This window comes from Centruroides sculpturatus, unplaced genomic scaffold (genome assembly GCF_000671375.1).
Source record: "Centruroides sculpturatus isolate CEXI.00-Female unplaced genomic scaffold, Cexi_2.0 scaffold1, whole genome shotgun sequence".
Lineage (NCBI taxonomy): Eukaryota > Metazoa > Arthropoda > Arachnida > Scorpiones > Buthidae > Centruroides > Centruroides sculpturatus.
Window position 1 is genome coordinate 1,477,313 of NW_019384326.1, and position 125,365 is coordinate 1,602,677.

Genomic DNA, 125,365 nt, shown 5'->3' on the forward strand with positions numbered 1-125,365 from the left:
TGATAATGCACGATATCCTTATTGTTGTCACCGGATACAATCATATTGCATGCATCAGTTGTGACTGCAGGGCAGTGTTTTCAACAACACCTCTGTTTTGAGTTGAAGGGTGTATGACATCACACATTGCAAAGTGGCTAGCCTCCATAACTGTCTATATTGGTGTACTGGAACATGCAGTATATTATACTTTTACTCTTTTGGAAGTGTTGATCATGCACAGACTTGACTATTACTAAATGATAGGTGTAATAGAAGGGATGATGTGTTCAGGATTATGCACTGGTTTTCCATAAAAGCATTACGAAGTTGGGGTTTATACCTTTATAACATATTGAATTCAATGTTTCTGTTTCCACACATTAAATTTCGTTTCTTAACAGATTTGTCCCTGAGGTTAATGCAGGATTTTGACAAATCTCCCTACATGAAATGACTGGACTTATTTTTGGATCCAGAAATAGCATTTTACCTATAAAGTCAAGCATGTTCTTTATAAAGCGATAAAATAGAAGTGTGTTTCTGACTCTCCTTATTTGAAAAGCACTATTTTCAAATTATCAGGGATGAAGTTTGAGAGATGATTTCTGCATATCAGTTAATATTGATATAAGAATGATCTTGGGATGTTGTTACTCTATTCTGCAGCAGTGTAGTGTCATTTTTCATGAGTGTGAAGATACAGAGGAGCAAGAAATAGGGAATGGGGAATTTCCCATTTGTAAGTCTCGTGGATTATAGACAGGTAATATGAGTAAGAATCAATAATTAGTGCAAGCTGCAATATTTTCAAACTGAAAATATATCTTCCAGATCATCAATGGCACTACACCATTGCTATTCTCCAACTTTGATAAACTTAACTAGATTCTTATTATATTGTTTCTGTAGGACCATTTCCAAACCTCACGAGCTCCTTTTCACGAGGTTTATCATGAAGAGGAGCTCATGAGAATGATCTCTTGGATTCATCAGTAGCTTCATGTAATTTCTGTGAATCTACATGAATCACGTTGGGAAACACTCGAATGTTCAAATAAACATTTTAATTTGATGCAGTCTGAGGTGTGTTAGAATATACAGTAGAAGAAAAGTATATTTTTATACATATCCTTTTATTTTAATCTTCAAAGTCTTGGAAGTTAATCATTTTACATGTTTTTAAGTCAGAAAATGTTTATAAAAGTTTATAGAATCGATACAACTTATACTCCATTGTTATACAAACACCTTTGTTCGTTTATTAAGTTCGTATCTAGTTCAATTATGAGAAAACGACGTTTATTATCCTTATTCATATTAATGAATCTCATTAACAAATCGATCATAATGGTTTCTCCATCATAACAGATTCAGAGCACGAATGTAGGTTAAAGAGAATTGCTTCGACTGAATTTATGATCATCGTAAGGACACACCATGTAAATAAGTATGAATTATTTCATTTCTTGTTAATTTAATTAGTTTAAACTGTGTTAAAAGTTCAAATTAAGGATTGTTGTGGTGATTTCCTAATTTTATGCATCATTTTTTTAGGAGAATAGCAGCAAATCTTTTGAATATGCTTGAAAAAATAGACATATTTAATCTTTGAATGCAGAAAACTTTTTCAAAGCTCAGGATTTAGTAAATTTACTTCAATGTGTGTGTTTTTTGTGGTTATGACATCATTTCACTTTGATAAATACTTTTTACATTTTCAATATGAAATATTCCAAAAAGTTATAATAGAATGCAACAATTACCAAGAATAATTTAGCAAAAAATAATAAATCAAGTGATGCTACATGGCAGATGAATTCTTTCAACCCGTAACTCTATACCTTTCATTCGCAAAAGTTTTGCAAAAGTAGATTCATCTTTACTACTGTGCATTATGTCAGCCTGGCTGAGATTCGTAAAATGTACTTTTCCCTTTTCCTTCATTCTTTGTACAAATTTTAATTTTTCTAATGTTTTTCAAACCCAGGGTTTTATTTTTCAAAACATTTGCATTTTAAATTTTATTATCCAAGACCTCAATTTGCATCTGGGAATTTTCCTGGGCAAACTGTAGTGGATACATTGATCCCGTCTCTCTCACCTGGCCAATTTTGTTGCTGGCTTGGTCATATCCATGATAAATTTGATTTAAAATGTCCTCGTAGTGTCCAGATGAGAAAGTCAAATTTTCTTTCAGACAGTATTCAACTTCATTCATTTAGATTTGTAGACATAAATATCTGTAACAATATTCTTGAACTGATTTCAGGGTTTAGACAATGCGATGCAATTTTTCCAGCTCAAGGTTACTTTTAATGGTGAGTAAGTAATGAATTGTTTGGCACGTGATGTATATGGCACATTAGTGATGTATATTTACATCACTAATGTGTGCTTCTTACAGTCTGTGTTGATGTTTGATCATTAACTTATTAAGTAACTAGCAGATAAGCCCTGCGTTGCTCAGGCAAAAAGTAACGATAGCAAAGATTAGTATTAGTTTATAGCTGATCTTACTTGTTTTCATTGGGTGCAAGAATTAGGTCTCTTCTCTTCCAACACTAATTAGAGAATTTTTAGATATCTGCTTACCACACCAGAATAACGATAATTAAGACTCACTGCAACCACTAACCAGTGTGTAGTACCACTATGTGATGAATAATAAATGTTTTCGTAACTCTTTTTGAGTTCTTCTTCAGACTTACTTAATTCCAAAAATAAGTTGGATCTTCCAGAATCATTCATAAATATAAATTCGAACATAAAATTAAACATTAAGACAAAGAGTTCGAATAAAGCAAACTTATGCGCATGCACTCCCTGTGTCAACTTTAAATATGATGGAACACTAAATATCATTGAGAATTTTTATAAGGGTCTAAAAATATGTTCATTTTCTGCAAAAAAATGGCATCTAAAATAGTATAGTAAAAGCTAAGTTCTCCAGGGTAATCTTAAACTCTCTCCCATGTCCCCGCAGAGGGTATTTCCAAAAAAATTTTTTAGTGCACGTTCTCATAGCATACCCTATTAAAACGCAGTAAAAATGCAAAAATATGCATCTAAAATAGTATAATAGAAGCAGAGTTCTTCAGGTTAAGCGTTAATTCTCACTCTCTCTCCCCTGCAAGGAGGGAGAATTTCAAAAAATCCCTTCTTAGTGTATGTTCTCATAACCCTGTGTACCAAATTTCAACTTTCAACTCCTAACCGTTTGGGCTCTGTGCTTATTATTATTATTATCAACCCATCTTGATTATATATATATAGATTACATAATCATACCTTTACAAATTTATCTTTTTCTTTATAGTTGTATTATGTTGTAAAACATTTTGCAAAAAATAAAAACTTGAAAATTCTAATTTTGGGAAGGAGACACATGAAAAATTGGCCCAGGAAGTATATGGATTCCATTCAACAAATGGCCCATGTATTCTACACAGATAACATGTAAGAAATACTTTTTAAACTTGCACAAAATATGATTTTTGTCATTCATTTCAATGATTACCATTCAGATCACAGGACGATCCATTCATGATTTACGCAGCGGTGTACAGCGGACCGAAAACTTTGGTAATGACGAAGGATCTTTTGCGAAATCACAAATTCTCTCTTCAGGATCCGACTCTAGCCATGTACTTTGAACGCTGGAGGAGTACTCATCAAATGTTTCTAGATCGTGTGTACAAAGAAACCGGAACTGTTAAATATCAGGTAATTATTATATCAGGCATACAGACAAAAGCAGAACTTGCGATAAGTTTGGCCACTCTGAATTGTTACACCGGTAGCTTGCAGTGTTGCAGACTCCTCACAAGTTCTGTTAGATTACTTATTACTATTATTAACAATACTAAATCAGAGACAAAAATGTTTTGATAGGAACCACTTCATCATAGTATTACTGCACAGGGAAGCATGACAGATTCGTGGCACATACCTTACGATAACAACAATGTACAAGGTCCTTACGACATATGTGAACATTGGCTGTGTCTTACAAAAATAAAGTGAAATAATAATTATGGAATTAGTGTTTTCATTTTAACCATTGGCAAGGCTCGAATTAATTTAATGGTAATTATAAATTATTTATTGCTCCAAAAACACAGTATTTTGTATATAGAAGGAATAAATATAACAGATATATACAATATAATTGTTTTTTTGTACTTGAAAATAAATGCCTAACTTACAAAAACTGTAAGATAGAAAATTTGTAAAAACATACAATAATAATATATTAACTTAATATGTTATTAACTAAGCTAACAATAATTTAAAATTGACATGGAATAGTTGAAGATGGCATACTGCTTAAATCAGTCACGTAATGGTCCCATAAAAGCATAAAAATGGTGCAGATTGTGACTTCACTTCACTATAAACGTATTGCTGAAGGTCGATTTAAAGTTATAATTTAAGTATCGAGTAACGTCTGTGGCAGTACTCAAATTACAACTTGACTTTGAAAGAGAAGCTTTGTAAATTACGAAGACAAGTATTTTAAATATAGAAATTGTCAAACAGAACCCGGTTAAGTTTCTAACTGCCCCAATCGAGAGCACGCATAAATTCTTCCTCTGTGAAGTTCAGTGCTTTCGACGCTTCCAGGTGCATCTGAAAATTGATAAATGTTTAAATTATTTATACTGTGATCCAATATAAAATATATAAAAGTCAAATTTTAGACTAAAATCACTGTTAAAATCATTAATTAAAAGATTACTTTACCTGAAATACTAAATGAAAAATTAAAAATTATTTTTGACAGTAGTAAATGATACCTTCATATTTAATTTCAGAACATAAGATCTCTTTGTTTGGGGAGTATCAATGTTTTTTTTGTAATATTATTTCTTTCTAAAGATTATATTTCTTGATATGCGGGGCATCCAATTAGATAATTCATAAACTATCATGTGCAATGCTGTGAAATATGTTAATAGAAAGAAGAGAAATGAATGAATGTGGCAATTAGTTGCAGTAGATACCACAAGGATTCAGGTTTTTCTCAGAATGAAAGTGTCAACTTAATCTTAATTTTTGGAATAGAATGCACCAATCAATCAATTTAGGAATTCCAAGTTCCAGACATTCTTGCCTAGTTCAACTGTAAGAGCTCAGTTACATACACTCACGGCTGGAACCACTCATGCCATTTGGCGATACTCTTGTACACCTGTGCAGGTGTGGTAAAATGAGCTCGAAAGCAGCAACTACAGACAAAACTTTTGGTAAATTCAACAAAATGGAATGCTTTCTCCTCCTGTGTCACCACCATTTTGAGAAAAATCTACACCCTGGCAGTAACCGCTGCAACTAATTTCCACAGAGTAAAAGAGGAACGAAAACTTTTTATTCCTTATTAACATATTTCACACCACTCTATGTGACGTTACAAAAATTCATATTTCATAAACTGACTTATGGGACAATCTTTATTTTGGAAAATGAATAAAATGCATAAAGCCATTTCAGTACATTACAATAATCGTTCTTCCATCCAGGACCACAGAGGGGGAGCTGGGGAATTTTTCCCAGGCACAGAGGAAACTAAGGGCTGTAGTGGTTCCTAATGCTTCTTTATTAAGAGAAAAATCTTTTTGCTTTTTTTTTTTGAACAAATGAAATACATAAAAACGTCCACTCTAGTCTGGTTCCATCAATTTTTTACAGATGAATACACTAACATTAAATCAGTTTGTATCTATTTGGGATTATTGGTGCATTCTGTGCATTAATAATTGATTATCCATTACTTATTAGTAATGGATAATCAATTTTTTTCACATAAGGAAAGATTCAACTTTGATAAAATCAATATCTGTGATAATGATTCGACAATGAAGAACTTTGGAAACAACATCTAATTAGTTTAAAACTTGGCAGAACTCATAATTCTGTATAATTTTATAGTCAAGTCAAAACAAAAATGTATTCTGCTATAAAATTTGTTAATTTTGGATGTTACACGTAAAATCCTAAACTTGCCCAAGATTTTAGCCACCGAGATTATCTGATCTCACACCTTTTTAGATTTGTTTTTCTATGAGGTTTTGTGTCTTCTGTTTATTGATTTTTCTAAGAGTTTCAAAGTTACATCACATCAACCTATCACCCAAATTTACAAAATATACATTGCAGGAAGCATGTCATGAATTTGATTACCACATTCATGAGTGTGGTTTTAGATATTGAAAGTTTGAAATATACTGTTAAAACCTCAATAATTACGCTTTCACTTGATAACTATATAGCTTCTCTAAAAAAAAAATATGTTTTAATAATGTGTCACGATAGCCCACATATATATATATACAAAGATATCCGAAAAGTCTAGAGTCGCAGAAGAAACTTACTTCCAAGAATTATGTTCAATGCATTTATGTTTGACAATCAAATATCTTTAAAGTCATAGTACCATGTTTCTATTCAAGGAGCACATTAGGATCAATATCTTGATAGATAATAGTAATTCACTGCAAGTCTTAATGACCCGACTTTCTGGACATCTTACACATAATAATAATAATAATAATAATAGTTGAATTGTGTATTGTATAGAGAAAAAGTTTACTATGAACCATTTTGCAAATGATGGAATTTCAAATGGACTGTATATTGTATTCTCCATTTTAAGAGTGGATTATCACCAAAGAGAAGAATGGGGTCTTGTAGAAAAGCAAAAATTCTAACAAAAGCCAAGTTGGAAGGATTGAAGAGAATCTTTGAAGAAGTCATAAGGTTCTCTTTCAATCTGTAGCCCCAAAACTGAAAATTTCACTTGGTTAACTCCATGAGGCTTTGAAAATGAAAAAGAATACTAAATATCAAAAGTAGTGGGTAATTCTGGACAGACCAGACATGCAGTGATCACTGATAAAGAAAGTGCATAAGGCTATTGTCAAAATTCTCTGAAAAGTTCCTCATTTTGGATGACAAATCTTTCTTCACCTTTTCACACTTGAAGATGAATGGTAATGTAGATTTTATACCAGTAATATTGCCTCTACACTTACAGATATAAAGATTTTCCGAGAAAAAGAAATTTGAGGGCAAAATTTAAGTTTGAATTGCAATGGGATTGAAAGGATTGAGTCAAACACTTTGTTCAAATCAAGCTTTGTTATCAAGTCCAGCGATATTTAAATGAATGTATATGACGTCACTCAATTCCATACATTCAAAAGAACTATTCTCAAGCAGTATGTCTTCTGTCCAGATCAAGCAAGTTCTCATTACACTAAAACCATACTGGATTACTTACGACAAGAAAACATCACATTGAGGAGGACAACCCTGCAAGACATGCCAGAAATTAGGCCAAATTGAGGATTTTGGGCAACAGTCAGGACAGCCATCTACAAAAGTGTGGAAAGTAAAAACAAAATGGATCAACTGATCAATTGCATAAAGTGCTGTCTAAAGACGTGAACCAAAGTCTTGTACAGAAACTTGCACTGCACACTCAAAGTCAAATTGATTGTGTTTGAAGATAGGAAATGCAGAATTACAAAAATAATGTACAGCTTTTCAAATAACTATTTAGTTCATAGAGTTGTCTTGTTTCTAAGGTAAAAACTATATTACACAAATTATGTAAGAAGAAGATGGTAGCTATAACATCACAGCTACCATCATCTTACCACTTTCAACAAGCTTGGAATAAAAGGCACCAAGTACAGATTTGGATTTATATTTTCATTTTAAAAATCCTGTGACTTCCAGTCCAGATCATAAGTTTGTATATGTGTAATCAGAGCCTCCGGCCCCTAAGCTTTCCATTTCTAGTCTCAGTTTTCATCTATTTAACTCCATTCTCAAGAAAATTTTGAATTAAAATCACATGACTCCCGATTGGAAGTTCATATACAGTTAATCAGGTTTGCAGCCCCTAAGTTTCCATATCTAATCTCAATTATTATCTATCTATGTTGAGATTAAGAAAGGACGGACGACAGTGCAAATCTATAGGTCTGCAATTTGAAAATTACAGACCAAAAAATAGTTATTTTACTAATACTGAAAACAGTGATAAGATGCAGTTGATTAAATAAGAAATATATCATAAATTGTATTGAAAATTCTTGTTTTTAACTCCACAAAAGAGGGAAAAGCCAGGATGACTGTTATATCCCAAGAGGGGGAATGAGAACTGAAAGTGGAGAGAAAATGAAGAAGTAAAACAGGAAAAGTGAAAGATAATGGAGACTTCAGTGGGATCTCTGAGTAAGATAGGTGTAGTCCTTGTGACATCAGCACACCACCAAAGCAGTACTCAAGCATCGTTCTGAGTCACACACTCCATTCTATTGATGGCAAAATTATGGCACAGAAAAGTTATACAGTAATATAAACAATACAAATACAGGAATGAACATTAAGGAAAAAAGCAATGAAATATACAAAAGTATATAGAGGTGATGAAAAATACTTGAAATGCACATGTAATGCCTTTAAACCACAGTATCGTCTCTTCTTCATTTTATAACGGACAAACAAAATTTTTTCTAAATTAAGTTAATTCTATATAATTATCTTAAAAAATACCCAATACAAGAAAAACTGATAAAGTAATATTGTATTGTACTAACTTTATATATGTGTCATTGTTTTCTAAACATAGAATACATTAAAACGCCTTTACGTATTCCACAATAACAGATCTCATTTACGTTATTACTTTTTATAATTAAATAATTGCAGAACTCCTATATAAAAGTGAACGACAAAAACATTGCTTCAAAAATTTTGTATTCAGAAACCACTTTACAGTTCCCAATGTGTTCATTTAATTCACTTGCATGAGTATACATGAATATTTAAATATTCATTTTTAATTTTTGTTGTTTGATTTAGGAAGTATTTATATCATACAATTCACAATGCAAGCATTTGTAATTTATTCAAATTATATTACAAGTGCTTGCATTGTTAATTTAGTCACTGCGATTCTAGACAATTGAAATTTTGCATAGAATATTGCACCAAAAAGTTTTTTTGGTTTACATATCATGAAAGAAATAAGAGAACTTGTTTTATATCTCTTTGAATTATTAAATGGTACAGTTTTTCATAACACAGGAATATTGATCATTGCTATTGCATATGTTACTCTCATCTGTTGTGTTGAGATTCCAAATATATTTAAATGTATGCAACAGAATGCACTATATTACTAAGGATTTAATCCTTAACCATTACCAAATAGGTAATATTCTGGGCTGGCAACAAATATAGTGCATCTTACGCAAAACCAGACCTCCTTAAATGATGAAACATTGGTTATGCGACTTTCTGTAATGTCTTGGGAATAAAGCTTAGTTTTCAAAGAGTTTCTAATTGTATTTTGTCCCATATTTTTTCCATAATGTAAATTGCAATAGTTTCCTTAACTGGTGAATGGGACTTGTTTCAAGTGGAACATCCTGTACTATTGTATTATGCATATTTGCTACCAGCTTGACATTTTTCAAACATTTATTTGTTTACGGATTAAGAAAAATTAATTAAATTTTAAATAGTACCTTCTGTTTTTTCAAAACATCTATTAATTTCATCTGTTTCTTAAATGCATTCAAAAGCTCGCTCTTTTGTTTTTCCATTTGCCTATTTTCGGCCATTACTTCTTCGATTTTCTTTTTCTCTAAATCCGAGTGGCTCTAAAAAATGATGCCAAATAAATTATCAAAATTTAAGAGAAATGTAATATTTAATTATATCGAAAATAATTTAAATTCTGAGTATTAAATTACTTTATATTCTTGTCTTGCTTGTTTCAATTCTGTTCTTAATCTGTCCATCTCTTCTAGTGTGCGATGAAGTCGCGACTCTGTGGTACCTTTAATAGCTACTGCCTGTTTCTGACCGTGTCTGAGAATTTCAACTTCCTTGAAAAAATAAATTAACTGACATTTTCTCATGTTAATTTTTTTTAAATACAAACTTGTTCTTTCATACCTTTCGCAAGGAAATATTTTCTGCTTCCAAATCATCAAGCTTATTCCTAGCATCGTCGGCTAGGTGTTGATATTTGTCAGCCTGCATTTGTTTAATGCTGAAATCCTTTTGTAATCTTGCTCTCTCTTGTTCTACTTCTTTTAGTATTTCTTCTAACTGCTTTATTCTTTCATCCTAAATTAAATCAAAATAATATTTAAAAATTTATCCTTTTGTAATCTTGCTCTCTCTTGTTCTACTTCTTTTAGTATTTCTTCTAACTGCTTTATTCTTTCATCCTGTATTAAATCAAAATAATATTTTGAATATCCAGAAACTTGACTTCTTTTCCTTGGTGTTTGGTGTCAACAGTGTATTGATTTTCAAAATAGAATGAAGATGTTCATCTGTAAGTCTTGAACGATATTTACATTTATTAATCTTAATTGTTGAAAGCAACTGTTCACACATATATGAACTTCCAAACATGCTTAAAATGCAGACAGCATGATTCCTTAAGTTGGGATAGCTATTTTGATTTTTGAAGTACTTTGTATAAAATGCCAAAATGTCAACTTCATTAAATTTGCTTTTTAAAACAGTATCACACTGCAAATCTATTAGTTCCATTTGCAAGTAAGTCAGTGCTTTACCAACATTGAACGTAAACAGATCATTAAAAATTAAATGAAATGTGTAGAAATAAATTCTACGCATTTCATTTATTCAAGAAAGCTCAATACCTACTATTTTCCTCTTTTTAATGATCTGTTTACTTTCAACGTTGGTAAAGCACTGACTTACTTGCAAATGGAACTAATAGATTTGCAGTGTGATACTGCTTTAAAAAGGCAAGTTTAATGAAGTTGACATTTTGGCATTTTATACAAAGTACTTCAAAAATCAAAATAGCTATCCCAACTTAAGGAATCATGCTGTCTGCATTTTATGCATGTTTGGAAGTTCATATATGAAATGCATAGAAATAAATTCTATGCATTTAATTTATTCAAAAAAGTCTAAATGGACTTCTATCCTCAGGCTCCATACAANCATTTAATATATATGTATAATTTTTCTTACTTTCTCAACACTTTCTTGAATAAGCTGATGTAATTCTTCTTGCAAAACATTCACTTTGGCCTTAAGAATTCTTGCTGCAACATCTAAATGGATGGGAAAAAGCAGGTATACAATGCAGGGACTTCCAAAGATAATGCTACCAATTTGAATTACTGTAATTGTGTTAATCATTATGAGAACATTGTATTGTACATTAAAACATAGGCAAATTTCTTAGACAGTTTTCCAATTATAATTTCTCGATGTGTGCAACTCGTGTTAAATGGTACATATCCAACTGATACTCCAAATTTTTCTAACTCGCTGCATTATATCTGTCGTCACTCCTCCCGTAGCAGGCCACAATTCTATGGCTCCTGCAGATTACTCATTTTTCATGATGACGAACAATTCTGACTTTGCAAACTGTCAAACACAAAACCCCTTCTCTAGTTGCTATTTTCATTTACTGCACTTCCTGGAGGTAGTAATCAACGAAATGTTTGAATACAGACGAAACCCAGACAGTTACTCTAACGATTGGAGTATGTGGCATTTTTTCTCAGATAATAACATAATTACAATAATTTAAAGACCCTGTATACAAAATTTGTCTCAAAACCAGTTTTTAGATCCAATAACTCATTATGCAGCAATGTTGAGGACATACTTTCAGAAATCAAATCCCTGATAGCAATAAAAATAGCTAGGACATCACATACCTGAATTGATTAAATCACCTTCTGTAAAGAAACTTTCTTCCGGAAGCAAGTCTCTTAATGACGAGTCAAGTTCTTTCAGACCTAATATGGGTGATAGTGAATTTGGCCTGTTTCCAGATGGCCAATCCCTTTTCTGATCCTGAGACATTCTTATACGATTTAAGACATTTGATCTTCCGACAAATCGTCTGGACGGTCTAATCGAAACAGCATTTGGCTGCCAATAAAAAATTAATTAATTAATTTAATTATTCTCTACTCAGTTTAAGAACGAAGATTATCAATGATTTTACCTTTCTATCTTTAACGTATTCGAGTATGTTTTGGTTATATCTTGGAGGGCTAAATTACAAAAGTTTATATTTGTACATACCAATAATCACATAAGAATCAATCATTTTAATAGAAAAATAATACCTCCATTTCTTTCCGCCATTAAGCTTTTTTTGATGATTTTCTGCTGCTTCGTTTTCGTACTGTTGCTAGTAAAAAGAGCACACACATATATATATATAATAGCTACATTAATACTCAATAAGTTAATTAATGATGTCAAATCGTACAGTCCATACCAAAGCTTGTTCCTCATCTTCGGCCAATGACGAAGCTTTGCCATCTTGGTCTTCACTGTTTATGACAAAATAACAATTAGAATAGGTGTGTAGGTAGTTAACTATTCAAATGGTGCAAACTACTTGAAAACATAGTATTTATAATGGTATAATAAACCCAAAATGAACTTAGCTACTCTAAAAGCATAATTATATTCTGTGCAGTTTCAAATTAAGTGATAAAGTGATGAGTGTGATTTCGAGCATCTTGCCTGTTTTCTTCCTCTTTCTCTGCCACTTCTTTATTTGTATCCGAGCTCTCTCGTTCTGTCGGCCGTCTTCCTCGTTTACTCTTTCCTTTAGCCGCGTTCATTTGTCTAACGGTAAGTATTTTGTTAAATTCTTAACAATTGCACAACATACATCATTACATTTTACAATCATCTATTGATACACGATTTAAAATAGAAGCGCGATGTTGAGTTTTCTAGTAGTGTGGCAGGTGTTTTCCGGATAAAGCATGTTATTATCGAAGGAAATCTTTATCGGAAAATCACGTTACACCCAAATGTAACTGAACCATTTCATTTCTTAATAAATTATGCCCTGCATGAATCATAGCGAGTAGTCACGGAACAAAACTGATCAATATTATCACACAAAAAACAATTTTATTAGCAGGAAGTGAAAAATCTTTCTATTTTATTTCATTTTTTTTCCTATTTCCAAGAGTTACAGGAACAGCTTCTATTTTAGATATGTTAATTCAATTACTGATAAAAATCTTCCCATAAAAAAAAAGTGATCTAATTTAACAATAAAATTATTAATAAAAACTCTATTATATTTATATTAAAAGCGTGAATTTTACCAACTTTTAATTAAATTTCTAAATCGAGCCGATCAATGACGCGCCCATTTATTTAATTGCATCTGGGAATAGAAGTTTCATTTTCCGGATCAAATTTTGCCGCGGGACTTATAATTATAACATCTGTTGCCGAGTAAATTTGAACATGGCATTTCGGGAATTTAGGATATAGATTTTTATTTGACGGAAACAAAAAACCAGGCAATATTGATTTTAAAACTGCTAGCTTATGACCCGAATATGATTGATGCAGACTAAAATAAATCAAATTAACTGGTGTAAACCAATTAGCTCTTTAATAATCTAAATATATGAGCTCAAAATTTCAAAATAATACAACTTTAATAATTTACTGGTGATACTCTGTTTGTTATTAATGATACAAAATATTGTGTGAGGGGCACATTATTAAAATAAGTGAGTTTAACCTAAAATATGTACAGTATACATATATCTACATGAATGTATGTCATACCATATCAAGTTATTTATAAAATAGAGTAAATATTAGAAAACTTTGAGTACTTAATATTTTCTAGTTTCAATTATAAAAATCTCTTCTGACAGGTAATTATTTGGGTGTTTGCAGAATAATGATTACGATAATGCTCTCTAACTGGAGGTTTAGCAGGAGGAGGGGAATTAAATGAGAAAAGACACTATGAACTCTCTTAATAAACAATGACAATTAATAAAAAAAAGTTAATTGAAGACACAGACTGACCAAAAAATAACTTTTACAAAATTAACTTTTACAAAATTAATATCATCCGACGAAAGTTCAAAATTAATAAAAAATTAAATGTTATGTTACTATTAATAAATTAAAAACTCTTATATCTTTATGTACAGTGTACCATCGATACATGCTGTTAAAATATATAGTAGTCCCTCCGTTTATGTGAGTAATTGGTTCCACAAAAATGGTTCATAAATGAAAAACCACTCAAGTAGAGCACAGAAAACTGTTTAAAATTGGTCTGATCCATATTCTCAAATAGAGTATTTTACTCATACTAGGTAGAAAGGTTTCAACTAAAGTAAATTTACATGTATATAAGAGATTATTTCACACAGTGAAAGAGTAGATAGGAACCAATCTGAATTATTTATGAATTAACTTACATTTTGTATTATTAATTATGTGTTTAAAATATCTTTGACATCTTAATATTCAAATAAATATAAATCGTACGCGATGTAATGCAGTAAACTTGCGGTGCATCATAAAATAGTCATCCATATAGGAATATGCAGTTCCGTATTTAAGCTTATTGATGCATGTAATGAATCAAACATTATTTTGATCTTTAAAACGATTAAATTCAAATTGCAAAGTATAAAAGTTATTTTAAATTTAAAGTGTTTAAACTTGCTGTCATTAATGATAGCCAAGGCAATATATGTCTGTAGCTCTAGAGGTATTGAGTAAATGAGATGGACTTAAGTCCATTATCTTATACAGTTGTATTAAAGTAACTTTACCAGACAACACATCCATTGACAGAAGTTCAACTTGAACCTGAGAAATTTTCGGGGATGTATGACCAGGATATGGCGAGTCTCATATTTCACCATCCGAACAGCCTTATTCGGAGAGTGGCAAACTCATAATATGTTTGCAAAATTCACTATCATTAACTGATTATTATTAAGATGTAGACTAAAGCAGTCAAATTTTATAATACAGCATTTGAAAAACATGCAAAGGTGTGTGTAGATCTCAAATCAAGTGATTTTGCTATCAGAATGAAACAAATTAATATTGCAATAATGGTTGAGCATCACTAACAACAACAGTCTCCAACAATTTGGGCAACTGACACTTTATGAAAGATTTAAGGGCTGTAAAAACATTTTTGACAGGATCAAGGAAAGGAGTATGAGGAAGGAATTTGATATTGTGATTGGATGAAGGATCATTAACATGAATGTGTGGCTGGACATTGTATAAAGTTAAAAATGCTTCATTGACAATTGCTGAAAGGATGGCAAGGAAATCCTAAACAATTTCTGTTGTCATTCTATCTGCAGATATTTCATAACAAACATCCTGTCATATTTAATATTGTGACAATAATTGTAACAATAAGACATTGCTGCCCAGTATGATTCTTGTGCACTTTATTTCCTTTTTCTGACCATCCACATCTTTGTTATGTATTCAAATTAAATCCAATTTCATTTACATAAATCTTGCAGGGGAAAGATAGCAAATGTGGTCCACCGGCGGACTGCAAGCAACTTTTGGAGTGACTCTGCCTGTAATATTTCAAATTTGGTGATGCTTTTTTTTTTCTATTTGCTGGTTTTTCAGAATCTGCATAAATTTGCATTATTTCACATTATAATNATAATTTTAGAGGAATTATCTACAGTTTTTAACTGATTTATTGTAATTATAACGTGAAAAAAACTGTACCCTGATGATAAAATGCTTCTTAATATAAAACAATCCTCCAACAGATAAACCTATGGGATATCTGCCAAATCTCTTCATGAAATTTAGTATCTGATTTAAAAATCATTAATTATTAATTAAACATGTTAAAATTAACTTAATTCAATAGAAGAGAGGGTGCTTCTAACAATTAAGTGGCAAAAAGTTCAGTAATCTGCTTTCTGTCTTCGTTGGGTGTAAAATAACTAGGCGTTAGAAATCGCTATAATTTTTGTAATAATAACTCAGTCGTGATGAAATTTATGTGTACATGTACAATGATTAATGGATTTATATAATATTTTATCTGTATGGACAGTGAGAGAGGGCGGCTTCATGCATAGTGGAAAAAATGATGGGCGACCGCTTGTCGGTTCAAGAGCGAGCGCATATTGCTACACACTATGGGGTGTGTAAATCAGTGTTGCTGTGTAGAAATGATGGCGTACGGTAAATGGACGTCATGCCACAAACCGTCCGGAAACAATCAAGAATTGTCATTCGAAGCTAAAATAACCATAGATTGTAGACGCTCAGACAAGTAGCCGTCATCCACATCACAACATGAGAAAAACTTGTTGTTGGTGAACGGCGCCGGTGCCTACATTAAATTTTAAGGTATACATCCGTATTTCCATTTAACAATGTACACATGAAATAAGTTTCATTACCTTTACTTCACAATTATAAAAATTATAATGACTTTTCAATGCCTAGTTACTTTCCGCCAAACCTGTAAAAACACCCAATATTACCTTCAATTTCTCTTTCAATGTTCCATCGATTGAAGACAATATGTTTACTTGTATAAAATTTCCATAAAGCTGTAACATACCAAAAGTTAATTATGTAAGATGCAAATAATAAAAGATATAGCATGAAATTTTACCTTTGCAATCAAACGGGAAGAAGCGTATGCTGAAGAAATGACAAGTAAAAAATAAAATATACACGTTGTCAACATAAAAATCTTCCATGACATATCTGAAAATAAGATTACGTATACAAAAAAAGAAATTATGTATATAACAAAAGCATAAAACAGAGGTAAAGAAATTTCTGCAACATGATTTATGTGCCAAAAACAATCTAAGATTTCAGTATGTTTAGGTATTACATTTTCAAGTAGCATATGTATGCTTCTAAAATGATTAGTAATATCACTAACAATTTCACATAAGCAATTTAATCTTATATAAAGTATTATTCCAAGATAAATTACTTGAATTGCCATGATGAATATTATTACAAATGATAGAATTACTTTCCAGCTCAAGAAAACAGTGCAGAATGATGCTTCAATGTTGGATCCATTGATATTCAGAATAGGAAAAAGAAATATTTCAGCAAATAAATTGGTAATGCAAACACTAACAATAAATATAAAGCAAAGTATTATAGAAATTATTTCAGATTTTTTCATGAAATCTATTTCTTGTATATAATCACTGCTCTTTTTATAAGAGAAATCAATTTTTTTCCTCTTGAAGATGCTGAACTGAGTAGCAATGTGTGTATAAAATAACATAAACACATATCTAAGATGGTTCAATTCGTTTCCAAATAGAAGCATCCAATCCTTACAAATTACATCTACTTCTATGGCATCTAGCGTGGATCTTACAACAGCAAACCACCAAAATATTTCCATAAAATCTAAGTAAATCTTATAGAATTTTGGTAAAATTTGTCCAAATCTTCCTCCTTGTATTGAATTTCTTATACAGTTACAATCAGAGATAATATTAAATCCAAAAATTTTGCAAGCTTGTAGATATGGAGAGAGCAGGCATGCAGGGCATCCATTGTATATATGAATATCCATCTTTATCATAGAATTATTCGTGTAAAATATATTTTAAATTACAATAGACCCATATAAGATTTATTAAAATATCAGTTCAGATTCTTCAGACTGCTTCAAAGGAAGGTATAATAAGCTCCTAAAATAAAAGAGATGCTGCAAAGCGTGTAATGAAGATCACAATAAAGAAGGTTGTTCGTCTAATTTCCTGTTACATAAGGCGCAATAAAGGAAAGAATGTTAATGTTGTAAACAATAAATGAAGGTAAATGAAAATTTTTAGAATTTTTTTGAAAATAATAATTAAGAAATTTCTTATTTCAATAATTTAATGGCATTTTCTCATGGAAATTAGTTAAATTATTCATTAACTTAATGGTTGAGTACACAATGCAAACGTTACGAAACAAGGCGATTTATGTGCCTTATTATATCATTAAATTACATTTATTGATCTAATATGGCGTTTAAATATTACACAATATAATTATATAATTCTATTAAATATAATTTAAGTTATTAAATGTATAAGGTGGCATAAAAGTCAGTTAACCATTGTAAAAATTCTTCGTGTTGATACACAAATTACAACGTTTTAACAAATTCAACTTACGATTCGTGCCTATAAGGTGTTATCTGAAATACACAAAGTAAAATATGGTTAAATGATTTTTGGGCTAACCTGTATTTAGAATTAAAGGTTATTAAACTGACGTCAGGATGGCCGAAACGGTTAAGGCATTGGCCTACGTTTGTGGGGAATCCAAGATCGAATTCCGTCAGGCATTAGAATTATTCATACGCAGTGGTCCCGGATATATCAGGTCCCGTTTCTCATCATTCAGTCATCCCCATTGTGGGTCTGTCCAAACCTACGATGAATATAGAAAAAGGTTTCCTCGGTACCAAAAGATACCAACAGGGCGGAAAGAGTCGCAAATGGGGGGAAAACAGAATTTTGAAATGATAACCTATGTTACAACGATAAATTCCTGCAAAATTCACAAAATAGAATTATATCAATCATGTCTGCAAGGAATCACCAGTGGCCGAGTTGATAAAATCACTGAACACTGGTCGTGGGTTCATGCCTCTCCAAAGGGCGTGAACCCACGACCTTTCCCGAGATATCTCCCTCTTCGGCAGATCGCCTACGTGTCGCATTTCCGCATACAAACAAGAACAATTCTTTAAGAATTTATTTCAAACATGCATATTGAAGGTATATCAGTAATATTTTCTAGAAATTGGTTTGGTTTGATGAGATCTGGCAACGCAATACACGTGCTATCTGCCAAAAAGGGATACCACCCGAGAGGACTTTCTAAGCGAAATTTGCCCGTTACATACATATATACGTACACGAAAGACATCGGCTGTACACAAGGTGTTTAGCCGGCGAAAAAGAGGGTAAGGGAAGAGGGGAGAGGAGATACACAGTAGAGAAAGGTAGGATTCCTCTGAACAGCATACATATGGCTACTGTACCCTCTACGTTTGTTGCTGGCAAGCAGTTTTTAGACTGCAAGAAAACCGGAGTGTAGCGAACACCAATAGTTGAGTGCCGCCACGAATTGCTAAGTGTAGAAGTTAGTGCCAAGTGACTGTTAGTAGGAAGACTTATATCTACTTAATACTAATAAAAGTGAACAAGAGCGCGAATCTCAATAATATTAATTAACAGCTAGATAGACAGTGTGAAAACAAACGAACACAATGACAAAATAGACAAGACAAATGGACCGACAGAAGACAAACGAGCAAGACCCCATTTTTTGTATTTTTATTTATTTATTTTAAACATTAACTTACTCACTAACCTACCAAAACCTAGGACGAACCTAACCAGACGACTAAAGCTAACAAACCCTAATCTAATTTAACCCGGAAACCAAGCTGAGTCCCTAATCTAACGATTAATAACGAAGTTATTTTTATTACGTGTCTTGTGTTTGTAAATTTTTGTTCATTGTCGGTTTGTTTTATTGAATTATGACAATGCGACACGTGGATGATCTGTTGAAGGAGGATCCTTTCCGACAAGACTTTCACGTGGTCAGCTTGTTGTCTTATCCAATCGACCACTGGTGGGCTATTTTTTATAATCAAGCTGTATTTAAGACACAAGTTTCTGTCAGTTTTATTATTTTGTCGAATGCGGCAGTTTACACGGAAAATTAACTGTTAGATCAGGATAAAAGTACACAGCTGCATAGAAGCTGAACAAATAAGGAAATCGCGTGAATCTCCAAACTCTTTGAACATTGGTAAACATGCAGAAGGAACATCACTCGAAGCTCATTGGTGGAAGCGTGTGGAGTAATCGTATATAAAAGCTGCAACTAAATTAAGTAGAGCATAATTCACCGAAGAAGCAATCGAAGAAAATGATGAAAATCGTAGTTTTCCTGTTTCTTCTTTTTGCAGTTGCCCATGCCAATGTGGGAGAAGGAATCGGGGCTGCCGCAGGAGGAGCCGATGGTGGACAGAAGGCAGGCCACGACGCTGCTAAAGCTGGACTTGGAGCAAGCGAAGGAATGTCAAGTGCTGCCATCAAAATTGGCGAGACCATGGGAAAATCTGCAGCAGCTGGTGCTTCAGAATCTGCTGGTAAAAAATAAAGTAAAAATTCTCCGATATTTCCAAAATTGCAATGAATTATTTGTGATACACCATTTAAAAAATGTAATTAATGAATAAGTTGAAATTGTTCCAATAAACTATAAATGAAGCATGAAAAAAATCTGTTGTTTGTAGAAATGTTTTTATTCTCTAAAATGTCTTTTAAATTTGTGTTCGATTGGTTCGGTTTATTTGTATACAGCAGTGGCGTGCGGTGACATTTCATGATAGGGAAGCTTGCCGGCCCTGGATAGAATCATTGAAAGCGTTATACATTTGTCCGTCTGGATATGTTGGGCTACGTCCCTCACCACCCGGCCGCCCCATTGTGGGCTTGGCCAAACCCATATTTTGTTTTTTAGAGGGCATATTTTGCTTTTTAGATTTGCCATATTAAGAAGGGCTTTTTCCAGCAATCCCAAGGAGATTGATGAAAAAAGGCCCTCTTAATTAATGCCCACAGGGCAAAAAGAGTATATAGAAAAAACATGCACACGAGCGTCGTTCACCTCAGCCCGAAAAATCAAACCTCTTGAATCTGATAGACGTCGAATGGGCCGTCTACTTTTCATCGAAGAGTATGGATATACTTCCATCAAAAAAGAACGAGATAAAATTTGACATAAAGTGACGTTGAGTCGATGACCAGCAACCGATGGCCATCAAGCGGGCGATTATCGAACGAATTTGCTTTGACCAGTTTGCGGAGGCCTTAAGGGAAAACTGTCCCTTGCTTAGGTGTTACAAACGTGAAGAAAATTCAGAAAATTCCACATGGCCAACCCCTTTGTCCAGGCGCTAACCCGTGACCAACTACTATTGTTCAGTGGTTTAATCCACTCGATAAGATTGCTATTGTATATTCGAATGTTAGTGGCGAAATGGAAGTGCTGTATTGTCATCTTCCAAACAACCAGATTATACTCATTCGCGTATGCGCTTTACAGAGCACCAACCTCACCCGGTTTAGTTAGTGGAAGCTACACACATATAACGCTTCCAATTCTGTTCTGGGCTGTTAGCCGCCTGCCCCCCTAGATATTTGGCCGCCCTCGCCCGGTTACGTGAATTACGAGTAGATTTATAACTTAACCCAACCGATAAGAATTTACGGGTATGATGCTTTTATGATAGTTCTGTATAGTTGACAGGAGTTTTAAAAATTCCATTAAAATATTTGATATTATTATTCCCCTTTCCAATCTTATATTACTTACGGATTTCAATGTTAAACCAGTGATATTACGATTTCGTATGTCCAACTGTAAGGGGATGTATGAAAAAAAACGTGTACAATTCTTGTATAATGTTAAAAAATTAACTGTTACTTTGACAGCATCATTTACAACTAAATTTAATGAATGAGAGAGATGCACGAGGTACAGAAAAAGCTCTAGAATTTATTTTCCTTAAGATTTAAAAAGTAAAGATTTTATGTTATTTTTATATACGTTTCTTTACAAAGTTATACTTAATTATAATTTTCTTTAAAAGTATATTCATACAATTGAAGAATATTTTGTACCAGGCATGTATATCCACCACGCATTTTATTTTACCAAGTTTTTATTATTTTTTTTTAATTTTAGCCCTTATATTGTGGCTAGCGATTAGGAATGTAATTGTGATATTACAAATACATTTAGAGAAGTCTACAGTTTTTATTGGCTTATCGAATAAACGATACGAATGGACCTAGACCAACGATTCCCAACCCGTGGTACGCTTACCCCTGGGGGGTACGCGATAGGTTGTTTAAGGCAGTGTTCTGCAACCTTTTTCTACTCGCGGCACACCTCTGACTCGATATGACTCAACACGGCACACCAAAATGTTATTCCCCTCAAAAATGTATGATATGATACTATTAGTAGAATTTCGTAATGCCATAAATCTATTATTATTATTATTATGTTGAGTTTCGTGAGTTACACTCGGTTGACACCGATGGCTGTGTATTACGCCGGACACAGCATAGTAACCAAAACAAGACAAAAATTAAATAAGTGTGTCAGTGTGTGTCTGTATTTAGGAATTTCCTAACAATATGACATGTATTCAATATAGTGGCCTTCTGTAGCGTGATGTATGTGTTTCTATTCAAATTTAATGTTTCCAGGCTTATGTGTAGCGTGTGTGGTATGACACCTGTAGAGGAGAGAACCCTATCTATCCTCCATAGATGCCTTATTTCCTGGGCGAGTTCTGTGTACTTGCTGATTTTTTCATTGCATGTATAGTGCATTGTGAGTGTTTGGAACAGATATGTCTATAATTTATGTGATTTTATTGTGTTTGTAAATGAGACGTAAGGTAAGTACTATTGTGGTAAATTGTTTTATCTGTGATTATGGCTGTCGTAGTACATTTTGTGCGCGTTGTTTTCCAATACTGTCTGTGGAATGTAGTTGTAATATTGTTCGTGGATGTTTAATAATTTGATGTTTCTTTGCAAGCTCTTGATGTATTTGCTACTTCATTATATCTATGTAAATTATCTGTCTGTGCCAAGAGCTTGCAACCAGAAGTGATGTGTTGTATAGTTTCTGGCATGATGTGACATTTTCTGCATGTGTCATTTGTGAGTGTTGTATCTTTGAGTATGTGTTTTCTGTAGTTTTTAGTATTTATGATCTGATCCTCTGTATGGCAATCATGAATCCTTCCGTCTCCCCAAAGAGGCATCCTCGAGCTAACCAGCTATTTGACGCAGTTTTGTTAACAAAATCCTGGGCCAGGTCGTAAGGATGTCTGCCATGGAGTTCCTTTTGAGCCCACGATTGTTTTTCCTTCTTCCTTCTTTTTCTTCTTATTTCGGCTGATATGGAGATGCTAGCCGTGTAGGCTCTTCCCACGATTGCGTAACGATGTCTATGCTATTTATATGTTGTGTCGTGTCCATACGTTGTGAATGTAAATCTAATGGTGTATTATTTGAGTCTGCTAGAGTTACTGCTTTATGCAACTGTAATGTTTGTTGTTTTTAGTAGAAAAACTCTCTCAATGTCTGTATTTTTTTGTAGTGGAGGTTAACTATGTCGATCAGGCCACGTCCGCCATCTTTACATGGAATGGTTAATCTTTCTATGACAGATTTAGGATGATGTTGTTTATGCTTAGTAAGTGTTCTTGTTTTCATTTGGAGTTGCTCAAGATCTGTGTGAGTCCAATGTATAACTCCAAAAGAATAAGTGAATACTGGGACGACATACGTGTTTATTGCTTTAACATTATCTTATTTCATCAGTGAATGAAATACAAGCATAATAAACATAACAAAGCTTGAGACTAATAGAATATGTAAAAGTTCATGTCACACCTTTCACCTTGTGACGGCACACCGGTCGCGGAACACTGCCCTAGACCATCACTAACGCGCAATTAACTGATTGCCCCTGGAAGTCGGCTTCTTACAGAAACACAGCTTCCCTATCATCGAATGTCACAGCACGCTACTGGTAGGCAGCAAACTTAGCCACTCGCCCATTCGGCCAACACATAAATAGCAATATTATCAAATTTTTCTCAGATTCAAATCCATTAATTAAATTACATAAGTATTAAAAATTGACATAAATAAATGAACAGCAAACTAATACAAAATTTTAGAGACTGATTCACAGTCAAGGGGGCCTACCAGTGGCCAATCGGTTCAGTTCTCTGAACACTAGGAATTCGGTCATGTGTTCGAGCCTCGCCAGGACAGGCTGGCCATGTGAAGTTTTTCGGGTTTTCTCCACGTCTGTAAATCCTGAATAGGGGCCAGTTATCTTTTAAAAAACCTTCCGGAAGGCATCCCAGTCATATCGCCACGTGTTACATTGCCATAACTTAACTAAACAAACAAACACAGTGGAAGGATTGCGTGATTATTCTTTGTGTGATAGTCGATAACGTGAGATTCTTTTATTTATCCGGAAGTACATAAATTTGCAATGATTATTCAGCTTTATTTCGTGAAAAAAGAAACACATTCTATATATAAATCCATAAACAAGAAAACCGTAACTTGTGCGGAATTTCTATTAATTAAAGTAGCCATGTATGTGTCAGATTATTTTCATTATTTAAATTATTTTATATAAATACATACTCTGACATGGGCATGACAGACTGGCCATATTGAGGACAGGTTTGTCCGATGAAAAAGTTTCAACCTGGATTCAAATCTGGGTTTGTGAGAGCAGCAGATTGACCCTTTGGCCCTCCTAACGTTGGATAAGAAGATAGTTTACTCACTATTATGGAACTTTAGCTTTGGTTTTAGTTTCGTTTATTTGTATACGCCAAATGGTCCCTTTTATGAGGAATTAACGCCTACTATTTAGGTGTTGCTAACGCGAAGAAAACCTGAAAAACTCTACGTAGCCAATCCGTTGGCGAGGCACAAACCTACGACCAAATACCAGTGTTTGATGGTTTTATCCACTCGGCCACTGATGGAATTGGGGCACTTCAAGCAGCAGCTTCCAGTGCTTGTATGATGCCCGAAGGTAGAGTGGATCCCTTTTTGCCTTTTGTTTGAGAAACAAATAGAATGTTTCTTTATTAAAACAGTCTTAGAGCTTTCATTTTTAGTTAGTAAAAGGAACATTAATTTATAAGGGTTATCAGTACAGGCCCCTAAGTTTTCTTCTGGCCAAAGGAAAAATCTTCACCTCTCTGTTCTGATGACCTTGTGTTTAGAAAACATATTATTGGGCCCATTCGAAAAGTCAGAAATCTAAGTTTGTTTGACTGAAACGTGTTTGTAAAGTCAGATATGAGAAATCATGGCGCTCCTTGACGTCAACCGAACGCATTAGAAAATGCATACCTGACTGTAATGTTTTCTCAGTCATGTTTCAGTTGTCTGAGTTATGTCACATGATGGAGAGCAACATTGAGAGTATATCTAATTGGCCAATTCTTCGATCACAAATAGAAATAATAAGTTCAACAACTTCGGCGAAATTCGTAAGAAAAGATTATTCAAATCATCTTGTGAGTTGAGATCAATAAAGTTTCTTTAGACGTCACTCAGACAGATCTGAGCCGTGTTCAGTATCGCAGAATTCTTGCAAATTGTTTGGTCTGTGCTAACTTCTATTACTGACGTCATTGTTTTTGTAGCGTTGTGCGATTTTCAAAATGGCTGCACTAAAGATATATTTTATAATCATTATAAAACTGTGATGATTATGCCATCCGCCATTTTTACACACGTTGCTAACTCGGTTCCGACTCAGTACACCATTCAGAACAATTCTTAGTTCCTCTCTTCAAGATGGCCGGATGGTCAAGAGGTTAATGTAGGGGCAGCTGTTTACTTCAAAACCTTTCTAACTGGTAAACCTGAAATAGAAAATATTTTGCAATTTCATACTAAAACAAGCAAATTAATTATTTAACTCTTTCCGCCCTATGGGCACTAAGAAAGCCTTTTTTTTTCTAGCAAGCCAATTATGGGTTCGGCCAGGCCCACAATGGGGCGGCCGGGTGATGAGGGATGGGACCCGNGAAAGAACATTAGAAAAATAGACTGTTTTAAAATTGCAAATATTTTGTTTTCTAATGTTTCCTGTTTATTTTCGTTTGCTTATACCATTGTATTGATAGGACATCATAGATATATTTTGCATGATGTCACCATACACTATAAATTAATGCACTGAGTGCATTGCATGCCAAGCAAGAGTTATCCCGAGCAAGATGGCAGAATGTGATGCATATAATAACACAATATTTGAAAAGTTTTCAAAATAAGATTGTAAAAGATTCAACAAATATTAAAGTAATCTATCTTTTAAACTTTTCTCGGTTGCGGAATCGACATACATTGTTCCTAATTTCCGTTGACACTTTTCTAGAGAAGAATCCATCTTCACACACAGTTTTTACTTTACAGGAATAGTAGTTTCATGTATTAATGAATGGAACAAAAATGCTTGCACTAGCAATGATAAACAGTGGTGCCCAACATTCACTGGTGATGACGAACAGGAAGTGCACAAACAATGCGCATTAGTGTGAGTTTAAAAGAATTCTATCACCATAGTGATAGAATTCTTTTAAACTCACACAATTTATGAATATTCATGGAGGGATTGGATCTTTTATGAAAAAGAACTAACAGATCCCCATGAAAGAACAGATCTTTTTGTGAAAAAAAAACCTTGTGTTCTCAGGATGTCGGTTTTTATTCCTCAGTCACTCATTCCAATTAATCTCAGTCCCACATCCACACTTTCTGATTGGTCTCTACCCGTTTTCAAGTGAAAATCGAGACCAATCAGACCATGAGAGAGGTCAATTGCCAATGTTTAATATGACACCACATTTTAATCCCAACCAGAGGTTGATCTTACATTGTTTATTTCAGTTCTTGTCAAAATATAAACTTTAACTGACAATATTTTATATCCTTTAAATATTTTTAAACAAATTTAGGTGAGGGGTTTGGACCTAGCCTGGAGCCTTACAAGTGCATTTCATGCACCCATGCTGAATGTACTGTACCTTAAATTTCAATAAAACTGAATCATGACACAAATCTAAATATTATATTTTCCAACATAAACTTAAAACTGAAAAAGATGACTCCATTGTTATAATCATTAGGAAAAAAATCTTGTGAGGGTTAACTACAGTGGCTCATTCAACTTTATCTTTAAATAAGCAAATAGGAAGTACTGGTAAAATGGAACAAATAAATGTTCAATAAATTAATTAATTTTAATGTAATAATACTCAAGTTTTATTTAGTTATTTGATAAAATTATCTAATTATTAAAAATTGAATTAAAATTAGTTGTCATTTTATTATTGATATCTCAGTAAAGAAAGTAATTGTAATAAATCTTATCAAGATGGTAAGTCTTGCATGTAATTGATAAATAGGGGATTAGTTTTGGAGATTGTTTTAGGGACCAAATAGTCATACTCACTGTAAAAAGCTAGCAATTTGGCTAAACTAATTGTAATTTTAAATAGTTTACTTCAGCTCAGGATGTACATGTAATAACATATTCAACAACTCAATACTCTCATATTACTGAACGATCTGGTGGATTATTTAGTGGACAGAGATGGCAGCTTAACTGCCTACCTCCAGCCAAATTGCTTTGTATCTAATTATTGAGTGAACGTAATGTAGTCCTATAAATGTCCAGCTGATAATAGTTTACTTCAGTATTTTTTCAACCTTGGACTATACAAAAAAATCTGTTACGGCTGCCAAACATAAGTTTTTAAATCAATAATTTTTTTCAATTTTTAAACAGTTTACACTTAAGTGATTCAAGCCTTTCTTCATTTTTTTTTTTTTTCTAAAATGTATTGATTTATTTAGAATCATTAGCACTGTGCTAATTATAATCTCTGCAGATAAGCTAGTGTTCTGAATACTTGTTGTTGTTATCATTGCATTATTTAATTCTAAAACAAGTTTTTTCTTATAATAATTTATTTTAAAAAATCATTAGAGATAAAACAAATAAAAATGTAGGAAAATCTAGCAACAACATTGCCAACTTTTTTTTTGTTTTGATAAAATGTCTATATATGGGATGTTATAATGGGAAGAAACAGGAAACAATTGAATATTGATTGCTTCTTTAGCAATAGTTAAAGGACTTTTTTTAATAAGTGAAATTGTTTGTTAAATTAATTTATATATATATTTAGCCAGTTTTAAAACTTAAAACAAAAATATATATTAATAATAAAATTTCCTGGAGCAGCTGGAAGAGATTATTATATTATTATTATGTCATAAACAAGCTGTCATTAATTAATAATGTCTTATTATAATTCACATACATTATGAGGAGAATAAATGATATCAGCATAATTTACTTATTAGTAAAAGTTATCTGATGGAATTTGTTTTGGTTAATATACTGTTAGAAAATTTATATGACACGTTTTATAAGAGTTAACTGTTGAAATTTAGGTTTATTAAGGAGTTGATTATAGTTTGCTTTAATTAATCTACAGTTTATTAATATCTATAAAATGATAATGAATTTGAATTAAAGTTACTTTCCTATTAACATCCACATATATTTTTTCCTCTTTCTTCTAAGTGCTTAACCTCATGTTATTTGTATAGCAATACAAATATTTTGAGGTGTACATATATACTGTATTTGGTGAGATTATTTGCTGAACAAGTTTATATTACGTAACACTCAACATATTCATGTTGCGTACATGCCAGGCCTGGGACTTTTAGCACACCAAATGCTAAAGGCCAAACATGCTTAAACAGCCTTAAAACAGCAAAAATTTTAATAACTTTAACATTTTCAACAATCTTCCACAAGTAAAATATACAATGGAATGCCAACATTCTAGTAAATGTTTGCTGTGTTTTAAGATTGCTGGGAGTGTGTTTACTTTACTCGGCAGCTGTGAATTAGTTGCTAAAAGCCCCAGATAATAATGTATTCATTAACACTTTTGCTCATTTTTAAATCAATCTTAACTTGGTAAAGTCATATGCTATATTATTGTCAGATTGATTGAAGTGTGTGTAAACAGATTGGAAGCATACCACAATATGTGCTGGTACAAAATATATAGCAATGTATGCAATGCTTGGATTACATAAAACTTTACAAAAATATCTAATAATGTGGTATTTTCAATAATTCAGCACCGCCGATCCTGTAGTAGCCAGATTAACAAACTTCTACTAAATGATATACCTTATCAGATTAGACATAAAGAAATGTTTTATTTAAATCTTGAAAGGAATCATGTCCTTTTTGATTTTTTGAAGAATTTACAATATAATTAACATGATTTTATAATTAATAAATACCAGATAATGCATTTCGGACTTTTTAAAGTTTGTTAAATTAATTGCAATTAACATTCTTGAAGCATTTATCTAGTATGAATTTATATCAAAACCTAAACAAATAATTTATAGTGCATTTCAAGATTTTGTTAGTACTAAAAGTATATAACAGATTGAATAGAGTAGTTCCAATGATTCTGAGCAAACAAAGAACAGTCGAAATTCTTTCTTGAATGACTTCTCTAAATAAAAACTAGATTCAAAAAAAGGTATTTTTCAAATTTATCTTATAATATAAATATTTATGAATTTACTTTAATTAAGAATATAATGGTCTATTAATTTTAGAAATAGATGAGTAACATTCAAAAATTCTAAACTACAAATGTATTAAATATTTAAATTACTTTATTTGTATGTACGAATGTTTATCCTAATGCGGTAAATATATAATCTAGTTCATTATCACATTCAACATGCTTATATATGTTCTCAAATTAAAACTGCACTTACAGCTGGCCGGCCATAAGCAGCTTAGCTGATATAAACAGTCTTGTAGCAGTTTTTTTTAATCTCATAAACAAACAAACAAAAACAATTTTATCGACAATATTAATCTGTAAAAATACGAAAAAGTTTTATACACGAAAAGGACTTATCTTCAATTTAGTGCAAGATAAAAATATTCCAAGATAAATATTTTCGGTCGTCTACTTTTTATTTAATTAATTAATGATTGCATGTTTCGATTTAAATATTTAAAGAACTTTTATTCAGTTTTAAAATAAAATAAAGGTTCTACCATTTTCATTATTTATTACATTACTAATGATGAAGCAACAGTGTTTTTATGTATAATTTATCCTCTCACTTCCTCGTCTTAAATTATAATCATCTAAGGATGTTTTTTTTTTTTTTTTGGCAGTTTGTTTACAAAACTTGTATAGATAAATTTTTTGGGTGATGGCTTTCTTAAAATTAATTTTTAAGGGGAGGATCTAAAACTATGTGGGAATAGACGATGATAATAAAACTGTGCACTTGAAATCTTATCACTCGCTAAATAATTTTGTGTAGATTAGATTACTTGTAATGTTTAGACTTAATATCCTATACTTTATATATAAACATTACTAGGAAGATTAACTGTAAATAATTTACTAGTAGTAAATAGTTGAAGCTGTGATTTTTTTAATACTTTATTAAATAATCATTGCTCAAATACATAAATGTGTGACAATATTTATGGTAACTTGCTGTAAATTTCCTAAAATTTGACTTGGTAGCATACATAATTATTATTTCACTCTCTGAAGGTTAAAATTGATTTATTCTAATGACGTTAGTCTGACCAATACAATAAAATGATTTGGCTTTGTTCAGTGGCGAATAAATGCAGCCTATTGTATGTGTTTAATTCTTCAATCATTCGTAAGGAAGTTAAATTAAGCTACTAACTTGTGAGTCTCAGGTATAAATTTTTTCAATTCTTGAAATGAAATGAATTCATTTGTTTAGTTTAAAGCCATATGACATCTGCGTAATTGTAAATCTGTTTTTAGCATTAACGTAAAGATTAAAATCAACTTGTAATTTTTATTATTAAATTTTATTGTAAAAATTATTTGAATAAATATAAATCAAATCAAAATATGATCAATAAAATATTTTCTTTTTATTTTACAGTAACGAATCAAAAAAGAAAATTTTAAATTTGCTTGTAAGTATTTTACATTTAAGATTTTATGTTGTTGTGAAGATTGATTTAATCTAAAAAAATTCTAGCACACATTTATTTTAACTTTTATCTATTTTTATCACAAACAAACTATTTAAAAAAATATAATTTTATATTTTTTTAGTAAGTACTGTATTTTTTTTTTACAGCATATAACTCAAGATTCACTCCCATTCTAGCATAGAATATATAGGAAAAAAGTAGTTAGTGTACTTAATTTAAGATACCTTTTATCTTTGGCACTTACTCCTAAATGTATTTTACTGTATCCCGGTTAAAAAAAGTAAAATTAGAATGCACACTTTTCTTTTAAACTCTCCTTTTTTTTTCTGATAAATAAGGCATTGACAGTTAATTACCATTAAAATATTTTACATTAATGCATGAAAATGTTGCTTAGCTATGGCAAATAATAGTAATAATATGCTTAATTAAATAATAATGTGTTATTAATTAAAGTGTCTAATTAATAACACAATCTTGTGTTATTAATTAGACACTTGGTTTTTTCCATCTTTATTCAGTGTTTAATTAATAACACAATCTTGTGTTCAACAGTCAATAAATACTAAAACATGGTTTCAGAAAACAAATCAAATGACATTTTCATTAAATAATATTTTTATTCAAGAGTTGGGCTAGGTTCGTGTTACTGTAGCCTAAGGAATACTGTTTGGGAAATTAATTAGCCTATGGGAGATCACAACTTCACATATAAGATGCAATTCTCCCCTCAGCCTTTTTCTAGATAAAAGCTACATTTTACTGTAAAATACAGTAGCTTTTTATAGTGTAGTATAATAATTACAAGTAAATATTAATAATATATACAACAAGCTCCATAATTAATACATACACACATACCTCTTACATAAAACAAAATGACTTTAAGTCACAAATGGAACTATATTTAAGTATATTGTACATACAAATGTAGCTGATTCTTTAAAATACATTAATTACATTTGTCTTGTAGAAACACTGATTTAAAAATTTGCTATATTACGATAAAATTCTTTATTAACAATTAGGAATATGATTTGTTTAGAAGATTAAAACATTACATTATACAAACAAAAGTATGAAAATAAATAACAATATAATTTGAACCATTACTTTTTGAATTGTACCAATTTCTTGATGAACATTTAAAATTTATTAACAAGAAAAACCTTAAACACTCTTCCAGCAAGATAACATTTCTGGCCCTTGGAAAGAGGCCAAAAATGTTCACCATTCTTGTTTGGATTAAAACATTATCTTGCTGTAAGAATGTTTAAGGTTTTTCTTGTTAATGTGTGGCAGTTCCAGCTTTAGAAGTTTACAGAAATCATAAAACCAAAGATGATTTATAAAAATCTAAAAAATTATGTTTAGTATAAAAATAGAAGAATGAAAAATTAGAGATTATGCTTATTGTTTACTAGTATTATGCTTCTGTAAGAGAAATTAAAGTACTGTCAAAAGAATTTAACATAAATATTAATTACAAAATTAGAAAGGAAATTGTTTTGAATTCTCTTTTATGCCCAAATATATCTTAATAATTTTTTGAAATGCTCTAAAGAAGCATAAAAGAAACTGGTTATGAAATTTGATTTATTTCAATTAGCATTATAAAAAATTCTGTCTAGTCTTAATGAAATTTATCTGCTGTTTAAAAAATAAAATTATCATTTTAGATACTATGTTTTAAGATATTTTCAAATGATAAAAATTATATTTTTCTTCCACTTATTACTTTTTCTATTGACAAATTTTTAGAGCATGAAATATACTCCAGAAATTTACAGGAATCAAAATTTAGTTTGATTTAAAATACAGTAGAACCTCGAAAACTCAGCTCTCGATAACCCGGCACTCCGGATAACTCGGCCACACCCTGGCAGGGCAAAAAAATCCTTAGTTAATTAATTTTCATTATAGACAGCTTTATAAAAGTATAAAAGCTCTCATAAAGTATTTTTCTGAGGTCTGTCTTATCAGGTAAATTACTGTACACNGAATCAAAATCTTGATTATGTTATTATTTTACAGGCAAATTTTCATGCAATTAAATTGAAATACATTAGAGCAATGATTCTTGACTCAAAATGTATCATGGACTGATGGATTTACAAAATATTTTACCAGGTATTGGTAAAAAAAATTATTTTCATTTTTTATAAATAAAACTAATTAACAAGCTTGCTGCCAATTGACAGCAAAGGTCACGACACAAAATCGTGTCATGTAAATAAATTGGCATATTTGATAAGTAAAAGCATAATCAGTTAATCAAACAAGAAAAATGTGATAAAATTTTTAAATTTTGATAGAAACAAACACTTTATACTATAATTATTTGCAGTACATTAAAAAAACTCCACAGACCAGTGTCAAACCATGGACTAGCAATTGAAAAACGATGGTTAGATATTATTTTTAAAATTTTATTTCAATATTACAAAAATAAAAGTATTGAAAATTGTAATTCTTAATGCTGTAAATTTGAAAGTTAGCAGGTTTGCTTATAAAATCCATATTTTGTAATATTATTCAAATTTTTACAGGATGAAGTTGGGCAGCTTTCTGATCTTGAAAAATTGTTTTTATATGTACAGCTTCCTACAGGATCAACTCCAAATATTGACGTAACAAGACAGTAAGTATACTTTGAAAACATTTCTTATGTATTATTAGAAAACCAGAATTAAATCTATTTAAACTTACAAATAGTTAAAAGAAGAAAAAAAGCATTTTTCTATCATTGTTTAGAAATTTCTATAATTGTAATCAAAATTTCTCTTTTAAATTACAATTTAGGAAGTAAAAAGTGTCTTACAGAGCAATTCTTTATTGAAAATAATTTAATTCAGTCCATAAGTTTTACAAAATATGTTGTTATACAGTCAAACCATGGGTTTTGAACAGTTCAGTTTACAAACAAAATTTTGAACACTATATTTGACCCTGGTTGCCATACAATAACTCAATTGCTGAACAAGCAAGAGCCAGCCAAAGATTAGAGAGACACAGACAATCAACTCCATATACTTCCTGTGTTAAAGAAAGTTGATGGCTCAACCAATCAATGACAGGACTACTAATTCAGAAGTTAGTGGTGCGAAGATTGCCTCTCGTCATTAGACGTCACAACACAAATCATCAATGATGATGATATTCAAATTAGATTTCAATGCCCTTGTGGGTAAGATACTATTACCATTTTTTGGTATTCATCAAAATTGAATTTAAATCAAATTAATTTATAAAAACCACATAAATTGACATTTGTGTAATATAAACATCTGTGAATCCATGTTTAAAGGTGATTAACTCAAATTTAAATCAAATCAATTGAAACATAATATATCAGAAAGTGTGGATAAAGTACTTGTTGTCCATCTGGATTGATTTAGTTATATTTTATCCAGACAGAGTAGAGTCTCTATTAATAGCACTTTTTTGTAAAGTGATAGTTTCAGTCAGTTGGCGGTGATGGAATATTTTGCTTTTAATATATACATAAAATAGATATAGATAATATTATATTGCATTTGTAGGCATTTTTATGCATAAAATGCTGCTAAAAAGGTAAAAACAAAAAGCTTTGTTTTGGGGATCAGGAATGGATTAATTCTTTTTGTATTGTTTCTTATGGGAAAATTTGTTTTGATTTGAGAATAAATCAGTTTTCAAACAACTTTTAGGAACAAATTAAGTTTGAAACCTGAGGTGTGACTGTATATGGAATTTTTTTTACGATACTAACTTTGTATGGAATGTGTCTGGTCATTTACTTGTTCATTCAATGCCAATAAAATACAGTCGACCCCCCCATAACATGGTAGATACATTCCTGTTTTTATGAATTCATTTTCTACGAGTCCAGCCAATCACAGCCCGGCACATATGCAGTTTATGGACTACGGCTGTTTGAAAGGTTTCTTCCATAAAATTAATCGATTCTAGACTAATTCAACTCAACATTTCCAAAATATGTATAATTTTTTGGGAATAATCCATATAAACTATGCTATAAACAAAAAATTGTAGGATTACTTACCGAGTGTGCACTGTTTGACTACGCCATTGCTTAAGCATGTTTTCGTTGTGGAGCTTGTCATCGAATGGTGCTCACGTGCTTCCTGATAAATTTTTTTTTTTTTGCGAAAAATTCGCTGAACTTTGGAGACATCATTAATATAAATATAATTTTTATGGCCGTTAAATAATAAATGGTTTTTAGTAGGTCTGCTGCTCGTTTAAACTCAGCGGTTTGTGCAATATCTGCTATTGGTCTAGATTCAACCAATCCTGTCACGACACGAGTCGGCGATGACGTTTTACCGAATTATAGGAGTTTTTTTTAGCATGTTTGCACGAATACTGTTGCAATTTTTTCGCTGTGATATAGGAATCCAAACTATAGGAACCCGTGTTATATGGGGGTCGACTGTACATCATAAAATTACACTTTGAAATTTTGCAAAAATTCAAATTAAAACCAAAAATACACTTTAGCTGATTATATATCCTTTTTGTGGATTGTTTTTGGCAAAATTAGAAATTTACATACTGGTTGTATGTAGACCAGAATTGTTGAATGAATCTTTGATAACTTATAAATTTTAGGTATATTCTTTTTAAAAATTAAAAATTACATAAAATATAAAATGGATAGAAATTCATTAAATAGAAAAAATTGCCAACACCCAAACTGTCATCAAAAATTTTTTTTTTTTTTTGTTATGTAGAAATCATTTATCTTTTATGACTTGATCTGAAGAGTTCAATGAATATTTCAGTATACTTTTTATAAATTTTGGGCAGAATTTTTATGAAAAATTTCTACTTAAGATGCCTTTCCTGATAGCACATTTCTGTCTCATCACAAACATCTCAGTATTGTACAAGCAATGTTACATTATACATATCACGCTACCTTTTTACGTATCCTTTAATGATCATCATAAAATAATAATCATAAAATACATGAATGTAAAAGTTTTAAGTTATGAAAAAGATAACTATTGTAGGAAATTTAACAAAAGCTGTTTTACATCCAAAACAGGAAATAATTTAAATAGAAACACCATGTTTAGTACAAAAGGATAGAACAATTTGTTGTAGGTAAAAAGGTGGTATGATATGTATAATATACCATCATAATGCTTGTAGCTTGTACAATATTTAGTGATGATAAGTCTCAGACACAGTCTTGATAACACTACCATAATATTAAGTCTTAGATACAGAAAGAATATCTCTCATCAGTTGCTACAAAATACATACTTTTGTGACTTGCTTCAAGACAGGCTATAAAATATGCAATTTTGAGAAACTGATGAGGGGCATTCTATCTGAAATAAATATTGTGGAAAAAGTGCCTTTATATAAGTTTCACATCTGATTTCTTTTGTGAAACTTATAAATTGAATTAAATTATTTTCAATAAAGAATTGCTCTGTAAGACAACATTTTAGTTCCTGAGTTGGAAGAAAATATTAAAAACATGGAAACAAGAAGACAAATGTAACCAAAAATTTGTTTTCGTAATTATGTTTGGAAAATTAATTCTAAACATTTCTACTAATACTATTTTACTAAACATGCTTTATTTCTAATATTTAAATTTTAAAATGAAATAATTAGAATTTGCTTAAGAGGTACTGTACTTTACTTATTGTTATAACCCACATCATAAATTTCAGTTGCTGGTATGTTAATTCTGGGTGGGTCTTCTATGACATGTTGCATGTTTGGACTTTTCTGCTAAATACAGAGAAAAATGGAATGGTCAGTGAAAGAAAATGATATGATACTTTTTATATTAAACAGATCTAGGCACATGATAAATATGATAGTCAAGTCATGAAAACCAATAGATATCAGATAGAGATTGGACAACATGTTCATTGAATTCAACAATCAAATAAAATCAGGAATCTAACTTTAGAAATCTTATCTGTAAATAAGATACACTGTTTTGTTTACAGTCTCTCTTGTTTACAGATTCAGTACAGATTTTTTATGATTTCTAGTTATATGTCAGATGCCAAGGACTGAAAACTTATCAGAATATTATATTAGTCATTTACTATAATACCTTACCTGCAAAAAATGTTTTCATTACACCAACTGTGTACATCGTACCATGATTTTCATTTACAGTAATGAGAATATTTGTCAGATTGTTTCTTATACAGGATCTTCCAAAAAGAATATAGTAAGTTAAACTGGTAGGAATTACAATAATTATTACCTGAGAAGTATGAGTTTTACATTTTTTTATGCTGCCTCTAGGAAGCACTATAAACAAAAATGGTGACTGCAACAGAGTGCCATTTTGTGTTGTGCAGTTCACAAAGTTGGATTCAGTAAGCATTGTGCAACATGCAAACATGATCCACAGACAGTTTCAAAGTGATCCATCATGTAAGATAAACATTCTTGTTGCACTTTGATGGCTGATTCCAAGTTTGCAAACTGCAGAAGACAAAACACAAACACCTTCTCTGTTGTGGAATCAACATTTCTGTGTATGGTCCTTCCTAGAGGCAGTAGACAAAAAGATGTTTGAGTGCAGATGGTAGATGAAACTAGAACAGTTACACTATCAATTGGCACACAATGCACACTTCTCAAGTAATAATTAACATAATTACAGTAATTTAAAATGGTAGCATTCTTTTTTGTAAGACTCTGTATATCAAATAGAACCATTACCTGCCATACTTGAATTTAGAATATTTTGGATACATTATGAAAATATTTGTTTATAATGTTTTACTCTAGTCTTTAAAGTTATTTTCCTTGAAATATGAATGACATCTTATTAATTCAAATAATAAATTATTATTATCAGTAATTAGCCTATTGACTAATTACTGATATTAAACAATGATTGTGTGACTATTTATTAATTTCATTTATCTTAATCATAATTTCAGAAGATACTTGAGTAATCCTCTGGGTAAGAAAGGAGACATAGAAGTTGCACAAACTTACACATGGATTCAGAGTCATCTGGAAGAAGATCCTGATATTTCACTTCCAAAACATGAAGTATATGAAGAATATAGGTAAAAATCTTCTTACTGTAGGGAAAAAAAATAACCATGCATTCATTTATTTATCTTCGAAATTTGCACTCTAGTGTTAATATGAAATATGCAGTGGCAAATTGCAAACTTTCAAATTTGTACGATAATGAGATGTCTTAAAATGGAAGCAAGAGAAATCAAATTCCAGAACCACTGCATCTCCATGCATTACTTGCTAAATTTGGGCAATAATTACAATAATGTTAAGTGTTAATTGTTGACTTTCTTCAATGCAGAAACTATTTTGAAGCAAATAAGCTAGATCCTCTGTGTGCGGCCGATTTCGGGAAGGTGATGAAACATGTCTTCCCATCCGTCAAACCGAGAAGACTTGGAACCCGAGGAAATTCCAGGCTAGTAATCAGAATCTTGTGTACTTTGAACAGATTTTATTAAAGAATAAACTGGTTTTTTCGTTCTAGATATTGTTATAGTGGACTCAAAAAGAAACTTAACATTAAGCCACCATCTTTACAGGATTTTAATATTGGGGAAGATTTATATGTGTGTTTTGTTTTTAATTATAGTAATAGTTGATTACAATATTCATTCATCCATTTCATTTGTTATTTTATAGGATAATTCTAACAAAACAGAATCAAATGAAGTCAATGAAGCAGCTTGCCACATAATATTTGAATGGGCGGAAAAATTACTTTCGAAAAAGTTTTTCTCAATAAAAGAACTGGCGAAACATTTAGTTGAAAACTTTTACATTGGTAAGCCTTCAGTTACAGCACTTTCACTGCTATCTCTGCCTTCCACTAAAAACAAAGATACAGGTAAATATTCAATATTTATATTTCATTTCAGATGTACAAGAGTTTAATATGGTTTACTTTTGCAGGTAGTACATCAAATACTTTTAATAAAAAAAGAAAACAAAATCCACTTCAGTATCAAAAGAAGATTCAGGAATGTAATAAGGGGCAAAAGAGGAAAAATAAATTGCAATGCATTGACGACACTTGTCTTAAAATTGGAATGACAGAAAATGGAATCTGTTCAAATACGCAGCTAACAAATGTTCAGGAACTGAATGTATTGAACACACAAAAGATAACATCTGCAGATACTCAAAATATTACATCCATTGAACCTGTAAATAATTCTCAATCATCATCTGTTATGCCAGTAACTTCCCAAGCTTTGCTTACTGTTACTAAACAACTTTCTAATAATCTTAATGGGTTGAATGCATCTCATTTTTCTATATCAACTAATGATGATGTTAAAAATGAAAATATAAATAATAATTATAATATTTCTAAAGAAAAATGTATCCAAAAATATCAAAGAAGTAAGTCTGTAGAATTTAAAAAATTAGATTATGAAAGTGCAATTTATAATCTTTTTAATCAGTGCGATAACCTATGTAATGAAAGTTTATCAATCCATAAAAAAGAATATTTTAAACATGATCTCTCTACGGAATTAAATACAAAAAGACCTCGAATGAATGAATTTGCTTCTAATATTAACTCGAATGCTATCTCATCGGCTTGTGATTCAAAAAGTTCTAATAACATTTCTCAAATATCAACTGCTGAAGCTGAATCTTCATCAAGCAAAATTAATTCTTTAGATACTTATATTGAATCAGAAAGTCTAAATCTCCAGCATTCCACAAATTCAAATGAAAACAAGATTATGGATTCTTCTCAGTTACGAATGCTTCTTGAGAAAGATTTTTCCATTCCAGTTAACCAGTCAAAATTGCTTGAAGGGAATAAGGCTCCAGGATTGATACCACAACAGGAAAATCAAAAAAATGTACAGGATATTCAACTAAATAAACCAGAATTGATGAAATTTCCTTTCCCTAATACAGGTGATCAATGGAAAAAAGATAATTTTCATTCTACTAAATTATCCCTCTTAGCTGAAACATATAACAGATCACTTAAGCAGTCTGAATACATTCAAGAATTAAATAATGACAAGATTCACCCTGATTCAGTTTTGTCACTGTCAAGTAATAATTCTACTCTTACAAAATTACTTATTCCAGATAACAATATATCTAATATTAATCAGATAAGCAACACTATGTCTTCTCAGAGATCTTTTAATTTAATGCCAGTATCCATTAAACAAGATGATAGGAAGCGTAATTTCAATGTGTCAAATCAGTTGCAAATGCCTCGTGAAAATTTTAAGTCTGTTATGTTAAATAACCAGGAGACACTGATTCCTGTTTTAAATGACAGTCATGAAAACTACAGCTCTCCCAAATCACCTTTCTTGTTTCCACAACAAGCATCAACATCTGTGAGCAGATTAAGGCACCACTCTAGTCACAATATAGGTCAAGTCAGAAACTATAACAGATATCCATTTGGATCGAGATCTAGGCACTTTTCTGGCCCAACATATTCCAAACATGATAAATCACTTGAGATGTACAATTTCAGCAGTGATCCAACTTTGGGAAATCGAACCAGTAGCGTTCATTCTTCATTTTCTCCAGTTCATACCCTTGATTTGCCCCCAAATTTAATTTGCATTCAAGAAATGCAAAACAAAATACCTGAATCTTTTACAGAATCAATTTCTCAAGAATTGAATACAGGAAATCCTAACATAATCTGTCAGTTAAATAATGCAGAAAGTATGGAAGCTAACATGAATCAAAATTCTTCATTAATGGCTTCCAGTCAAGCATTCAAAACTGAATTAACAGATGATTTTTCTCAAAATATGCAGCATTTTCATCCTATCAGACAATCTGGTTTGAATGAAAATCGATGCCAGTCCGTTCCACCTCACAAAATGCTACAGATGTTGATAGATCAGAATTCTCCTGTCAATTCTCCGGTAATATCAAAGTCATATCCGACCACACCCGTCGTAAACCAAATATTTCATTTTCCGGTCTCTCAATCTTACCAATACGAGTCCGACATGTCTCAGATGGAACCGAGCAAACTGTTATCTCAAAGTACACAGCAAAATATGCCCGAAGTTTTGATGGGAGGTTGGAATTCTTCTGACGAGGTGTGTCATACCTCGATGACTGAACTATTAGAACAGCCACTGGACGATCTACAGACCACGCTGGATGATCTTAAAGAGTGTGACGAATTCTCAAAATTTGCTTGACATCTCTCGACTATCCGCAGAAAGACAGTAGTTAACTGTGTTTATAAGTAGAGAAATAATCTTGCTGTTAAATTTCTCAATATTTCAAATTATAAAACTCAATTTGAGCTTTAAAGTCGATGCCGCTGGTGTGCCATAATTGCGTCAAATACATAATAATCTTGTCTGTGTGAAAATTGTCATGCGTGCATCAGAATTAACTTTTCACTGTTTGCATAATAGCAAATGACTATATTTTTTTTCTTTCATTTTATCCAAAATACAGGGTCCAAATAATTGCATATTTTAAATATGAAATTTTAACTGAAAATTAAATTTTCACTTTTTATCTTTACATGTACCAAGATAGTTAAAATATATACATACGTACATACACATACATATATATATATAAATATATATACATGATATTCTTTCTTATATTTTGTTATTTTGCTTATATGCTATATTTTAAAAAGCACAATCATATCCGTGCAATCAGGAGAATACAGGAACGACCATTGCTCGAATACTTCAAAAATAAAGCATTTCAAGTGATGCCATTATCTAATAATTACAATACATTAAGATAGGAGATGAGGATGAAATTTTATCAAACAATACAAAAACGTGCAAATTTTATATTAAAAATCAAAGTGTCATTTGCAAATTGGAGTTTAAAAAGTAAATGGAGTTCATGTTGTATATAGGAATTTAAGCATTTATGTAATTTTTAAAGAAAAATTACATAAATGTAAAACATGAATAAATAATGTATATTTTCATTAAAAGTGATATATTTAGCTGTTTTCTACATTGCAAGCTTCGGTATTTATTTTTGAAATAATTTTTTACCATTGAAACAAAGAAAACTTGTACTTGGCAATGGAGAAATCATCCAATATGTTAAAATAATAAGCATTTTACTTTTAAAGAATAAGAATATTATGTGACATTTTTTTTTCTAATATCTTAAAGTAATTAGTCTTTATACTTGTAGACTAAGTTTTTTTGAATCAAAATCTTGATTATGTTATTATTTTACAGGCAAATTTTCATGCAATTAAATTGAAATACATTAGAGCAATGATTCTTGACTCAAAATGTATCATGGACTGATGGATTTACAAAATATTTTACCATGTATTGGTAAAAAAAATTATTTTCATTTTTTATAAATAAAACTAATTAACAAGCTTGCTGCCAATTGACAGCAAAGGTCACGACACAAAATCGTGTCATGTAAATAAATTGGCATATTTAATAAGTAAAAGCATAATCAGTTAATCAAACAAGAAAAATGTGATAAAATTTTTAAATTTTGATAGAAACAAACACTTTATACTATAATTATTTGCAGTACATTAAAAAAACTCCACAGACCAGTGTCAAACCATGGACTAGCAATTGAAAAACGATGGTTTAGTTTAGGTTTTCAGACCAATGCAATTTACTGTACTGTATCAATGGTTTTTGTCATCTTGGGATTCATTTGGATTGATTTTTCCATAGATTTTTTATTCACTTTTTATCTGTAATGGGATAAATTGAAGTTTGCGAGATACTTATTATCATCTGAAAGCTTTAACAGTGTAGTTTCTGAATCTTTATGTACTTGAGTAATTAATTTGTGGAAAAATTAACAAAAAATAACATTAAAAACACACCAATTTCCATAGATTGAATGCTGTAAAGGAATAGAAACATCGTCTGGGTTGTAACGTGATGCCAAAATTATTGCTTCTATACAAACAAGTATTAGATAATGATTAGTGATTTCATATATTAGATTGTCGTGTCAATGTTGAAGCTAGTAGAATATATTTTTATATTTGTCAGTACGCGGCAATTTAGTTTGACGTCAAGCAAATCAAACTCAACCCTTCACTAGTTTAACACACAACTGACTGTAGCTACCCAGTATTGTGGATTGTGTAGAACAGGATACTTAATTTCTATTTGAGTGACTGTCGTTCCTTTGTTCTTCCCATTTCAAGTGAGGCATCTGATGCAGTCCGAGCCAACATTTTTAAATATTTTAATTAGATGAGGTAAAATATATATATATTTTTATGTTTTAAATTACAAAATATGTGATAATGTTATCGATTTTAAGATCTCTATTATTTGAAATACTGTACATCAGTTATGTTTCAAATGAATGATTATTGCCAAGTTTTGTCTGCTGTGTCGGACTGAGTATATTTCTGCAATGCAGATAAATGTATATGTCTATATTAATATAATAAAGATGTTTGTTTGTTAATTGCCAAACCCTTTCTTTTCAAGGTTGTACTTGAATTGATGCAGAACATCAATTGAATCAGTTATATCTTGCATGTATATACACATACTAAAATGATTTACATGTAAACAATCACAAGATTAACCGTTGCAAGTAACTTAAGGCATACTATATGCAAATTTAATGAAAATACATATGTCGGCACGCTGCTTTTGATGATGGAAAAATGCAGATAATGTAATTTCTGAAATAAGTTTTAATATACATCAATATTTAACATGCAAATAAACATCAATCGTGAGGTTGCTGAGAAAGCAGTAACAAATTACTCAGATTTGGAGCATGGTACTTAATAGCAGTGGTTACAATGATTGATACATGAAAAGCCAAACAAAATTTTTTTAATCATAATCTTCAGAAATTCCTTCTCTCTGATCTCCATTCGATACACCCCTTAAAGGCAACCCTAGAGAAAACACATTGATGCCAAGGTTGAGAGGTTGTCTGCAAACTCTCTCATCATCCAGTTAGCCCCACAAGTCCCTATTCACTAAGGTACCAAAAGGGTATACAAATACTTTATACCATTTACTTTTTATTGACAAAATTGGGTACAAACCATATGTGGAATGAGTAATGAAAACGTAGAGATTTGTCATTAATGGAGTTGTGTGTTCAATATGATGCCGTCCGTTTTCACAGCCTCTTGGAGGTTCCCAGTTGCATTGGCAATCACTCAAATGATGTATGGCTCAACTTCATGATTTGATATCTCATCTCTGTTTGAGAGCTCTTCTCTTAGGCTGTGTACACACTAGGCGTTTTTAAACGCGCGTTTTAAAGAACCAAGAGTTCTGCATAGGCATACACACTCAAACGCGCATTTATAGATTTTTCTTAAAACGCGCATTTTGCGGGCATCAGCTGAGCACTTTGAGATATATGTGCTGCCATGTTACTATACATTCAATCACGCGTTTTCGGGTAGAGTGGACGTATGTTGGCCGAAATGGAGAACGATCATTTCAATCTATTTATTGATGAAATCTAAGAGACCAATCATTGTCAAAGGATTTTATAGATATTTTAAAAGAATTAAAAAACTTGGGTTTATTTTATCTTAGTTTTGGATGCAATGTCGCAAACATTCCATGCATCAGTCTATCTCGTAATATTGGGTGCACCCAAAATTCTCTTTGCCTCTGCCATCGTCTTTTATAGCGACGATGGAGGAGGAGCACATAAGCAATTACTTTCACATCCATTTCCAAACTGAGCCAGTGCATATGCTCCACTAAACGCTCTTCTAATGCCGAGCTAACGCGTGTTTAACGCAATGCAAAATGCCTAGTGTGTACACAGCCTTAAAGCAATTCCTAGAGAAAAATTGTACAGATTGATGTCAGAGCTGCGACACTGTCTGCAAACTGCCCTCATAGTGGCAAAACATAGCCACTCTACAGTCTGACTTCAGTCTGTGGTTTCCTCCTCTAGTTTCCTTTAAGAGATGTACCAATGGCAATCAGAGCCAAAATCATGCAATTGTGCCAAATTTTCTGATGGTTACAAATGCAAATGTGCACCTCCAAGAGGATGCAAGAAGAAACATCATACTAAACATGTAGATCCATTAATAACAAATCTCTGGGCTTTGAGATTCATTTCACATATGGTTGTATGCAAATTTATTGTTAAAACACTGCATCACAAAGTATATTAATCCTGGATAATGTGATTTTATACTTGACATGTTTTAATTAAATCACACAATATTATAATTTTATTACATGCTGTAGACATTTAATGTATCAATAAGTATTAAAAAAAGTCGGTATGTATTATGTTGCAAATGTAATTCAAGAAGTCTCTCTCTGCTGCATAACGTCCAATTGACAGAGCGTGCGTGCGACTATTTTCCGAGATCTGGGTGTCAGCATACTACTAACGGCGAGGACTAGCTCATGAGAGAGCCGTTCCGGAGATGTTTTGATCAGTTGTGGCACTAGACTAAGCGGCATGAACTGTAGTATGATGTAAGCTTGGTCTTTAGCACAGAGAATTACTTGTTCTAAAAATACAAGAGGGAAGACTGATTTCTGACTGATGGTAGAATCTGCCGCTATCATCATTAACATTCTCATGATGTCAGCGATTGCTTTCTTAATGGGATCAGAAATTACGTTTCGAAGATGATCTTCGCTGCTGGATTGTAAACCGTAAGGAGTATCCTCTAACAATTCCGTGTCATTCACAAGTCTGCGCATCTTACTCGGCCTTCCACGATCTATTTCAATTTCTTCTATTTCCATATCTCTATAGCTGTGTTTTCTAATGTATTTTCTATTAGCATATGTTGAACTCTGTCTTACTTGCAATGCTGCGTAAGTTGTCATGACTACTAAACGTGCAAGTGCAGAGCCTCGTGGTTCCGCCAACATCTCCTGGCGCACTTCGTTGTGTAGATACGATGGCAAAACATGTACTAATAAAGCCAGTGCACATTCCTCGATATCGAGATGAAATAAACCAAAAACCAAATCGATTGCTCTGTGCAAATCGTCTAGATGTTCGAATCTGAGTGCAAATCTGACTAAAGTATCGCAGAACCACTGTCCTCCTCCCACACACAATAAAGTGTCCAGATTGTGTATGGCTTTTAAATCCAACCATCCATGACTGTGCGCGGTCCAGAAAATACCATCCACAATGTCCCACATTGGTGTTCGGCTCGTTAAACCGTGCGGAATGACGGGCATTCCCTTTGCTTTCGTCTGAGTGGGAGGATGCAAATCGTACATCATTTTCTTTATCATGCCAGCCATTAAAGTGGAACGCTCTTTGTAAAAAATATTACTCTGGTCTTGACTCGTTTGCTGTGGCGTTTGTCTTCCGCTCGATGTGCTTCCGGTTCCAGTTATGCCCTCGGCTGTTGCACCAGAATCGACCGATAGTGGCGTCATGAACTGTTGGAGCATATTCATTGGTTTAAGTCTTTCTTCATGATGTAGAACGTTGATATAATTGCAAAGCCAGGTAGAGATACAAACTGGAAGGCAGCACATTCGGCTTTTAACATTGTCCAGAATCATTTTAACATTATCGGTCGAAAGAGCTCCGTACTCCCAAGCAATTAAGATTTCTTTAATTGCCATCGGAGCATTGATGCAAACTTCGTGCCATTTCACCAGATTCGTTTTGAAATCAGCATCCGGATTGGTAAACTGAGATAATAAGTTGTCCACTTTAATCGGATCACACTTTGAAAGCATCATGTCCGGACATTTATACTTTCCCCCTTCTACCCAACATTCCGAGATCCACATGGCAAAAAATGAATCCTTTGTCTCGACACTCATTGTTACAATTTCGCTTCCATAATGCTGAACAATATGACTCAACATGAGAAAAGTAATGTCGAACAAGAGAGCCCGTGTCTGAGAAGCTTTTGCATTTTCTTCTCTACTATGCTTATTATATTCGTTAAATTTAATGAGTTTCGTAGCAAAATCATGCAATTTACCCGTCGCGGCTGCCGCGGATAAGATCAGTTCAAAGTTCTTACCGGGTACCATGTGGCATAACACTCCTAACAGAGCTTCCTGAATTTTAGAGTAATCGGAATCCAGAGATTTCAGGATGCTGATCACTGTCGGTTCCGCACGAAGGATCAAATTTGCTCCCGCCTGAGTGGTCTGCTGTTCGGAACGAGGCAAATTCTGTCTCTGCGATTCGCTCTGCCTGTGCAGTAATATTTTATCTACCTGTGGCGGCGTGATGAGTTTCACTTTGCATAATTCGGTAAGTAGGTATTGTAAACAATCGCAGTTACTTTTAGTATCCGTAAGATCTAGAAGAGGAGTAAAATACAATAGTTTTTCGATACCCTGTTCTAACTCCACGCTTCCTTTATTACTCGGCTGAGGGTTTTGTCCCCACTGAGTGTTATGAATCTGTAAAATTAAGTGTGGAACTTTAAGAAAAGTAAATGCTGCCCACTTCAAATCTTCCGAACTACCGGCGGCATCCACCAGACCCATAAAACAGGCTTGAATGATTCTGCAATATAGTTCCGGTAATGTCAGATTTTGGAGCGTCTGCAAGAGCAGCAACTGATCAACGCACGACTGTATGTCGCTGGCCGGATTCAATATAGCATCGATGGCAATCATGGCATTCAGACTACACAACAACAACTGCTTTTTCGGCAAGCTGCTGTACATATTCTGGCTGGCAATGCACGGCAAATTATCCACGGCCTTTATCAGTCCCAGACCGGTCTCGAGCACCTCCTTCGAGATTACAAAATTCTGTATCTGGCCGATCTTACTCTCTAGCTCCTGGTGCTTGTACAACAACTGGTTGTACATTCCCTGATCCTCAAATTTACCGACATAGAGCAGAGCCTTCATGAAGGTCGAGTTGCAGACGTACTTGAGGGCGTCGCAGGACTTCTCCATGATGGAGACGTGTTCGGGGCTCTGTTTCAATTCTGCCAACTTGGCCAAGGAATGGTGGAGGCACGAGTAGAGCCAGTGAGAGATGCTCACCATGGCCTTGCATAGCGTGATGCACTCTTCGTCGTTTCCTCTGCAACTAACTCTCGGCTGGATGTTCTTCAGCAGGTCCAACATGCTGAGGATGCAGTACGGTTTGTAGAAACTCTGACAGCGGCTGATGCTCAGCAGCACCGCGCCATAGGACACGATATGCGAACTCAAGCAGTGCGTTAGGTAGGAGAGGAACAAATGATTGGGTCCGGATCCAACTAAGGCTTGTTGCAATATACAATCTGCCAAATCGTATACATCTCCGCTTACACCTCGAGGAAGGACTCTCTTAATGTGGATCCCCCATTGGACATCGCTCCATCTTTCCTTCCATGCTTCTAATAGTAACAACTTGATACTGCTGGTCTTACTAGTATCCATATTCGATTTAAACAACTTTAATACGCAAAAAGAATCTTCAAGAACTTATCAAAATTATTTTATTGGTCCAGTCGTACCCTCCTGACAATCAGCATGACTTATTTACAAAACGGCGCTTCCAGACTAGTGTTGCCAACTCATCACTCTAATCGACGTTAATCTGGCGGCATTCGTACACCGTTGCCAACTTATTACTCTAATCGAATTTAATCTGGAAGAATGCTTGATTACTCATTTAAAAATTTTTGTTATTAATTAAAATTATAAATTAAAGCAGTTATTTAGATAATGGTTCTTATCGCGTGACGCGCATCATCCGTCGCGTAGCTTACGAAACTATGACTTGAGAAAACAATCGCTAATAATTTTTTAATATCGCGCGCTGTTATGCAAATTAGTCTTTCCATTAGAGGAGAATGGATGATTTATTCAAACTTCCACGAAATTCGAGCATTGAAGTTATATTTTCAGAAGGAAAAATCCGTAGTGGAGGAGTCGTGTTGGTAATATTTCAGCAAAATCTTTATGGTTAATTTTAAATGTTAATTTTGTATTTATGGATTGCGTGTTGTTTCGTCTCTGACGCGATGGACGCTAGCGATTGGTACGCGACGCGATACGTGGGGCTATAACCGAACCATTTTCATGATGCAATTGCAGATGGAAGGGATTTTAACAGAGCTGTAGACAAGTCATTAGAAGTTAATGCATTTATTCTTTGTTATAGGCACTAGTCGCCGTTATGGCGCCCAGTGCCACATGCAAACATGACGTCCGCAAGCAAGATGGCGATCGGAACTGCCGTTGAGATTCCGTATTTGCAAGCAAATATCTCGCGAAGGTTGGCATGTAGAGGCATAGTTTCTTTGATCATGCTGTTATTGATACGGTCTACAGCTCTGTTAAAGTCCCAACAGTGCAATTTTACCATATCCGTGTTGTTTTTTAGAATCAAGAACAAGAATTCTTCGAAGTATCCATATTCTCTTATTTCGTTATCTTGTGCATCAACTCATATCCATACCCGACCAGACTACCAGTGGCCCCGATTGGATAAAAACCACCGAATACTGGTAGTTGCCCTATTCAACAGGTTGTCACGTGAAGTTTTCCCGGTTTTATTCGCCTAATTAGGGGCCAGTTTTCCATAGGAATTCCTCTAGAGGCATTTCCTCCTGGCTGATAGCCCAAATGTCGCGTTGCCATATACGAATAAAACCAAGCCATACCCGTCTATGTTTTCATAGAATTTCATCCACTGCTCATTACTATTTTTGTTCCTTATTAATTAATCGCTAATCGTGAGAGATGGGCCTCACTTCTTGCAAAAACCTGAAGTTCCGTGCTGTCATCATAATGCCTCCTCAAATATGCTACCATCACCCACAAACTGGCCTTTTCCCACAATGTTCATGGGACTAAATGGTTTTTCTCGTTTTCTCCCGTGTTTTTTTTCGCCTAGTGGGCACTAAGACGACCTCTTCAGCAAGCCCATTGTGTGTTCGGCCAGGCCCACAATGGATTGGATGGGTGGAGTAAGGGTAAGGCTTTCTATAGGAAGGTAGGTGTTAAACAAGTGAAGAAAACTCGGTAAACTCCACGTGGTCATCCCATCGGTGAGGTACAGTACGATGGTGAGGGAGGGTCCCACCGTCTCAACATATCCGGGACAGACCGTCGATAAAAGAAATTTCTGTCTTTGATTACAACTTTTTCTAATGTATAAAATAGGGCCCCAGTCGCCCTCATTGTGGGGCACCAAATCCGCGAAAGGTATGATTAAAAGGCCCTCTTACGGCCGTATTCACAATCGTGGATCAAGAGTTAAAAGTCAACCAATTACCATTCATTTATTTTTAGCAGATATCACTTACTTGACCAATGGCATAGCCCATTACATTTGAAACGGGCCCGTTATGGAGCCCGAGAGTAGAGCGGAACCCTTTTACTTTCTTCAACAAACGAAATGTGTAATTACTTTGTTGTTGTTATTATTATTATTATTATTAATCATTACGCATAACACTGATATATACGCTAAACTCGCATACGCTTGGCGTAACCGAGTCTACACGGTAACTCTAAGGGAAGTTACGCGAAATGTAAGGGAGTAGCGTAACAGTATGTATTCTTAGTAGGCATTTATCAGGTTACTTTACCTTATCGTAACGTAACAGATCTATGAACGAGTGTGTCGTAACACGAAATGGTCACACGTAAACAACAGGAAAGTGTATAAACTCCAGGCATTTTAGTGTTACGTAAGCTTTATTGTGCCATTTATTATGCAACTTAGAATATTTTCACGTAACCATTTCTCGAAAATGAAGGGGGAAAAAACCCCCTAAAATATTGTTACTTTCCTAGAAGCGTAACTTGAAAAATTTCTCTTAATTTAAAGGAAGAAATTCTACCTAAACCTGTTAATTGTAATGAACACGCAAGACTCGATTTTTAATTAAATTTTACTTATAAAATTGCAATCGAACCGCCAACCTCTCAATAACGGACACCGACAAACGGCGCCCATTTTTTTTTTTTTAAACCAAGAACGTTCCTTTTCGGAATGCAAACGAAGTAACCTCCTAACAACGGCCGAATTTTTGCGTTCCCTTTCGGGTGTCCGTTGTTGAGAGGTTTTAGTGTATTAATGTCTGGTACAGTTGATCAATACACTCCTATAAAATACCGTAAAGTTTCTCTGTGTGTGTGTGTGTGTGTGTGTGTGTGTAATTTAGAAGGAAACACCAGCGAGTGTAATTCCTACAAATGATATTTCTTGGAAGAATTGACGCGTGTAACGGGCTTTGTTAGAGGTTGCTTTCACTTTTATTACTACATTATCCTTTGTAATAATTACCCTTGGAAACACTGGCCTACATAAAAGGCAATTTTTAATAATAGAGATTAAAATACAGAGAAGAATGTAAGTTTCCCCCCCCCCACTCCTCTTCTGTATAACAATTGTACAGTTCTTGGAAACACGGCAAAAATCAAGCAAGTTACTATGGAATTAATTCGTAATTTTAGAATACATTCGACAGTGGAGAAGAATGTAAATGGAAGGGTGGCCCAAAAGTCGGTTGACCAAATAACTGGACAATTTTTGAGGGTGCCGGGGCGTCGGATAATCGAAGAAACACGTAAAAAAAACTCGCATACATAAAAGAAAACTTCGAGGAAATAACGAAAGGGTCATCGACCTGCATGTAAAGACCAGGGGTCTTTCACTCTTTTCTGCATGCAAAATACCACTTGATTCTTCTTCTAACGCCAAAGTTATTGATGTATTCCGCATGTAAGATAAATATATATCAATGGAGAACAGATGTCGCCATCAAGTTTCCGTTAACGCGGCTGATAAATCGAATTCTCTTCTGTCATTTCCTGTGTTTTCGTCACAAAAATAACCGGATAATAATTAAAGTTTCACCGCTCGATCGAAAGTCATAAATTAAATAATACAAGATTTTACCATAAAATCACCTCAAAATACCATTTAAAAAGTAAGGCCTTTCGGGTGCAGGGAGAGGACTGACAAAAAAAGGCCCTTTATAAGTGATTTTTTCAACACCAGATTGCCATATAATTATTGGAAAAAGTTAGAAATAATCTTTGTATAAAGTACGGTCGAACCTCTCAACAACGGCAACCCGTAAATGGCGGCCATATTTCTATAGTCGGGCACTTTATACGGTGTTTTCGACGCTATATTGCGATATAACAATTGAAAAACCTTAAATTACAATCAAACCTGTTAACAACGGCCACCTGTAAATGGCAACTACATTTTCACGAATTTTTATCTTTAAATGCGTATAAAATAATATCCAAACAGCGGTGGCTTTTTAAAAGATGTTTCCAGGAAATGGCCGTTGTTAACAGGTTCGACTTAATTATAATTTCCTTTATTAAAATGTACGAAATTTTTACAGAGTAATCCAGCCGACTACAACTTCACTGTATTCGACATCATACTACTATGGCAAGCGTCCTTTCTGTCCGTGCATTGCCTGTTCATCGGAAACAGGTTGAAAACCTATCTGAAGAGTTTGGACGCCTACTCGATCAGCCAGCGAAACGAGAACCTGAGCAAGGCGGAACTGACGGCCACCGTCATCGCTTTCGCCAATCAGCAGAGTACAAACTTCCGCACCTCTTACGGACGGACGGTCGAACTTGACGACTTGCATCCCCGGACGGATCACATATACAAAACGAGCAAGAAGTGGTGCATGCTATTATCCATCGTGTCCTGTGTTACAGTTTTGTGTGTCATCGTACAAAATATATGGTCCGAAATGGAGGACAAACAATACACCTCGCCCCTCGTTAGTGTCGCTCATTATATCTCTAAGACAGGTTCGTCTGTAACGTGGAAGACATTCCTATCCACCATAGTTAGTTGCCTTTCACTTCTATATAACGTTCTGCCCCACGCTTTATTCGTGGGTTGTGCCATACCCCTTATGGCGTTCATACAGAACTTCAACGACAGAGCCGAGCTCTCGGCTCAGAACACCCTTAACACGGACAAAGTGAGCGAAGTACATTACAAGTTGAGATACTTGATGAGACTACTCGACGACTGCTTTTCCAGTATTATCTTCACCACTATAGCGGGTGAGTGACCTTGCGTGCCTTACGTGATTAAAGGCCATTTTACTATTGTTTATTCTTAATGCCCTAATTAAAAAAAAAAATCGATGGTTCTGGTGTACGAATTACTCTGGATCCACTTACCATAGTGGACTAGTTTCATCATGATTTACTACCATTTTGTTTTCGTTTTTATTAAATGTAGGTCAACCTGTTTACGGGGCATTTAAAACACAAGATTTCACGTGAAAAATTCCGCTCTAGTCAGGTTATTTTGTGCAGTTGGCTGACAAAAGTTTTTTCCGTTTCCGCGTTAGACAGGTTTCGTTCCTGGATTTATTCTTCGTTTTACAGAGTCCGTTTTAGACGGGTTTTACCTTAACAGAAATTGGTTTCTTTTTTATCAGTTCGAAAGGTTTTATATATTTAATTAAACATTGAAAGAAGGGATCTGTCAGATTCTTCACCAGAATGCCAAAAAAGGATCCATGGCGTAAAAACTTGAGCCGTATTCAGGTCGATGTACCATCTCTGTACCAAGATTTCACTTTTTTTAAAAGGTATTTTTATTATTCACTTCACTGTCACGAAAAACAGAGGAAGGTAACGTAAACTTGTTTAAAGAGCATAAATCCACAATGGCCGAGTGGTACCACTTGGATCGCGCCCCACCAACAAGGAGTTTTCAGGATTCCCTTCACATTTATAACACCTAAATAGGGGCCAGTTTTTTCTGTAGAAAGTCCTCCTGGGTTGCACCTCCCTCCTGGAAGATCACCCACGTGTTGTGCATTGCCTTATGGTAGTGTTCTTCGACCATTTTCTAATAGTGGCACCCCCCCCGACTTGATTTAATTTTTTATCGCGGTACCCCTACTTCATCAATGCAATTTTTTTGTAGTTTTTTTTTGTAATACACGCGAGTGTTAAGGCACTGTATTTTAGTGACACCCTAGTGTGTTCATGGCACCCAGGTCGAAGACCCCTGCCTCGTGCCACCAATTCAGTGGGAGAGTACCTGATTTACTTTATCTAAATCGTGTTTTGCTTTCTCTCGGGCAGAAATCCTGTGTCATGCAGCAAGGGTGCCACGTCACTTAAAAGGATGATCCCGTTTCAGAGTATGGCACACGGGTGTGACGTGTCTAAAATGCAGATAAACCCGCATAACAGATTTATATCTATTTTTTACTTTCACTTTTTAACTTCGTCTCATTTGAATCCCTCGCTATAAATCTGTATTATCAACCCGCATTGAAAGTAATAATACGGGTTACACGCAAACCTCGTTCTTGCGTGTAACTTATGACTTGGCAACCGGGTGATTTAAAATAAACGTAAATGATGTAATTTCGACGTCATAGTATGTATTTCCTTCCCTCTTTTCTTACAGGGGACTTCTGCCAGGTCGTCTTCGGCACATTTTTGGAATTGATGGATTGTTCCGTGGAAGGTATGGATGCGAAGTGCAGTCGATACTTTGCAAGGCACATTATGCTAATACTGCGCTTATGTTTGACAGTAGGGATGTGTGTATCCCTACAGGAGAAGGTGTGCAGCCGATTTTCTTAGAATTTTCCCCCAAACAATGCATTCGTTAACACGTAACTTAATCATTTCAGATCCAGGGCCTGCTACCGACCATGGAGGAATATTCTTCTAAATCGTTACTCAATACCGAAAAATTAAAGGTAAATACAGTTAAATCTATATCAAACGGTGTTTTTCTCCCCCCTTTAAAAAAAAAAAAAAAAATCGGATCGTTCGTAAAATGGGCGAGGGCGATCTAAATCTCAAAAATATTCTAAACAGGCGGAGTAGTAAGGCACGCGAATTACAATTCATACCTTAAAGATAAAAACCAGGTTTATGTGTATAATTAATAATTTCAGGAAAATTGAAACTTATAATACAGGATTTCCAGTTTTTAATTACGTGAATATCGTACTTAAAATGTCACGTACGGGCCTGTAATTTTCATATTTTACGGTCGTTGTGTCCTTCGGCGAAGGGGGTGTTCTTTATTGATGTTACTGCAACAATATATCATTAATTACTGTATTCTACAGAAAGATATTTGCCGTGTGATCCTCTGTTTTGGTTGCTTAATCCATTTGTTTTTTTCCAAGATGACGTAAATTTACATCTACCCTTTGTCACGTTGGTATTGATGAATGGCGATTTGTCACGCTATCGAATTTTTTTCCTAGTTTCCTACGTTATTTAATAATTATCCTTTTCTTAAATAACTTAATTGACATAGACATAACACACGGATGATTACCTTATGCAGGTTTCACCTGTTATCAATACAATAACCTTTTATATAACGTTGCAGTACGTTGTATAAAGGTTATAATTGATTTCCTCCTCTTATATTATAATGTACAATTTTATGCAGTGTTTATATATATATGTAATTCCCAATAGAATACGTAAATACAGAGCATTGTGTGTTACAATGGCGGGGGTTTATAAATACAGTACACAAGTATCAAAATTCATTAAAGACGTGTTTCGTGACGTAGCACACGTGAATGTGACAAGAAAATTAATTTCCATCTTCCGATAAGAGTTGAGGCTTTTTAAATATTCAATAATTCTCTCTTTTTATTTCGTGGTGGGAATTACAATGTTATAGAATGCAGAACAAAATGGCGGTCGTGTAATACACTGTGTCATTTTTTTTTATGGTTTTTTTTTTCTTTAATGAAATTTTCAGAAGGAAGAATATGATTTGTTGTATTAAAAAAAGTACAGTATTAATTAAAAATTCATGAGAAGTTTCTGTTTAAAAATGGCAACTAACTAGATTATAAATTGTAGGTTATCTAGCGATTCGACTCTGGCAGCCATTTTTGAATTTAGAAAATAAATTCTTTTGACCCATTAACGGTATACTCGGAAGAAAAATTTAAATATTTTATTTTGAACTGATTATTTTTATTATTTATAGTAAACGGTTATGTAAGAATTTGCCCGAATGTGACCATACTAGCATGCCCCTTTACACAGAAACACCATAAATAAATTGACTTTCAGAGGTGCAGCGGGGCATACACGTATACATTTTTGATTAAAGGGAAGCATAAGCCTTCAGGAAAAAAAAACGCCCATAAAAATGGTTGCTGTTTATATTACTTGTGATATTGATTGTATAACATTAAAGTCAACCAATGGGCATGATCCGTTTCGTACGAAACCGGCAAGCAAACCAATGGCGTAGTGTTTCGTGCGAAACGGATTATGCCATTGGTTGGCTCGCTTAAACACTTGCTACTTGAGTACCCCATAATTAAATTTTTAATAATTGGGTTCTTTTTCTATATTTTTCAGCTTTTAACATTGATCCAGTCGCTGCCTTCCTGTGGAATTAGCGCTTCTTCGTTTTTTCTTATAACGCGCGGTTTTGCCGTAAAGGTAATGGTTTTTTTTCCCTTTTCCCCTTAGGTTTTTAAGATTTAACAATTATTTTAACAATTAAAAAATAAACACTCAGATGGCGGCCGCTTGTTTGGCTTACGGAGTTTTGATATGGAAACTGTCCCAGCGTTAATTTGGGGTACGGAGGAAGATGGAGTTGTGTAATAAAGAACAAATGTGATAAATAAAACTTTTTAACACGAAATTAAAAGTATTTTGTATGTTAAAAATTAGTTACGAAGCTATACAGGCCGCCCCAAATGTCGGTTAACCGAGATGCATTATTTTTTTTTAAAGCTAAATTCTATGTCGGAATAGCATACACGCAGCTGTTTTTAACCGTTGTCGGAGAAAAATGCCGCGGTTAACCGACTTTTGCGACACTGAATAACATTCTGAAAAAACAAATGCGTTTACAATTACGGTTACAATATCGAAGGAGGGGTTTTATTACATCAAAACCGGTATTTCGGTGAATCTCTCAAGACTGGAGTACCGGTATTGAAACCTGTATTTGGATCCATAGTGCGGGGATTGGGTTGTTGGGTAATTTATCAAGGAGGGTGCCTTGATTTTACTTGTAAACAAGTAAAATCATCATTAGCATTCATAATGTTCTATAAAACCCACCCCTACCCTCAAAATTAAGATTTTTGCTATTTTGTAATAGTTATGATGATATAGTTTTTTAAATAAAATAACAGATGGCGCCACCTAATGTTACCTGGAAAGTTAAACAACTCGTTGCTGGATTTTTATATTAGCAAGCAAAATACTGAAAGACCAGTATCAGTATAGCACTGCCGGTATTTCAATTTTGGGAATTCGAGCTGAAAACCAGTGTAATAACCGATATTGCAATCCGTAGTCATACACCATGATGTCATTTTATAGTGTTATTCATGGTGAAATATTACACATAATCTTCATGTCATAGCCCGTACTCTGACAGCCAGATATGACACGAAGATTAGGTGTAGTCTGCAATAACGTACTGTACCGTACCGGCGATTGCATCCCACGACAGCTGTGAAACCTCCACAGTTGACACCTCCAATTTTGTTAAAATTCCACAGTAAGATAGATTAGGGCTTTGAACTAAGATATGCTTCATATTAAATATGAACATTGTGGTTTCCAAGCAGTGGAGAAGAGTGGAGGTTGCTTCACTCTTTTCCACGTGTGACACACAGATTATCAGCACAAAACCTTTCTCACTAATTTCTAGCCTTATTAACAAGAGTACAAACGTTTTCGGCCTTTTTAATAGGCTTTCCTTGTACCCGAGGAAGGCTTATTAAGAAGGCCGAAAACGTTTGTACTCTTGTTAATAAGGCTAGAAATTAGTGAGAAAGGNTTTATTACCACATGAATAATTAATAGGTAAAGTCTTGATCTTTCTGATTTGCAGAGATATGCTGAAGTAAACATGTTCCCTAGGCTGATCTGTACCAATTTTGAAGAGAAAATATCTCTAAATGGTTTGGAGTTTTTCTTTTTGGAACCATAACAAAGAGCATCTTTTCCTCTATCAGAATTTTGTTTCCAATCTTTGTCCTAGCCTCCCAAGGAAAAAGGATCACTTCAAAACTGTGACATTTGGTATATCAAATCATTACATTTTGCTAAATATTAGCATCATAGTGAACAAAACATTATAAATCAATACTAAGATATTTCTTGCACTGATCCATGGTAGCAAGAGGTGCCTACAGACTATACAAAAGGGCAACACACATTGAATCATAGTTTGTGTAAAATTGGATCAGCATTCCTACAAGGTAACACTGGTTGCAACCAGGGCTAACTTAACTTGGCCTTGAAAGCAAGGAACATTCCTTGCTTTCAAGGCCAAGTTAGAATTTTCTGGTGTTTGTTGATAATGGAATTTGGGGCCCCCTTTTGGATTAGGTAAAGGACAACACAGACTGTCCCAAGTGCCCCAATGTATGGATGCCCCTAATAATGGCACCAATTTGGCAAATTTACAACCTTATTCGAAGGGGCTATCCTCAGCAACTTGTGATCTTATCTTTAATTAGTAGGTATTCAGATGTAGTTTTTCAAACTCTGCTATGAAATGCTCGAATGAAGAACAAACTTAAATTTACCCTTAACTGAGTAATGTGCTGATGGCATGTGACACTCAATTTCTGATTTATTTCCAATTTAAATTGTGCATAGCCTTTTCCCCATTATTAAACCCAAGAAACAAAAAAATGCACTAAAAACGTACAATGTCAAAAGAGGCTGATTCTTACATAACACAAATAGAAAACCAGAAAAACAAACTAAAGAAAAGCACACACAGTAAATACTACTTGAAGTCATCATTCTTCCATTTGGGAGGCTGAGACAAATATTGGAAACAAGACTTCTTACAGAAGAAAATATGCTCTTTTTAATGGTCCCTAAAAATAATGAGATGACCCATTCGGAAAGATTTGCCCTTCAAAAACAGTACAAGTCAGCTTTGGGATAGGTTCACTTAAGCATATCTCAAATGAAAAAAAAACAACCCTTCTTACCTTATATTTCTAAAGCCTACCTATCTGGGGTTGGTTTACCTGTTAATTATTCACATAACAGATTAACCAATGCAGGAAAGGCTTTAGAAGTAGTTGTAAGTTGTTAAAGTAACATGCCAGTTTTACATGACTGAAGACAATTTTTTGCTGTATATGCAGCTGTGATAACCTAGCATAACTTTTCCTTCACCAAATTTGAAAATGCACGCTAGGACAAATTTGATCATTTGTGTAACGTGCACGTGATTTGGAAATCATTCCACCCTTCTCTGAGGGCTCAGAATCGCAGAAAAATATTTTAATAGCTTGAACTAAGATCTGCAAAATATCATACTGTGTGAGTTTAAACAAAATTGGAGGGAGTCAAACATGGAGGTTTGCACAGTTGGCTTGAAATGACCCATTGGATCTTTAAAAACACATGAAGTAAACCCATAGACATTGAGTTTTAAAATCACATACAAACCAAAGCAATGATAACACATCTTCAGTTACTCCAACACAGTATTTTAATGTAACAAAACTGTTTTTGATCGATTTATGGATCTTTCTCAGTTGCTGAATACACAGATTCAAAATGATTTAAAAATAAGAACATGTATTTATTTTGTTTACTAACAAAAAATTCAAACAACAATCCCAACAAAAAACCTTTGACAGCTTGTTATTTTAATATTTAGTTATTTCACCTTTGGCTTGTATAACAGCGTATGTATGATCATTGTATTAACAAGAACCTGGCAGTCATCAGGAGTGATTTTTAGTCCAAATTTGCTTGTTTTGCTTTAAACCATCCACATTTCCAATAGGAGAAAGGTCATGACTGATTGATGGCCATTTTAATGTGTTAATTGGGCTAGGCCAGACAAGTATTGGTGGTTTTAGCAGTACAGCAAATTCAACCATCCTTCTGGATAATAATATGTGCATGATATTGTAATTTTTCTAATGACGGTAGCAGGTTTTCCTTGAGGATCTGTTGATATTTTGCTGCATATACTGATCCCTTAACAAAATGCAAATTTCTCACACTTTGGGCTGATGTTCAACCCCACACCATAATGTCTGCTGGAATTTTACAGTGTGCTAAAGACAGTCACAATGGAATGCTTCTTTTTTGTTTTCTGATGACTTTTTCTACTGCCACCAAAAAAAAACTCAAAACTTTGCCTCATCAATAAAAACAACCTGCTTCTACGGTTGTTTTGTCAGGCATCGGTGCTCTTTGGCCCACTTCAGTTGGTTTTTTTATTTGTGTTTTTGTGAGAAGTGCTTTTGCTTTGTCTAAGTAAATAGATCACATGTCACAATAGTTAAGAGAAATTGCAAAAGAATTAAAAATTGGCAAATCCACAGCTATCAGATAAGTAAATGATACTGTTTTTACTTACGATTTGCTCTCCGTATGGAAGGTGAGAATTACTTCACACACACGTCAATGCAATCCTACCAGGTGCCAGTTTCATTAAACAAGTACACCCCAATAAAATTAATATGGAAGAAATTGTAAATATGTAAATTGTACTAATATGTGACATTTGCAAACAGGTCATTTAATGTTCCAAGTATGTTTTTTCGGAAATGGCTCTCTCCAAGCTTTTTTTTTTTTTTCTGACTACTTGTAACACTATGCTGGGTCTCCTAGTTAGGAACTATCTTGATAGCAAATTAGAGTGAGTGAATATTATTTACTATTTATTAACCAAAAGGAAACACTCAGTTGACATAAGAATATTTACGTTTTTATTTTTCTTCAATAAAGAAATTCAATGACTAGTACAAAATGTAACTGAATTGTTGTATATTATAATATTTTACATCTTGACCCCAATGCTGTAACCATAAATTACAAAATCTTTGCTTTTGAGCAATAATAAATTCTAATTTACCACTGTAAAAAAGTAAGATCAACACCAATTAAACCGGTGCTAATTCCGGATCGACAGTATGAGGTGTCGATAACGCGACAATGGACGCAGACTTAAAAAGTGCAGTATGCATAATGCAATCGTACGACATACTTTTAAAATACTGAGCAATTGCAGTGTTGCTGCCCTGTCACGAGAAACATTTGAACATTTGTAGGTTCCACTCTACAAATGTTCAAATGTTTATCATGCTTCTTTGCCGTAACTCTCAAGTACTTTCAAACCTTTAGGCCCATCATAAAAACTTTGTAGACACTAGGACCAAAGCAGTGGCATAACTACTATTACACACAGTTAAGTGATGGTTAAGAGACCACAAATAAAGGGGACCAGACCACATCTTATAAATATATTTTTTGTGACTAGGAATGATTAATTTTAGAGTTTTATAGTTTATTTTTTCTGATTACACTTATCATATTGTTTTGAAAAAGTGCAGTGGTCTGATAGTAATTAATAACATGGCTGTATAATGGAATCTCTTATATGATATATGAAATGTCCATCAAATTTTTTTTGTTAAATAATATGCATCTTAAGATATAAATTTACAGCTAGTATTTATAATAATAATCATGGAAATCACGTAATTCCTATGCGACTTTTTTCCTTTTGACGTAAGCAAATTTAATATTAACTATCTCTATATTTTGTTTAAATTCCCATTTCACGAATGTGGAGGAGCTAGGTCCTAGGCAATGGAAGACTCGTTACCATATTTTGCTTAAGGGACTAATAAAATCTCTAGCTATGCCACTGGCCGAAAGGCTCAAAACTACTTTGTTGGAGATCTTACGGACATTTGCTGTAACTGCAAAATAGGAAAAAATAGACAGAGAATTGGATAAATTAATTTTCAGCTTTAAAAAAAAAAACTAATTCTAAATTACCGTAATTGGTCTTGTATTAGGAATTATTTTTATTAAGTCACTTTTCTTCGTTAAGTTTTGTAGATAATAACGGAATTGTTGACCTAATTTATCTAATACAAAAAATAATCCTACAACTCGGCACTAGAAAAATTCTTCCAGAGAAACGAGTTTCCTCATTAGCAAGTGGAATCTACACCTTCAATCTTTCTACCTTAATCAAATTAAATTTAAGTAAACAATAAGTCATTCTTATAATCAAAAGCATTTTAAAATTAAAAAGTGGACCAACCTGTATTTTCATCAATCCTTTCAGACAAATTCTGATACGTGTGGTGATCGTCTACGTTTTGATATAGATTTAAATTATATGGCAATATGTGTATATTTTTCTCACCTAAACAAAAAAAAAGTATACTACTATGAATTTTTTTTTAATTGATGGCCCGATGTATCTAGATCAACTTAAACTGGGAGTGTACAGTTGGTACACAAAACAGACTATTTTTAGAGCTGCATTAGAAACTCAATAACGGTGAATGGTATCATAAAAAGTAGTATGAAGATGATGAAATGTCTTAAGTCTATAAACAACTCCTCTATAGTTGTCTGTGATTTTTACGAACTTCAACCCCACCCAAAATTTCTCTCGGCTGATCTGGACTGAAACCTGGTTCCTCAGAGAGACATGTTAATGCCACTACTGTCTTGCCCATCCTGCTTCAATGACTGAATCAATAAATATTAATTCCAATAAAAAGAAAACATACTAAAGGACAATTACAATTATATAATCTTACTCTCATTCTAAGAGTTAATTAAATATAACCTTTATAGACTAATATTTAGGAATGGCAAAAAAGAATATTACATTCAAAATAAAAAAGAGGAAACAAGTTTTTCCTTCTGTCCTGTAGGTACTATGAATTTTCTTCTATTCTATATTGTTTCCATTGTGAACCTGACAAAACCCGTAAAGTAATGGGGGATGAACAGACACCAAAATATCCCAGTAGTTGGCCTCCAGAGCAGTCAACAAGTAGGCCAATGCCTTGGGCATCTGGCCGTCAACAAGTTACAATATAGAAGCGTGGACCAGATGTAATAGTATACATATTCAATCTGTCGAGACATTAATCATGATGCTAAATCAAGGAATCGGAGCCTTGGTGGTTGAAAAGTACATACTACAAATGGGACAATATTTCAATAGGTGAGAGAACATTTGACTTTTTCTTTAAAAAACTTATGGCATCTTTCCTTATAATATAATGCTCAAATATTGTTTTAAATTTAAACAATATTTGAGCACTATATTAATGTTCCTTAATCCCAATATCAAGGAACATTATTAAAAAATGCTGAATTTTTAATGTTTTTTCTTAATGAATTAACAATACATAAAGATTAACAGCTGCTGCTTTGAAAGTCTCAATACAGATGATATTAACATATTGCTGCTTTATGAAAAGTTATTATGGTGAAGTTTTTAACCTACTTAAACTGTTAAAAAATTTCAAAAACATGTCACTTTTTGTTTTGATTATGCACACTAACACTTAAAATCTTCAGATTTTTGAAAAGAAAACTTGAAAGCTCTAAGACATACTGTTTTATTGAGATATTAAAATAAAGCAATCTTTTAGGTATGTTTTTAGTTAGCAGTGATTATGGTCTCAACACCAGCATGTGACTATTCTTTTATATTATAATAAAACTAAAGCATTAATGTATTAAAAATTGTAGAACTATTTTAAATCTTTCAGTTAAGTGTACTTAATTTCTTTTTTCAAGTGATTAATTTAGATATAACCATAATGGTTAATTAGTAGCTCTGGAAGCAAAGATAAGATGGAGTTCTAGGTAGTATAACTGGCAATGCAACTGCATGGCAAGCAGCAGTTGTGGGTTAGAATCCTGCTCAGAGTTAATCTTTTCTTCCAGAATATTAAATTTAGTAATTTTTGTAAAAGATGATGGCTTAACTGCCTACCTCTAAGCTAAATTGCTTTGTTTCCAATCATTAAAACTAGCCATAATTTAGCTTGATAGAATTTTCAAATAATCTGCTAGATTTTTAACATATCAGGTTGGTTGTTGTTTATATATATTAAGTTTTAGCTATTTAACAAAAAAATTAATTAGCTGAATGGTCAAGGCAGTTAGGTCCTGGGTCCACCAGAATAGTAGGCTGACACCCTAATCTGGGCAAGCAACAGAGGAATTTTTTTGTCTTGGATACGTCGAGCCCATTTCTCAATGATTGACAACAGAAAAAAAAAACCTCTTAGTGTCCATAGTGTGTAAAGAGTTAAAATGATCCATGAATTATATCAAACTATTAATATATCTGAAATTAGCATTTGGAACATTTTGATATGTTTGGATTATCAGTACTCTGCATAGGTTTATACACAAAATTTTCCAAGGTTTGTATTTGATCATTACAATATTTCACTATCAGATGATCAATGAGGTAGGAAGGCAGTAATCATTGTTGTGCAGTCTGCATTAGTGTAACGTCATATTCTTTATTGATAAACACAGCTCATTCGCAAGCATGGCCTGTTATTTTGTTACTTTTTTTGAACGTCACTCTATGCCTATATTGTGCTTAAAAAGAAAGAATAGAACTCTACGTTTGAAACTATGTCACCGAATATCAAACAAATTATAAACTACCACAGCAATTTATTTCAAATTTTATACTTTCATTTTATTTTTTACAGGGGAGTGTAGTTCATTTGGTATATCTAATAAACATCTATGTTGCTACAGGAGGCAAGATACCCAAGAAGAGTAGGCCTTATCAGACCTGAAATCCTGCAGATATATCTAATGTCTGAAGATTTAAGGCTTTGACACCTTTCTTCTCAAAATAATAGATCAATCTATTACAATAGTAAATAGTAAATCAAATAGTAGATCAAAGAATTGTCTTGTCTTATCTGCTCCATGTTTTTATATTGTAACTTATTCACTTTCATTCTCTAAATTTTATTATGTATTTTAACTTATTTCCTAAATTTAATCATTTACAAATGTCTTAAATAACTTTTTTTTTATCAAAACAACAGTTTAAAAAGATACATACTTGTAGTCGATTCACGCCGCTCTTCCTCGTAACATTTTGCTTTCTCGATGTTGTTTGTCTTCTTTTCGGAAGTTTTATTCTCCCCCGTTTCGACAATGTTATTTGGCACATTATATTCTTGATTTCCATACAAAGGGTTATCAAAGTGGCTATTGTCTATTAGTGAATAATCAATTTTAATTAGAGAGTTAGCAAGTTGTAGTTATTAAACTAATTTTAAATACTTACTATCTATTGGAGGCTCGACGCTATAACTGAAAATAAAAACATTTCGATACTTGAGATTGTAACAGGAAATTTAAGTTTGTTTTATATTGAAATTTTGAAACTTACGCCGCATACGACAAATCTTTTTTCAATTTCCTGACTTTTCTTTTATAGTACAGAACTATAACAATTATGATAATTAATAACAGAACGGTGATGCAAATTCCAATAATAAATCCAATGTTTGTATTTGAAGTATGAGTTTGTATCACGGCTTGCGTTTCTGAATAAGTTTCAGCTGAAATGAAAATTAAGTATAAAAAGTAATTAAAATTCTTAAATGTTTTCATTATATTTAGTTTAAAAACTAATAATAAAGTAAGTGGAAAATTGGAGCAGCAAAAACTTTTTGTTAAGTATACAATGATACAGAATATTCTTAATGTGATTTCCAATGTGAGGAGGTCCACAAGTGCCAGCTTCAACTTTTTTAAGGAGGCAAAGGGATATACTCCCACTATCATAATTATTACTTAATCAAGCTCATATCAGGTAATTTACTGTACTACTGAATGAGGAAGAGGATAGAATTTTCCAACACTCTTTAAAGAATTAATTATTGAATTCCAGCTTCCAAACCCACTCGCCGTCAGAAAGACTGATCCAGTGGGAGCAAATGAGGCATTATCCTCACAGCAACTTGCCTGTCTCAACAAAATAATCAGGAGAATTTTTAAATATTAGTCTCATATTAAGAGTAAATCTGGTATTCCTATATCTAACTTTAGCAGGATTTGTGATTAGCAGGATGGCCAAGGTAGTAAAGGCATCTGTCTGCCACTCTGAGCAATCCAGATTTGAGTCAGATCAGAGATCTCAAGAATTATTTATGAGAAGTTAATCCCAAATATATTAGGTTCCATCCCTCGAGCCTGGCCAAATCCATAAAAAGCATGGAAACAGGCCCTCTTAGTACCATTGAAGCAGAAGGTGTAGTACAGTAAATACAAGGTGTTCAATAAGTCATGCAACCTGTGGGAATAAACATTTTGTTTCTCATTTATGAGCTTTAATTATTTTTTATTTTTAGTAATTGTTACTAAAATTTACATAGGTGAGCCATTAATAAAGCAGATTTTTATTAATTTACAGAATTGAAGTTAAAAAACTACTAATTTCTTAATTATAATGAATATATTTAAAAATACTAATTTAATGACAGCAGTATCATAAGANATATCAATTCAAGGAAGTAGAATAATAAAAAGAAAGTAACTGTTACCCGAAGGGAAATGTGCCATATGGAAAAAATCGATTGCACATTTTCTTCTCGGTTTTCTACTTTTAATAATAACAGAGTAAGCCTTTTTATCGCTATTTTCTTCCCCCGCAAATGTGGAAACGTTACGCTAAAAATAACCCAGAAGTCGTAACTGATTTTTCGTAACGTGGTTACGAAGAGCGTATAAAACATGGCTAAAGAATAACACGCGTATTCGAGGCTTTATATTTAATTTCCTCCCCCACCCCAGTTATAACTTCGTGGGGCCCAGGCGAACTCGAATGAGGGGGCACCAAGTACGTGTGGGTGTATCTGTCTGTGTTTGTGTTGACTTCTGATATTTTTTTCGTGGAATGTTTTCCTATAAAGGATTGATTTGGGGCCTCTTATCAATAGAGGCCCTAGGAAATTGCCCCCTTTTTTTGTCCACAGGATAACGCGTGTTACTTTCTCGCTTTCTTGTGTGCTTTCTGTTTATGTATCTGTTCGGGCCGTAATCTGTGACACGTAACGGGCCATCTCCCTCCACCGATTGATAAAAAATGCGAGGCCCGAAGCTGTAGACTCAACGCGAGGCCCTAAGCTGCAGCTTGTTTAGCTTACGTGCAAATCCGGCTCTGGTTTAAGGTGGTTTAGGGCCTCGTCTTACAGTTTATTCCTCATATTATTGCACTAGATAACGCGTGTAAAGAAATTATTCGGAGGCCTCAAAACAGATTAAAATCGCCCTTTATTTTCTGTTTTTTGGGTGTATTCGCGCGTTTTTAGACACACTTGCCCATTCCTATACATTTCTCAGGGCCAATTGTTATTCATAAAATATTTTCTGCCGGGGGGTTTATGCGTGAATCATGTGACTGACGCTAAGTTACTGGAGTGTAATTTATTTTCCACGTGTTATTTACACGCCTAATGGCGACAGAACAATACAAACAATAAGGTGTGCTAACCCCCCGCATATCAAGTGTTGGTAGCGAACGGAGGGGGGGGGGAACCAGCGAGCAAAGACACTAAATTATTATGCCTATAGAGGGAGTTACGCAACCTATCACGTGACCAGGGCATTATCGCGAAATCGAGCTCTGGTGTTTTCCAGGTGCTGTGTAAGAGGAAGTGCTGTGCCGTGCGCGAGGGGAAACCCGCACTCAGGTAACAAAAAAAAAAAAGGTGAAATATGCCCTCGTGTCCTCCTTTTATCGGAAGATGTTTCGTGTGGCCAACGTCCCTTCGATCAACGTAGAATCGGGGGTGGAGAAAAACAGCCCAGTTCTGTATAGGAGAAAGGTGAGGGCCACCGAAATTGTTTCCTCCGTCGTCACGGTTGTCAGGACTTTCGGGTTGTTTCCTTCGTGTTTAAATGAAGCGGAAAGAACGGAGCGTGAAGTGGAAGACGGGAGGGATGTCAGGTGTCATCGCATCTACCACGTTTTACTTTTCGTCTATTCCCTTTTTACCTGCGGCCTGTGTTTGACGTTTGCCATTTCGGGCCTGTTTTTTATAGTGTTGGGTAAGGTGAGTGCGATCTTTTCCAGTAAATCTCGGTTAAAATACGTTGTAAACGGGTTCCGAAAATCTCGTGCGTTTCCGGTGACGTTTAAACGTTATAAACGGGTAATTCGAAATTCGAAAGTTGCCGAGGTCGCGCGTTACGTTGAAAAGTAAACACGTGAAACTAGTGTCGACGGTTGTATTAATCTAGTGTTAGATGTTTCCGTTTAAAACAAATGTTACGCTAAGGTTAGGTGTGTTGTATCGTTACGCATAACACTGATATATACGCTAAACTCGCATACGCTTGGCGTAACCGAGTCTACACGGTAACTCTAAGGGAAGTTACGCGAAATGTAAGGTAATAGCGTAACAGTATGTATTCTTAGGAGGCATTTATCAGGTTACTTTACCTTATCGTAACGTAACAGATCTATGAACGAGTGTGTCGTAACACGAAATGGTCACACGTAAACAACAGGAAAGTGTATAAACTCCAGGCATTTTAGTGTTACGTAAGCTTTATTGTGCCATTTATTATGCAACTTAGAATATTTTCACGTAACCATTTCTCGAAAATGAAGGGGGAAAAAACCCCCTAAAATATTGTTACTTTCCTAGAAGCGTAACTTGAAAAATTTCTCTTAATTTAAAGGAAGAAATTCTACCTAAACCTGTTAATTGTAATGAACACGCAAGACTCGATTTTTAATTAAATTTTACTTATAAAATTGCAATCGAACCGCCAACCTCTCAATAACGGACACCGACAAACGGCGCCCATTTTTTTTTTAAACCAAGAACGTTCCTTTTCGGAATGCAAACGAAGTAACCTCCTAACAACGGCCGAATTTTTGCGTTCCCTTTCGGGTGTCCGTTGTTGAGAGGTTTTAGTGTATTAATGTCTGGTACAGTTGATCAATACACTCCTATAAAATACCGTAAAGTTTCTCTGTGTGTGTGTGTGTGTGTGTGTGTGTGTAATTTAGAAGGAAACACCAGCGAGTGTAATTCCTACAAATGATATTTCTTGGAAGAATTGACGCGTGTAACGGGCTTTGTTAGAGGTTGCTTTCACTTTTATTACTACATTATCCTTTGTAATAATTACCCTTGGAAACACTGGCCTACATAAAAGGCAATTTTTAATAATAGAGATTAAAATACAGAGAAGAATGTAAGTTTCCCCCCCCCCACTCCTCTTCTGTATAACAATTGTACAGTTCTTGGAAACACGGCAAAAATCAAGCAAGTTACTATGGAATTAATTCGTAATTTTAGAATACATTCGACAGTGGAGAAGAATGTAAATGGAAGGGTGGCCCAAAAGTCGGTTGACCAAATAACTGGACAATTTTTGAGGGTGCCGGGGCGTCGGATAATCGAAGAAACACGTAAAAAAAACTCGCATACATAAAAGAAAACTTCGAGGAAATAACGAAAGGGTCATCGACCTGCATGTAAAGACCAGGGGTCTTTCACTCTTTTCTGCATGCAAAATATCGCTTGATTCTTCTTCTAACGCCAAAGTTATTGATGTATTCCGCATGTAAGATAAATATATATCAATGGAGAACAGATGTCGCCATCAAGTTTCCGTTAACGCGGCTGATAAATCGAATTCTCTTCTGTCATTTCCTGTGTTTTCGTCACAAAAATAACCGGATAATAATTAAAGTTTCACCGCTCGATCGAAAGTCATAAATTAAATAATACAAGATTTTACCATAAAATCACCTCAAAATACCATTTAAAAAGTAAGGCCTTTCGGGTGCAGGGAGAGGACTGACAAAAAAAGGCCCTTTATAAGTGATTTTTCAACACCAGATTGCCATATAATTATTGGAAAAGTTAGAAATAAACTTTGTATAAAGTACGGTCGAACCTCTCAACAACGGCAACCCGTAAATGGCGGCCATATTTCTATAGTCGGGCACTTTATACGGTGTTTTCGACGCTATATTGCGATATAACAATTGAAAAACCTTAAATTACAATCAAACCTGTTAACAACGGCCACCTGTAAATGGCAACTACATTTTCACGAATTTTTATCTTTAAATGCGTATAAAATAATATCCAAACAGCGGCGGCTTTTTAAAAGATGTTTCCAGGAAATGGCCGTTGTTAACAGGTTCGACTTAATTATAATTTCCTTTATTAAAATGTACGAAATTTTTACAGAGTAATCCAGCCGACTACAACTTCACTGTATTCGACATCATACTACTATGGCAAGCGTCCTTTCTGTCCGTGCATTGCCTGTTCATCGGAAACAGGTTGAAAACCTATCTGAAGAGTTTGGACGCCTACTCGATCAGCCAGCGAAACGAGAACCTGAGCAAGGCGGAACTGACGGCCACCGTCATCGCTTTCGCCAATCAGCAGAGTACAAACTTCCGCACCTCTTACGGACGGACGGTCGAACTTGACGACTTGCATCCCCGGACGGATCACATATACAAAACGAGCAAGAAGTGGTGCATGCTATTATCCATCGTGTCCTGTGTTACAGTTTTGTGTGTCATCGTACAAAATATATGGTCCGAAATGGAGGACAAACAATACACCTCGCCCCTCGTTAGTGTCGCTCATTATATCTCTAAGACAGGTTCGTCTGTAACGTGGAAGACATTCCTATCCACCATAGTTAGTTGCCTTTCACTTCTATATAACGTTCTGCCCCACGCTTTATTCGTGGGTTGTGCCATACCCCTTATGGCGTTCATACAGAACTTCAACGACAGAGCCGAGCTCTCGGCTCAGAACACCCTTAACACGGACAAAGTGAGCGAAGTACATTACAAGTTGAGATACTTGATGAGACTACTCGACGACTGCTTTTCCAGTATTATCTTCACCACTATAGCGGGTGAGTGACCTTGCGTGCCTTACGTGATTAAAGGCCATTTTACTATTGTTTATTCTTAATGCCCTAATTAAAAAAAAATCGATGGTTCTGGTGTACGAATTACTCTGGATCCACTTACCATAGTGGACTAGTTTCATCATGATTTACTACCATTTTGTTTTCGTTTTTATTAAATGTAGGTCAACCTGTTTACGGGGCATTTAAAACACAAGATTTCACGTGAAAAATTCCGCTCTAGTCAGGTTATTTTGTGCAGTTGGCTGACAAAAGTTTTTTCCGTTTCCGCGTTAGACAGGTTTCGTTCCTGGATTTATTCTTCGTTTTACAGAGTCCGTTTTACACGGGTTTTACCTTAACAGAAATTGGTTTCTTTTTTATCAGTTCGAAAGGTTTTATATATTTAATTAAACATTGAAAGAAGGGATCTGTCAGATTCTTCACCAGAATGCCAAAAAAGGATCCATGGCGTAAAAACTTGAGCCGTATTCAGGTCGATGTACCATCTCTGTACCAAGATTTCACTTTTTTTAAAAGGTATTTTTATTATTCACTTCACTGTCACGAAAAACAGAGGAAGGTAACGTAAACTTGTTTAAAGAGCATAAATCCACAATGGCCGAGTGGTACCACTTGGATCGCGCCCCACCAACAAGGAGTTTTCAGGATTCCCTTCACATTTATAACACCTAAATAGGGGCCAGTTTTTTCTGTAGAAAGTCCTCCTGGGTTGCACCTCCCTCCTGGAAGATCACCCACGTGTTGTGCATTGCCTTATGGTGGTGTTTTTCGACCATTTTATAATAGTGGCACCCCCCGACTTGATTTAATTTTTTATCGCGGTACCCCTACTTCATCAATGCAATTTTTTTGTAGTTTTTTTTTGTAATACACGCGAGCGTTAAGGCACTGTATTTTAGTGACACCCTAGTGTGTTCATGGCACCCAGGTCGAAGACCCCTGCCTCGTGCCACCAATTCAGTGGGAGAGTACCTGATTTACTTTATCTAAATCGTGTTTTGCTTTCTCTCGGGCAGAAATCCTGTGTCATGCAGCAAGGGTGCCACGTCACTTAAAAGGATGATCCCGTTTCAGAGTATGGCACACGGGTGTGACGTGTCTAAAATGCAGATAAACCCGCATAACAGATTTATATCTATTTTTTACTTTCACTTTTTAACTTCGTCTCATTTGAATCCCTCGCTATAAATCTGTATTATCAACCCGCATTGAAAGTAATAATACGGGTTACACGCAAACCTCGTTCTTGCGTGTAACTTATGACTTGGCAACCGGGTGATTTAAAATAAACGTAAATGATGTAATTTCGACGTCATAGTATGTATTTCCTTCCCTCTTTTCTTACAGGGGACTTCTGCCAGGTCGTCTTCGGCACATTTTTGGAATTGATGGATTGTTCCGTGGAAGGTATGGATGCGAAGTGCAGTCGATACTTTGCAAGGCACATTATGCTAATACTGCGCTTATGTTTGACAGTAGGGATGTGTGTATCCCTACAGGAGAAGGTGTGCAGCCGATTTTCTTAGAATTTTCCCCCAAACAATGCATTCGTTAACACGTAACTTAATCATTTCAGATCCAGGGCCTGCTACCGACTATGGAGGAATATTCTTCTAAATCGTTACTCAATACCGAAAAATTAAAGGTAAATACAGTTAAATCTATATCAAACGGTGTTTTTCTCCCCCCTTTAAAAAAAAAAAAAAAAATCGGATCGTTCGTAAAATGGGCGAGGGCGATCTAAATCTCAAAAATATTCTAAACAGGCGGAGTAGTAAGGCACGCGAATTACAATTCATACCTTAAAGATAAAAACCAGGTTTATGTGTATAATTAATAATTTCAGGAAAATTGAAACTTATAATACAGGATTTCCAGTTTTTAATTACGTGAATATCGTACTTAAAATGTCACGTACGGGCCTGTAATTTTCATATTTTACGGTCGTTGTGTCCTTCGGCGAAGGGGGTGTTCTTTATTGATGTTGCTACAACAATATATCATTAATTACTGTATTCTACAGAAAGATATTTGCCGTGTGATCCTCTGTTTTGGTTGCTTAATCCATTTGTTTTTTTCCAAGATGACGTAAATTTACATCTACCCTTTGTCACGTTGGTATTGATGAATGGCGATTTGTCACGCTATCGAATTTTTTTCCTAGTTTCCTACGTTATTTAATAATTATCCTTTTCTTAAATAACTTAATTGACATAGACATAACACACGGATGATTACCTTATGCAGGTTTCACCTGTTATCAATACAATAACCTTTTATATAACGTTGCAGTACGTTGTATAAAGGTTATAATTGATTTCCTCCTCTTATATTATAATGTACAATTTTATGCAGTGTTTATATATATATGTAATTCCCAATAGAATACGTAAATACAGAGCATTGTGTGTTACAATGGCGGGGGTTTATAAATACAGTACACAAGTATCAAAATTCATTAAAGACGTGTTTCGTGACGTAGCACACGTGAATGTGACAAGAAAATTAATTTCCATCTTCCGATAAGAGTTGAGGCTTTTTAAATATTCAATAATTCTCTCTTTTTATTTCGTGGTGGGAATTACAATGTTATAGAATGCAGAACAAAATGGCGGTCGTGTAATACACTGTGTCATTTTTTTTTATGGTTTTTTTTTTCTTTAATGAAATTTTCAGAAGGAAGAATATGATTTGTTGTATTAAAAAAAGTACAGTATTAATTAAAAATTCATGAGAAGTTTCTGTTTAAAAATGGCAACTAACTAGATTATAAATTGTAGGTTATCTAGCGATTCGACTCTGGCAGCCATTTTTGAATTTAGAAAATAAATTCTTTTGACCCATTAACGGTATACTCGGAAGAAAAATTTAAATATTTTATTTTGAACTGATTATTTTTATTATTTATAGTAAACGGTTATGTAAGAATTTGCCCGAATGTGACCATACTAGCATGCCCCTTTACACAGAAACACCATAAATAAATTGACTTTCAGAGGTGCAGCGGGGCATACACGTATACATTTTTGATTAAAGGGAAGCATAAGCCTTCAGGAAAAAAAAACGCCCATAAAAATGGTTGCTGTTTATATTACTTGTGATATTGATTGTATAACATTAAAGTCAACCAATGGGCATGATCCGTTTCGTACGAAACCGGCAAGCAAACCAATGGCGTAGTGTTTCGTGCGAAACGGATTATGCCATTGGTTGGCTCGCTTAAACACTTGCTACTTGAGTACCCCATAATTAAATTTTTAATAATTGGGTTCTTTTTCTATATTTTTCAGCTTTTAACATTGATCCAGTCGCTGCCTTCCTGTGGAATTAGCGCTTCTTCGTTTTTTCTTATAACGCGCGGTTTTGCCGTAAAGGTAATGGTTTTTTTCCCTTTTCCCCTTAGGTTTTTAAGATTTAACAATTATTTTAACAATTAAAAAATAAACACTCAGATGGCGGCCGCTTGTTTGGCTTACGGAGTTTTGATATGGAAACTGTCCCAGCGTTAATTTGGGGTACGGAGGAAGATGGAGTTGTGTAATAAAGAACAAATGTGATAAATAAAACTTTTTAACACGAAATTAAAAGTATTTTGTATGTTAAAAATTAGTTACGAAGCTATACAGGCCGCCCCAAATGTCGGTTAACCGAGATGCATTATTTTTTTTTAAAGCTAAATTCTATGTCGGAATAGCATACACGCAGCTGTTTTTAACCGTTGTCGGAGAAAAATGCCGCGGTTAACCGACTTTTGCGACACTGAATAACATTCTGAAAAAACAAATGCGTTTACAATTACGGTTACAATATCGAAGGAGGGGTTTTATTACATCAAAACCGGTATTTCGGTGAATCTCTCAAGACTGGAGTACCGGTATTGAAACCTGTATTTGGATCCATAGTGCGGGGATTGGGTTGTTGGGTAATTTATCAAGGAGGGTGCCTTGATTTTACTTGTAAACAAGTAAAATCATCATTAGCATTCATAATGTTCTATAAAACCCACCCCTACCCTCAAAATTAAGATTTTTGCTATTTTGTAATAGTTATGATGATATAGTTTTTTAAATAAAATAACAGATGGCGCCACCTAATGTTACCTGGAAAGTTAAACAACTCGTTGCTGGATTTTTATATTAGCAAGCAAAATACTGAAAGACCAGTATCAGTATAGCACTGCCGGTATTTCAATTTTGGGAATTCGAGCTGAAAACCAGTGTAATAACCGATATTGCAATCCGTAGTCATACACCATGATGTCATTTTATAGTGTTATTCATGGTGAAATATTACACATAATCTTCATGTCATAGCCCGTACTCTGACAGCCAGATATGACACGAAGATTAGGTGTAGTCTGCAATAACGTACTGTACCGTACCGTCGATTGCATCCCATGACAGCTGTGAAACCTCCACAGTTGACACCTCCAATTTTGTTAAAATTCCACAGTAAGATAGATTAGGGCTTTGAACTAAGATATGCTTCATATTAAATATGAACATTGTGGTTTCCAAGCAGTGGAGAAGAGTGGAGGTTGCTTCACTCTTTTCCATGTGTGACACACAGATTATCAGCACAAAACCTTTCTCACTAATTTCTAGCCTTATTAACAAGAGTACAAACGTTTTCGGCCTTTTTAATAGGCTTTCCTTGTACCCGAGGAAGGCTTATTAAGAAGGCCGAAAACGTTTGTACTCTTGTTAATAAGGCTAGAAATTAGTGAGAAAGGTTTTGTGCTGATAATCTTAGAAATAGTTCTAGCTACATATGCATAGTAGTGACACACAGGATGACAAATATGCCTATCTTGTATTACTTTATTACCACATGAATAATTAATAGGTAAAGTCTTGATCTTTCTGATTTGCAGAGATATGCTGAAGTAAACATGTCCCCCTAGGCTGATCTGTACCAATTTTGAAGAGAAAATATCTCTAAATGGTTTGGAGTTTTTCTTTTTGGAACCATAACAAAGAGCATCTTTTCCTCTATCAGAATTTTGTTTCCAATCTTTGTCCTAGCCTCCCAAGGAAAAAGGATCACTTCAAAACTGTGACATTTGGTATATCAAATCATTACATTTTGCTAAATATTAGCATCATAGTGAACAAAACATTATAAATCAATACTAAGATATTTCTTGCACTGATCCATGGTAGCAAGAGGTGCATACAGACTATACAAAAGGGCAACACACATTGAATCATAGTTTGTGTAAAATTGGATCAGCATTCCTACAAGGTAACACTGGTTGCAACCAGGGCTAACTTAACTTGGCCTTGAAAGCAAGGAACATTCCTTGCTTTCAAGGCCAAGTTAGAATTTTCTGGTGTTTGTTGATAATGGAATTTGGGGCCCCCTTTTGGATTAGGTAAAGGACAACACAGACTGTCCCAAGTGCCCCAATGTATGGATGCCCCTAATAATGGCACCAATTTGGCAAATTTACAACCTTATTCGAAGGGGCTATCCTCAGCAACTTGTGATCTTATCTTTAATTAGTAGGTATTCAGATGTAGTTTTTCAAACTCTGCTATGAAATGCTCGAATGAAGAACAAACTTAAATTTACCCTTAACTGAGTAATGTGCTGATGGCATGTGACACTCAATTTCTGATTTATTTCCAATTTAAATTGTGCATAGCCTTTTCCCCATTATTAAACCCAAGAAACAAAAAAATGCACTAAAAACGTACAATGTCAAAAGAGGCTGATTCTTACATAACACAAATAGAAAACCAGAAAAACAAACTAAAGAAAAGCACACACAGTAAATACTACTTGAAGTCATCATTCTTCCATTTGGGAGGCTGAGACAAATATTGGAAACAAGACTTCTTACAGAAGAAAATATGCTCTTTTTAATGGTCCCTAAAAATAATGAGATGACCCATTCGGAAAGATTTGCCCTTCAAAAACAGTACAAGTCAGCTTTGGGATAGGTTCACTTAAGCATATCTCAAATGAAAAAAAAACAACCCTTCTTACCTTATATTTCTAAAGCCTACCTATCTGGGGTTGGTTTACCTGTTAATTATTCACATAACAGATTAACCAATGCAGGAAAGGCTTTAGAAGTAGTTGTAAGTTGTTAAAGTAACATGCCAGTTTTACATGACTGAAGACAATTTTTTGCTGTATATGCAGCTGTGATAACCTAGCATAACTTTTCCTTCACCAAATTTGAAAATGCACGCTAGGACAAATTTGATCATTTGTGTAACGTGCACGTGATTTGGAAATCATTCCACTCTTCTCTGAGGGCTGAGAATCGCAGAACAATATTTAATAGCATGAACAGAGATCTGCAAAATATCATACTGTGTGAGTTTAAACAAAATTGGAGGGAGTCAAACATGGAGGTTTGCACAGTTGACATGAAATGACCCATTGGATCTTTAAAAACACATGAAGTAAACCCATAGACATTGAGTTTTAAAATCACATACAAACCAAAGCAATGATAACACATCTTCAGTTACTCCAACACAGTATTTTAATGTAACAAAACTGTTTTTGATCGATTTATGGATCTTTCTCAGTTGCTGAATACACAGATTCAAAATGATTTAAAAATAAGAACATGTATTTATTTTGTTTACTAACAAAAAATTCAAACAACAATCCCAACAAAAAACCTTTGACAGCTTGTTATTTTAATATTTAGTTATTTCACCTTTGGCTTGTATAACAGCGTATGTATGATCATTGTATTAACAAGAACCTGGCAGTCATCAGGAGTGATTTTTAGTCCAAATTTGCTTGTTTTGCTTTAAACCATCCACATNTTGTTCTGAAAATTCACAATTAATTTTTTTAGTATTTTTCGTGTTCTGACAATTTTTTTAATTTGGTTAATTAATGATCCAAAGCAAAATAATTTAACAGATGGTGCCTAACATCTACCTCTAATACCAAATTTCTTAATATCTAATCATTATTAATAGCAAATTTATAGCCCGATTACTGCGATTGTTCAGTTGAATATCAAGGTATCATGCTTTGAAAAGTTTCATTTGATAAATATAATAATTTAAACTTCTCTCGGTACATTTAAATAAGTTTGTAGAAATGTAGCAAGAGAGAATTTTCAATAGAATAACTAGTAATGAAAATTGCAAGTGCAACTCTAAAATTGATTCTTCTCTTCTTCCTAATCCACTTTTATAGCTGTTTGAGCACTCAATCAAGCTGTTAGGTCAAGATGCAGTGATAGCTACATTAGATTTTCAAATTTTTGCAAAATTTGAAATGATAATAACTTTATTCTGAAACTATTTACTAATTGTTTTAATACCCAGGTAACTTGGAAAAAACACAACAAATGTGCTTTAAACATCTTTTTCACACAGATTTCAATAAATTCTGATCATTATTAATCCATTTGCACCAATTATGATCAGAACTGGAGTAAATCTTGACACATCTTTTCCTCCTTCAACATTATTAGTCTTTTTCCTGATTTAGCTGTGTTTTATGAGCAGATGTCCTCCCTGTCAGCAACTCTTTCTTTTAATCTTAATGTGGGACTGGCCAGAGTCACCAAGTTCTGGGGATTTACACAATAGCACAGATAGCACTCCATTCAGAGAAGACATGATTGTTATATGTTCCTCACCACTTAACTTCAGTGATATGACGAGAACTGTTGTGTTCAGAGAAGACTTACCTATCACTGTGTGTTTAAGGATATACAGGTGAACACCCCCCACTTATGACAAAACCTTTGTAAACAAATGTACTTTCTAGGTTAGATTCCAGAATAACTACATTTTGGTAGTGTTTGATCCTTCAATGTACAGTACTTAATAGAATACTCGCATTTACTCGCTCGCTACCGCGTTGTGAAGGTGAGAAACACATTGGTATTTGCCTTGTCTCATTTGTAATCGAATTGCATTTATTAATTGAAATAAGGGAACAGATAGCAGTCTGCCTTTTATAGAGAACTAGAATGTATTTACATTAATTCCCTGCAACAATTAGTTTTAAGCTGAATTGTGTAATAATTAAGACTATTAATACTTACAAACTAGACAGAGAATGAAGAATGATTAGATAGTATACCAGTAGCTTAGATTGGAGTCCTGATAACGAGGTAATATGGATGATTATCTCAGTATGGATGGTAGATGTTCAATCTGGTTGCATTGGAGTAATGGCTCGAAGTCACTATGCACACGTGGTCCACACTATCTGTGCCTTCCTATCTCTCTAGGCCTGAGTCTTGGCCACTTTTCACTCAGTCTCCCTCACTAGACCTCTTCTCTTGTCAGTGGCAACCCAAAAAGTGATTCTCCTTCACTCCCATTTTCCCAGGTCCCCCTTGGACAGGACCTTTTCTTTTTGTATATTGGCCAATCAGGACTCACGAACAGTAAGGCTCCTGTCATGTGACAGGAAAGGGTTGAAGACAGAAGGAAGAAGAATTACAGAAAAGAAAAAAGGAGTTTCTATTCTATACACAACTATGTTTTTGTATTTCGCAGACAACCACAGCTTAATAGCAGGTTTTTACACCTAATGCACTTAGTAATAGAACCACACTTCTTGCATCTGTGGAAACTAAACCAGGAATTATAAAACTATCCAATGTTAAATTTATGATTAGTGCCCAAAAATGCACTAAAATGTAATAATAAAAGTTTAAAAAATTGTAAACAATAGCAAAAAAACACCATTACTCCAAACCACTTCATGAGCAGTAATGGAATGTCAGAATTCATGTAAAAATGAAATATTCTGATACGCAATAGAAATAAATTTTTAATAAATAAATAATGTGGATTTATTTGTTACTGGCTAAAGACCAACTTCAACACCACCCCACGACCAGCAAGAGAATTTCAGAATCTGCATAAAATTTAAATTTTAGACATGAACTTTCAGATTTACAATCAATTTGACCATAAGTTGAGCTCCTGTAATAGTAGAGAATAGGTCATCATTGCTAAATCTAATTTTTGATAGCACTCAAATCCCTCTTTCCTCAATTAGTAAAATAATTAGAATCAGAATGTTATAAAGTATCAATGTTATAGAATTAACTGCCATATGGATTGTATAGACCATTTTAATTACCTTCTTCGCATTTTGCACCCATCCAGCCAGGAGAACAATGACACATTCCGTCAAAATGTCGACAAGATGCATTATTGTTACAAGAGCACCTGTATTGGCATTGTAAACCGTAGGTTCCATTTGGACATGCTGCAAAAACACAAAAATAAAATATTAAATCTATCAAATATTATCTGGTGTGTTTTCTAACAAATCTGTCTCTTATCTAGCAATTTATACTTACGAACTGAGCAGTCGTCATAAATCCACCCAGGCTGACATGTACAAGAACCAGTTACGTGATCGCATTCTGCCGAATTTTTACAATTACACTCATTCAAACAATCTTGTCCCCATTTGTCATTTGGACATCCTATGATAAAGGATTTAAATTAATCCTCAAACATCAGTAATAGTTATGTAAAAATATTAAAGTATCACTTACTTTCATTACAATTCCAACCAATGTAGCCAGGGAGACAGAATAGTGCTCCGGTAACCGGATCGCAACTTCCGTTGCCATTAGGATATTGAGGACATCTTACGGAACAGTTTATGCCATAATAACCATCTTGACATCCTAAAAATTTTCATAAAATTAAACTTTAATTAAAAAATCTGGCAGATTGATTGTTCTGAAAATTCACAATTAATTTTTTTAGTATTTTTCGTGTTCTGACAATTTTTTTTATTTGGTTAATTAATGATCCAAAGCAAAATATTAGATTATTAATTTAGATAACAGATGATGCCTAAATTAATAATCTAAATTAATAATTATAATTCTGAAATACTCAGCTAACAGATGGTGCCTAACATCTACCTCTAATACCAAATTTCTTAATATCTAATCATTATTAATAGCAAATTTATAGCCCCAATTAATTACAGCGATAGTTTTGTAATTACAATAATACAATATGTTACTGAAACGGAAGTAAGCTGTTACTTCAGTCTATAAGACTTATATACATGTTGGCTGAAGAGGGGCTTAAGAGCCCGAAACGTGTAAAATGTTCACACGTATCAACTAAACAAAGATGAGAAAACCCGCCAAGTGTCTTAATTTATAGCACTTTATTGTGTTAGAAGAATAAATACCTGATTTATCAAATGAATCAAAGAACCTTGAATTATATTTATGATGATGTTATTTCATTTCTGATGTACGATTTTGATCCATTATGATAGCATCACCACTATAAAAGGAGATATTAAATCCATAAAAGAATCTAAGTTAGATATATCCAATCCGATTGAACCTCATGCTGATATGTAATCTTTATTAATATTAAGATCATCATTTTTAATCAAAATGCTAGGAAATAAAATTATTCATTATACTATCTATAAATTGCACAGATAGTGAGTCAAAGTATTAATTGAATATCAAAAGCATGTAATTCTTGGCTAATTCATTCCATCTTACAAATATTAAAATAAATATCCATTATTTTAATTAAATTCAAATTACTTAAATTTTTCAGTATGTCCATATGGTTTCTATGGTGTAAATTGTGTTAATCAATGTGATTGTGGTAATGGAAGCTTTGTTTGCAATCCTGTTGTGGGTTGTATCTGCAGAAGAGGGTATTCAGGAGAAAACTGTGATATTGGTAAGATGTATTGAAATATATTTTTATTAATTTTTAATATATTTAGTATATGGATATGCACACTTAACAACAGGGATCTGTTAAGTAATTAGCATAGTGCACTTAAATAAACCTTATGTGGTGTAGTCTACTACTAATATAGTAGGATGCTGTAAGTTTGTGTATTGTGTTGCATGTTGTTACAGCAGCTATAAATTTGGCTTCATTTTAATCTTATGATACTGCTGTCATTAAATTAGTATTTTTAAATATATTCATTATAATTAAGAAATTAGTAGTTTTTTAACTTCAATTCTGTAAATTAATAAAAATCTGCTTTATTAATGGCTCACCTATGTAAATTTTAGTAACAATTACTAAAAATAAAAAATAATTAAAGCTCATAAATGAGAAACAAAATGTTTATTCCCACAGGTTGCATGACTTATTGAACACCTTGTATTTACTGTACTACACCTTCTGCTTCAATGGTACTAAGAGGGCCTGTTTCCATGCTTTTTATGGATTTGGCCAGGCTCGAGGGATGGAACCTAATATATTTGGGATTAACTTCTCATAAATAATTCTTGAGATCTCTGATCTGACTCAAATCTGGATTGCTCAGAGTGGCAGACAGATGCCTTTACTACCTTGGCCATCCTGCTAATCACAAATCCTGCTAAAGTTAGATATAGGAATACCAGATTTACTCTTAATATGAGACTAATATTTAAAAATTCTCCTGATTATTTTGTTGAGACAGGCAAGTTGCTGTGAGGATAATGCCTCATTTGCTCCCACTGGATCAGTCTTTCTGACGGCGAGTGGGTTTGGAAGCTGGAATTCAATAATTAATTCTTTAAAGAGTGTTGGAAAATTCTATCCTCTTCCTCATTCAGTAGTACAGTAAATTACCTGATATGAGCTTGATTAAGTAATAATTATGATAGTGGGAGTATATCCCTTTGCCTCCTTAAAAAAGTTGAAGCTGGCACTTGTGGACCTCCTCACATTGGAAATCACATTAAGAATATTCTGTATCATTGTATACTTAACAAAAAGTTTTTGCTGCTCCAATTTTCCACTTACTTTATTATTAGTTTTTAAACTAAATATAATGAAAACATTTAAGAATTTTAATTACTTTTTATACTTAATTTTCATTTCAGCTGAAACTTATTCAGAAACGCAAGCCGTGATACAAACTCATACTTCAAATACAAACATTGGATTTATTATTGGAATTTGCATCACTGTTCTGTTATTAATTATCATAATTGTTATAGTTCTGTACTATAAAAGAAAAGTCAGGAAATTGAAAAAAGATTTGTCGTATGCGGCGTAAGTTTCAAAATTTCAATATAAAACAAACTTAAATTTCCTGTTACAATCTCAAGTATCGAAATGTTTTTATTTTCAGTTATAGCGTCGAGCCTCCAATAGATAGTAAGTATTTAAAATTAGTTTAATAACTACAACTTGCTAACTCTCTAATTAAAATTGATTATTCACTAATAGACAATAGCCACTTTGATAACCCTTTGTATGGAAATCAAGAATATAATGTGCCAAATAACATTGTCGAAACGGGGGAGAATAAAACTTCCGAAAAGAAGACAAACAACATCGAGAAAGCAAAATGTTACGAGGAAGAGCGGCGTGAATCGACTACAAGTATGTATCTTTTTAAACTGTTGTTTTGATAAAAAAAAAGTTATTTAAGACATTTGTAAATGATTAAATTTAGGAAATAAGTTAAAATACATAATAAAATTTAGAGAATGAAAGTGAATAAGTTACAATATAAAAACATGGAGCAGATAAGACAAGACAATTCTTTGATCTACTATTTGATTTACTATTTACTATTGTAATAGATTGATCTATTATTTTGAGAAGAAAGGTGTCAAAGCCTTAAATCTTCAGACATTAGATATATCTGCAGGATTTCAGGTCTGATAAGGCCTACTCTTCTTGGGTATCTTGCCTCCTGTAGCAACATAGATGTTTATTAGATATACCAAATGAACTACACTCCCCTGTAAAAAATAAAATGAAAGTATAAAATTTGAAATAAATTGCTGTGGTAGTTTATAATTTGTTTGATATTCGGTGACATAGTTTCAAACGTAGAGTTCTATTCTTTCTTTTTAAGCACAATATAGGCATAGAGTGACGTTCAAAAAAAGTAACAAAATAACAGGCCATGCTTGCGAATGAGCTGTGTTTATCAATAAAGAATATGACGTTACACTAATGCAGACTGCACAACAATGATTACTGCCTTCCTACCTCATTGATCATCTGATAGTGAAATATTGTAATGATCAAATACAAACCTTGGAAAATTTTGTGTATAAACCTATGCAGAGTACTGATAATCCAAACATATCAAAATGTTCCAAATGCTAATTTCAGATATATTAATAGTTTGATATAATTCATGGATCATTTTAACTCTTTACACACTATGGACACTAAGAGGTTTTTTTTTTCTGTTGTCAATCATTGAGAAATGGGCTCGACGTATCCAAGACAAAAAAATTCCACTGTTGCTTGCCCAGATTAGGGTGTCAGCCTACTATTCTGGTGGACCCAGGACCTAACTGCCTTGACCATTCAGCTAATTAATTTTTTTGTTAAATAGCTAAAACTTAATATATATAAACAACAACCAACCTGATATGTTAAAAATCTAGCAGATTATTTGAAAATTCTATCAAGCTAAATTATGGCTAGTTTTAATGATTGGAAACAAAGCAATTTAGCTTAGAGGTAGGCAGTTAAGCCATCATCTTTTACAAAAATTACTAAATTTAATATTCTGGAAGAAAAGATTAACTCTGAGCAGGACTCTAACCCACAACTGCTGCTTGCCATGCAGTTGCATTGCCAGTTATACTACCTAGAACTCCATCTTATCTTTGCTTCCAGAGCTACTAATTAACCATTATGGTTATATCTAAATTAATCACTTGAAAAAAGAAATTAAGTACACTTAACTGAAAGATTTAAAATAGTTCTACAATTTTTAATACATTAATGCTTTAGTTTTATTATAATATAAAAGAATAGTCACATGCTGGTGTTGAGACCATAACTGCTAACTAAAAACATATCTAAAAGACTGCTTTATTTTAATATCTCAATAAAACAGTATGTCTTAGAGCTTTCAAGTTTTCTTTTCAAAAATCTGAAGATTTTAAGTGTTAGTGTGCATAATCAAAACAAAAAGTGACATGTTTTTGAAATTTTTTAACAGTTTAAGTAGGTTAAAAACTTCACCATAATAACTTTTCATAAAGCAGCAATATGTTAATATCATCTGTATTGAGACTTTCAAAGCAGCAGCTGTTAATCTTAATGAATTAACAATACATAAAGAAAAAACATTAAAAATTCAGCATTTTTTAATAATGTTCCTTGATATTGGGATTAAGGAACATTAATATAGTGCTCAAATATTATTTAAATTTAAAACAATATTTGAGCATTATATTATAAGGAAAGATGCCATAAGTTTTTTAAAGAAAAAGTCAAATGTTCTCTCACCTATTGAAATATTGTCCCATTTGTAGTATGTACTTTTCAACCACCAAGGCTCCGATTCCTTGATTTAGCATCATGATTAATGTCTCGACAGATTGAATATGTATACTATTACATCTGGTCCACGCTTCTATATTGTAACTTGTTGACGGCCAGATGCCCAAGGCATTGGCCTACTTGTTGACTGCTCTGGAGGCCAACTACTGGGATATTTTGGTGTCTGTTCATCCCCCANGAAACTGATTATTTGAGTTCTGAGTATAACTAAGGTTCCAGTTTATCCAAGATAAAGCAGCAAGTGTAACATACTACGGTACTTTACTATGATTCATAAAACCATTGCTGTAAATGTACCAAGCACATAAATGCATAGTACTGTACTTTAAACCTCAACTGTACTGCACAAGAGATTGACGAGATAGTGACTGTTGGAATCTGGGCCTAAGCCACTCACCTAGTCCCAACTGCACACATCCTGTATGTTCAGCTATTGTCAGTGTGTTGCTACATCTTTAATTAATAAAACTTACAAGACTTCATTTTGAATATCACAAAGAGACGGAAAAGGAAGTGTGTTGTGGTATCCTTTTAATCCGAAATGGCTGTGGCCGTCTGTTTTATCCAAGCTTTCATTTATCCGAGGGTAGCGTCAGTCCTTATTAGCTCGGATAATCAGGGTTCTACTGTAAATCATTTGAGTATTTTAGGATAGTTCTGAAGGTTAAGATTACATTGAAACTAAACCTGAACTCCAAATATACATAAATCTAAATCCAGGAATAAGTAATAACTATATTAACCTCACAATTTAGGTCTGTAACTTCTATTTTTGGAAATCCAGAAGTGAATAATTTAAAGATTTACACTTAAATCTTTGAATTTTATTTTTATGTTGGAAAATCTAGAAAAATAGTCAGAGCTACAGAGAGCACTGGAGAAAGTACAAAGGGAGAAGAAACGCAGACCAGACTCCCTTCATAATGAAAAAGTTAATAAATTATTTTTCCTATTTCTAGCATTTTTAACTGTGGAATTAACTACAGAGTTAATAGTTTATACATTTTTAATAATCAAATATGAAAGTATTAAAATTTGTAGCGATTTATATTACATTTTACATTGAGAATCCCCTTTATGTTGGATCTAGTTATGCTACTGGTTGAACATAATCACAGATCTTAGGGATAAGACCTTGTGAGTCATCTATACCTTCTGATGGGATGCCCTTGGATTATTACATTTCTGTTTTTCTCTCTTAAACTTATCTAATCTCATGCACATAATTTTCTACGCTTAATTAAAATTCCAGCTTGGTCCTCAGGGATATAGCATCAGCTTCTCCAGCCCTGATTACTGATCTAAATTGTAAAAATTGACACAGTCTTTGTTTATTTCTGAATTTGCTGTTACTCCTCAACAAATCAAAAAAATATATTAATAATGTATGCCATTTGATTAAATCTATTATCATTATAAATCAAAAAAATAAACTTTATAAAGTACATTACATACACATACATTATATTATTATTAAAACTTAAAATATTTCTGTCTTTGAAGGAGTGTATATTTTATAAAAACTTAAAATATAATGCTAAATTTTTACCATTTACTGCTTTAAGAAATTTCCCAAAGTATAAAAGTACAGAAAAATATAGGTCCAGAGTTAATTTTCAGGCTAGATGACAGATTTGACCAAAGTTTTCCAAAGCATATTGACAGATATGACAAATATCAGTTTGTCATATCTATCAATATGCTTTGGAAAACTTTTTAAAGTCCCAATAATATAAAATAAATACAAATAAAATATTGAAGAATGCAGCAATTGATTATTCTACTAAACTTTTGACATTATCTATATATACATAAAAGAAAATTAACATAGATAAATAAATGAATAACTGTATATTCCTATCCAGAAATATATTTCAATTGAAATGCTTATATAAGTTAACAAAATAATGTCCAATTTTATATTCATAGAGATGTAAACAAGCAGAGAGAGAGAGAGGAAAACTTCTCCCAGATGTTTAATGAGAAAGTGCTATGAACTTATTAAACAGTAAATAATAATCATAAATTGTCAATAAAAAATTTAATGTTACGACACAGAACACCATTCATATACTTTTTACTATACAGAACATTAGCATCAATATATTCAAAAATCAATGAGCAATTCTATGTTTACTATTCTCACAAAACAATAAAGCAATAAACTAATAAACTTTCTAGTATTGAATAAAATAGTTAAAGTAATGTGTTGTAGTACATTGGTATAATTTGAAATAAAAATTTTAAAATTTTGAGCACCCCCATGCAAGTTTTCATAACACCTGTGGTCCAATGACAAACATCAGTGTTTAGAAAACTGTTTAGCAGACTAACTTCAAGAAAAATAAAAATATATTTGGAGGATAATGCTAATCTCAGTTCAAAGATTCAAAATTTGCATACTAGAATTCCAAAAGCACTTTCTGAAATATTACAGAGATACCCCAAACTTACGTGATAAGTGGGACCAAGCAATAACCGCGTAAGTCGGGGTATAATTTCGCAATTTGTGTAAAATCCAAGTCGGATGTATGTAAGCTAATAAACGTTCTCGTTAATCTTATCTCGTCTTTTGATTCGTTCATGGTTACAAGAAATCACCACATAAAGTCTCTCGAGTCTCCGTAGATATCACAAACACAGAAATAACACAAAATAAATTGTAGATATGTGTCGATTCCGCGCAACACGTCCGAACATGTAAGCTGAACAATAATGTGAGGGGAGTGAGTAATCAAGAGTTGCATGGCGCTCAAACAAAAGAGGAATCGACGAGATTTGAAAATCACGTAACTCCGGGTTCGCGTAAGTCGAGGTATTACTGTATTTGCCTGGCTTGGCCTGTATTTAAAATACTTTCTTCTCTCTGTACAGTTTTCTGGGGTCTTGTCAAATACTATATGTACTGTACACACGAAAAGCCTTTGTCTCCAACAATGACAGATAGTAGACTTTCTTTAGTTTTGGGTAATTGCTACTCTGGTAGAACACTTATTGTTTTCTTGCCTGTTGCCTAAATTATTAACATTATTTTCAAAAATTTTATCTGAATTTTTACCAGCACACTAATATCTATTGCATGAACTTCTTATCATCCACTAGTGCAGGTAACTCTGTGCTAAGTTTTCATATAACAAAATAGCTGGGACTGATCATTTGCAAGTACTACAGTCAAGATGTTGTTGCCTTCAGTAGTATAGACTACATTTTGAAAATCTCATCATCTGAATATTTTTTGTTCTAAGTTGATCCTCATAGTTTTAATTGGCTCTGGCATATATAAAGATGGAATATTTTCCCACAAAATTTAATATACGTAATATATGATTTCTCATACTCTATTCTTCTAACCAATAACTGAAAGCTAATATGTAATAGGCATGTCAATATAATTTTCTGGTGTAACTGCTGTGAAATTGATTTACGACATATCGGTGAATCCTCTCCTTGTCTTTAGTTGATCTGTGTGTTGAGGAGTAGGACCAGATGTTTTGGAAGCAATTTTAGTTTGGAGTTCTTGAAAAATTTATATATATAAAACTCCAGACTAAAATTGTATAATTACACACTATAGACAAATATAGAATGTATCTTGATAGTACTGCATGTTGTTTGTTGGGTACTTTCAACAATGCTTAGGAGGACTGACTATTCATAAAGCATTTTATGTTGTGTACAAAAACATCTTCAAAAAATTTAGGAATGTGAAACTTCAGTAAAGTATAATGTATACATTCCAAGAATGTTGCATGAAATGCATTGCATATTTTTTTTATAGCAGTAGTTTTCTGATATTGTTGGAAGTGTCTGCATATAACTATCACAAAACCAAAGGCAGTCAGAGTGCAAGTAATACAAAACCAATAAAGTACTAAAAGGAATTGTCTTTTCTCACTCCTTATGGACCTAATTCCCAAACAGAAGACTTGGAATGAAAAACAGATTGCGCAGGTGATGTACCCTATCCCACTGATGATGTTTCTGAACTATCCGAATCCAACAAGTGGACAGCAAAAGAGAAAAGCTACAGCAATAGAAGACAGCACCAGCAAGGTGTCAATTCTAAAAGCCTATTTGAAAAAAAAAAAAAAAAGTGAAAATCAACTATTCGAGATCACCTTACTAACTTCTTTTTGATAATGGCTTAAACTATGCAGTTTCCCAACACAGGACCAAGTGGCAATAAAAGCAAAAGCATTTCAAATAGTAAATGAGGTGGAGATAGGGATTGTTTCCAAAAAATCCGGTCCCACTCCTCAATACATAGATCAACCAAAGACAAGGAGAGGATTCACCGTTACATCGTAAATCAATCCCACGGCAGTTACATCGAAAAATTATATTGATATGCCAATTACATCTTCTGAAGAATTTTCTTCACATGATTTAATTACCTTTGAGTATATACAAATGTAAACCTTAATTTGAAATATTAATAAATAGATTTTTAAAGTTACATATTTTAGTCAAACCGTCAGTCTCTGCTCTGCTTTTATTGCTGAACTCAATTTTGTATATTTCCTGGATAAGTCAGCCTTCAATACATTAAACAGAGATGTGAATTGTTCATGTGTCATCTGAAAATGTTAGAAAAATTTTGCATCTTTCAGCAAATCAGAAAAAAACGCATGAAATTCAATACAGGAGAATCTCATGAGTATTGTGTATTCACATTATTCTTCACTTCTTCCTCTTTTTCCTTTCATCCTCTTATAATAATAACAGCTCACTATCTCTAATTCTTTGTCACTGTTACTCATATTGAAAGAAGCCTCGTCTAAATACTTTCACTCTTTCTTTTGCTCGGCATTCCACTTGATCCGCCACCAAAATTTAGCCAAGTGCATGCATCAAATTCCATCTCAAGTGTATGATTATCTTTCATTGACACTCAGCTAACCTCAAATGCAATTTTGTGAATTTTTTTTTTTTTATAATGATTGTCGCTGCCAATTTGAAGACAAAAAATTAGTTTTTCAATGTTTTTCTGTTGTAAAATGCCTATTGCACTTTACAAATCTGTTGGAGCATTATGTGTGTGAAATAAAAATTTGGATAGAATGTCAGAAATATAAACTATAAGAAAGAAGTGATGAAAATTAGAGAGTAAATAAGTCTTTGCAAAATCTGTTGTAAATGTTAAAAGCTACAGGATATTTGAAATTTTAATTTCCTGTATATTGTGCAAATATGAAAGATTCTCAGGAAATAGTTATTTATATAGCAGGAAGTAGATTTGAATTTGAAGGCTTCGGGTAAATATAAGCAATTTGATTTTTTTTAAAAATAACATCAAGTTATCATTAAACATGCTTTCCTCATGCTTTGCATACTGACATGTCACAGTTCTTTGCACTATATTAATATTCTTGTCTATACTATATTGATGAATATTTAATCAATGGTTGAATATTACAAAGTATATTTTTAAAATTTTAATTTATATAAATGTAAAATGCAGCTTTTTTGTAATTATTAGACTTTAACAAGANAACTCTTGAGAAAATCGCATTCACACCTTTGAGTGCAATTAATGCCGTAATGTCCTGGCTATCAACGTAATTAAAAAATGAAGTAAAATTATTTCTGGGTACTGACAGATTGATAAGTTTTATTCTGAAACTACTTTAAATTATTTATAAACAGTTTTATACAAGTATCCCAGTACTAGAAGTGCTTGCTATCGCCAACCATTCTGAAAGCAAGAGCAAACAAAATTGGTTTTGCCTCGAGTGCAAGTTACCATTGAGCCAGAACTCCCAAAATCAATTATATTAGAGACAATAAAATCAAGGATCATATTTACAAATTACACACAGAAACACTTAATTTGTAAAGAGTAAACTCATACCTGGCATTTCTCTTCACAAAAATCACCAATATAACCAGGTGAACACATACATTTTCCGTGGACATGTTCACAAATGGCACCATTCTGGCATTTACATTTTTCATTACAGTTCTGACCATAGTTTCCTTCAGAGCAAGGCATATTACATCTTGTACCATTCCAACCTTTATAAAATACTTTTATAAGAAACATACATTTTTATGTAACTGTTTCCAAAATATATACTCATTACCTGGCTTGCAGAAGCAATAGCCTGTGGTACGCGAACAGTTGTAGCTGTTTTCACATAAGCAGGTGTTTTCGCAATAGCTACCGTAAGTTCCTTCGGGGCATAACTCGGAACAGCTAAAATACATGTAAATATTCTAAAAAATGAATTTTATAAAACAAGTTTTTATATACTTTTAACTTTATAACAATCTGTATCTACTTTTTCCCAGTGTAACCAGGCGAACAATAACATTCTCCAGTTACATGATTACAGAGAGCACCATTCTGACAATTGCAAGTTTCCGAACATTCGCTTCCATAAGTCGGAGCAGGACAAGCATCTTCACAAAAGTCTCCTGTCCATCCGGGTTTACACTTACACTCTCCGCTATAAGGATGACAGCTGAAAAACAATGTCAGACCAGTCAATTAAATATAATTAATAAATAAATTTGTATAACAAATAAATTGAAACCAACATTACAACACATTACATTACATATCATAATGTGCGAGTGTTACTAAACCAAGCACTGACATTAATATTTGGTTCAGTAAGTCATAAAAATGCTAGTTTTATTGTAATTATCTTTAATTTTACAATAAGTTATGTCAATGTTATTGCCCACTTTAACCCCACTCCAGGCTAACTGTTATCCAGAATTTCCTAAATTATTTAAATTTAAATGTTAATTTTTGATCATTAATCATAGCACAAGATGACCAAATAATCATCTCTCTGACCAAATCCTGTAATTTGAATGATTAAAAATTAGCATAAATATAGCCTGAAAATTCAATTCCTGATTGAGAATGAATCAAAAGACACTCAAAAACTATTTCATAATGTTGAGAAATGTTTTTATTATGTTAGGACAATTACAGCTTTATTAAAATGGCTTTCTGTTAGTTAAAAAAGTTCATAAATTACTCACCTGAGGGAATTCTGTGGAACACACTGACACGTCTTATTGCAATAATCACCGTAATTATTTTCAGAACAAGCTAAATTAAAAGATGAATATATCAGTGATTTGATATACACCAAATATTAGTAGAAAATTTCTTTGTTCTCCCAATCATTTACATAAAATATACCTCTCTGTTCGCAGAAAGTACCGACAAATCCCGAGAAACACAAACAATCTCCGTTGTCTTCTCGACACAGACCATTCTCACACAAGCACACCTAAAAGTAATATTTTAAATTATAAAAAGCATTACATCTAAAATAAGCCTATAAATGATTAAAAGTATTACTTCTGAACAATTAAATCCCCACGTTCCTATCGGACACCTGTATTCACACTTTTCACCAAAAAATCCTGCAGGACAAATACACTCTCCTGTCACCGAATGACAATTGGCATTATTATAACAATCACATTTCTGACTGCAGCTTTCTCCATAAAATCCTTTAGGACAAACATCAGCACAAACAGTTCCCTGCACATTAAAAAATGAAAGTATAAAATGATATAATCCAGTATTCGTTGGCTATGTAAGTAAGTCAGGTTTGTAGATGTTAGTTTGTGTATATTGTATTCTTGTTTTACGTTGGGCTATAATAAGGCTAATTTAATGATTAAACAAAGCAATTTGGCTATAGTTCGGCTGGCGTATAAAATGTAAAAATTTATTTATAGTTATTAAATGATATTCTGGATTGGAAGGATCAGTCCGAAGAAGGACTTGAATCCCCAAGTCCTTCTTACTGTGCAGATGCACTGCCAATTATGCTACCTACAGCCAAATTGCTTTGAATCTATTCATTAAATAAGTTGTATTGTAGCCCAATTAATAACTGAATCGGGTTGTTGTATATAAATAATGAATTTTTTCTCAAACAAAATTGAATAAATGCCAAAGTTTTAAGGGCTGGTGACTTATTCTTAAATGTTTTTTAAGACATTTTATCTCATCTTTAGAGCACCATTAATTAATATTCAGATGACTTCTTTAGTCAAATGATAGTCAATCTTGGCAATTAAGATGAAGCAGTAGAGTTTCCTTAGTAACAAACAACTTCATCATTTAGCTGTCAATTCTTTATTAAAGAAACCAGCTTGTCATTATGGAAGAACTGAGAGGAATCTCACTCAAGTCAGCTTGAGACATTTACGACTTCAAATTTAACCATTGCAAGTCTAACTAAATCCACGACAGTTGAGTAGAAATCAGTTAGTTAAAAAGTTAACAAGTTAATATTTTTTTGGCCCTGTGGACACTATTTTATGTAATAATATAAATTCTATTAATGTTTAATTGCTTTGTCTTCAGAAGTATCAATCTTAAACATACAAAAACAAATGAATTAACACAAAAACACCATTTATACTGAAAGTAACCTATTTTTTTCATTTATAACTAGAATATGCAAAATAATTCATCCAGTTACTTATGTGTAATGGATGTGTCAACTATTTGAATATTCAAAAACAATTAAAAATGCTAATGAAATGTTTAAATATAAACACAATCATATTCTAACATAAACTAATTGGATTTTATAATAATAATTTAAAAAATAAACAATCATTTACCGTATATCCCGGTTGACATGTACATAATCCAGTCACGTGATCGCACGTTCCATTATTTTGACACTGGCATTCTTTGCTGCAATTATAACCATGCAATCCTTCGGGACATTTCTCGCTGCATCTGTTTAAACAACAGTTATAATAAATTTACTTTTATAATATAAAATACTTAAAAAATACTTACAAAGGTCCTTGATAACCTGCTGTGCAATTACAAGCACCCGAAATGTGATGACAAATTGCATTGTTTTCACATCGGCATACTTCCTCGCAAAAATATCCATAAAATCCTACATCACATGGTTTACTGCAATCAGAGCCCGTCCATCCTTTGGAGCAAAAAGTTAATATTTATTACTATTATTTTAATTAAAATATGTTTTTCTTCCTGTGAAATGAAAACAGAAGAATCAACATTTTAAAAATTTTTATTGTTTACTGTTGTTGGTGTTTTTATTTACTGTTTTATTAGTGTTTACATAGTTTTAATTCACAATTACATAGAAGTTTACAGTATGGTTAAAGACTGTGTTAAGACAAGTGTATATTTTTTGACTATTTTGTAAATGTTGAGCATGAACAAATGGTTGAATGGCCCATTCTTTACAGTCATTCAACTGTCAGTTATTACAGAAACCTGAAAGTGCTTTAAAATTGCAATTACAAGCACCAATGGGGCAGATAATTGGACAATAAATATTTGATTTTAAAGTGTAGTAAGTTTGATATTGAATATTTATATACATTGAATATAATTAGAAGGAATTCTTATAAAATGCAGCAGTGTTTTCAATATTGATAAGATGCTTTGCTTCCATTATTTCAAAATAATAATAAATCTAAAAGATTCTATACAAAAATAATCTGACATTTTTTTTTATAAGGATAAATTTATGCTATTTGTGATTGTATAAAGATCTGTAAGATGCATGAGTTAAGCATAGAACCTTTCATTCTTTAATGATGTGAGTGTTACTAACAAAATTACATACAAGTGCTTTTGAATAAGTGGCTCATCTTCAAATACAATCACAAATATAATCACAACATATTCTTAAAACACATTTTGAATTTTATTAGTATTTATGCAGCTCATACTTGTAACCTTCCTTGTTTTATTTAACGTCTGAATAACTAACAGTTTTGAACAAACAGCCATTTTCAAATAAGATACAAAACTAAGAATAGAAAGTTTGGTGTGTTAGCTAGTAAAGCAGCTTTAATACAGCTGGATAAATGAGCCAATGGTAGAGTTCCTTTCAAATGAAATGGGCTGTCATTGACTTACTTATCCAGCTGTATTAAAGCTGCTTTACTAACCAACACACCATCTACTGTACACTATCACCATGATAATTAGAAAGTTCAAATGGAATATCATTTTTTTTAGTGTTTTATCTTATCTTAATGTGTTTCTATTAACATATTTATTTATATTTTTAAAATTCTTAATTAAATTATCATAATAAATAAAATACAATAAAATTAATATACGTAAAATGCTTTCAAAATAAATTTAATCCTATTCACAACAATCTCCATTAACAGAAATATTTTCTACATTTGAAATTTACTTTTTTAAAGTTTAACATATTAAATGAAAAAAATGTATAGACTATCTAAATCCAATTAAGTTCTGTCCCCATAAAAACTTATTATCGACACAAAAACTCATTCCAAATTACTATAAAACATTGCCTACCAGAAATTTAATAGTCTCACCTGTACAAATATCGACCTTTAAATCTATTATCGCTGACATTATTAGTCAAAGAAACTAACGACCAGAAGTCTAATTAGTCAAACAATGTTAATTCTTTTTTCTTGGAAAACAAATTGCATTACAAAGCCATTTCTTTTGTAAATTTTCTTTTGTGCTTACTTAATGAAGTCCCTGGAGAATCATCAGTTGGCAATTTATTTTTTATACCGTTAATCAAGTATATAATCTCATTAGTTCTCACCTCATTAAATATCATATGCTGACAATTTCAAATTTAATAACAACTTTTAAATTAAGCAGGTAGAGTTGATGTAATATGTATTTTGTAATGTTCAATTAATTGAGTATTTGGAACGTAAATTTCTATAACTGGTTTGTACAACAAGTTCTCACTTTGTCATCTTGCCATTATGTTATTTAGGAAAGATACATGAACTGTACATTTGTAATCATTTACAATTATTGTTGAATTTTCTTTATAAACAGTAAAACTGATTCTATGAAATGGAGAATAAATGCTGGAGGTTGCAAACACGATGTATTTACAGGGTGTCGAAGTTACTGTGCAATGGAAAAGGTTTAAGTAAAGTTTTATTAACATACGACGTTGTAGTTTCTCCTAGAGCAGATGCCAGAAATGTTCCCCAGATGCCCCCAAAATATGAGGAAGTGAAATCCAGAGATCTATGAAGCTAAATTCCATAGGAGATTATGCAATCAGCAAAGAACTCTTCCAAAGACTAGGTCCAAAAACCAGAACATCTGTGAGCCATCAGTAATGCCATTTATCGCAAAGTGGAAATGTGGGACATAAAACTTATACGTACGGTATTGCACTTGAGACCCATAACTTTAATGTCATTACAAATTTCTAACTGAGCATACTGTAGAATAATATTAACTGAATTATATCTTGTTTATATCATTAAGTCTATGGTAAAACTGGTTTTGTTATATGTCATTTCAATTAACGATGCAGCTTCTAAGAATCTATTGACAGTGTTACACGAGGCCTTGCCATATTTACTAAATAATCTCAAACTGCTTGTGTGTTTAGATTATTTTATTTAATAAAGCTCAGTATCATTAATGTTTAGATAACTTGGGCAATACATTAAAAGAACCTTCTAAAAATATTTTGTTTACATTTTGTAGGGAACAATTTTGAATGATCCTAAGAGTAATCTGTTATGGAAATTATTACATATTTATATGAGATATAATGTTTAAAATTAGATGAGCAAGTTAGTTACTGTATTAGGAACGATCTAATAATACTTTAAAGAATTAAAATATGCTTTAACAGAGTCTAAATAAACAAAATTAGAGTATAGAGCATTTTCCAACAAGCTGTCCACCTTATAATACAGTTCTTTCAGTCGTTTTTTGGTACACATTTAATAGCACCAGGCATCAGAAAAAAAAAAAGGTAAATATATAAGTAAATACAAAAACATAAAAATAAACTGAACAAATTAATGACAAATAATCAAATTGAATGGGTGTGATAAGAAAATTAACTGATAAAGAATGGCAAATGATAACTACATACAGTGTTTAATTATCAAATGTCTTTAGAATATGACTTTATGTAGAGGAAAGAGATTAGTTTCTATAATAGAAAATAAAACTTCTCAGTGTCATCTTCAGTTTTAATCATCGGACATAATAATTATGTACTATATAACCTGTTTTTTAGGTACTAAATTAGTAAAAACACCACGAAACAAGTTTAAATTCAGTTAACTAATATTAATGACTTTGAGAACATATGATATGTTATTTCAAATGCTAATTAATAGATAAGTACTTCAATAACATACAGTAATGGAAGTAGGATTTTCATTCTGGGAGAGTGGAGGTGAGATGGAATATTGTTCTAGTAGGGTGAATGTTATCTGCATATTTTATCATCAGGCAAACTAATTTTTAAAATTTAGCAATTGATTTTCAAGTAGGTATATAAGAAGAAAAGTTTAGTGAGAATGCATAGTTCATATCTACAGAAACTATCTAATAATGGTCAATATAAATAGACTTATACCATTGAATTATTTCAAAGTGAGCAAGCAGGTGGGTTGGGAAATTTTAGAGTGGGCTGGTGCCCTATAATCTTGCAGCCTGACATTCTGGGAACCCGAGATCAAATCTGAATGGGTTGAAAACCTTGAATTTTTTGGAAATGTTGGGCTCTATCCCTAACCACCCAGTCACACTATTGTGGGACTGGATGAACCATAATGGGCTTGCTAAAAAAAGGCTTTCCTAGTGTCCATAGAATGGAAAAAGTTAAAAAGTACAATGAAACTAATGTCTATTTCTTCTTTGATTTAACAAAGCAGATTTGTTGTTTCTTAATAATTAACAACAACACGGTTTCATCAGAATCAAAAGCAGATTTGTGTTTGAAATTTGAGTGTTAATTAATAACATTTTTTAAACAGCCTAACTTCTTTTCACATTTTATTTTATTATTATTATTAGTAAAAGCATTAAATTTCAGCTTTTTCTCAATAAAATTCATATTAATAAAATGTTTGCTCTCATATAAATACAAAACAATTAATTTGATAGAATTTTATAAGTGCAATATGTTGTAAATGTATGAAAATCAACTTATTACAACATATAGTAAATTCAAAAATGAGAAAAATGATATACAAAACTTACCTCTTGAACATGTACAGTTACCAGTTACAGGATCACACACACCACTATTCTGACATATGCAATCTGCATTACAATTTAATCCCCATTTTCCAGATTCACAAGCTGAAATATTCAACAGTGAACATCAAATAAATTAATAAAACTGCTTTATGATACATGATTATACAACTTACAAGAATCACATGAACTTCCTCTCCATCCTTCTTTACATTCACATTTATCAGGTGCCACACACAATCCGTGTAAACACGGTTGATGGCATATAGCTACAAATAATCACATAAATTAAATTTTGATATCAAAATAATATTTTTAACATGTACAGAACACTTACGAATGCATTTGGATTCAGCCTGAGTGTAGCCAGAACAGCATTCGTTAACGATTCTCTTCTTAACTTCGGCTTCTGTTTTGTAAGCAACATTATATTGTATTCTAAATGAGATAATAATAAAATCAAAAGTCTATATTAACTTTTTCTTTCTAAAATTACATTCTTTAAACAAGCATACTTATATTTAGAACATCTCGGTGGTATATTAAAACACCACGTAAATGTTCTCACTTGGTACGGTCTTCTATATGCAACCCTCTTCGTTACGACGTAACTAAACAGCGCAAAAACACTAAATGGTTAAACGCGCACAATCCGTATTTCATATTAATTAATTAAATAAAATACCTTTCTTCTTTCTTACACACATTTGGCCCATCAGGAAGAGATATCAAGGCATTAACTGTTACTAATGACAGCAAAAATATCACAGATATCACTGCATTTATCTACAAATGAAAATGTTTTAGTATCAGATGTAAAAATGTCTAAAAAATATTTTTGTAATTAGAACTTCTCATATATTTATTGTTTATTAAATGGTTTGAAATATAAACAATTGTTAGTCACGAGAATACAACAGTTAGTAATCTAGCAATGCCTGCTAATTCACATGCTCTAAGCTGATCAATGCTCAGAGGATATTGATATTCTGCACTTGATCAGTATAAAAAATCAGAGTTAAAATTTGATACAAAATTTTATTTTATGATAACTAAGGATTCTGTATACTCAATCAACTACATACGACCTTTATAAACATCTTTCAAAACCCGATTCTTTACTATAAAGCCACACCAACTGCCATATAATATCGGGCTATATTCCAGTGATAATCAGTAATTCAGATTATTATCGCCGGAATATAGCTCAATATTATATGACAGTTGGTGCGGCTTTATACATACAACCTTGTACAGTAGCAAAAATGTTCATTAAATTAACATTTTTGGTCATATTTAATGATGATCATCAGGTAAATTGTTAGATTTTTTGAATAGCAAAAACATTAGCAAAGATGTTGTATGTATTTGAGTGATCTACTGAAGCAGTTATTTTATGAATTATTCTGTATACACTAAGTGTATGCAGAGTACTTATACATGCAAACATAGAAATCCACACTGCTTTTTTTTCAGGTGTGAATTTCAATTTTTACAATGTGATGCAAGGAATTTGCAAAAATTAAGGACGCTTTCTATGCAATAGCATACTTGTATGCAGTATCCAAGTACTGTATTAAGAGCAACTGGATGTGCAAAAATGAATGAAAAAAATGCATCACGGTACACATTATAACGAATAATTTTTAAAGAGGGTATTACTAAGCAAATATAAACTTCTCAAAACTGTGAATGGTTATATCCAAGATTAAATATGTCTGGAAGTGAAGAATTGATTGATAAGCCTGCCATCATCAAGCTACATCATAATTTTGTTCTATAATCAAACTACTGTAGCTTTAATTTACAAGTAACGGTATCAAGAAAACAGTCAGAGTTCTTAGAAATTCATGAGAAACCTATTTTACTGAAGTAACTATCAGTAAACCTCACTTTCTCAAATGTTTTCAGACCAATAAAGAACTGTGTATAATTGTGTTTGTTTCTCTAAAGATGACCTTTACCATCAAAAATTGTAAAAGACTGGGTTTAATGATAATTACACCAATAAAAATAGGCCCCTGAAGAATTTACTATTAAAATTCTTAATACAGTAACAAAAAGTGTTTACTGTATTATGCATCAGTTGTGCTTAAATTATTTCTAAGAGAGACCAGCACAGTGGTGGATTTACCGGGAAACAAAACAAGCAACTGCTTGGGGCTTGGCTCGGAGAGGGACCTTGTCAGGTTGTTTACTTTATTGTTTTTTATTTTAGTTGCAAGGGGCTCCGAAAAATTTAAGTTGCTTGGAGCATCCTTCAGAAAAATAAATCTGACACTGGACCAGGATATAGCCATTTAACCAAACTTAAGAAAAAAAATATAAATGACAAACATTTAAAACAAACTTGCAGCTATCGTAAGAAATTAATAAAAGTTGTTTGCGTGAAATTTAATCAGAATAAACAGCATATCTTATTCAATTACAGATGTAAAGAGTCTATTGGGAGCAGTTATAATATTATTATTAATTTCTTATTTTATTCTTTGTACATAAAAAAAATTAACATTTAAAATCAATCTATGGCATTAAAACACTCAATTTATCTAAAATTAATATTAATTTTTAAATTATTACACACAAACTTTTTGCATCTGTTCACAAAACTGGACACAAAACATTGCTTATAAATAAATTTAAACAAACAGTTCTTAAGAAATGTAAAGACAAATACATTAAATTACACATGACTAAATTATGAATGGAAAGAAAAGTATGAAATGTAAATCATAACAAGTGCAGTAATTACAGCTGTTATTTAAAATGACAGCTTATTGCCTTGGAGACTCACACATTGTCATCAAATCTCTCTTAACAATTGGAGAAAATGAAATTATCTTCTTGATTTATTCATTGATTAAAATATAAAATTTCATACTCAGCTTTTGTGACTGAAATATAATTATGTTTAAAATTAGCAAACATGTAACTTTATAATTTGTGATTTCTATCATTTTAGTTTAATAATAATAATAATAATAATAATAATAAAGAAAAAAGAATATAATCAAATATGTTAACATTCAGAAATAATTTCCTTAAAGAAAATGTAATAATTTCCTTGCATACAAGTGTTTTATTTAAGGAAATTATATTGAATCTGTCATGTAAATTCAGGATTGTACAAAAACTTGTGCACTATAATTGTCATTCTTCTCTTCATCTCTTACCTTTTCATTAATAATTCTTAAATTTTAAAAAATTTCACACAATTTTGTGAAAAAAAAAAAAATCAACAGTAGGAAGCAAATTTAAGCTAATTCTTAGATTAATAATTATAAATTAATTCTGAATTCTAATTAAAGAGTTGATTAATTATTAAACTATAGAAGATTCAACTATTGAGAAATGCTTAATATTAAAATGCTTAATAGTAAAATGCTCCAAAAATACCTTAAAAATTGCATTAATCTCTTGAATTTCTAACATTTTCAACCATATTTAACTGACCTCCTTTGAATGCAACCATAAGTTTTGTAAGTTTATCCTGAAGAAATTTGTTTAAATATGGCTGAAAACATTAGAAATTCAAGTGATTAATGTAATTTTTAAGGTATTTTTGGAATGTTTTACTATAGAAGATTCCTTTGAAAACTATTAATGGGATCAAAAACATTAGAACTATCTAAATTAATAATATGGTAATTAAATGAGTATTCTTTTCTTTTATTGTTGGGATCACCGACTATACATATGTTAAATAATTCTTAAAAATTCCATAATCCTGTATCTGCAGTTGTATAGGAACTATCAGTAATTCAACGACTATGGTAATTCTACATTTTGCATCATTGAATTACCAATAGAGTTCCTATACACTTACAGACACCAGATTATAGAATTTTCAAGACTTATTTAATAAAAGTATTATTTTGTTAATGCATTCTAATATGGTTTATTTAAGATGGCCAGATGGATGAAGTTAGCAAAGGCATCAGTCTTCCACTCTGGGGAAGCTGAATATGTATCTGGTTTGAAATCCCATAAGTTTTCATGGGTGATTTGACTAAGTCAGACTTTGTCCTTCATTAATCAGCCATTGCTGTCATGGTCCAAGCAAAACCCATGATAAACATTAAGAAAGTTGTTTAATATAAATCTTTTCTTTATGTAAAATTTTCCTCGTACGTTTCTCCTTCATGATTATTTTAGTTGCAATTATACAATTTATATTCATTGTAATCACATAAAACAAGTTGTTAAGGCTTTATATGATGTATTTTAATGATAGAGTATATAATTTGGCCAATTTAATTAATTAAATTGGGTTACAAGTTGTTATTGATATATATGTAAACATTAAATATTTTCTATTCATAATCAATCTCTAATTTTTTTTTAATTAATAAATTATAGGAAAAAAAATTGTTAAATGTTTTTAAGATGAATTTTTAGCATCAAAAAAAGTTTTTTTGAATTGAAAAATAATATTTTATATTTTTTGAAAATATTTCAAATGTAAATTTGATGTGCTCATGGTTTAAATTTATCATCTTGTGTCAGAACAGACTTGAAACAATTTTTAAAAGCTTGACAGCACCATACTGAAAATGAAAAATTGTAAAATGTGCAGTATGTACTAGTGAAAAATATCATACATTTGCACTTTTTCGCTTTATAAGAATATTTTTTTTTTAAATTTACAAATACGCCATCCCCGTCAATACGAACCACCTATTTATTTTGTTGGAAACCGTTTTAAAATATTACTAAAAACTCGAGTCAAGCTCCTCAATTATAAATATTCAATGTCAAACATCAAAATTTCAGTTTTTTCCATTACTAAATAATAGGCAACATTTTTTTAAATAATAAATATTTGTAAAATATAAATAAAAAGTATAGTGGAAACTGATTATTTGAGTTCTGAGTATAACTAAGGTTCCAGTTTATCCAAGATAAAGCAGCAAGTGTAACATACTACGGTACTTTACTATGATTCATAAAACCATTGCTGTAAATGTACCAAGCACATAAATGCATAGTACTGTACTTTAAACCTCAACTGTACTGCACAAGAGATTGACGAGATAGTGACTGTTGGAATCTGGGCCTAAGCCACTCACCTAGTCCCAACTGCACACATCCTGTATGTTCAGCTATTGTCAGTGTGTTGCTACATCTTTAATTAATAAAACTTACAAGACTTCATTTTGAATATCACAAAGAGACGGAAAAGGAAGTGTGTTGTGGTATCCTTTTAATCCGAAATGGCTGTGGCCGTCTGTTTTATCCAAGCTTTCATTTATCCGAGGGTAGCGTCAGTCCTTATTAGCTCGGATAATCAGGGTTCTACTGTAAATCATTTGAGTATTTTAGGATAGTTCTGAAGGTTAAGATTACATTGAAACTAAACCTGAACTCCAAATATACATAAATCTAAATCCAGGAATAAGTAATAACTATATTAACCTCACAATTTAGGTCTGTAACTTCTATTTTTGGAAATCCAGAAGTGAATAATTTAAAGATTTACACTTAAATCTTTGAATTTTATTTTTATGTTGGAAAATCTAGAAAAATAGTCAGAGCTACAGAGAGCACTGGAGAAAGTACAAAGGGAGAAGAAACGCAGACCAGACTCCCTTCATAATGAAAAAGTTAATAAATTATTTTTCCTATTTCTAGCATTTTTAACTGTGGAATTAACTACAGAGTTAATAGTTTATACATTTTTAATAATCAAATATGAAAGTATTAAAATTTGTAGCGATTTATATTACATTTTACATTGAGAATCCCCTTTATGTTGGATCTAGTTATGCTACTGGTTGAACATAATCACAGATCTTAGGGATAAGACCTTGTGAGTCATCTATACCTTCTGATGGGATGCCCTTGGATTATTACATTTCTGTTTTTCTCTCTTAAACTTATCTAATCTCATGCACATAATTTTCTACGCTTAATTAAAATTCCAGCTTGGTCCTCAGGGATATAGCATCAGCTTCTCCAGCCCTGATTACTGATCTAAATTGTAAAAATTGACACAGTCTTTGTTTATTTCTGAATTTGATAATCAATGGTTGAATATTACAAAGTATATTTTTAAAATTTTAATTTATATAAATGTAAAATGCAGCTTTTTTGTAATTATTAGACTTTAACAAGAAGGAACATGCAATATTCTTTAAAAATAAGGTGAATTTTTTATATAAAAGTTGATAATGATTTCTCTCAAACTTGGGATACCACACATAGATTTAAAAGCTGTTGATGTAAACAAACTGTTTAAAATTAACGTTATCTCTAAAGTATTTTAAGCACTTACATTAGATGCTTGTTCTTAATGAAAACCAAACAGAAATACACTAACATGATATAAAAACTGGGAAAATAGAGATGGGCATATACTTCAGGCATTAAATGACACTTAGGAACTCTTAATGGTAAGTAAATAAAGTTTTTAACGAAAAGTTAAACATTATGCTCGCATTAAATGAACAGGTTTTTGATATTATTCATTCTGCTGCAAAATCATGATACATCTCTGACATGACGACAAATTCATAGTCTCAACTTGTTCATTATCATTCTCAATACATGCTTTGAATTGTTTTCAGATTGTCTCTGCATGAATTCTGCAGTTCTTGTAACATTGTCAAAGTGTAGTGGTTCTAAACTCACGTTCTGAAGGCAGAAAGTGATTTAAGTGTTCACTTTCCGACGTGAACGGATTGCCAAATTTAAGACAAGCCGGTCGAGCCGAAACGTTGGATGCTATAAAAGTTGAGATGGATTCAAAACTTACTTCAATTTACTGTTCAGTACAACACCAACTTGAAATGGTTCGAGTCAGGAGATTCACTTAAATTCCAGGCACTTTTGCAGCTTACATGTAACTAAGGTAAAGCTTTATAAACTGTGTATTCTTTATTTATCTCAAATCATGGCGTAGAAAAATTAAGGCACACCTACCTGATTGTTACAGAATAGTACCTATCTCCTCTCACAAGTCAGATATTATCACGTCTCCGTTGATTACTGTACTGCGGATGCTGTAAATTTATATAACTCTTCGTAGTTTTGCAGTGGAGAAATTAATTAATGTAGTGTCTGCCAAGATAAAAGAAATGGGCACAAAATGCCAGAACAACATCTTGGTTAGTGATGGAGATGGGCAGAAAACGTTGCCTCATCTGAGGAATTTCCTCCCGTGGCACCCAGCGTGCGCACGTCCATGGCTTTTAATGCACGAGGATCTTTTCCTCCATCCGTTCCACCCGCCAAAGTGCGCGCGCTTACCTTAACATGTCAATTTCTAACCACGTGTTGCATCATCTGTTGTATGCTGTATGACTATCTTAGCTGTTGTATGCTGTATGACTTTAATAATTAATTAACAGCAGTCGGCTCTCAAAAACATTAATTAATAAGGAAAATTAATTAAAATAGATTGAAAATTCTGCAAAAATTTTGAAAATTATCTTCAACGCGCTCCAAGGCTCAATGTAATCGACATCGTCGCCATATTTGATTCAAAACAGCATATCGATTGAACGTTATAACAACAAAAACAATAGTAATTGCCATCAAATCTCACTTAAATAATCAAATATTTTAAAAATGTATTAAATTAATAAATTGTTTTATATGTAAAGCGTTAAATTAATTTATAAAAATTCAGTTTTATACCGTTAATAATTAATTTTTTTTTTTTACAAACTTTATAAAAGGAACGTTAAATAGATGAAAAATAGACACAATTATACTTTCATTGTGTGGAAAATTGTAATGAAAATAAAGGGGCGGTGGTGACTTTTAGATAGTGTGAGGCCCTAGACAAGGGCGGATATGCTAGGCCCTTTTGTTGTAAGTTTATTTAATGTAAAGCTCGTATTCACATGATATTTGATAATTGTACAAGTACTAGAATCCTAGCTAGCACTGGATTTCCAAATATACACTTACAGTCGACCCCCTATAACACTACTGATTATTCCGTTTTATACGAATTCCATGTTGTACGAGTCACTTAGATTTTACAAATACGCGAGCCGTTCACAGCCCGGCACACGTATTTGTAAAATCTAAGTGACTCGTACAACATGGAATTCATATAGAACGGAATTATCAACAGTGTTATGGGGGGGTCGACTGTATTCATGCATGAGGCCCCTAAAAACAGATTCTTTTTGGCAAAGTCCAAAGTAGTTCATGTTTAAAACTGACTTCTATTATATCTAATGGTGAGTGTAGGTGGCAACTAGCTAAGAAAACAAGTCAATGGCAGTCAGTTTTACATAAAACGTACGTCATTGACATTCTTACTTGGCTGCTTGCCACCTACGCGCCCTCACAAGTTCAAGGTGTTATGAAAAATGTAATGCTTCTATTCCCCTCAATAAACTCTAGAAACTGTACACTGTACGCTATATATTTCAATTAAAACGAGGAAATTTCTAAAGTTTCGACTCAGACTCGAACCCGAATCCTATAGTACCTTTACAGCTATGGAGGACACATCATTGATTCTCATTTAAAAATATGTAAGAAAAATGGTTTAATACACGAAAATCTGAGCTATAAATTACATTAAACATGCGGAAATTTTTAATTGTTATGCAGTAATTCATCCATAAATGAAGGACGTTTCATGCAGATTATTTCAAGCGGGATACTGCAGATTTGTAAAGTTTTAGATGTGTGTCATGAGATTTCATTCATCCGGAGATAATGCGATTATTCTTTTCACGCAAACAGATTATATATAATTCAGTAGAGCGGAAAGAAATAAGTAAACATATTTAAATGCATCAAAAAACCTTAGAAAATTTAAAATTTCGGAATTGGTATATTGCATTGGATTAATGGATAAGGCGACTCAACACACTAGAGATCTATCAAGTGGAGTGTCTTCCTGGAGAACTTTCTATAGGAAATTGGCCCCCTATTTACATGTTAGACAAGTGAGAAAAATCCGGAAAACCATACGTTGGTCAGGCGCAAACCAACGACATAAATAATGTTCGTGGTTTTCTCCACTCGGCATCTAATGGGCCACGATGGGTGGTGCATATTTTGTATTAAATCTTGACTTAATTCTTACTATTTTTCATACTCTTTCCGTTATGGGCATTAATTAAGAGGGCTTCTTTTGCGTGCCCTTATAAGCTCGGCTATACTCAAAATGGCGACTTCGGATGATGATGGATTTAGTCCGATATATTGGTTCCACCCTTTTGCCTCTGTAGGCACAGGCTATAAATTTCTAGAATACCACATTTTCTGAAGTAAACTAAACGTAAATGCTTCTGATACTAACTTAGACTTTAATTTTAAAACGTTATATGAATATACTGCTCTAGGCTCGGGCCTACTGTGCCCATTTAGAAATCCGACCTTGCAACATCAAATACAGTAAGGTATAATGGAAAAATACCTTATTTTCGGGCAATGACATTCCATAACTGGTTTTCGTAGTAATGCTTCAGCGTTACTACCAAGTAATAGGACCTAATAGAGCATAATGCTTAATTGCTGATCGTTCAGACTTAAAATTTGATTAATGAGGCCTTTCGTGTAATCATTGTACTTATACCTGACTACATTTTTTAGATTCGGGGCCATCCATTAATTAATTAATTACGTGTACAGTTTATGGGAGTGGGAGTCGAGTTATTAGCTACGTAACTGTTTTAGTGGCATACGAATTTGTTTTTATATGCCTACTTACTAGTTCACGTGAGGCTTCTAAGAATATTTATAGAACTTTTTAATCGTTTCTTCAATGTGAGGGGGGTCGGTGACTTGCTGTACACGTAATTAAAGGGGAAGAGATTTATCCAAAAGGGGTCAAAAAATGACTCAAAAACTGTACACGTAATTAATGGACGGTTTCATAACTGTATAACAGGGGAAAATTATGGGAATCGGTCAAAAAACTGATCCTTCAATAAGTCATTGTGTCCCTTATGTGTTGTGTGTGTGTGGGGGGGAAGGATTTTGTACATCCACTTTGAAGCGTAATAACTCCTGTGAAATTTATCGAAAATATCAGAAATTTTGCAAGGAGGTTTGTGTATTAGGGGGATTAATGATATTAAATTTTGGTGGTTAAAGGTCGAGGGGGTGGGTAGATAGAGGAGGTCACGTGTCGTATCTCGAGTGGGTCGAACTTAAGATTATATTCGTTATTAGAATTTACAATTTGTTTTTATAAACCTCATATATACCCTTAAATTAATCTTTTTACCATTTTATAAAAATTAATGATAATAAAAGTTTTAAAATAAAATCTCGTAACAGATTGCGCCACACGCAATTTTTAAATGTTTTGCCGGGAAAGTTACGCAACTCGTCGCTGGATTTTTTTTTTAAAATATAACTTCGGCCATATTTAGATATTCTAATACTAAAATTTAAAGCTCAATCAGAAATCTTCCCTCCTGACAGTAACGTGCATACGACAAGTAAATTTACAGCACGGATAAAGATTTAAATACAACGAAATTACATTCGTTCCTTTAACCTTTGAATTTTGAGTTAATTTTAGGTCGATTATCTCATATTTTAAGGGAATTATTTTAAACACAAGACAGCAAAAACCAGTTTCATTTTATATTGAAGTATGCATGTTCGGTCGATGAGTCAACAATATAATACCTTTACTTACAGTCAACGTGTGTGGAAACAGGTAAAACTCGACGTTAAATGCATTTAAGGAAACAAATTTTAGTCATTACTTCATAAATTGTATACTTTTACTATTTTCCTGGTATTTTCCACTTTAATACAAGACAAATTAATAAATAAATAATAAATAAAAATAAGTAGGCCTGCAAAATACAATAAATTATTTTGCAGGGAATAAAAGATTCTATCCCCAAGGGCATAATTTTTTTTTCCAATATTTAATTTTATATTTTCTATATTTTATTTCACATGGAAATTGTTTGCGTACATCAAAACAATACATTAAGTTAATTAGCTTAGAGGCAAACTCGAGTTAATTTTTAATAATAATAGACAACAATTTTTTGAACTCTTCTGGTCTGGTGGAGACCAAGAAAAACGGCTTGCTTACAGAGCCCATATAACGTTAATGGGCGTTTATAACAGTCCTAGCAATGGGCTTAATTGATAGGTTTGGTTTATATGGTTACTGCAAAGTTGATACAGTAATTAGATACGTATAAGAGGAAGAATTCTTCATCTGAATAATGCTATGCTAATGATTCATCTCCAGAATTGTATATAGCGGTTGCAATAAACTGCTTTTTTTAATATTTTGAATTATTCTAAATTTTCCGTAAACTTTCTTCGTGAGTTCTCATTAATTTAAGACTATTTGGTTGCTCGTAATCATTACAAAAGTGGAAACTCCAGTAGTAAGAAGAGATTTTGTAAATACATAACAATACTTATGTCTATAAATAGTCTACTATAACTTCTATACATCATTCTCCACATTTCATGAGTACATGCAAGTACTAAATTTATTGCATTGAAATAAGAGAATTTGGGCTCGAAGCCGGTCCAGACGCACTAGTATATCATAGTAAGTATGGATCATCATCGTTCTCCATCCTATATTTATGCTGTTTGATTCCTTTACGGAGGACATCAGCAGTAGACAACACGCTGATGTTAACTCCCGTATAATTGCAATAGTGTTTATGTCATAAGTTTTGTAGGCAAACGTGGATTTACGACACCCCTTTTATATAATGTGAAACCCGTATCGCCATGATACATGATATTGTATAAGGTCTAGGATCTTAAGTATAGTGGGCTCAGTGCATTAACGATTGGATTGATGGAATAATGGCAAAGAGAATGCCTCCATGGAAATTTTTTAATGAAAAGTTGGCTCTATATAGGTGTTACAAACGTAAAGAAAATCCGGAAAACTCCACGTGGCGAGAAGCAAACCCAAGACCAACTACAATCAGTGGTTCTATCTAATCGGCCACTGGTGGGCCCCCCAGTGCTCAGTGGTTCTATCCAATCGGCCACTGGTGGGCCCCCAGTGCTCAGTGGTTCTGTCCAATCGGCCACTGGTGGGCCCCCAGTGCTCAGTGGTTCTATCCAATCGGCCACTGGTGGGCCCCCAGTGCTCAGTGGTTCTGTCCAATCGGCCACTGGTGGGCCCCAGTGCTCAGTGGTTCTATCCAATCGGCCACTGGTGGGCCCCCAGTGCTCAGTGGTTCTGTCCAATCGGCCACTGGTGGGCCCCAGTGCTCAGTGGTTCTATCCAATCGACCACAAGGGGACCCCAGTGCTCAGTGGTTCTATCCAATCGGCCACTGGTGGGCCAAGTTATGCTTATAATAATCATTTAATCTACAAAAAAGTAAACATCTGTAACGCTTTAGACACGAATTTCAAATAGACTTCAACGTGTTCCATCGCTTAAGAAATAATTTAAAAAGTTTCTTAAGACATTTACGTGTTACACTGAACACGAATTAATTAATTTTAAGTTATTAGAATCACTTTAAGCATGTATTAAGATGAAAAATCATTCAGAAATGATTCTTTCCTGAAAACTGAGATAAAAGTAGAAGGGAAGATGGCGTATGTCCTCAACGTTTCCATTATTTAAACGAGTAGGAGAAAGGTGTAATTTATTATTAAAATCAACAGGAAAAATAACACTTATAAACAAAGAACATATTCGAAAATTTATTATCTAACCTCACAATAAACATCAATAAATTAATTAATTTACGTAAGAGTCGGAAATTAATTATTCGGTCGCAATTAGAAAATACAAAAATGATAAGTAAAGAGATAAGACTTACCATTATGACAGCAATTAATCAATATATAACTTCAAAGGATGTTTATTATCTTTCCTTAATTACGAAAATTCCCAGATATAAAACTTTATGCTGAAAATTGGCTGGAAGCATACGTAAAATTAGCACTTTGCAACCCTTTTCTCAATTGTCAATAGATGGTATCAGTGCATTAATATCTTCATCCTGCCACACAAAAATTTTAATTATAATTAAATTTTAAACACTTTAAATCATTCTTAAATGTTTTACCAAAAGAATTTAGCATGTATTTTTATAAAATATTTACACGTATCGATACATTCAAGTTGAAACGTAACGGCAAAGTTGCCGTTTGACATTTGGGAATAATGCAAAAATATCAGTAAATTTGATTAAAATTGTCGTTAATATTTCTGTTTTAAATGCTATTTTGTAATGAGTTAAAATGACATAATAATTATCTCCTGCAAATATATTTATAACGCTTAAAACGTGTAGAAGTGTAAAAAGTCTCATTCACAACATCATGTTACACGATGGTAATTTGTATAACACGACAAGTAACTTGCCGTAAACATAAAATAAAATGCTTAATTAAGTTTTACAGTGTAAAATAACGTTTGCATAATTTGTTTTGAAGCAATTTAAACATTTGCATAAAGTACTGAAGATAAGAGATTTCACAGAAATGATCACAAGAAATTTCAGTTAGATGTTACTGAAAAATTACTGTAAAATTAAATGCTAGTGTTTGATAACGTAATATACACTCTAATCTAACTATTCTCTAGCTATATTAATTAATAATCTATAAATTATTACCCACACAATATTGATAATACCAATAAAGCTTCGAGGATTCAAAAAGGTGCCAATAAAAGCATTGATGCTACCAAAAAAACAATATTAAATTATTGCTGTAACTATTGTCTTTTTGATAAGTTAAGAACTTATCGCACACTAACACATTTTAGCACAAGGAAATTCGTAATAGATGATATTAGCACAATTAATTGGTGTCTTAAGACATAAATTACGTGTTATTCATTCCAAGACAGTAGCAAAAGTTAATGAATTACGTAAGAGATTATCATATTTCTTTTGAAACAATTAATGGAGATAACAGTAAATGAAATACAAGAATGCTTCTGATAAAAATACCATAAAAAGAGAGAAATTTTTTGAAAATTCTTGCCCGAAAATGGAAGGGGAGGAATATGAAAACGAAATAAAGAATAGGAGGAAAAAAAAGAGAGAAATTAATTTAGTCATAATTTCCTTTTATTTTTAAACGAAAGATTTTTCTTAGAACATTGATAAGGGAGGAAGTAAAATGAGCAAGTCAAGTTAATAATTGACTAATTAATTATATTTAATGTTCAGCTCATTAACATGCAGGAAGTTGAAAGTAAAGCTGTTTAATGTGATAAAATTCGACTTTTTGAAATGTCATAAGAAAAAAAAATCATAATGCCATCCTGTCAAGACGACGTCTTTTGCATTAAAGTCATTGAATTTATACTTAAAAAATCATGCAATTTTTTCCATTGCAAGAAGTAAATTTTATAGTACAGGAGTGGATTTAGGGGGTGAACAAGGTCCAGCTGCACCCACCTTCTAAAGGTTTCTTCAGAATAAAACCGGATAACACAGTTCGTAACGTGACATTCCCAGCACATTGGTGTTACTACTCGCAACTGGAGATTAGGCACCCCCACGTTAGCACTTAAATCTTACTTTGCAACATGATAAATATTAATAGCATAGAATATTCTGTAGAAAGTTCCAATAGCATTTTGGGGTCCTCCTCTCTCGGTATGTGTATACATAATATTGAAAAGGTCCATAAAAATTCTAATAAAATCACTCTATTGAATTTATAATTGTCGTTTACATAAAGCTTTAACACTTAATTTTAAAGTAATTTTTAAAATTCCACTTCTCTTCAGGCCCGTCGAGAGTGGAAGAACTGGAGGTTTCTCCTCGGGTTCCTGCCTCTATAAAATTTATTTTCTGTTAGTAAATATAACATTAAATACGTAATAATACTAAAGAATGATTCTACCAATTTTATCTATTCAAAATCATGACAAAAGAGGGCACAGTAAGGTGCAGAAAGAGCCCGTTATACCCCATATAAGCTTTCGATGGCCCAGCGCTTCTGTTAGTCGAACTTCGCGACAATTTTTTTTAAAATTTCGTACGGGCAGACAACAATACAAACGATTTATAGTTTAGCTTGTACTAAATTAAACTTAAATCGTAAATTAAAAAGTACTTAAGAAGAATTTTATATATAAGAAATTAACACAGAAACTCTTCGGCTTCTTGTATTACTCTTCAATAAAATTCCTCGTGTTATATTACTTTGATAAAATTTAAAAAAAAAAGAAACTATCCAATAAAATAAAAAATAAAATAAAACTAAAGAATTGCATTAAAGAAAATTGTATTTTTTGTTACTGTAATAGTCCATTCGTTGTATTCTACAAGAGCCTATTGGAATATGAAAACCGAATACTTATCGATGTTCTATGTTCCTTTATTGACCATTAAAAACGTTTAAAATACGTTTAGTGGATCAAAAATTTCTCTAAAAAGGAGAATATCTGAAAGTAGAATCGACTATTTTATGTATTGCTTTCCATTTTCGACTTCTCGAATGGCACTTGATGAAGCAGAATCTATTTCACGTCCCTTGATACCTATTGCAGCATCGAGTACCGCACACGCACACACACAATATACTTTCTTTAGTTGCTTCTAGAAGTAATCAGAATTTCAAAAGAAATTCTCATTTTAAATTAGTTTCTCTTCTCTTTTCTTTATTCATTATAATTGCCGAGTGACTCTTGCAATGCTCCATTGTTAATGGCTCTCTATTGTTTTTTTCCCCCTTTTCTCATCCCTCCTCCTCCTCCTCCTTCCGGTTGCTTCTCGTATATAAATAAACGGCTACAAATTTTTGATTACTTGTAAAGTCTGCTTAGCGAAGATGCCGTTCCGAATCATTAAAGATGGCAACACTTGGCATGGGTATTATTAATCACTGTTAAACCGCTTGATACCATAAGTTATTTATTAAACCATGGAAAATAAATTAATATTGCCCGTTTATAACCCGTGTTTATTTAGATTAAGTTGTAAGGAAATTGCTTTGTTTTTTTTTAATACAGACAATTTCAATTGGAATGGTTAAAATTTCTGTAATAAAAACTTGAAGCTGTGGAGGAATTCTTGGAATTATACGATTTTTGCAATCCTACATTCGTGAAATACTGCACGCCTCGAGAGCCTGCAATTGTACACGACTGTACGAATTGTAAACTGAATAATAAATTATCCTTTACCATATAATAATTGCTGGCATCCATGCCCTACAGATAAATACAAGTTGCTTGAAACTTTATACAGGGATGGATTTATAAAGTGGCACTAAACTTAAATAAATAAGAGGCCCCGCCACTTCCAATAAAAGGTAATATACAGGATTTTTAAAATAAATAAGGCCCTAAATGTACGCTCGTAACGCGAGGACCTAAGCTAATCTTAGGTGTGAAGTCAAGACACCACATAACGACTTGTAGAATTAAATTTATTACTCGTGTAATTATATTCCCTTTACAATTAAAACTTCTAACATTTATAAATTATTATTCATTGCGATTTAAAAGGAAATTAACTGTACTTTGAAACGATATATCAATTTCTGTCGCTTCACGCTTCGATTATTTTGTATAAAAATACGCAGAGTAAAGAGTTTTGAGTGCATAAATTCCATTCAATTATTAAAGTACAGGTGTAAATCCTTACAAATTTTCAATCGACATTAGGAGGCCCGAATTAGAACGTGTAAAATCTACATCCCCTCCCTGGCTTAGATATTGTTTATCCAAATAGACGATAATTTATAACACGTTTCATTTCTGGGTAATCTTCCTTTTGGGCATAAGAGGCCCTTCTTCTTCTATACCCACTGCGGATTCGGTCAGGCTCACAAAAGGGATGGCCTGGTAGTGAGAGACGGAAGCTGACCTATACGAGATAAGACCTACCAGGAAAATTTTGGGATTTTTTTCATCTGCTCGGATTCGATTCCGGATCCTCCACTACGGTTCGTTTGGTTTTATTCGTATACAGCAACGCAACACATGAGCAATCTATGGAGGTCCTTTATGGGAAACGTGAAGAAAACCCGGAAAACTTCACGTTCTGGCCTGTTGACCAGGTAAGAACACACGACCAAACTTCCAGCGTTCAGTTGTTCTATCCACTCGGCCACTGGTGGTCACCCCACAGAGCGGAGGGATGACCGGGCGTAGTGTTTAAATATTNGTTTGGTTTTATTCGTATACAGCAACGCAACACATGAGCAATCTATGGAGGTCCTTTATGGGAAACGTGAAGAAAACCCGGAAAACTTCACGTTCTGGCCTGTTGACCAGGTAAGAACACACGACCAAACTTCCAGCGTTCAGTTGTTCTATCCACTCGGCCACTGGTGGTCACCCCACAGAGCGGAGGGATGACCGGGCGTAGTGTTTAAATATTTAAATTGCCCTCAAAAATCCTTAAATTAAACATTTCCCTTTAAATGTTTAAAATGTTTTATTCCATGTTTAAACATAACTTTAGTGGAATCATTCTATCTAAAACCACTGAACTTTGATAGCTGGTAGGGGATTCTCATCTCGCGGTGGAGATTTTCGGGTTTCTTCACGAGTATAACACTTGTAAAGGGCCAATTTCTTATAGAATGCACATCCCTACATGACAATCTGCCGAGGAGGGATGTCTTTCCACGTGCCCGAATGAATAAGACAATGCAACATACGAAAAGGCACGTGTTGCGCTGCCTTAATCAATCCTAAATCAATTCCTTTTCTATAAAATCTATCCCCTTTTTTGTGAATAAGAGTATAAAATATTCAAAATTTTAATTCGGTGCGGTAGATACAGAAAATACTTCTGTGTAACGTTCTACTACGTTATATGCGGGTTTAATCTACTCGTACACGAAGGGAAACCACTGTATAAAATATAAAGCATTCTAATATTTGCCATACAATAGAAAAATTTCCGGATATTGTAACTGGAAATATAATCTGGGACTCATGTTATAGAGCATTGTATGATGAATATAACTCATCCTGGTATATATATATTTACGTACTGTACATCCGCGTGCAAAATCTAAAATGTCTGCATGTAAAATCGAAATTAATTTATCAATATTTGTTTAAAATTATTATAAGAATTATCAACAAATAAGTTAACGGAATTCGCGTGTTTTCGTCATCAAATATTTCCAAAGACGAAACTATAAACACCACCAAAACTATTTTAAAAAAAAGAAATTCAGTAGGGTGGTCCAAAAGTTAGTTAACCGCGTAAATAAGCTACCAGGAGGACTTTATGTGAGAAAACAGACCATACTTAGTCGTTGGGCACGTGAATAAAACTCCAAGTAGCGAGCCATCTGGTGAGGTGAGAACCCACGACCAACGTTTAGTGTCATTTAGTTGGCCACTGGTGGGCTCCTGGACAGAAAGAAATGCAGAAAAGTTACGAGAAATGTGGTAGAAGAACAGCCGAAGTTCCCCATAAGTATTAATAAACAGAAATTTACACTCACCTTTATCAAATTAATAAGTATTAGTGTATAATCTCCCGAAAAACAATACACATCCCTCTATTCGAATAGTACAGTACCTATATATATATATATAATTAACAAAAGGAAAACACTATAATTTCTAAACAAAGCTATTACAAAATCCTATTTTGTATGAACAGCTGCACAAACAGAACACAAACAAAACAGATGCAAATAGTATTTTACGCAATTTCCATACAAAATCGAGCACAATGCATGTTTTTTTTTTTTTTTTTTTCATTTGTTTCTATGTCCCCTTCTACAATCAAAAACTGGTTCAAATCACCTTTCAACGCGTTATGGTCTGATAAATAATGCAGGTATCCCGTCAAAGTATCGAAAAGTCATCTCGTCGACGCATTAACACTTAAAATCATGCAATTGTATAGTTTATAACACTAGAAAGCACGAGCGCAGTAGTGTTTCTTAGTAACACGTCAATAACACCTAGTAGAGTTCACGTGCTTGCTAAAAATACTCACTGATACACTAAAATTTGTAAAGGAGGGATGAATTACTGTTTTATCCCTATTGGTGTATTGTTTTTACGTATTAAAATTAAATATTTCTATTTTATTTTATGATCTTCCAACATTCTGAAGCAAGTTTCGGGGGGCCTTTTTTGGGAATTCTGTTGCAGCAACAGGTTATTAACTTGACTCGGTGTATAAAATAAATATTCGAAAATGTCACCGGTCGTGTCCAAGCATAGAAAGTAGAATTTTTTAAAAGTAAAAGTAATTCCAAGAATTGTATTTCCTTCCTTGTGAATGTTTTATAACTTCCTGTGTTTTTTAAAGACATGAATTATTATTGTTTTAATTTTAAATCTACTTTATTATAGTTTATATTGTTTATTGTTGATAAATATTAAGCAGTTATTAATAAAATAAATCCTTTAGAAGTCCTTCGCACGCGTTAAAAATACTCAATGACGTGTCGTACAGTCGAGACGAATTTTATTATATATTTCGTAAAGTATTTAACCTACTTAAATGTTTTCAAGTAAACTTAAGTTAATTGGTCTTCCGAATACAATAATCCCCAATTTGTGGTCCTGTCTTTAATAACGCGTACAAAATTCGACACAAATCGAACGAAATCGCGTATTTCGGTATCTTTATCGTCGCTAAATTCCCCTAAATATTAGTAAATGCTTATATTTTAATTTTTTGTTATTTCTAACAATTTAAATACAAAATAATTCAAATAAGTACACGTAAAGTGTACAAGTATATGATGCGAAATGACTATTTTTAATTCCCTGGAAGAGTACTAAATTTAGATTTGTCTTCCTGAATGTTAGACGTAAATACAAGACGAAGATTTTACAATGAACTGTTGGATAATTATATAAACATGCGGAAGTTATGGGTGAAGTCATGCAAAAAAAAAATCAAAACCTTATCGCTTCACCATTCGGTATAACGAGGTAAAAGGTTGATTGCAATCGTAAGGTACCGTACAGTTGTTTACAATTCTTCTACGAATATTACAGAATAAAATCTTAACAAGGTAAAACCTGCAACATAACTTCAATTGAACTATAACCCAACGTTATACAGGGGTAAACATGAACATATGCTCAATAAAACTATATATTAATGTTATATAGGGGTTAACCTGAACATAAGCTCGACACACAGAAGGTAAACCTATAACACAGCTTCAATATAACTATAAAATAGTGTTATAAAGGGTAAAGCAGATCAAAAGCTCGTCACAAAGGGGATAAAACCTGCAAAATAAGCTTAATAAAACAATAAATTAATGTTATATAGGGGTTAACCTGAACATAAGCTCGACACACAGAAGGTAAACCTATAACACAGCTTCAATATAACTATAAAATAGTGTTATAAAGGGTAAAACAGATCAAAAGCTCGTCACAAAGGGGATAAAACCTGCAAAATAAGCTTAATAAAACAATAAATTAATGTTATATAGGGGTTAACCTGAACATAAGCTCGACACATAGAAGGTAAACCTATAACACAGCTTCAATATAACTATAAAATAGTGTTATAAAGGGGTAAAACAGAACAAAAGCTGGACACAAAGGGGATAAAACCTGCAAAATAAGCCCAATAAAACTATATATTAATGTTATATAGGGGTAAACCTTCAACAAAATATCCACATAATTGTAAATATACACATAAAATAAGAACAGGAATATAAGTAAACAAATTCCAAAACTATATAGAAACATCTGTTGTAGTAGACAATTTTTAAAAAACTTTAAAAGAAAAAAACTGGCAAAACTTTCGATATTTGAAGGTTGTACAATATTGATGGACTGATATAATATGCAAATTAGATAGAGGCGCACTGAATGTTACACAATTTTATGGCAAACAAGTGGAATTTTTTGCTCCTTTATGCTTATAAAAATTGTCTTTCAAGCATGAAATTACTAAAATATCATTAAGTAAAAGGAGGTGATCCTGTGTATTAAATAACTGTACGAGTAGCCTTCTGTACACATTATACAACGCACAGAAAAAAATTCTTTTATGATTCTATAATACAGTGGAAAGGAAATAAGATCTTTCATACATCAAAATAATGGTTTTACACATCATTATGGTGAATATAGAATTATGGAAATTCAATCTCTACCCTATAGAAGGGGGGCTGCAACAGTTTCATACCTGAAGAACAACAACTTCTACCCTCACCCTCGCTTTAAAGGACACGCATTAAATTACTCAATACGCGTGTGTGTGTCCTTACTTAACAGGTTCAGGAACGTGTCCTATTTACATTAGCAATAACCGATATTGCTCAAGAGTCCTCAGCTTCTGCAGCTTGTATATAGGATATCAAGCAGCGCAAAACCGTTTATAGCGTTATAACGAGGTCACGTATACGTTCAGTATTTAATTACGGAGCCTCTAAAACGCGATCCGATGTGTTTTCTATACACAAAATGAACCGAATGATGCATGGAAGAGGGTGGAGATAGCTCATAAATCTTCGAATGGAGGGTAGGAAAATATCATTTTGGATATTTGCAAAGTGAATTGATCCCTTTATCTCAATTGAGGAAGTTTTCAAAGGGTGTTACTGAGCGATGGTATAAATCCTTTAAATGTTTTACTATCCGAAAGAATCGTGTAGAAATCCCAAATGACTTCGAATGATCCCTAAAAATTGCAACTACTTCTAACTCCTGTTTCTTGCTGATAAAAAAAAGGGGGGAAGTGATTTAAACAAAACAGTTCTAGGAAATATATATATATATATAGAGTAACTGTTCTTTCGAGACAGCTCTCACAGGTATAAATACTGTAGTTGTAGTCAGACAGGATGAGGGAAATATATGCAAAAAAAAGGGGGTGAAAAGGGAGGCAAGAGAGCCGTATTTTACTTAAATTCTTTACGTCGATAAAGTTCTATTTTATATTATTGATTTATGTTAAACATTAAATTTATAAAACTCGCGTGAAAATTCTTCCATTAAGTACGGGGTGGGCCAAAAGTCGATTAACCGTCGTCGAAAGTAAAACGTCTTGAAACTTTGCTTTGTGATTTAGATTCGAACGTAAAGAATAAACAAGATTAACGGACTTTTAACCCACTCTGTGTGTTTAATCTCTACGCAAGGTGTGCAAAAGTCAGTTAACCAAAGCATAAAAATACCTTAAATTACAGTCTTACTTTGTAAGCAAGCGTAACGTTTAATGTTTGGTCCTAAACACAAATTTTTGATAGTAAATTGCAAAAATAAGATGTACAATTCGATTATTTCATAAAAATAGATTATTATTATTATTAAATTTTTTCCCTTCACAATCGCTTAATTGCCCATTAGTACTTTCTTGATTACGTTTAAAAGTAACGATTAATTAACAATTATCAAAGCGCAAATTAGTTTAGGAGCGAATAATTATTATTTTATCCTAAAAATTCTCGTGATTATCGAAAGAAGCACGTCCAGTCTAGAAGTTAACGTTCGAACGAGTCGTTAGTCTGTGTGTATGTACGTGTATTTATAAGAAAACAACTTAAGAAGAGAGGAGTACAGGGCATAGATTCCGATATTAAAACTCCGACCCCAGCGAAGATCGTTCTTATAGTTAAATTAAAGCACGAAAACAATAGGATAAGTGTCGTTAAGCGGTTAAATTAATTAATTAAAAATAAACAACCCCCTTACCGTTTAAAGGAACGTTTAACACTACCCGTACACGTCACAACGGGTGCAAAGCTTACTTTTTACTAACCTTGGAAGCGGTGTAACCGTCCACTTCGTAAATCAACGCACGACAGGATGTTACGCCAAATACCACATCCGATAAGTAAACTATTCGTGTTGCCGCAAACAATAATTACGTCACGAGGGTAGTGTTTTTTTTTTTTTTTTTAAACTGTTGTAGCGCGCGCGTGGTTTGGTACTCGACTCGTGCTCCCCCCACTCGCTCTCTCGCGTTGTTTGGTACTTACTTACTGGTCTCGTGCTCTCCCCACTCGTTCTCTCGCGTTGTTTGGGTTATTTTTTTTTTTTTTTTGAGGATTTTCTAACTCTTTCTCCTCCCTCCCCTCTCACGTGACTCTTCAAGCTCCATTAAGCTCATCCATCACTCACCCCGGTAGTCCTGCAGATAATGACACGTAAAGCCATCATTGGATAATATTGTTACGTCGTTACGATTTTTGGTTTGCTTACGGATCAGCAAACTGAAAATCTTACTTCCAATAATCCTGTCAATGGCATCTGTTCTTGCACGACAGAAAAGATTCACCATTTTTATATAGAAGAGAAAAAGGGGGTAGGAGGGAGAAAAAAATAGGGAAAAATTGCAAACAAAAACTTCATTCTTAACACTTCTTGACAAATAGCAGGGAGGAAAAAGTGAGGGAAGGGGGAGAAGCATTTTATACATAATTTCTGATAAATGTAACCATGGACAATCCATCAAAATTGTCTTTTCTTTTATGATTTTTCAATGGGATTTTTTAAATATTATTTATTTATTTATTATTTTATTTTATTTTTCAATTCTTCTTCCTTCAGCAAAAGGGGGATGTCTGAATTTTAAAAAGAAGAAGAAATCCGGTTTACATTGCTGAAGTGCTTTCAAATCCATTAAAAATGAATTATTTAAGACATGTCCATTCGGGGATTTTACTTCCTTCGACGTTCATCTAAAGTGATATTAGTCCGCTTTAAATAACCTGAAACTAAGTGTTTTCTCCTACCCTAAAACCTCGAGATCTTACGAGTTTGCCCTCTATATGGATACAAACCACCAATACTGATCCTCACCTCACCTCACCTCACCAGGCTATCCGCGTGGAGTATTTCAATTCTCTTCACGTGCCTGACACCTAAACAAGGCCCTATTACTCTACTTTCTCATGAAAAGATCCTCCCCTTTCTCCTTGCAGATCGCCTTAAGTGTTGCCTTGCCTTACTAGACTTTAGGGTTCTTGAATAGGATTAATATTCAGTTTCCACTCTAGTTTTACTTTAATAATGCACCATTATACTAAAATTAAATATTCAGTTGGCTTCAAAGCCTTGCTAACCTTTGAGATTAAGGCTAGTCTACTATCTAGAAGACATGAAAACAGGTAAATAACAGGTATACAATATGTATGAGGAGTGCACGATTGTTTTCATCCAATTTGAAGCTTAATAACTCCTGTGCCTTTTGTCGAAATTTTCTAAAATTTGGCAGGGAGGTTTGTGTATCAGGGGTATTTAGGATATCAAAGTTTGGTGGTTAAAGGTCAACGGGGTGGAGAGATATACGGGGTCACGTGTCATATCTCGAGTGGGGTCGGATTTCACGAAGACTTTACTCGTTATTAGCATTTACAATTTATAATTCAGATAAAACATTAAATAAGCTTTTATAAGTGTGTGTATCGGAATAACAAAGTGCAACAATAATAATTTATAATAATTAAACGTTATGTGTTGATACATCAGCACATTACTTGAAGCCAATTTCATCACTCTATTCTTCTTATTTTAGTAATTAATTCACATTTTATAACATAAAATCACATTAATTTGTGATACTTAGCAATTGTGTGTTACTGCTTTAGCAATTAGATCACACCACATTTGATTTTTTGCACGTTAAATATTACAGAAGCACCCTGCAGGCTAATTAGATGTTGTAGTAAATAGCATACATATCTATTAAATTTTATATTAATTAAAGCACATTATTATTATTATTATTAGATACTATAACAATTGAGGTGTAATATTATTAGTTATTATAACCACAAGCTACATTAATTGTCAGCTAGATAATATGACAGTGAATTGTTTAATTATCACTTAGTCACATAGGCTAATAATAATAAAAGGGTCTAAAATAATTGTTTTAGAGGGAGTTTAGAAATTTTCTGTTAAGAAAAAGTCAAAATAATAAAAATAAAATCATAATTAATTAATTATGATTTTATTTCTATTAATTTGTTGATGAGGGTTGTTGTAATGGAAGCATGCAAACTTGCAAGTACAGTACTAATGATGCTGAAGGAGGGTCTAGTAATGCTAATGAGAGGAAAGGATTAACAATTCCTAAAAATTCTCGTGATTATCGAAAGAAGCACGTCCAGTCTAGAAGTTAACGTTCGAACGAGTCGTTAGTCTGTGTGTATGTACGTGTATTTATAAGAAAACAACTTAAGAAGAGAGGCGTACAGTGCATAGATTCCGATATTAAAACTCCGACCCCAGCGAAGATCGTTCTTGTAGTTAAATTAAAGCACGAAAACAATAGGATAAGTGTCGTTAAGCGGTTAAATTAATTAATTAAAAATAAACAACCCCCTTACCGTTTAAAGGAACGTTTAACACTACCCGTACACGTCACAACGGGTGCAAAGCTTACTTTTTACTAACCTTGGAAGCGGTGTAACCGTCCACTTCNAATCTAATTACAAAAGTACCTAGTAACGGAAGTAATTTTTTTATATTGAAATTACTTGGCTTCCATGACAGGAAGCGGGGGAGGAAGTCGGAGAAATTTATCAATTTTGTGATAATAACAAGCAAAATATATAAGAATTTCTTATATAAACCATATACAGTAAGACCTGTATAAAACGGAACCTGCCTAAACCGGAAAGATTCTTAGGAACTCGGCGATTTTCTGTGTTTAAAAAGAAAAAAACAAACCTGTTCAAAACGGAAACCTGCCAATATTCGAGTCCGGTTTACACAGGTTTTACTGAAAGTATGTTTAGGCAGTTTCCTTTTTAGACAGGTTTAATTTTATTTATATATTTCTATACTTTTTCTTTACAATTTAAAGTATTTCATATCCAGTTTAATACCTTCATAAAGCTGCCAGTAGATATATAAATTGTATTTTTTATTTTTTTTTACTGTATTTTTTTATTATGATAGATGTAACTTGTCTAGTTACCAGCTTTCTAGTGTTTTATAAAATATATATATATATAAAATCACAGAAATTTAAAATAGGGCTATAGCATCATATGTCAGTATATCGATAACCATCAACTATGTTGCTGCTGTCAGTTGCAGTAGGAGTGGAGGTCGCCATTTTGATTTATGGATGACTGAAATTGCAATATTGTACTGTACTTTTCTCGCTCGTGAAGTACGATATTAAATTTCGAAGAAAATAAATAAATAAATAAATAAAATGTGTAAGAATATTTAAACTGCATTTTGTTATTTTTTTAAGTTAGGATTTCATTCATGGTGTGGTGTTGTTGTATGAATGTTCTTTTGGAAATTTTAAATTCTTTTGTGTTATTTGGAACAAATTATCATTCTGTTCCTTTTGCAGTAAACTATTTTGTAGTTTATTTTATTAAATTCTTATGTAATTAACTAAAAATATCTGAGTAAATTCATATTTATCTACAGGATCTTCAAAATAAATCTTTTTCAAACGTATTAGAATGTATGGATGACTGTTCTGTACGCAATTTATAAACCCTTTGGCCGATCTGCATCTAGGTGTAGTTACTATCCAGGATCTTCGGAGAATATAGAATATCTTAACATTACAATCCTCCAATCTCTATACCCTTATTAACTGCTAAACCCTTTGACCGATCAGGCCCAAATTTTTCATAGTTACTCTCTAGGACCCTCTGAAAATATCGGTTACCACGAAATCCGAACAACCCGCTCCTTCCCCTTAAAATTTCAAGTGAAAAATTCAAGATAAATCTATCAAAAATTTTATTTTTTAGAAAATTAAATGGATTTAAATGAAAATTGCCAATTAAAATATAATTAATGAACAATTAAGTTTTCAAGATTATATTATATATACTTTAAGTATAATTTATTCTAGAGAACCACAAGCGCTGTTTATAAAACTGCAGCTTGTACTTAAGTAAATACTGTTTATTAACTAAAATAGCACTCTACATGCTACTACAATAATAAAATATTGTAATAGAAGATACACGTACGCCTCCTTTCCGCGAAATATCTGTAAATAGAAAGGTGCAAGATGCTTATATTCAGCAAATATTCAAGACGTAGTAGATACTTTACTCCGTCCGTCAACTGTTTGCAGAAAGCGCCACTTGGATAAATAATAGCGCTACTGTCAATTGATAAGTAGAATCACCATGACAACCGAAGAGTAAAGCCGTTCTTCTGTCCTCTCTTCCCTTCATCCTTTCGACTTTTTGTGTCTCGTGTATTGTTATACGCTTCTTCCTCCCGTGTGAAGTGCCTTGATTCAGTTTCAATAGTTTACATTCAGTGCAAAACTAGTATACAGATAACACTAGCTAGATAATAGTGTTAACAATTAACTTTGAAGGAATATAATGGCCATAATGTCTTAATTTTTAAGTATTTTAGAGTGTGTCGATCGAATTTAAAATACAAAATTATCGTATTCAAATAATACACCACTTGAGAGTAGTACTGGATAGAAACGCGCTTAAATCCTTAATAATTCTATCCAGTCGTAATATATTCTAATTTTAATACTTTTCTGCACATCTAGAAGCCGTTTGGTTTAATTTCAGACCTCACTTGACGAATTTCATCAACGAGATAGTGAGAAACACGAAAATAAATTGAAACCAGCTCCGTCACGTGCCATGTTGTAAATTCCACCTACTCGGATGACGTAAAGATTGGGTATAAAACTGTAAAAAGCATTTGGCTAACCCCTATGATGTGGTTAACTCGTAAGCCTCCTAGCAATATGTAAGCCATAGGTTAGTGCAGCAATGCCCATACGTAGCGCTTTCATACTGTTAACTTTTTTTACACGTAGGCAGTAGCCAGGGCTAGTGGCATATGGAAAAAAAGGGCAACTTCCTGAGGCTCCATTAACAGGAGGCCTCAAACCAATCTGTTATAAGAAAATAAGAAAATCCTGAGCCGAACGAAGTTATAACGCCCTACTGATCAGGGTGGTTGGGACTATGTGACTAACACCCGAATGGGGAATAATGTGCTGTTATAAAAGGCATGGTGAATCTAATACCTTTGTATTATCATCAAGGTCTCTATTACTATGTTTTTTACTATTTATAGAGTTTTATATATATATATATATATATATGATAAT

General features: G+C 33.0%; 7 protein-coding genes and 1 long non-coding RNA gene across 11 annotated transcripts in view; 5 read left to right on the forward strand and 3 right to left on the reverse strand.

Annotated features, from left to right (window-relative positions):
• LOC111627772 (mitochondrial ribonuclease P protein 3-like) overlaps window positions 1-4,034 on the forward strand; it is a 9,643-nt gene extending 5,609 nt beyond the window's left edge. Inside the window, exons 4-6 of the mRNA XM_023371415.1 lie at window positions 3,299-3,438; window positions 3,507-3,705; window positions 3,874-4,034. Coding sequence (XP_023227183.1) covers window positions 3,299-3,438; window positions 3,507-3,705; window positions 3,874-4,005 — 471 coding nt within the window. The 3' untranslated portion in view covers window positions 4,006-4,034. The remainder of the gene's footprint in view (window positions 1-3,298; window positions 3,439-3,506; window positions 3,706-3,873) is intronic.
• Window positions 4,035-4,085: 51 nt separating this feature from the next.
• On the reverse strand, window positions 4,086-13,019 carry LOC111627780 (testis-expressed protein 9-like). 3 transcript variants are annotated; one of them, XM_023371439.1, is made up of 10 exons: window positions 12,541-13,007; window positions 12,281-12,344; window positions 12,135-12,199; window positions 12,011-12,059; window positions 11,718-11,934; window positions 11,017-11,099; window positions 9,955-10,128; window positions 9,750-9,884; window positions 9,522-9,656; window positions 4,086-4,611 (listed from the first exon to the last, which is right to left on the reverse strand). In XM_023371439.1, exons 1-10 carry the CDS (start codon window positions 12,639-12,641, stop codon window positions 4,537-4,539), a joined length of 1,098 nt encoding a protein of 365 aa, XP_023227207.1. In that variant the 5' UTR covers window positions 12,642-13,007; the 3' UTR covers window positions 4,086-4,536. The 3 variants fall into 3 exon arrangements, with proteins under 3 accessions (XP_023227207.1, XP_023227193.1, XP_023227200.1); XM_023371425.1 differs by having other exon boundaries at window positions 4,427-4,611; window positions 9,750-9,902; window positions 12,541-13,019; XM_023371432.1 differs by having other exon boundaries at window positions 4,427-4,611; window positions 9,750-9,902; window positions 12,290-12,344; window positions 12,541-13,016.
• Window positions 13,020-19,656: 6,637 nt separating this feature from the next.
• LOC111627450 (uncharacterized protein DDB_G0283357-like) lies at window positions 19,657-42,513 on the forward strand. Its single transcript, XM_023371022.1, has 10 exons — window positions 19,657-19,702; window positions 19,811-19,993; window positions 25,893-26,013; window positions 30,480-30,510; window positions 33,081-33,172; window positions 37,464-37,595; window positions 37,853-37,969; window positions 38,039-38,120; window positions 38,194-38,398; window positions 38,464-42,513. The coding sequence occupies exons 1-10, from the start codon at window positions 19,657-19,659 to the stop codon at window positions 40,716-40,718; spliced, it is 3,264 nt and encodes a 1,087-aa protein (XP_023226790.1). The 3' UTR covers window positions 40,719-42,513.
• Window positions 42,514-42,808: 295 nt separating this feature from the next.
• Window positions 42,809-49,825, reverse strand: LOC111627802 (mediator of RNA polymerase II transcription subunit 24-like). The gene is made up of 2 exons (XM_023371451.1): window positions 49,745-49,825; window positions 42,809-48,081 (listed from the first exon to the last, which is right to left on the reverse strand). Exon 2 carries the CDS (start codon window positions 47,868-47,870, stop codon window positions 44,799-44,801), a length of 3,072 nt encoding a protein of 1,023 aa, XP_023227219.1. The 5' UTR covers window positions 47,871-48,081; window positions 49,745-49,825; the 3' UTR covers window positions 42,809-44,798.
• Window positions 48,259-56,769, forward strand: LOC111627811. 2 transcript variants are annotated; one of them, XM_023371463.1, is made up of 6 exons: window positions 48,259-48,373; window positions 51,806-52,493; window positions 53,863-54,020; window positions 54,092-54,160; window positions 55,806-55,889; window positions 55,969-56,769. In XM_023371463.1, the coding sequence occupies exons 1-6, from the start codon at window positions 48,287-48,289 to the stop codon at window positions 56,023-56,025; spliced, it is 1,143 nt and encodes a 380-aa protein (XP_023227231.1). In that variant the 5' UTR covers window positions 48,259-48,286; the 3' UTR covers window positions 56,026-56,769. The 2 variants fall into 2 exon arrangements, with proteins under 2 accessions (XP_023227231.1, XP_023227236.1); XM_023371468.1 differs by having other exon boundaries at window positions 48,282-48,398.
• A 3,371-nt stretch (window positions 56,770-60,140) lies between these two features.
• LOC111627456 (protein draper-like) lies at window positions 60,141-120,066 on the reverse strand. Its single transcript, XM_023371031.1, has 25 exons — window positions 119,983-120,066; window positions 110,186-110,368; window positions 98,122-98,222; window positions 97,952-98,047; window positions 97,774-97,874; window positions 97,613-97,705; window positions 97,440-97,541; window positions 93,231-93,375; window positions 93,047-93,167; window positions 91,764-91,949; window positions 91,602-91,692; window positions 91,439-91,508; window positions 90,724-90,906; window positions 90,526-90,638; window positions 90,294-90,457; window positions 89,924-89,992; window positions 82,806-82,875; window positions 79,687-79,821; window positions 79,486-79,614; window positions 79,263-79,391; window positions 64,645-64,816; window positions 64,540-64,565; window positions 64,312-64,467; window positions 61,510-61,614; window positions 60,141-61,431 (listed from the first exon to the last, which is right to left on the reverse strand). Exons 2-25 carry the CDS (start codon window positions 110,186-110,188, stop codon window positions 61,397-61,399), a joined length of 2,595 nt encoding a protein of 864 aa, XP_023226799.1. The 5' UTR covers window positions 110,189-110,368; window positions 119,983-120,066; the 3' UTR covers window positions 60,141-61,396.
• On the forward strand, window positions 66,888-73,862 carry LOC111627827. The gene is made up of 6 exons (XM_023371480.1): window positions 66,888-67,312; window positions 69,473-70,160; window positions 71,526-71,683; window positions 71,755-71,823; window positions 73,469-73,552; window positions 73,631-73,862. Exons 1-6 carry the CDS (start codon window positions 67,004-67,006, stop codon window positions 73,685-73,687), a joined length of 1,365 nt encoding a protein of 454 aa, XP_023227248.1. The 5' UTR covers window positions 66,888-67,003; the 3' UTR covers window positions 73,688-73,862.
• On the forward strand, window positions 80,148-82,513 carry LOC111627835. Its single transcript, XR_002757066.1, has 4 exons — window positions 80,148-80,857; window positions 82,006-82,177; window positions 82,257-82,282; window positions 82,355-82,513. It is a non-coding gene; the product is annotated as an uncharacterized LOC111627835 (long non-coding RNA).
• Window positions 120,067-125,365: the final 5,299 nt, after the last annotated feature.

Excerpts from the sequence above, each read along its gene's own strand:
- LOC111627450 (XM_023371022.1), top strand. The coding sequence starts at position 19,657 with ATGCAGAAGGAACATCACTCGAAGCTCATTGGTGGAAGCGTGTGGA. Across the intron at positions 19,703-19,810 it reads CATTGGTGGAAGCGTGTGGA|TTGCCCATGCCAATGTGGGA; the intron begins GTAATCGTATAT and ends TTCTTTTTGCAG. Across the intron at positions 19,994-25,892 it reads TGGTGCTTCAGAATCTGCTG|GAATAGTAGTTTCATGTATT; the intron begins GTAAAAAATAAA and ends TTTACTTTACAG.
- LOC111627780 (XM_023371425.1), bottom strand. The coding sequence starts at position 12,641 with ATGAACGCGGCTAAAGGAAAGAGTAAACGAGGAAGACGGCCGACAGAA. Across the intron at positions 9,903-9,954 it reads AAAATATTTCCTTGCGAAAG|TTAATTTATTTTTTCAAGGA; the intron begins GTATGAAAGAAC and ends AGAAAATGTCAG. Across the intron at positions 4,612-9,521 it reads ATGTTTTGAAAAAACAGAAG|ATGCACCTGGAAGCGTCGAA; the intron begins GTACTATTTAAA and ends ATCAATTTTCAG.
- LOC111627802 (XM_023371451.1), bottom strand. The coding sequence starts at position 47,870 with ATGGATACTAGTAAGACCAGCAGTATCAAGTTGTTACTATTAGAAGCA.
- LOC111627827 (XM_023371480.1), top strand. The coding sequence starts at position 67,004 with ATGTTTCGTGTGGCCAACGTCCCTTCGATCAACGTAGAATCGGGGGTG. Across the intron at positions 67,313-69,472 it reads TTTTTATAGTGTTGGGTAAG|AGTAATCCAGCCGACTACAA; the intron begins GTGAGTGCGATC and ends AAATTTTTACAG. Across the intron at positions 70,161-71,525 it reads TATCTTCACCACTATAGCGG|GGGACTTCTGCCAGGTCGTC; the intron begins GTGAGTGACCTT and ends CTTTTCTTACAG.
- LOC111627811 (XM_023371463.1), top strand. The coding sequence starts at position 48,287 with ATGGATGATTTATTCAAACTTCCACGAAATTCGAGCATTGAAGTTATA. Across the intron at positions 52,494-53,862 it reads TATCTTCACCACTATAGCGG|GGGACTTCTGCCAGGTCGTC; the intron begins GTGAGTGACCTT and ends CTTTTCTTACAG. Across the intron at positions 54,021-54,091 it reads GTGTATCCCTACAGGAGAAG|ATCCAGGGCCTGCTACCGAC; the intron begins GTGTGCAGCCGA and ends TAATCATTTCAG.